The following is a 144,179-nucleotide window of genomic DNA, read 5'->3' on the forward strand; positions in this document are numbered from 1 at the left end:
TGTCTTGTTTTTGAATCTCTGCTAAATCCAGAATGTTTGTGTGGCTTTGTAGTTTGGGGTCCAAACTTGTTCAGCATTTTTTTTTTTTGCTTTCTGTGAACTTGTAGCTCAAGCGCAGCGCCAAAGGCCCACAGTCCAGGAGAGGCAACAGACCCGGCAGCAGACGCCGCCAGAGGCAGAGGACCAGCCCCAGGATGTCAGTGGAGCAGATGAACGGGACCCTGGGACGCCAGGTAAATATTATTTGGCTAGTTGTTTCACCAAACTGGCAATTTTGCATTTTCTGCAATGTATTCTTATGTCTATGCACTATTTATATTTTTCAGAACACCAAGCTGGACCTTCCCGCCAGTCCTTGTCCCCGCCACCTGTGTCACCCCCCAGGCGTAAGTAACCTCTCTTGCACTTGCACCCTCTGGTGTTGGCAAAATATTACAAAAAGCTGAGTGCTTAGTGCCAGGGCTAGCAGTGGCAGCTTTGAGGGCTTCATAGACATAGCTGATTAAGTGAAGAGTTGCATTAACAGAGGTGGTAATGGGGTGTTATGGTTCTGACAAGGCCAGGGCCTTGGCTTGTGTTGCCCCCAGTTTGTGATTCTTAAAGGCGTCTATAACCCCTATATTGTTTCCCCTACTGAAGGTGTGGGTCAATAGAGCTAATAGAGCCCACACTGTGGTTGTGTCCCAAAAAAAATTTAAACCCAAAAATCCCCCCGCCAACACTGGCCTCCCCTCCTGGTGTTAAAGGTGAGTCGCCCCTTTTACAGACATGCCAGTCAGACTTCTCTAACTCAGCATGGGGGGGGCAGCTGTGGGTATTCACATGACATAGTAGATAGTAAGGCACGCCCACTCTTCTCAATCCTGAATGCAGTTTGAAAAGAATATTTGATAACCATGCTTTTTTGGAGTACATGTAGGATAATGCTTTCTAATTATTGCGGCTATTGCAGTAGCCGTTGGTTTGGATTCACATATATTTCAACAATATAGGTGACTTTTTAATCATGAATTGACAATTGGACCCCTTTAAGGGGCAGATGTTTAAAAATATGAGGCTACAACTTCATACATAAAAACTCAGTGATGTTCTATTCATTCCTATGGTCATTTTCTAAGCATAAGGGTGAGTTATTGCTAACTAAACTTTTTTTTTTTTTTTTTTTTTTCAATCTGTTTAGAATGAACAGAATGTGGGTGTTTTTTTCTGTAAAAAAAATGTCAAATTTTTATCAATCTGCACCATGTTATTGAAAATGCTCTTCTCTGAATAAACGTTTTTTTAAATTCAAATACATGATTTACTTATTTGTTTATACTCTTATCCTAGATGCTGCTGCGAATGTTGCTGCTGCCGGGGGGAGTGGCCAGGACCGAGGACAAGGACTGGAACATCCATCTGCGGAAGGTTCAGTGAGGAATCCACGGGCGTCCCAGGTCGTGGTAGCCGCTCTCAGGCCTGCTCTTGGCAACCAGCGCAGCCACTTTCTCTCTCAAAGGCGGCTGTTGGCTCGTATGATTGGCGAGCAGGCCGCCTTAAGGGTAGAAGTGGCTGGGGTGAGGGCCGAGCTACAGGCCCTCCGCCAAGAGCAGGCAGCTCAGCGCCAGGAGCTGGCAGCTCAGCACCGGGAGCGGCTATCCAGTGAAGAAAGGTTCCGGAATGCTCTGCTGGCAGTTCTGGGGCAGGTACTGCATGCGCCTGCCTCTGCCGGGTCTGCTGAAGGGTCACTGCCTGGGCCCTCTTTTGCACCTCAACCACCGCCTCCAAGTCCTCAGCCTAGGGCAAGGGGGCGTGGGAGAGGCCGCAGAAGAGGGTCTGACCCTGACTGTGGGCCTAGCAAAAGGCGCAAGTAGGTCTCCTATCTGAGTCCCTACTTTCGCCTTGCAGCCTTTTTGAGCCAGACCTCTACACCAACTTGCTCTCTGGCCATGAACTTTTTTATGCGTCTCTTCAGGACTCACACGATCCACTACATGAGCTGACAGGACTAAGCACCAAACAAGTAGTCCCATTGTTCTCAATATTCCTTCACCAAAGCCGAATTTTCCTCACTGAGGGGCACCATAAAAATATCTGGTGGTGCCCTCCCCAATACCATCTGGGAAGCACTTATAACATCAAAGTGCATTTTCTCTAACATCTATGTTTGCCCATTGAGAGTTTGTGCCACGATAACATCTTGTGGCACCCTCCTTAATACCATCTGGGAAGCACTTGGAACATCAAAGTGCATTTGCTCTAACATGAATATTGGGCATTTCCCCAAATACAATGTGGCCATGCCTATGAATTGGCCTACTTAAACACACACTAATGCAATTCTAACATCCTTAAAAAAAAAAAAAAAAGAAGACATTTGTGTTGTACCGACATACCAAAGAAACGTGCCTCCTTCTCCTATGTTGTATGACTGACTAAAAAGGGGTATCTCTTTAAAGTCTTCATTCTCTGCTGTGCAGTCTAATGTGCAAAAGAAACAACTATATGCTTTTCAGGTTGTGTATGTCGTTACTATGCAGTTTATTGAAAGTATGGTTTATATGCAGTCTCCTGCCGGTATATTGTTTACGGAAGGCAGCTTTCCAAGTCCTCCTTTCCCTTTGCTTTCCAAAATGCAAGTCACTAATGCCTACAAGGGTAATTGAATGTTGTACTATTATGCACTAATGCTGCGTGGCTGTCAAAAGCCAAGGTCAAGAGAGCAGCCTGGTAAATGTTCTCCTCCTCCTCCTCCTCCTCCTTTTTTGTAATATATTGTTTATAGAGGGCAGCTTTCCAAGTCCTCCTCTCCCTTTGCTTTCCAAAATGCAAGTCACTAATGCCTACAAGGGTAATTGAATGTTGTACTACTATGCACTAATGCTGCGTGGCTGTCAAAAGCCAAAGTCAAGAGAGCAGCCTGGTAAATGTTCTCCTCCTCCTTTTTTGTAATATATTGTTTATAGAGGGCAGCTTTCCAAGTCCTCCTCTCCCTTTGCTTTCCAAAATGCAAGTCACTAATGCCTACAAGGGTAATTGAATGTTGTACTACTATGCACTAATGCTGCGTGGCTGTCAAAAGCCAAAGTCAAGAGAGCAGCCTGGTAAATGTTCTCCTCCTCCTCCTCCTCCTTTTTTGTAATATATTGTTTATAGAGGGCAGCTTTCCAAGTCCTCCTCTCCCTTTGCTTTCCAAAATGCAAGTCACTAATGCCTACAAGGGTAATTGAATGTTGTACTACTATGCAAGGGCCTAAGACAAGAGGCCAGCACTTACCTCATGTATCTGACTGCTTTTCCAAAGAAACAGATATGTTTACAAGTGATAAATGTTAAATATTGTTTATCATGTCTTTTATTTTTGTTAATGTTTCTTATTGCCTGGCTGTAGGGGCGCAACAAGTGTAATGCAATAAGTGCTTTGCACTTTTTCTTAGCCTTTGTCCTTTACGGGTCAAGCATTGCTGGGTTTCTAATGCCCCCTAGGCCTACAGTAACTTTATATTTCTTGTGGAAATGTTCACATGTTTTGTTTTTTAAAAAAAAAAAACATCTATACACTTTGTTGGATGTTTGTAAAGTATTGATTTCATATTTCATATTTATTATGACTGTCATTAAAGAGACATTCAAAATGGCTTTTCTTTACTTTATTTTGCATCATCATTTTCTAGATCAATTTAGTTGTAAAAGGCAGGAAAGTGTAAAGGTGAAGTTATTGCTCCAGTCAGTAAGGGGCCATTGATTGGAGGGAACACAGGCAATGGGATTTCACATAGCTAGCCAAGAGTCGCATCCTTCTGAGTCTCAGCAGCAAACAGCAGTCTCAGCAGCGTGCAGTCTTCTCCCACTGTGAGCAAGTGAGGGAAATTTCCTAAAATAACAATGATTCAATTAAGCCAAAAAAAATTGCTTTTTTGAACCTTGAACACCATTTAATTTCTGTTTAAACAGTCCCTTACTCAGTATTTGTGGGTCCCTTTACAAGAGCGCTTAATCCAAGCATAAGAGGTGGTCAACTTGATAGGGATTAGGGCAGCATCTGGGGCAGTCCCATGGATCCTGGCAGGATGTCTAGTTGGTCTTATCATTCAGAATGCATTTTGTGTTTTGTTTTTTTTTGGCCTGAAAGTGAACATATTATTCTGTAACAAGCAGTAATATTATTGTTTCTTAAAGCAGAGTAAGTGGTAGTCACCTGAAAGTGGCACTTAGCAGCAAAGGGCACAATGCCTGGTACTTCTCCATAGCAGGTCCGTCTCCCAGATGGTTGGTAACAGCAGTGACAGGTCCAAGCAACAGAAATGAGGTTTTAGCATTTCACCAGCAACATTCAAAAGCACCAAAGGATTTCAGTGGGGGTAGCCACACAACAAAGTAGATCCCACAAACCTGAAAGTTGAATTACTTAGTAATGCTAATAATTTAAGGACAAGTGAACCCCAAACTTCATTTAGCCCTAATGGAAAACACAATTAAATTGACTGGGGTTGACTTGTCCTTTAAATGGTTGACTATTTTAACATGACTGATTTTTGTTTGTAAGCGTGTTTACTTACACCAGAAGGTGTCCCGGGAAGGCCTATACTGCTAGGGGCTCACCAGCACATCACAATCAGCGGGCTCTTTATAATTAAGAAAGGAAAAGATATGATTACATTTAAAGAGACATTGCACTGAAAATGTGAACAAACTCATCATAAGCATGATAATGGCCATTCATTGTGTGTGCTCTACCTCAACACTGTAATAAGATCCCTCTATATCAGTGATCCCCAACCAGTGGTTCGTGAACAACATGTTGCTCCCCAACCCCTTGAATGTTGCTCCCAGGGGCCTCAAAGTAGGTGCCCATTTTTGAATTTCTGGCTTGGAGACAAGCTTTGGTTGAATAAAACCCACTGTAAAGCCAAACAGTGCCTTCTGTAGGCTGCCAGTCCACATAGAGGCTACCAAATAGCCAATTATAGCTTCCATGCTTGTGTTGCTCCCCAATACTTTTTCCATTTGAATGTGGCTCACAGGTATAAAAGGTTGGGGACCCCTGCTCTATATCAAGGCCTAACACCAATCAATCACAGTTGTTTCTGCACTGGCCAAAATCACTTATGTTCATACAGTGCCAGAATTTACTACAAAAACAAACCAGTAACTAAACATACACATTTTTGTTGTCATCATTCATTTTCTTCTGGTTAACACAGTTGCAAGGGCAAGTTAAACACATTTAATGAGGTATATTATCAAGTGAATGATATGCTCAGCTTACAACTAAAGTGTGAGGCAATCAGCTGATCACGCACTCTTCTCCCCTGTGGTTGGTTATCCATGCGCCTGCCAACATACCCCTCAATCTCAGGTTCCAGAGCATAATTGATGTGTGCGCGTTGGCCATGATCCATTGCAACATTGTGCAACATGGCGCAGACAACAATGATCCCTGAAACCTTAATGGGGGAATAAAGAAGAGCTCCACCAGTGACTGAGAGGCATCGGAAGCGCGACATGAGCACCCCAAACAGGCGCTCAATCACATTGCGCGTCTTCCGATGGGCACAGTTGTACCTACGTTGGGCAGGTGTGCGGGGAAAACGAACAGGGGTCATCAGCCAAGGCAGAACCCCATATCCTGCGTCTCCTAGAACAAAGGAAAAAATATGAGTGGAAGCACATCCACCCCTTGATTGAAAAGTTACATACACATGCATGTGATAGATTCCAAGACTGCCTCCCATTTAGCAAATCCCAGCTATTACACATGCTCAGGTGTGAGGAGTTAATTAGTCCATCAGAAACACACAAGTTCAAAGAAATGCTTTCTAAAACTACCATTCCCAAGATGCTTAGTAAAACAAGGGCAAGTAAAGTGGTGTTAATTTGGAGATACATTTTGGTACTATCAAGAACTGACATGATTACATAGTGAAATTCTACTGCACATTATATTAGGCCAATTGTATGCACAGAGGACTAATGGGTGTGTGTCGGCATGACCAATTAATTAATAGTTGTGAAAGTTGAGGTAAAAAAATGGTAAAAAAGTACTTACCCACCAGCCAGCCCTGCGGCTGTGCAATCAATGGCTCCCAGGCAATTTGGAAAATGGCCAATGAGGTAAAAGTCTTGCTTTACCCTTGTCCACTCTGCCTCAGTTGAGGGAAAGGAAATGAGCCTTTGCGAGTGCAGTAGAAGTGCCCTCAGCACTTGCCTCAGTATCCTGCTGAAGGTGGGCTGGCTCATACCGACAAGGCGTGCGGAGACCTGCTGGAAACAGTTTGCAGTTTGCAAGCAGTTTGCTTATCCCAGGCAGGGCCTGAGACCATGCCGTCACAGGATCTAGCTCCTGCCTAACCAAATCAAATACCTGCAAAATGGTGGCACGGCTCAGGCGGTACATCCGCCTGAAGGGAAGGGACACCTCTCCAAAATCGACAAGGCTGTCTGATCCTAGCAAGTGGCAAATGAACTGGGGGCTCCTGCTGATCAGCCCCTGCCCCCTCTAAAACCTCTAAAGCTGCCAGCAGTGCTGGAGCAATAACATCATGTTCCATGTTTAGGCAAACTGAAGTGAGTTCTAGGGGTTTTATACCTTTGGCAGCCTTTAACGAGCAAGCTGTGCAGTCTTTAACTCTTTCCTGTTTGTTTATCTGAAAAGGTTAGGGCAGCCTGTAAATGACTATATTTTGCTCTAAACACAAATCACACACAAACTACTCAACTTCCATTTGAAAGCCATGTATGATTGAAAATCCCTATTTGTATGTATGTATAACTTTATTTATAAAGCGCCACAAGGGTACGCAGCGCTGTACAATCTTACAGAAAACAAAATTACACACAGGGAGGACAAGTGATATAATAAATAAATACAATAAATATATATATATATATATATAAGTGCCATGTGGTATGAGACACAGTTGGTTTAATTTCCCCTTGAAAGCCATGTATGATTGAAAATCCCTATTTGGTTTAATTTCCCCTTGAAAGTAGTAAAAGGACAGGCTGACAATGGTTATTCACTTTTTGGATTATTTTCGCCTTCAACACGAAAATTTCGGCTATTGAAGGCTTTGGTTATGATTTTTTCGGGTTACAGTCGGATGTAAAATCCGACTGTAGCCCGAAAAAATCGTAACCCAAAAGCGTTTATGAATTCCGTATTTTCGCATGTTTGCGAATTTATCGTGAAATTTTTCCGAAAAAGTCGTAACAAATACGAAAAAGTCGTAACAAATACGAAAAAGTCGTAACAAATACGAAAAAGTCGTAAAATACGAAAAAGTCGTAAAATACGATAAAGTCGTAACGGCTCCGCAAAACGATACGAAAGCGCCGAAAAAGTCGCAAAATTACAGATGATTACGAAAAAAACAGATTCGGACGCAATCCGACCATTCGAGCCATAGTAAATGTGCCCCTTAGAGAGGGGGACTAAATTCTTATGAAGTCTCATTGGCAGGTCTCTCTGAGACCTGCCATGGCACAATGGCTGCTGCAAAGGAAAATCAGGTTAACACATTTTAACACAACAACTGTACCTTATCTATCTGTAAACAAAACATGTTTCTCTAGAAACTATTCCACATCAACTTTCTCCATCATCCCCTCCTATTTTCACTGGATGAACTCTTTAATCTCCTCTGGCGTACACTCAGTTACAGTAAAAACATTTGCATAACAACCAAAACATATTCTCAAATTGAGCATCCTTTACTGAGTGGCTAGTCAGCACCACTTTGGTACAATGGCTTGCTGTGGGAGAAAACAACACCATAATCTTAAATCATCACTACATAAAATAAACTTTGCTATTTTTTGTAAATAAACCCCACTTCTTTTTACACCTCTTTTTCAGTCTCTTGCTATACACACAGTTAAAGGAAAGGGGAAAACTTACTGTAGATGGGGTGGCCTTTCATCTGGATAGGCCTAAAGTCTTGGTTAATTATTTACACCCAGGAGGGATCCTTCCCCCTTGACACCGAACAGTTCCTCACATATCCATATGCTACTACTGGCAGCTGTAGTAGTAGTGGTGGCCCATTACTAGGACCAACAAAACACAGTCAGCACTGAGAGTGCAGAGACGTGCAACTAAACTGGTAAAGGGGATGGAAGATTTAAGCTATGAGGTTAGACTGTCGAGGTTGGGATTGTTTTCTCTGGAAAAGAGGCGCTTGCGAGGGGACATTATTATCCTGTACAAATACATTAGAGGGGATTATAGGCAGATAAGGGGTGTTCTTTTTTCCCATAAAAACAATCAACGCACCAGAGGCCACCCCTTTATATTAGAGGAACGGAGCTTCCATTTGAAGCAGCGTAGGTGGTTTTTCACAGTGAGGGCAGTGAAGTTGTGGAATGCCCTTCCTAGAGATGTGGTAATGGCAGATTCTGTTAATGCCTTTAAGAGGGGCCTGGATGAGTTCTTGAACAAGCATAATACCAAGGCTATTGTGATACTAATATCTACAGTTAGTATTAATGTTTGTATATATAGTTTATGTATGTGAGTGTATAGATTGGTAAGTATAGGTTGTGTGTGCTGGGTTTACTTGGAAGGTTTGAACTTGATGGACTTAGTCACTTTGGGCATCCTCACATCATCTGGTGGAAGTTACGCTTTGTTTCAGCATACAGTGTAATAATGTGGCTGGGGTTCTTACCTGGCAGACATAAAGCTGATCTATGTTCATGCTTTGTCCATGCAATTATATGACTGGTGCCCTCTTTCCACAGCTCCTTACCACATTTGTAAGGATTGTATGGCCACACCACCAATCCACCTTGTGGGTCTCAACTCTTTCCTATAGAGTGACATTCCATTTAGACATTCAAACTAAAAGTCCTATTTATCAGTGACAATGACTCACTGCAGCCTTGCTGGCTTCACCCACCACTGCTCCTAGGTTTGCTCCTGGGATACCAGCTTTCACCATTTTGAGACCATGCTGGGCCTCTTGTCGGAAGCGGCAGCCTGCTGTTGGCTACCTGGGGCACTCCCATGGTTACCAGGCTCTCAGACTCCTCTGCCCTGGGGTTCTATGCTGCTGCTGCCTCCTTACTCTCCTCGCTTTGACAATTCTGTCACCTCTGCTAATGGGGTCTCCTCCAGCTGTGTCACTGACCCCTCCACCCTGGTTTCTTTCTCTGCTGTGTTACTCAGGAACAGTGGTCTGTCTTGCATCCCCTTCACTCTGAACTGCCGGATGGACTACCTCAACCCCTCGGCTCCTCTGCAATTCAGAGCCCACAAGGACCTTCTGTAATTGGTGGGAAAGTACCTATGGCAAAACTACATGGGTTGCCCACCACCTGGTAAACACCAGGCAAAGCCACTAGTTTTTACAGTACTGGTGACATTGGGCATCCAGATGCTCTAGCACCTCAGGTACCTCCTGAGCTTTTTGGCGAACAGGCCCAAGTGTGTCTTCTGTCTTGTAGAAGGCCTGGCGCCAAGTGAACCCTGCAAAAACCGCAGACTCTCCACACTGCCACTTCACTCTCTCTGCCACTTCTAGTCTCCATCTCTGAGCCCATTGCAAACACATAAAGACTTTGGTGCTCACTCACACTTCTCTGGTGGCGCACACTGGACAGAGCCCCTTCCACCTCCACTTCCAGTTCCATCTGCTAAATATACTTAAAATAAACACTTATTTTTTACCTCCTTACATGCCCAGCTTGCACCGGTTAAATGTATGGCTAAAAGGATTTTGCAGCTGATGTTTTGGGGAGGGCAAAATTACAAACAGCAATTAAGCCCTTAGACAGAAATACATATGTGCTAAAAATCCACTTGTGGTGAACTTGTACTGGTACTAGGGATTAGGAACCATAATTCAAGGTCCACCCTCACCACTGATAGATGTCATCACTGGAAGCTTACAAATACCCCTGTGCCAGGGTATTCTGCATCCCAACTGCAGAATGCCATATTGGTCACCTTAACAATGCAAATAAGCAAACTTGATTAATAAACAGATCTGTTGCATTTTAGGTATAGCTGTATTCATGATCCACATTCATTCCAATAAACCTTTTGTATACTGTAGGTTTGTAAAGTGACAATGCCCCCCACGTGTTTCTAAAAAGTGACTAAGAAAACAACTTTCCTTCTAACGTCAACAATATGGTCCACAGCTCTGACCCAAAAGTTTCAAATTGTTCTACCAAACATAATGTCAGGGGACACCTGCACTGGTTAATTGCATTCATCTTGTTAATTAAAAATTAATAAAAGTATTGCTAACATAGTCTTTCTGATTTTAATGGTTATTAAAGGTTTGCCATAAATTTGTAGTTCTTGTAGTTACCACACTTAAAGCGGACCTGTCACCCTAAGAAATAGGTCCAAATTATTTTCTATATTGTTAGTTGAGCAAAATAAAATTTACTTACACTATATAAATAATATAAATCTTGTTTCCTTCCGTCTTGGAATTACTCAATCAAAGCAAGCAGGCAGCTGCCATTTTGTGGACACTGTTATTAAGGCAAGCTTTGTATCCTGCCAAAATCTTGTTTATGTGATAGAATGGGGGACCTGATGCCCAGGCCCATGCACTGGCTACACAGTTAGATGAGGAGGAGGGAGGGGAGAAGTGAGATGTGCAGTGACATCTAGGAAGTGCTGAATGGAAAGCTAAAGTTATTGTCTGCCCCGCCTCTATGCCTAAGGCATAGAGGCGGGGCAAGCAATATATGATTGACAGCTGTGATTTTTAAATGCCTTTATAATGGGTTTGGATGTGTTAATATAAAAATGAATTTGGGTTTCATGTTTAATTTGAACAGGACTTTTATTATACAGATTTTCATGTCTGGGTGACAGGTCCACTTTAAAGGAGAAATAAAGCTTAACTAAAGAAATAGGTTAGAAAAGTTGTACATGGGCTTCTGTACCAGCCCAAGGTAACCACAGCCCTTTAGCAGGCATGATCTGTGCCTTCAAAATCCTTTTCCTGATCTTCAAACACCACCAATTGGGTACAGTTTCTGCAGATCCACTGACCTATCACAATGCCTTTGATTGACCGCAGAGGATGATTAATGACTGTCTCCCCAGACCAATGAATTGGTTGCAATGGATTTATCAAAATGTTTTAGTACATGGTATTCCAACTTTTTTGTATATCTGTTAACAAGGATTCATAGTCAATGTTAATTCAACATTTCTAGAATTATTAGAATTCAACTGTTCCACCAGCTTTAACAAATCACCTTCAATAATCCCATCTGTGTGTGTGTGGTGTGTGTTATATGTAATATATATACTATATACATATCTATCTATATATCTATCTATATATCTATATATATATATATATATTTATATATATAGTGAGGGTATTTTTACACTTTGCACACTATGTGGGGCATTGTAAATGAGCCTTCAAGTACTTTAGGCATTACAAAAAGATGTATTTCTCTCATTCTGGGCCTCATTTATTTCCTCTCACTGAAGAAACTCTGTACATTACAAACAGACCTCCATGTTAGTGCCAGTGGGCTGTATATCAAGCCACAATTAATCTGTTTGGGTGTTTCCTTTATTTTGACCATTGCACACACTTATGAAAATGTGCTTATACAATGTTTATTCCTTAATGGCACACCTTAAAGGGGATATTGATCTTTTGCAAAGTCGTACAAGAGTGGTAGGACTTTGCAAAAGAAAAACTTTACCCATAGCTATTGCACATGCAGGATCTCTCTTCCTTCTTCTATAGATAAATTGGTTGATGTGTGTCGCTGAAGAAACAATGCATGAGCAGGAGCGCTTAACTCTATACCTTCCTTCTTCCCTGCTGCCGATCTCTGCATGTGGGAAGTAAATGAGGGGGTCAGTGACTCCCTCCTCCAGGGGGATGGTGTGTCCTCAAGGATCCAGTAAGTGGAATTTTAACTACTTTAGTAATATAATGGAGGCATTTTTTTTAGTACTGCCACTCTTGTAGGACTTTGCAGTAGGACTTATTGTTTGCAGTGTACTGTATGTGCTGTGTTCTGCTACAAATAGTATTATTCATAATGCCTACACTGCATATTTTAAGTATACATTGAATTATTAAATTATGATTAGTGATGAGCGAATCCCGTTTCGCTTCGCCGACAATTTTGAAATAGCAAAAATGCTGTGCGTCAAGAAAAAATTGTAGTGTGGGTTTATCTCACAGACTAAGCTAATTAATATAAATTAAATATTACTCATTGGATCATCTTTGACATTTACTTACTGTATTTGTTTGAATATCATCTAATGTTGTCTTTTAACTATGGTCAGAAAAAGAAATGCACGTTGGCTTACAGCAGTTCATAAATTATCTGGCTGCTGTCTGGGACATATCCTAATTCAGATTAGCCTTGGGGAAATTATGATTAACATGTTTAATGCTTGGATAAGTGAAATGTCAGCTTTACTACAGAGGAAGTAAAAATCAAAAGGGATGACACAAAAAAGTCCTTTCTACTTGAATCAAAAGCCCGGAAAAGCAAACAAACTGACATGAAATACAGTGTAAATCATCACAGCAAGAACAAATTCAAAATGAATTCTTTTAGTCTGAGGTCGCAATGATGCCTTTGAGCTGATCATTCCTGTCGTCTTTAAATCCAAAGTCGATCAACCCCTGACTGTTGCATAGCTTAAAGCCAGATTATTGCCTTTTTGATCTATCATCTTCCATTGTAGTAATGAAACCATATTCCTTCAACAAATGGATGTCACATAATGAGCAGCGTATGTACAGTGCAGCAAAAGATGCTTCAAAAATCAGTGACACCACCTCTTATATGGTTAAGACTAAAGCTTTTACAAACATTTATTTGGTGTTTTCCTGAAATGAAGTGTTTTTATTTTGCACCAACTAGATAGTGATCTGTGAATTTATAATATAAATATAAAATAAAGTTTTCAGAAATGTTGTATTTCCCTGGCATTCCCAAGATGTTACTATGATTCAGTATAAAAATAAAATACACTTGAAATCAAAATGTTGCATAAGCTTGCCCAACTAGGTGAAACAGCTTGCGTTTATTCATTTACTACAGCATGTCTGAAAATAATAACATAGAGGACGTTATGTGATTGTAGAACTTGAAATCATAATAGGAAAAGTCAGTTTTTGTAAAGGCTCTTGCTCTGATAATTGAAAACAATGTAAGGATCTATTTCAGCATTATAATGGAAATGCATACAGCTTGTTTTCAATTATAAACAGGTTAGATGTTTTTATCTCAGACAGATATTACACTCTGAACAATAGATTTAGATAAGTACACATAAATATGGAAAAGAAATGCCAGAAAAAAAGTGTGCAGTTGGCTTACCTTAATTCTCAGGCTGTGAAGATAATCAGTGCCATGCTAAGTAAATAGATATTTCTGCTAGGCAAAATGTCACTGGATGCAGTGTAAAGAGTAAGTGTTCCATTTCGGTGCAGTCAGACTGTCTACAAGTAAAGAGGTTTATTTGCTGCATTTTCATGTGCAGAAAAGACCAGATCAGTAAGTTGTACAGTGATAGAGAAAGGTATTACAAATATGTACTGGAGCTCTTAAATTCACACGTTGTTTCACTCTTCACTCCCTCCTTTCTTCAGGGTCTTTTTTTCTCTCCCCCTAACTCTCACAATTTGCTCTCATGTGCTATGTAAGCAGTTTACCTTATCTAGAATTAATAGGCCTCAATAAAGATCAACCAATCGATGTAGGCGATTGCATTCCTGGTGCATTGGGGCTGTTTCACAAAGAATACATTTAACCAAATGATTTTATTGTTTAAAACAAGAGTACAGTAAAGTAGCATTAGAAATCAAAGTGCTGACTATTAATTAAAGTTATAATTTACCATTTAAAAAGAATATACTGTCCGCAATAAGCCAATTCACGGTTTTGAAAGTTAAAAATATTATAAAAATCAAATGATGATTATTTCAATGAATTGCACAGTGGAACAGGAGACAAAGGGAGCTCAAGGAGGCATTGAATAAAATATTAGGGAGTACAAGGCTTGGTGGGAAGGATAAAAGAAATGGGAGCGCAGATAAGATTGTGAGAAAGAGGACAGCAGATTTTATGATGGAACTAAAATATGGTAGGGAAAAGGTGAATGAGAATAAAGAATGGATAAAGGAATTATAAAACATCAGAAAAGAAAAGTGATTATGAGATTAAAAATAATTAGAGATAATGTAAGGGGTGCCCAAAACACAGTACAGCATGCTCTATGTGTCTGTAAAAGTCCACTTTCATCAGGAAGCACCCTAGTGCCAAACAGTTTATAGCCTAAAGTCACAGAACAAAAAGCTTAGGCAGAGAATAGGCAGAAGCTTGATTTTTGTTCACTTCAGCTCTTAAAACAAACACAGGAAAGGTAGGAGGCATAGTAGGTACAAACAATGAGTACAAGAGCCAAGGGTACAAACAGGTATGAGATCCAGTTATCAGACCCTAGAATACAGAGTCAAGAACCAAGAATCAGAAATCAAGACTTTGAGGTAGGAACCAGAAACAAAAAAAAAAGTTGCACACATAAAAAAATGTTGTGTAAGTGTAAAGTTAGTGTAGGAGTTATTCAAAATGCCCATAGATTTAAATGCACTTGCAGTGAGAAAAAAAATAAGAAAAATGCACATAGATTTTATTGTATTTGGAATTAGAAAAAAACTTTGAAAAAACACCCCTTGAATTTAATGTTACATAGTTACATAGGGTTGAAAAAAAGACCTTTAAGAATCCTTCAAGTTCAACCCTCCCAAGTAAACCCAGCACACACAAAACTATACTGATCTAACTAAACACTCACATACAAAGTGAGAAAAAAGTCAGATGTAGTGATGAGCGCATCTGTCCCGTTTCGCTTCGCCAATAAATTCGCAAATCTTTTGAAACGGCAAAAATTTCACGAAACTGCGAAAATGTCGCACGAAAAAAAATTGCCGCCCGCGACTATTGTTTTGACGCCTGCGACTATTCTTGCGACAATTTGGACGCACGACTGTTCTTTTGATGCCTGAGACTATTCTTGTGACAATTTGGACGTGCGACTATTCTTTAGACACCCACGACTATTCTTATGACAATTTTTGGACGCATGGCGAATTTTTCTGTGGCAAATTTTTTCACCCGTTTCGCGAAACAATGCGCTAATGGCAAAACGCAGAAATTAGCCGGGAATCCATGCCTGCCGAAACATTTCGCCCATCACTAGTCAGATGTAAAAAATGTGTGTAAAAAAGTTGGACACTTGAAAAAACTGCATACAGTAAAAACAAAAAAAGCTTTGTAAAATGTTCAGTAGTTTTGTGAATTTTTAGCTTTTTTAACTTTGCAATGGGGTACGCAAAAACTTTACAGATTACCAAAAGAAGAAAACTGAAGATGGGAGAACAAAAGTGGGCGAAGGTGATGAAACGGATAGTATTAAATAACAGAAGAGAGAGGAAAGTATGTATATGTACAATATGCTGCTGTATATGACTGGTGACATCTGCTCCAAAAACCTTCCTTAATATATATAATTAAAATGGTTTGTTAATAAATAAGTAGTACATGGGATCTGCTACCCGATAACCCATTACCCAGAAAGTTCCAAATTGCAGGAAGGCCATTTTACATATAATAAGCAATTAATTCCAGTTTTTAAATTTTTTTTTTGTAAAAATTTAACAGTGCATAGTACTTGATCCCAGTTAAGATATAATTAATCCTTATTAGATGCAGAACCATCCTATTTGATATTTTTAATGTTTAAATTATTTTATAGTAGACTTAAGGTACAGACATCTAAATTAAGGAAGACCACTTATCTGGATAACCCCAGGTCTCTGGATAACAGGTCCCATACATGAATAGTGTAAGGCCTCTTGTATATAATATACATTGTGACCTAACAACGTCTTGTGTAAAGCTGGATTACTCTAGTAAAATATAACGTCTTAAGAAGGATGCCACCCCATCCATGACGTTAAAAGAGCGTTGATAAATTATTTTATTTTCACAGAAACAAGAGTTTCTCTGCACTTGCTTTGGTGACAAATTTGCGAAACTGCACAAAATTTGTGAAATGGTGAAAAATTTGCAAAATGTGGGTACCATGCAACTTTTTTGATATGTGCAAGTTTTTTATGCTACCAGGCCCTTTTTTCCCCCACGACCGTACCTGTTTTTGATGTACCTGTGCATTTTTTGGACGTTTCAAAAAATTTTTACATTTTTTTTTTTCAAAAACAATTTGCCAATTGCAAAATGTGGATTTTCACTGCAAATCCATGCCTGCTGAAAAAATTTGCTCATTACTAACAAACAATATATGGACAAACAATCCCTGTTTTGTTTAAAGGGAATGATATTTCCTGGTAGCTTAGTATATATACTGTATATATATATATATATATAAACGCACACATGCACAAAATAGTAGATGTGTCAGAGTCAGCACAGAATTTTGTATTACATAGTAACATAGTAACATAGTAAGTTGGGTTGAAAAAAGACATACGTCCATCAAGTTCAACCATAATGCCTATATATAACCTGCCTAACTACTAGTTGATCCAGAGGAAGGCAAAAAACCCCATCTGAAGCCTCTCTAATTTGCCACAGAGGGGAAAAAATTCCTTCCTGACTCCAAGATGGCAATCGGACCAGTCCCTGGATCAACTAGTACTAAGAGCTATCTCCCATAACCCTGTATTCCCTCACTTGCTAAGAATCCATCCAGCCCCTTCTTAAAGTTATATAATGTATCAGCCAGAACGACTGATTCGGGGAGGGAATTCCAGAACCTCACAGCTCTCACTGTAAAAAATCCTTTCCGAATGTTTAAATGGAACCTCCCTTCTTCTAAACGGAGTGGGTGCCCTCGTGTTCGTTGGAAGGACCTACTGGTAAATAAAACATTAGAAAGGTTATTATATGATCCCTTTATATATTTATACATAGTTATCATGTCACCTCTTAAGCGCCTCTTCTCCAGTGTAAACAGACCCAACTTGGCCAGTCTTTCTTCATAACTGAAACTTTCCATACCCTTTACCAGCTTAGTTGCCCTTCTCTGGACCCTCTCTAACTCAGTAATGTCCCGTTTGAGCACTGGAGACCAAAACTGAACAGCATATTCTAGATGGGGCCTTACCAGCGCTCTGTAAAGGGGAAGAATAACCCCCTCCTCTCGTGAATCTATACCCCTTTTAATACAGCTCAAAACCTTGTTTGCCCTTGCAGCTGCTGCCTGGCATTGCTTGCTACAGCCAAGTTTATTATCTACAAGGACTCCAAGGTCCTTCTCCATTATGGATTTGCCTAGTGCAGTCCCATTAAGGGTATACGGGGCTTGCATATTTTTACATCCCAGGTGCATGACCTTACATTTATCCACATTAAATCTCATCTGCCACTTAGCTGCCCAGATTGCCAGTTGGTCAAGATCCTGCTGCAGGGATGTCACATCCTGGATAGAATTGACTGGTCTGCAGAGTTTTGTGTCATCTGCAAACACTGATACATTACTCATAATACCCTCCCCTAAGTCATTTATGAACAAATTAAACAAAAGTGGACCCAGTACAGAACCCTGAGGGACCCCACTGAGGACCTTATTCCAAGTAGAGAATGTACAATTAACAACCACCCTCTGTACCTGATCCTGTAGCCAGTTTTCTATCCATGTGCAAACGGCTTCACTAAGACCAATAGACCTTAGCTTAGAAAGCAGTCGTTTGTGGGGAACGGTATCAAATGCTTTGGCAAAATCCAAATAGATGATATCTACTGCATCCCCACTGTCCAGCTTCTTACTTACCTCATCATAAAAAGCAATTAAATTGGTCTGACATGACCTGTCCTTCATAAAGCCATGCTGATTACTGCTCATAATGGAATTCTCCACTACATAATTTTGAATGTGATCCCTTAACAAGCCTTCAAATAACTTGCCCACCACGGATGTCAAACTTACAGGCCTATAATTGCCAGGCTGAGATCTTACTCCCTTTTTAAATATGGGAATGACATTCGCCTTCTTCCAATCCATAGGTACCATACCTGATGAAAGAGAGTCTGAGAATATCAGAAACAAGGGCCACTGCAATTCTGCCCCTAGCTCTCTCAGTACCCGAGGGTGTATTCCATCTGGCCCAGGTGCCTTGTTTACATTTATCGTGTGTAACCCTTTAAGCACCATATCCTGTGCCAACCACTGTGTAGTTGGAGCTGAGGCAACAGTGAAGCTATTGGGTGGGACTTGGCCCACTGGCTCCTCTACTGTATACACAGAAGAAAAGAACTGGTTAAGCACATCTGCCTTTTCTGTATCCGCTGTAACCATATTGTTATTATAACTCAATGGGGCCACACCCTCAACCTGCATCTTTTTACTATTAATATACTTAAAAAACTTTTTGGGGTTAGTCTTGGCCTCGGCCGCGATGCGCTCCTCATTTTCTATCTTTGCCTTCCGGATTGCTGTTTTACAACACTTGTTATAGTGTTTATAATCATTAAACGCATCTACTGTCCCCTCTGACTTATATTTCTTAAAAGCTTTCCTTTTTTTCCCTATTAACTCCTTTACCTCAGAGTTAAGCCACATAGGTTGATTCTTAACACTTCTACTTTTTCTTATTAATGGAATAAATTGAGAACAGTAATGATTTAATATCATTTTAAATGACAACCATTTCTGCTCTGTGTTTTTATCAGAAAACATAATGCCCCAATCTATGCCCTGAAGCGCTGCCCTTAAGGAGCTAAAATTTGCCTTCCTAAAATTCATTGTCTTTGTTGCCCCCGTGTAAATTTGTTTCCTGCACCAAACATTAAATGAAATAACATTATGGTCACTATTACCCAGGGGTTCAACCACTTGCACATTTGCTATACGTTCTGGGTCATTAGAGATCACTAGATCCAGTATAGCATGGTTCCTGGTTGGCTCCTCAACAACTTGTGACATAAAGTTGTCATGCAGCAAGTTTATAAACTTGTTCCCATTTACTGTCCTGGCAGTACTATTGCCCCAGTCAATATCAGGGTAATTAAAATCCCCCATTATTATCACTTGTCCCAAACTAGCAGCCTTTTCTATTTGCAACAGGAGCTGGGCCTCCTCCTCTTCGCTTACATTAGGGGGTCTATAGCATACCCCTACAATTAGTTTGGTAGATTCCTTACTATCTGTGAGAAGCTCAACCCATAAGGATTCAGCTCCCTCTGTTACCCCCATCACTTCCTCCTTAATATTTGCTTTTAATTCCTGCTTAATGAACAGACACACTCCTCCTCCTTTTCTATTGCCCCTGTCCCTCCGAAACAATGTATACCCCCCAATATTAACTGCCCAGTCATGAGACTCATTCAACCAAGTTTCAGCAACTCCAATCACATCATATTTCCGCTCCAACGCCAGTACCTCCAGCTCTCCCATTTTACCAGTCAGACTCCTTGCATTGGTAAACATACATTTAATACTGGTTCCGGCGTGAGAATGACGTGTAAACAACTTATGGGCCTCCCTGCCATTATCAGTATCCCGAAGCAAGTCTCCTGCCCCATTTTCCCTTACTATGCCCACTACCTCATCTATCCTGTCTACCACAGAATTTCCCCCTGCACCCTCCCCCCCCACTCCTAGTTTAAAATCTCCTCCAACCCTCTAGCCATCTTTTCCCCCAAAGCAGCTGCCCCATCATCATTGAGGTATTGTACACATCTTATTCACAACTTATTCACATAGAGAGATTGTTCTACACTTGTAAAAGGATATATTATATTAGCCCCTGTGGATGCAGGTGGACCCCCAGGTTAGAGGCTTGACAAAGGGCTGGAGACTGAAACATTGCCTGGTTTGTTGGCACAATAAACACTTTCTATACGGAATCGGAGTGCTGCAACGTGTTTATTGGTGAGTTGAACCTTTGCAGCGGGATCGGCAGCTTGCACCCGACACTACAACAAGCGCACAGTATAGTGAAGCATTATCCATTTTTTGTATTTACACCCTCAGATTAGATCTGTTACAGCTCAATTCAGATGTAAAAGGCAGTTAGCAGGTTAGTTAGAAAAGACCCTTTGGTCCCAATTAGGGGGTTAGGTACATGTTGACCTTACCAAACACATTGTGTTGTAGACCAACATGTAGGCTTATAATAGGTCCAGGGAAGCTAAGGAATACCATTTTAGGAAGCCAGTTAGGTGCCATGTGGTTTGTGCACAACACAGAAGGAACCTAGGAGATAAAGCAACTGTTTCAAGTAGCATAAGAACCCCCACATTGTGTCTTTGAGTGACTCTACCGGGTTTCACAATTCTTGCGAGGTCAATTATGCTGGTCCTGAGAGTAATAAAGTGGTAGCAGAAGATAAACAAAGGAATAGAAATATAATTTTAGGTAGGTGTACGACAACTGCAACCATTTAATTTGTCAGGGCTTATACAGGTATCCCATGACTGTAAACAAGTGTGCTGCAATAAAAGTCACATTTTGCTGTGATTTGTGTAAATGAGATGCAAAAATAACAATTATTTTGTTTAGTCTGCTTTTCTGTGATTCCTGAAACCTGCATCTCACCAGAAAGCAGATTTTGAAGCAAATGCAGATGTAGCAAATTGCAGCGGAAGAAAAAAAAACCACAAAAATAAATGAATCAAACACTAAATGTTTGGTTCACTGCAACAGTTTGTTCAACGTATTCTAACAGCAAAAATAAACCTCTATGGAAACAAGACTTGAGCAAACGTTATACTACCGAATATGTATTATTAAGGTTGGTACCGTTATCAATAGTTTAAGATTGTATTTGCACATCAATGGCTATGTACTATTAACATTTTTTATATTGTATTATTTTTCTATTTTTGTTTTAGCTAGTTTCCCATATAAATATATCTGCATTTGTACTCTTTTAGTTTTTTTTCTATTTCTCTTTGTGAACTCCATTTATAGACTTTTATCAATACGTGAAGCGCCACTTTTCATTAAATTTCTCTACAAATGAATATAAACTGATTATACCAGCTCAGGGAACATTTTATTTAATTGGAAGGACATTTACCATTGTCAATCAGGAATATACAGTGATTAGTTGTAATTTTGAAAAGGCAGGTCACTGGAAACAGCTGTGAACTTTTATTTATTTATTTATTTATTTTGACCAGCTAGGAAAATTAATTAAGTTGAAATCGTCATAGCTATAAATTAGTTTTGATCTTAGGAAACTAGTGTCCTTGCTGCAATTTTCTAACTGAAGTTAAATTTATTATTATGACAGGCTAACACGGCCTGAATTATTTAGAGTTTTTTAACACAGAGATATACAGTAGCAGGCTTAAAGGACATGTAAAGCCTACATTTGCCTACAATGTATATCAGTTGAGCATGCCTCCCCCACCCAAATGGCATCATTTGTACTGCATATATCCCCTCCGCTTGCGAGCACCATCACATTTCCCTAAAGCAGATAGCAGCTTTAACCCGGTGGCCAGTTTTACTCTGATACATAATCAGATAAATTTAAATCTGCAAACAGCATACACACACACATAGACCCTTATTCAGCATACATTTCATCAAGAATACAGGCTCACACAGGCACAACTGTCTCTGATTAAAGTTCTGCTTTGATTGAGCTGAGCTCAGGAGAGTTGGTTGGAAGAAAAAAATTGAAGCAGACAGCTAGAGCTGAGTTTTTATGGGGACCAGCAATGCCATCTCTTTACTGACTGCTAGACTGGAGGGTGTGTTTAGTAATCTGAGCTTAGAACAACTGAGCATGCCCACAAGCCAACAGCCAAAGCAAATTCCTGAGGGTGGGGGCCGAGTGGGTTACAGGAGGAGAAGCAGATCTAAGTGATTAAGGGAATGTTGCAGCCTTACTATTAATCTCTGGACAACCAGTGTGGCAGGTATTGAAAGATTTCAAAGAGGCCGTTCACTGATTACATTTTTGTGTGTGGGGTTTACATGTCATTTAACGGAAGTTGTTGCACATATGAAAATGAATTCAGAGTGCGAGGGGAGGGTAAGAGAAGTAATTCCTTTTATTGCAGGGAGCTGTAAGACAACAGGAACAGTCTCTTAGTCCTGCACATGGAAACTGGTGCATCAGGTAAAAGTTCCTAAACATCTAAACATACACTTTTATACAAATACTTCAGTATACAAGTAACATAATATATTACTATGCTGGAAATCTAACATATCTTGCTGCATAAAGAATCTTTAACCAGCATTAACTACTGTGCAACATGTGCACTGATTCAGCAGGTGTAACTGTCTGGCTGCTGCATCTCACTGCAGGCTGTCTGTGCTGGAGACAGTGTAAAATTGGTTTGCAGTGTCATATAAACTATATTAGATAACTTTGTAAAACTTTAGAATGAGGATTACTACCTGTAAGACAACAGGAACAGTCTCTTAGTTCTGCACATGGAAACTGGTGCATCAGGTAAAAGTTCCTACCTTAGCTGTGCACTTTGGTTCCCCCTGCAGTAGCAGAGCAGGAAGTGTTCCTGGGAAATATAGTCTTATGGGAAACAAGATGTAATTAAGTGCTGAACTTAGCACAAAAAGCACAAATTTTTATTAGGGGGGTGCATAATCATCTTATACCTCTTACAAAGTATCTGCAGCACACAGAATACCCTTTTTTAGAATAGTAAGCTGAGTGCTCTGTTCCTGCTTCTTCATGTTGTATGGGTTTTGCCTGTGAAAAGCAATCTTCAAGCCTGACGAAGATACGAAGTCTAGCGTTTTTTGCCGGATATCGGCTACATGTGCCTGCACCCAAGCGTTTTTCATTAATTCGGGTGCAGGCACAAGGTAGGGTAGATTACAGTAGCGGGGCGTATTCCCGGCAAGCGTTTTCGGGTTGCTGAGAATACCCCCGTGTGGCATTAGCCTTAGGGGCTTTACGGAAAAGGGGGTGAATACATATGCAAATGCCAATTTTCTGTTTTTTATTTTATTCATTCTTTTTTTTATATATATTTTTCTCATTTCACTTCACCAACATAGACTATTTTGTGCAGATCCATCACATAAAATAAGATAAAGAAACATTTAAATTACAGGTTGGAATGTAACAAAATAGGTAAAAAGCCAACACTTTTCCAAGGCGCTGTAAATACAGTATATTGTGCATCGGTCCCTTAGCTCGGTAACTAACAGCAGCATAGAGCATGTGCAGTAAATCAGCAGAAAAGACGATGAGGAGCTACTGGGGGCATATATAATGACACAGATCTTCCCTGCTAAAGGGCTGTGGTTACCTTGGGCTGGCACAGAACCCCATAATATAATTTACAACATTTCTAGCCTTCTTATTTAGTTAAGCTTTAGTTCTCCTTTAACATCTGCTCTTTCTATATATGTAAAAACATACTATTCATGGGGATTTATGTAATAAAAGACACTAAGTTTGTCTAGGATCAGTAACCCATAGCAAAAAAGCATGCGATAAGCGTTATGGACCTTTACTGACTGTCTACCTAGCACAGTCTTTTTGATTTTACAGTCCCACAACTCTGGATGGGATTTATAATGCACAGTTCAGTTCAATGCAGAATGTCCTTTCCCAAGAGCTTTTATACCCCTTGCCAATATCCTCCCTTTGGTGGCTCACTCACCAAGGTGCTATCAGAGGCAGACACTGCTGGGGCTGTAGGCCTTTCCTCCTGGTCAAGCTCCACACAGGATAAAGATGAAGCCTGTCTGATCTCCTAGACAGTCTCTATCACACTGGTTCTGGCTGGATCTGGAGCAGGGGATTTCTTATAACCTGCTGCCCCCACCCTTGGTTTTGGCTCCAAAGCCAGGCACTCCCTGGATCCTCCTTTTTTCCAGAAGTGTACTGGGCTCCAAGCCAACTGGATTATTCCTCTGCCTGTAACCGGGCTGAATGATGTCACAGGCAGAACAGGGGGAAGGGTTCTCTGATCCCCTACACATATTTTGGATTTAAATGTCCTTAAAAACTTGATCGCTTAATGAATTTTTTTTTTTCAGTTTTAGAGGCTAGAATTCATTTTTTTTTTTTTGGTGCAAAAAAAAAAATAGAATCACAGTAGAAAATAGAATGCTCTGTCCTTCTGTGTTGCCTTAATAAGAGCAAAGATCAGCCGAATGGTTTTATTTTCTTTTGTAAGAAACACTGAAATATAAGTACAAAGACTGTCAAGACTATATGGGTCTGTCAAATTTCATGAAAAATTAAAATAAATGTAATGTTTGTATTATTTCTATTTTTAGCAGGCAAACATAAAAATGTAACAGGCACTAAAACACATAAATTGAAATAGACAAGGCCAGATGGTTACTGAGCTTAGCTAGATGGATTACCTTTATTCAATAGCATGTGGGGTATGCATATTATATTAGCATGGCCCAATTTGTGGATTCTTTTAGGTTATGCTTTTAACCTATCTGTCCCTGCAGATCTAAACTTTGAAGCAAGATTAAAAGAATAAAAAGAATTATTTCATAAGGATAAATTACTGACCAAGAATTCATATGTTTCAGTGAACTATATCTTTGCTTGCTTCATTTAAATAAAGTTCTTGAGAAGTTACAAATAGTGTTTCATATTTAAAACAGAAAGAAACAAAGTTGATTATCTGTATTTGATCTGGTTCAAATGGCCTGCTTAAAAAGACAATGCACTGATCATGGGGTCCAGGTCAGGTGCAGGGCTATCAAACTGGTATAGTGTAGTGCTCCAGGTCGAAGTGAGTTCCAAAATATCGCACTTTATAAGTGACAGCAAGACAATAGCTGTCATTAATTTACCAAATACGGTATAACATTGCTTTCAAAACCCTTCTCATGTACACAATGTATATCTAGATTGAGGGCAAAACACATTGCTAAAACCCTTGTTGATGCATAACTTACCATGACATAGGTCAGAAGCCACAAAAGCTATATACCCATTGGCAAATTGCTAAGAGTGCAAAAAAATTATCATTATTCAACACCAGTATTAAAATATTATATCAGAACACACCTCTCGCAAAGAAACATTCTTCAAAATTATACCTGTTTAAATGTAAATATAAAGAAGTATAGGCCACATTAAAATTCTTCTGGTGAAGATTTTGCCCATTTCCAATAAGTTTTATGTTTTTGATTTTTTGTTTGGTTTTTTTTAAAGTTCCCCATTAGGTGCTCTAGTGTAATCAATTCTAACACTTTTAAAAGTGAAATTATCCATTACATTTATTATCCAGTCCCTCTACAGACTTTTTTAGTTTTTCTCTGGACTTTCAGAACAAACATTGGGACTCATTTATAGACACTGGGCAAATTTGCTCCTGGACAGTTATGCAGGGCAACCAATCAGATATTTGCTTCCATTGTTGTACCTGCAGTTGGCTTAAAAGGGCAAATAATGAATTTAGAATATTTAGTAAGTGAAACTTTGGCATCTAAAGGCTTGCAAATTCATTTAGAAGTCAATGGGAGCTAGCCTAGGTAAAACTTTATCTATTTAGTCAATTCCAGTTTTTCAAGGTTTTCTATTATTTTTTCAGCTTTGTGACCTATTAAAAATGAAGCAAAAATTTCAAATTTTTTTTGTATTCAAGTTTTTTTTTTTTTTACAGTTTTATTCAATCACATTTTTTTAACTTGGATTTTTTAATAAATAAGGTAAAGTTTGTGGGTTTTTTAATTCAAGGTTGTTCAAAGTAGGAAAATATATGAAAATTACACAATTTTGATAAATAGGCCTCTAAATGTAGTACAAATCTTGTCGAAACTGGCTGCTGCAGGCTGAACTGTCTTGTTGCAACTTTAAGGGCTCTGGCGATTTGCCGAAATCGCCTGCGCAGCGTGTACCATCCCACCAGCGACTTACATTTTCACCGGTGGGATGGTAGTTCGGGGAGATTAGTCACCCGTGACAAGGGAGATTTGTTGCGGGCGACATGTGCCAGAGCCCTAAGAATGTATGAGAATCTCTTCTATTATTGTTATGGTTTTCAACAAATCTTTATTATCTGGTCTTATCAGTCTGATATGCATGTTAGGGACATAGTGGTGTATTTGCAAAGCTGTACTGTGAAATTAGAGGGATATTGAATTATTTGCTTGTATAGCAGTAGAATGTATCAAAGTATGTCATAAAAGTGTTCAAACCTCATTTAAATGCAATCATTTAAAAGGCATTTCAACAGTTTCTATATAGATCATTTATAAATATTAAAAAGGTGATTTCTTTAAGTATGTTAGTCAACAAAAGTCCAACTTAAGCAAATAAAGGGATTTGCCAGTTTTGATCACACAAACATTATTTTGCTTTAAAAGAATGTAGCAGATTGTAAATAGGACAAGGTGAGGAATATTTGTTAAATGCCAATCAAGATGAATCCATTATAACATTTTCATAGAATGTGAAGTTCTAGAGACAGATAAACTTGAATAAATTGGAAATATAGTCAAGTTTTTACTGTTATTCCAATTTTCAGACTTTATTAACAATTAAAAAGTAAGTTTGGTTTTCTTTCAAGCACCATAGTATTCGTATATGTATAAACTCAATATTGTTGAATATTTGTGATGAACGAATCTGTCTTGTTTTGCTTCTTCCAAAAAGATTGCAAAATGTGGCTACCATACAACTTTTTTTATGAGTGTGACGTATTAGAAGTGACTTTAACTTTATTGACGAGACTGCAGCTTTTTCCATGTGACTGCAATTTATTTATTCAACTTTTTTGATGCAACCACATCTTTTTGTCACACCAAATTTATGCAGCAGTTTCACAAAAAATGTGCCAATGGTGAATGAGTTTTGCATTTAATCCATACCTGACGAAAAAATATGCTCATCACTACTGAATATTCATCATTCAGCCATTGAATAAACACTATAACTGAACATCACTATTGAATATTCATCATTCAACAATTGAATAAACACTTTGCAAAAAAAAATAAAAAAATTCTATACTAATGAGCAACGCTGTGAATAAAGCTGTGGGAGGGGAGGTTGTAAAATTATGGCTGGGAAAGTGTAGTGAATCACTTATTCTTCCTTTAATAAATTTAAAAAATATTTGCCTTTTTTTTGTATCAACTGTAACCATAAATAATTATATTTTTAATGGACACATGAGGCAGATGTATTAAAATTTGAATGTGTGTAATTTTCATGGATTTTTTTTTCACCAAGAAAATTAAATTAAATTAAAAAAGCACAAATGTTTACTTATTTATTAAAAGATCCAACTATAAAAATCATTACAAATAAAAATGCAGAATGAATCCAAATAAGAATATGAAAACCTTAAAATCCTTTGAATTTTAGTGCACTTACAAATGAAAAAAAAAACCTCAAAACATGAAAACCTTAAAAATCATCAATTAAACAAGGATTGTTACAATTTGCCTAGGACAGTTCCCATTGACTACTTCATGACCTTGACAGCTTAATAATATATCACTTAATGTTTGTTGCAAAATGCAAATATTCACTGGGGCAACACAGGCTCTAAATTTTTAGATCAGTATTTCAGAGCTTATTTAGAGTGCTAGGGTTTCCACTAAAACACAGAATAGAAATGGTTGTCATATAATATGATATTAAATTATTATTGTTTATTTTATTTCTTGTTATTTATATAGCACCAACACATTTCCACTGTGCTTTACAGAGATTTTTCATCAGTCCCTGCCCCAGAGAAGCTTACAATCAAAGGCCCTGATCGCATTCACACACACTATGGTTAATATAGTCAGAAGCCAATTAACCTGCCTGTATGTCTTTGGAGTGTGAGAGGAAACCAGAGTACCTGGAGGGAACCCACACAGACACGGAGAGTACATACAACATACATCCTTGCAGATAGTGCCCTGGCTATGATTCAACTCAGGACCCCAGTGCTGCAAGACAGAAGTGTATTGTTCTGAATTTATCCCCTTAAAGAGAACATGTAAGAGTGTTAAGGGCCACTCTATGTAGTTCAGCTCAGTTATATGGAAGTGCCCCCAGCCGAGTGTGTCCCCTAACCCCCCCCAAGGGCCCCCCTAACCCCCCTCACAGGGACCCCCACCCAACGTCCTCCCCCAAGTGCACAAATTTGACGCGTCAGGGGAGGAGCGGTCGGGAGGAGGAGTGTTGGTAAGGGTCGGGTCTGGGCCGCCGGGACCCACTAGAACCGTGGCCCACCGGGATTTTTCCCGGTGTCCCGGTGGCCCAGTCTGACCCTGACTGTATGTACTGCCTACCCTATGCTGCGTGTGAGTATGGCACATGCAGAGAGCATGGGACAGGCAGAGTATGGCACACACAGACAGCATAGGGGGCAGAGTATGGTACACACAGGCAGGGTAGGGCAGGCATTGTATGTCCATATGCTGCCTGTGGGAGGGGAACCTGGCAGAGGTTTGTTCTTGAAATTGTTAGCTATCTAAAGGGGAGGAGGAAGCATATGGAATCTAAATATAACATAATATAATTATTTCACATATGAATGAGCACTAACCATTTGGGTTTTTGCTGCGCTTCCACCATTAGTGTAAGTGTGGTCTTGAAAGCTCCTGTGATAACATGGGTGTGAATGAGTGCTAATGATGAGTGACATTTTTTGCCAGGCATGGATATGCAGCAAATTTCCATGTTTCACCATTGGCGGATTGTTTCACGAAACAGGCACAAAAATGTGCTGCAAAAAAATTTGGCACATACAAAAAATGTTGCACACGTCAAAAAAAAAATGCATCATTTTCCACACTTTGCCCGTTTCACGAATTTTTTCAAAGTTTCACACGGGACACATACGCTCATCACTAGTGGGTGTGGTTTAAAAAATGGAAGTGGTCAAAACTGGCTTCCATTATCGCCCCTCCACTATGTAGGTCAGAATTTGGACAGCACTGCTCTAGAGGATTACTGGGCATCCTGTATTTCTTCTGCACTCCTAACAAAATTCAAGATGAATGAAATTACTTGCTAGATGTGGATTTAAAAAGAGTTTGATATCTAACACTCTGCAATAAATCTTAACTTAAAATGCAAGTAGTTTAAATATTGTTGAAACAAGATCACTTTTATAGCCTCCAAAATTAGGTTTATAAGATCTGGTTATGGTAATCCTGTAGTGAAGAAGTTTTTTGGTTAGGACTTAAATGGAAGGTGTTGGATTTTACAAGGAATTTGAGTCCCATGCACTTCTGACCCAGAAAGGAGCAGAGTTTCACAAAGGAATATATAGCAGAGTATGATTAAAAATGTTACTCGTTAAAGCTTAATCTGTTTTTGTCCTGTGAGACACATGTTGCTGGTGCTACTCTGGGTCTTTTCTAAATCTAAAGTTTGAAGGGTAAGGCTAGAGGTTTAAAAGTGTGAAGAAATAAGTTTCCATTCAAGATTGATCAGATGAAAAAGGCTATTATAATGCACCAATGTTGCAGTTGTATTTTGTAGTCAGGACTATAAGGAATTAGTACACTGTATAGATGTAACAAAAATGGAATAAAGCACACATGATGTACAAAAAGAAGCATAAAATCAAAATAGTATTATTACTTTTTTTCATGCCATGATTTTCCTAGGTCACATTGTCTAAGCTATTGTAATTTCTAACATATAGTAATAGACATGATTGAATATCACAACAAAAAAGACATAAAGATATAAGATATAAAATAATATTATATGAACGCCTGCCATGAACACCTTCTTATATTTGTCTTTAATTGAAATTTTAAGATCATATTTGTTACTGTATAATAACAATAATGTTTATATTTGTACAGTTACAGCAGCTGAATGACATCGCATTTAATGTGCTAATAAAAATAATATTATCTTCTAAATGAGGAAGTAATTTTGTGTTAATTACATGGCAACCAGGTTTATTTCTCGTGCAGTAATTATATGCAACAAACTGGCTTAATAAACCTGCCTGAAAAAAGTGATATGAAAATACATTGCAGGGAGGGAAAGCAAATTGTCAGAATTGTGTACAAAATCTACAAGAAAACAGCAAGCACTACTGCTAAATACATATATATACCCATGTATATATATACAGGTATATATATATATATATATATATATATATATATATATATATATATATATATATATATATATATATATATTAGATATTCATCTAGTCCTGCACTTAATGAGCATTGCCCATAGATTGTGCACCCTTGCCTTCTAATTTGTGAGTGTATTTTACCAAACCACTCACATTGTAAGCTCTACAGGGCAGGGGCCTCCTTCCTACTGTGCCTCATACCTCATGGCACTTCTCTGTGTATTTATAGTTTTTGATTGTCTTTATTACATACTATTTGTACTTCTTATGTGTAATCTTGTATATTGTAAGACTGTACAGTGCTGTGTATGCTTGTAGTGCTTTATAAATAAAGTTATATATGCATACATACATATATACATAAGATTACTAATATATAAAAATATGGTAAATGCAACTATCATATTATTTTAACTCTAAATGTAATATAAAAACAGGCACATTTTAAATGTAGAATTACCATCTCTAGTAAAAGTATTCAAAGCTAGTGATGATGGGAGAATCTGTCCCATTTTCCTTCACTGAAAAATTAGCGAAAATGTGGAAAACATTGCGAAACGGTAAAAAATTTGCAAAATGTACTTTTTTGATGTGCATGACTTTTTCTGACGCGTGCCATTTATTTTGCGTCCCTGCGTCTTTTTTGACACGGCCAAGTCCCTTTTTTGCCCGGTCCACAACTTTTTTCACGTGACTGCACCCTTTTTACATAACCGTGCCTTTTTTTACATGCCACGCCTTTTTTTACACAAACTGCAAAAATTTGCTAATCTCTATTCAGTGCCAGTTGTATGAGCTAATAGCATTTAGAAAGAATTTTAGTTTAGTATTCCACCTATCTATTATCATATCAATGGTGAGACAGCACATGGGAATATTGGTACAGTTGTAGACCATTTTGTTAAAAATAAAAAACAGATTTATCCAAAGAGTTTCAAGTTAGGAAATGAAATGATGGTAAAACATATTGAGAAGCTTAATAAAATAAATTCATTGACTTTATATTGGGAAAGATGCAATATATGCAATACACAGATTAGCATTTCCAATTTTTCATAATTTTTCATGTTACTGCTCAGCAAACCCTTTACTTTTTCTGCATTGTGACAATTAATTCTGTTGTGAAAAAAACTGTCCAAATGCTGTCTCCACACGAGCAGTGCTAAGCACCATCACCACATTGAGCAGACCGCTCAAAGCCAGCAAATAGAATTCCCCAGCTTGATCATTTAAAACATCAGCCCCTAAGTTTTTAATATCTAAGCATTTATGATACCCCAAGCCATTTTCACATTTTACTGAAAGTATAGTCACATTTCCTTTCAGGGTCTTCAAGTACAAATTGGCAGTTCACTGAGAAGCCTTTTGCTAATCATTTAATAAAGGCTTCATGGAAGGGGAATTTTTTTCTTTTCTTTCCTTATATGGGTGTTAGGGCCTGGTCCAGAACATGTGTCCAGCTTTTTTTCTGTTAATGGACCACCTCCAGCCCAGGTTCCTGGCTTGGTTATTGAATTAAATTGATTGAGTGACTGAATAGTGTCAGCTTCTGTGACCAGGTATCCTTGTTCCTGACCCTTGTTCCTTGCTTTTTAATTTTGCGTCTTAACTGCTCTTTCTGTACTGTACTTGGTATTTGACTGTCTGCTGTGTATGACCCAACATGCCTCTGCTATTCTGCTGTCACATTTATTCACGATATTTACTGCCTTTGTTCCTGCTAAACAGTAAGAGACTCTGTGCATTACTCCTTTCCAAACAGTTTACACTGCAATTATCTGTGACACACCTGTTATTGCAGCTTCAAAATCCTCTTCAGTGTTCAAAGACAGATCTTTTTTTAAATTACAATCAAAGACTGTGTTAAAAGACTTGTTCTGTTATACGTGTGGCACTGTCTCATTTTACTTTCTCTGCAGCACCTGTGTGGGAAAAAAAGTCTAACTTCAGCATCATTCTTGTCAGTTTTATAGTTTACAATTCAAGTTGCTTCTGAGCCCAAGTCCAAATTTTGCCATGTCTGTTATACTAGTTTAGTGTTTTACAAGTTATAAGCACTCCAACCCCTCCAAACATCAGATATGGATTTTAGATTACATTTTTTGCTAGTAACCACAGATAATTTAGGATTCTAGAGATAAACTGTTGACAGTGTATGTTACTAGATAATTTTTCATGAAAGAAATAAGGATCAGTAACTGTATATGCAGTACAATGGGGTGATCCAAACTTTATTCCAAAGTGCTCTTGACACATCACTATATGATCAAATGTTTTGTGACTGCATGGCCCTTCCTCAGTGATAACAAACCAGTGAGATGTACAAGATGTACAGCATATACAAGTATTTGTAGTACCCTTATTTCTTTCCTGAATATACAACTGGTGAGTGGCTAGGCCAATATGGATACCTGCACCCCTACTATCCAGTAGCTTGAGTGGATTTTGTTACTAGATAATTTTGTCATGTGATGAGAAGTTTATTTTTATGATATCCAGAGAGCATAGAATAATTTGTGCCATTAAAGAAGTGAAGACAGATATTCCATTTCATAAAGTTTAAAGTAGTATATATTGGTTTCTTCATCAGATTATACCTCTTCCGAAGAAGCCAAATACTTTAAAAGATCATAAAGCATATTATTTTAGCTTTACTGGGGGCCAGATTTATCAAAATTTGAGTTTAGCTCTTAATACATAAAAAAAACCCACGTTCTATTCATCCCTATAGGATTTTTAGAAGCATATTTATTAATAGGTGAAAGTTAGAGATTAAAGTTAGAGAAGAATCTGATACTGAAAGTAAAGTCACATTTTCTTTCAGGGTCTTCAAGCACAAGTTAGCAGTCCACTGAGAATCATTTACTAAAGTTGTGCCATTGTGATTGATTTAGTGGGAGAGTTTATATGCCAAGAACTTCCCATTAAACTGAAGAGGCTGATCAGATGAGTAGTAACATACAGATTAAGTCACTTGGAGTTAAATGCGTCATGAAACGGAAGAAACTGTGGTATCTTAAGTCATGTGAACTCATTTAGCGCATCTGATCTTTCAAAGAGTAACATTGTTTACATTAAGGCAACTCTTTAATTAGATGGGACTCTGTGATGCAAATTCCTGTTTTAAATGGGCTAAGTGAGTTCATCTATAGTAGTGAAATGTCTTCAATGATTACTTAGCAAGTCGAGTTGCTTTAGGTTTACTTAGCAAGACCTGCATGAATGAAAATCTTCATAGTCAAGGCAAAGTCTGGTAACAGTCTGAAAGGTAGAAGACCAGCAAGGTCTGCAAGACAGTTCTGAAATAGTAAGTTAAAAAAAAAAAAAGGGTATCTAAAACCAAATAGTAATTTCTTTCATTCATTTGGCCTGGAAGTATATAACATCTTATATTTTATTGTAAAAAATGCTTCTCCTCTGTTTAGAAAACAATGAAATATACAGTACATAGTCCATTATTAAAAGCTGAATTAATTTAGACAAGTCAACAGAGCATTATCCCAAACACTTACATATGCATGGATAACTGTACAAACACACAAATAGAATAACAATATGTTGCAGATCTAGAATTTGTTGAAACTCAGCCATTTTGCACCATATTGCAACATATTTAATATACCTAATTATTTAATTGTAAATACTCTTTCCTACCTTCTTCCAGAATATAATGAGTTGTATGCAGTCACAGAGATTTAAAGTCAAATATCAAAACTTGAATTAATTCAGACAAGTCAGCAGAGCATTTACCCAACAATGACATCTGCAGAGGGAATCTTTATGAAATTTTCATAAGATTTTTGCCAGCTGTTACAACAATAGAAGGCTAATCATGATTAAACATTTCTGAACAACAAACTAATCCTCACAGAACGTGTAAATATTTGTTCAATCAATCAGAGATATCTGCTAAAATGTATGATAAAATACTAAACACTGCAATGGAAATCCATTAAAAAAAATCATCGACAGTATTTTAGCCAGGCATAATATTGCTTTATTTATATAAGAACAAAGGAATCTTGCATTCCACAAAACTGTTTTACATTTAGAAAAGTAAACTTGTGAAAAGTAAAATGAAAATAACTTCTACCAATTCTAAAAACCACACATAATTAAAAAAGAAGAAAGAACCAGCAATAATAAATGTGCCCTATCTTTTCTGAGAAAAATGCTAACTTTCTGATGAACAGATCTCTGAACTTTATAGAGGGTAATTTAAGACACTTTGCTTGACAGGTTATTTAATGCAGCTGTATGTGTTTTTAGGTGAGAATGTAATGATACCTATAATGGCACTCTTTTACAAAACTGTGCCTTTTAGAACCCTTCCACATATCAACTGTGCCCATTGGACTTCAGTGCACATTACTAAGTTACTAAGTAGAGATGTAGCGAACTGTTCGCCGGCGAACTAATTCGCGCGAACATCGGGTGTTCGCGTTCGCGCTAATTCGTGGACTTTTGGCGATGTTCGCCACTTTGGGTTCGCCGCGTTTTTTTTTTTGGCGCCGCGTTTTTTTGCCTTGGTTTTTCCGCCGCGTTTTTTCGCTTCGTTTTATCGCCTATGCATATACATAGGAATAGCTTGCGTTTTTTTTTTTGGTGTTATTTTTTTGCGTTTTTTTTTTTTTTGCGTTATTTTTTGGCGGTTTTTTTTGGCGCTTTTTTTTGGCGTTTTTTTTACAAGTATTTTTCTGAGAAGTTTTTGCCCTTGATCCCCCTCCTGCATGCCACTGTCCAGGTCGTGGCACCCTTTAAACAACTTTAAAATCATTTTTCTGGCCAGAAATGGCTTTTCTAGGTTTTAAAGTTCGCCTTCCCATTGAAGTCTATGGGGTTCGCAAAGTTCGCGAATATTCGCGAGTTTTGGCGAAAGTCCGCGAACGGGTTCGCGAACATTTTTGCGCGGGTTCGCTACATCCCTATTACTAAGTTACATTATTAAGTTAGGCTGTGTCCTTGCAAAATGCATTGGCACTAAGACTAAATCAAACTTGCTACAGCTACATCTGGTGGGGGGGGGGGATTTATTGAGATGCAAATTTTATGGTTTTATATTTTTTAGAAACCACGACTAAACTCATTTTCATGAATGTCAATCAATTTTGAAAAATATCATAATTGAAAAAGCACAAATAGAAAAAAGCCTGTGTAAAAAATGTGAAATCTGCAATTTTGCCAATACGAGTGTGAAAATGCAATTGTGAACATTTTTGAGTAATTATGCTCTTTTACCAACATACTTATGGTCATTTCACATTAACGAAAAAAAGTCCTATGTGCCAGTGCCCCAATAACATGTGCCTATGTAGAAACTGTCCTATATTTTAGTGACTGGAGAAATAGCTAAAACTGCTCTTGTTGCTTCCCTTATGCTGTAAGCGCTATAGTAGCACATAAGAGAGTGCAGTGGTTGACTGCTATCAATGGTAGAACGCAAAACCAGTGCTGGTCAAAAAATCTATCACTTTGATAATATCAAACAAAAACACAGGTAATGGGGATTTGAATGCCCTTCTGTATATTTTATAAAGTGCAGTGCTTGTTTTATTAAAGCCCATCTGTATTGCCTATAATATATTTAGATGTTCCAGGGGTTGTTAAAAGTAAAATTATAAAATGAGGCATGTCATTTTCTTTCTGCAAGTAAAGGAACTATATTTATAATTACCTTCTGCATATTTCTTCCTCTTGATGAGTACGCCATTCATTTAACATTTAACAAGGGGTGGGTAAATACACCAGTAACCTATAGCAATGTTATATGTTTTCTATAGGGGAGAAAGAAAAACTCATGCAATAGTTACACTGTTCAATTTAAGTAATAGAATAATGATATACATTTGTGAAGATTTTCAATCATCCAGGTCATGGATCTTTAGTAATAAGTCCAATCAACTAGACTTGCTGTATTATTCTTGAAGACGTTTTGCCAGTCATCCAACTGGCTTTCTCAATTCAGAATGACTTGTACAAAGATCTTCCTGGATTAAATTCCCTGGAATGTTTCTCCAATCAGCATAATCTGTTTATAATAGCCAGCATGGGATCAGAGATCTCACAAAGGTGAGGTTTTGATTGTATTAGCATGATTGAAGCTTTGAGGCGTTATTAAACCTTCCAGGGAGAGGTTGCAAAACAGCATTGTACATGGCAGACAATAGATGTTGTACCCCCAACCTCTATTAAAACTTGTTTTTTCTATTTACAAGGATATTAGGCCTCTTTAACACCTCTTTTTAACCAGTTGCTCTCCCTGTCTAGAATCTGGACCTGGCAGTCTTCAAATATGTGCCCTTTTTCCTTTAGATGTAAGTACATGGCCTGACCAGAGGAGCTGGCTCTTCTGTGCTGCACCATACGCTGGTGTAACTGTTGTTGTAAGTTGTAAAGAAAAGTATTCTGAATATATATGACCAGGACTGTTTCAAGACAGTCATTTTCCCCTCCAGATATACCCGGGCTACACCAACACTATAATCAAGGGCAAGCCCATAAAACCACACACCATGAAACCAGGACAAATGTAAAAAAACCACACACAGTGAACTAAGAAAAATTTTACAATTGCTGATAAGCTCATGACGATGACAATAAAACTTACCATCAGCACAGTAATGCTTGACAAAAAACTCCACAGGAATGAATGTGCGACCTGCTATATCAGCTACCTGGCACGCTCAGATGGGCAAGGTCAATGTAAGCACCACTCATACCATTCAGTTTCCAAAAAGTTCCTTTCTTTTCCTCCTTCTTTGTTCATGGCCTTCCCTGGACATCCCTGCACCTTATACTTTCTGGCTTTCAAGCCTGGTCAAGGTTTTACCCATCACTATTGGTTGCATGTGTTTTAGTTTAATGATAAAAAAAATAAAGGTCTAAATAGGAACCACATGGCTTTTAAAGTAGATATCAAATAATTAAATACTGCAGTGTTGTCAAAATATTTGCATTGTTTTTTTCGTTTTAATGTACTCTATGGAAAAAATAATGGCATTACAATTCTTATTAAAAGTGTAGTGCTGCTCTGCTGCTGAAATGTTCCCCAGCACCTATCAAATGCTTACAATTGAACAGAAGTTACAGGTGATCGCTGATGCATAAAAAAGATTTGGATATCTCAAAGCAGCATATTTGCTACTGAGAGAAAGGCATCTGGCTTCTACTGATGACAGTGTATGGGGCACCAGAGAAAAGCCCCAATAAATATATTGTATTTTTTGAACAACCTTGTGTGCATGCTTGTGAATTATGCCCCTATTTGTAAGGAGGTGTATACCTTACTTAAAACAGACAGTACCAACATTATACTGTAACCAACTTTACAAGGCTGGATATAGTGCTTTGATATAGATTAAATGTATTTAAAGCCTACATCAATGATCATATAAAACCAAGAAGTTAAGTGTAAACTAGATTTTCATTGAAAATCTCTTGCTGACCCACGGGACCTGGAGGGCCTTGGCAAAGTTTTGGATTTCTGGACCACTGCTCCCATTATACATTAACCCTTCGCCAATTTAATTCATTTGGAAAAATATTTTGGTTAGTAGGCTCATATTACATGTCATGAAGCTAATCTGATCAATGTCTTGGATTTATGGATCACTGCTCCCATTATACATTAACCCTTCGCCAATTTAATTCATTTGGAAAAATATTTTGGTTAGTAGGCTCATATTACATGTCATGAAGCTAATCTGAGTATTCTTTTTTACACCTGCTTTCTCTTCTTTCTCATTTTGTATTTATCTCTCTTTACCTATACTAATAAGCAAAGCAACTGCTGAAAGTTGCTGCTATTCTGATTTCCAATAAGCTCTTCACCAACACTCATCTACATCTTCAGCTTTCCAATTCTACATTTATTTTTTAACACGTTTTTAAACCTGTAATGTCTGGCATGTTCCATATCTTAAACTTAGTATTTCAGAACAATATTGATGAATGAAAGAATTTCTGCACACACAATGGGGTATATTTATCATGCTGTGTAAAAAGTGGAGTAAAACATTTCTGGTGATGTTGCTCATAGCAGCCAATCAGATGCTTTGCTTTGGTTTTCTAACTGTTGAAATCTAATTGCTGATTGGTTGCCCTGGGCATCATCACCAGTAATGCTTTACTCCCTTTTTACACAGCATGATAAATATACCCCTTACAGTAGCTTTATTGTGTACAATTATGTGGTTGCATTGTCATGCTAATTAAGTACATACATTTCATGCATCTCTCTCCATAGTGAAACAAAAGTATAAGTTAACATTTGACATTGGGCTACTTTCTCAACTTTAAACTACTATATATTTTAACCAACCTTTGTATCCATCACCAACATTTTCAGTCCTATGAGATTTGTTAAAGAGATGTTTCTAGCTCCACAGAAGGGAGATTATCTGCTGCAGAATATTTTTTCAGCCTAGATACTATGTACCTGCTGAATGTTAAAAGCACAAAAATAGCAAATAAAGTAGGCCATGTAGAAATGACTTTATGCAGGCCTTTATGCATGTCATTGAAATGATTTTGTCAGGTATAAAAAACTGCATACTTTTTTTATGAATTAAAAACAATTATAAACACAATGTAGTTCACTTTAGTTAATATTTCCATTCTATTGAAACTGAATACAATTTACAACTCTCACAGTCATTTAGAATGAATTCCTGCCCAAAGAATTTATATTATAAGTTTGCTGTTAGATGCATATTGAGGTCAAAGAATTTGTCCAAGAATGCAAGGATTTGTAATTTGAATTGGGGATATTATTAATTGTGTCTGAGACAAATGATAGGTAAAGAGGATGAAAGATCTATTGAATTGATTTGGAAGTTAATCATCTGGTGCAGCAAATGTACTTAAATGTACTTACAATTTGTTTTGCTGTATATGGGCTCAAGAATTACTGCAGCAGAACAACTGAGCATGTTTGATATACTTCCAGCTGGTATGGCAGATAGAACATGTGGGCTATACCAATGGCAATGCAAGTAAACTCATCTTTTAATTGTATTTGGGTTTCATCTGGTTGTGGATTACCAGTTATCCAAATAAAACCATAATAAAAATGGCTGTGGATTGCCAGTTAGCCATATAAAACCAGAATAAAAGCATGTTTGATATGCTTCCAGCTGGTATGGCAGATAGAACATGTGGGCTATACCGATAGCAATGCAAGTAAACTCATCTTTTAATTGTATTTTAGTTTCATCTGGTTGTGAATTGCCAGTTACCCAAATAAAAACAAAAAACCCCTAAAATATTAGATCTGTAGATGTAGAGCTAGCTGAAGAGATATTTCCAAAAATAGTGTTGCAGGCAACACAATTTGATTTAAATTTCCCCTCTAGACACAACACAAATACACAGAGGCAAATTTATTAACATTCTAATTTTTTAGAAACCACAAATAAACTAATTTCCACTAAAACCACATACATGTCTATCTATTGAAATTGAATACAAGTTACAACTCTTGTTACAAGTTTTGTATTACTGTTTTATGTGGTTTTGAAGCTTCATGAATGGCAAAAAATGTAAATTGTAAATGTAAATGAACATTAGTAAATATCCTATAGTTTGAATTATGTTTTATACAATTCAATAATTTGTCTTGTGTGTTTGGTCCCAATCTGGAAGATCAAACTCTGTAGCTCTTGCAATTAAAGCTATAGTTTTACCCCCCCCCCCAAAAAAAAAAAATAAAAGAAACTTGCAGTGATCTGAACTTGCTTGCAGTGCAACCTGACATCTGTTTCTGACCAATAGTTATATCAATAAAGCTGTTACATTTCCCAAAAATTGGACCTTTTTATATTTTATATTTTGGATTAAAGCATAACGCATACAATTTGGCCGGAGTATAATAAAGTTGTTTATTAAAAAAAATTCTCACATGGGAACAATGTTTGCTTTTGTGTGAGTAATTTTCTTTTGTGTGTATTAAATATACATTTTGAGAGTATGTTTTGACAGATCTGCTGGTAGAAAGAAATATTATTAAAGTTAATACCAGTGCATAGTCTACTGTATATAATAAATTATTTTGCCAAAAAGTCATTTTTTTCTTAGAAAAAAAGCTGCCTTCAAGCTGATATTATGCTATGCTTAATTAACCCTTTACATGCAAAAGAACTTGCTGCGGCTTGTTCTGTTGGAAACTGCAACTGAGTTGCTGGGAGACTTCTATTTTTATACAAGCACCATAAATTTTACACATGGAGGCACATTTATAAACATTCTGATTTTCGTGGTTTTAGAGGTTTTTGAAACCACAAATAAAAGTATTTCCACTAAAACCACAAATGTCTAGTCATTTATAAAAAGATCCAAATATGAAAAACACAAATTAAAATGCAGAATGAAAATGTAAAGAACACGAAAACATCACATTTTTAATTTTTTAAGAATATTCACTGTTTAAAGTTCAGGAGATAAGGGATCGCCCATGCACTAAGACCACACCACAGCAGTGGAATAAATGTCCATTTATTTCTGGATCACACTCAGTTTTTTTTTTTTATCTTTAGCAGATATAACAACAACTTAAACACAGTCTTTCTTCAGCATAAAGTAACAGCAGTTTCAGGTATAGCTGCACAGAAGAGCAATTTCACCCACTCAGGGTTGTTGCAGTAATTAGCCCTGCTGTGCACCTTAAAGGTAACGGAATAAAAGGGAAATATACCTGTCATCCAGGATCCACCCCTGGAGTCCTGTACAGCGCTTATAAATGAAAAGACCCCAAAACCTCTAAAACCGTAAATTAAATAAGATTTGTTACAACTTGCCTAAGACAGCTCCCATTAACTTCTACATGACCTTGACAGCTTTTAGATTGCATATTTTTACATATTCATTTTTCTTGGTTTTGACACATAATAAATGGTGAAAATTTGCATTTTTTACATAAATAAATCGTTTTGGCACAAAAAAAATCATGGAAAAACTATGATCATTGGTAAATCTGCCTCATAGGATTAATTTACAATATAATGAATATTACATTTGCTGTAAAATTAGGACAGAGTGGAGTACTTCAAATGCAGACCACACTATTCTTCTTTACTAACAATTTAGAAAATAACTAGTAATAGTAATAGTGTGAAATAGTAATAACTATCAAGCTTTTAACTAGCAACCTTTAATCTTTCCAAAAGCCTTAACATGTTGCACACTCAACAGTGAATGTTCCCTGTCTCTTTTTATGCAATGAAAGGAATTTTTTTAGTAAATAGGGCACTTACTTTTCTGTCCCATTTTTGAATTTCAATTTGAAATCTGTTTATTAGTGGTGCATTACCTACATTTACTTCTCACTAGTGATGAGCCAATTTTTTTGCCAGGCACGGAGTCACTTCTAAATTCTGCATTTCACCTTTGACAATTTTTTTTTCGTGAAACTGCCACGAAATTTAGTTGAAAAAAATTTCGGTTGTGTTAAAAGAGATCACATTAAAAAAAGACAAGGCCATGTAAAAAAAATAAACATTTTTTGGGTGAAGCAAAATGGGACAGATTCGCTCATCACTACTTCTCACAAACCTGCTTGCATCAACTTGGAATTTTACAACAACAATCCCTTGATGGTGCCTCCACCCCCCCCCCCCCCCCACCACCACCACCAACCTGCTGATGCTACTATTAGCCTGTTCTTTGGGAGCCTGTGCAGTCATGGTCTACTACAAATATTCCATGCCAAGAGATCTAGTAGAGACAATTGTAGAGAAAACCAATTATGTCATCACATGTGCTAATTGGCTAGAGGTTTGGAATCAAGTTTAAATTATTAGAAGCAATGAAAGAAAACGAGTGTTCATTACTAATCATTTTGGGGACAAAAAGCTTGGGCAATCATAAATGGAACCTTTAAGCTAATGTCAGACCACTGAAAAACGCTTGCCGAAAATATACGCCATACGCCTGGTCTGATATTAGCCTTAGGGATAGATTTATCAAAGGGTGAAGTTAGAGCTCACTGCAAAAGGATTCACTTTCTATTTTTTCCCATGAGATTCTTTTAAGTGTATTTATAAAATGGTGAGCTCCTATTGATAAATAAACTTCTAAAATACACTTTGATAAATCTGCCCCTAAGTTTCACTATAAATGTTCATAACTGTTATACTAGTCTTAATAAAAACAAATGAAAGATAATGTTGTATTAGAGACTATAGTTTTTGTGTGTGTGTGTTTTTTTTCCAAATTATACAATATTTTGCAATACTGTTCTCCCAGTTTTCCAAATAAGAACAATGTTATGTTATGTTTCTGAGATATTAATATTTGGTAGAGCATATTTGATACTAATTGAAGAATACAACAAAATGAAAAACCCAAATTTAAAAATGAAGGTTTCCATGAAAATGTTGCATTGTTGAAAATAAAAAATGTGCAAAAAAAAAAAAACTATTTTAGCAGACTCACATAGATTAATAAAGTACTAACACGTTCAAAGGAAAAACCTCTATATGCTGCATTTAATTTTTTAGTTTATAACTTTTTATCTTATTTCCTCCTGATAAACTGTGTCTCTATTATTAGGTGAATGCTACTGTGAACATCAGACAGATATAAGAAATAAAACCTTTCCATTTTTAAAGAAAAACAACAGGTAATCCAGTGCCTGGGTAAGGTTAGTGATTCATTTCTAAACTATTGACAAAACAGCTGAATTTAAACGAAACTGGCAGCAGCTGCGGTTATATTGCAGAACTGTTTCAGTGTAAACTAGTTTCATGATCTCACACTGGTTTTTAATGAGTAATTATCAGATAAAATGGAAATAATATTCTTCTGAAGGGAAAACAGAGTAGAAAAAGATGTCTCCACAATTGAACATAAACATCTGGGCTCTGTGGAATGTTTTATTTTCGAACAAATTTGATCTTTTTTCAGTGCAACAGGAGACTGGGGATGTAATATAATAGACCACTGCACCTGGCAAAAATAAACATAGTTAAAGTAAATCTGTAATTTCATGTACATATTTAAGCTCTTTCCTTCTATTTTTAAACATGCTGGTAAAACATCTTGGTATCCATCTACATCAAAAAAAAGTATAAATTCTTTATTTTAAAAGTTCCTACTTTTTTGTGTTGCGAAATTAGTGTTGGGTTGTTCTTTTCTATTTCCTTTGTAATTTCCAAGATAACTTAATTGAGCTACTGAGTTCTCTTTCCAAAACTAAGATAAAGATAATGGGAAATTCAGAACAAGATAATTCGGATGCCTTATTTAGCTATACTGATTCTAGCTGTCTTTTTAAAAGAAAATGTCACCAAAGATATATATATTTACTGCAAATATTTTATTACTCAATTGTAAACTAGAAATATTTTATTGAATTGTAACACTATTGAAAATGGGTACTCTCTGGTACCTCGGACCTGTAAAGAGCACTGGGAGACCAGCGTGCGTATCTACCTTGATTTTAAACATGCTCCCGCACACTTTAGTGCACACTGGTCTTGGATCTCTGCTGCCTGCCACTGACCTTTAACCTGACTTGACCTTGCCTTTACCTGATTCCTTTTTGGACCATGCCTTCTGAAATAACCTTGGCCGTGTGTAGGATCCCTGTCAACTCCGCCACAGAGTCCAGGGCCCCAAAAAGGACTTAGACTAGTTTCAACACTAAAACAAGCATAGTATTTAAGGCTATTGTGATACTAATATCTACAGTTAGTATTAATGGTTGTTTATATAGTTTATTTATGTGAGTGTATAGATTGGTAAGTATAAGTTGTGTGTGCTGGGTTTACTTGGAAGGTTTGAACTTGATGGTCTTTTTTCAACCCTATGTAACTACGTATGTAACACCCTGCAGCTACAAGAGCATGTGTTACATGGGACCCCACACCAGCTGTTAAAAAAAGCCTCACCCACAGACATTTCCTTTTTTTCACATTTAAAAACAAAGCCATTTTGCTATTTTTAGTGATGATTTTTTGCCAGGCATGGATTCACGGCAAATTTCTACATTTTGCCATTGACGTATTTTTTCGCAAAACGGTCACAAAAATTTGCCACATAAAAAATGTGGCCAATATACATAAATTTACCTAAGTAAACAAAAAATGAACTCCTGTCTCTTAAATTGACCACAATTAGTCACAAATGGGTGCAAAAGCATATTTATAATTTTTATGTTATTCTATGTATTATTGTATTTTATTATTATGATTTTTTAAAATTTGTGTTTCACTGCTTTTAAATAAAATAAACAGGAAGAATAGTATTTCACTGTAGGATTTATATTTTAGTAAAATGAAAGCAAAGGGGCCAACCACAAAAGGATGGTTGCTGTCATATCATCACATGAAATATTCTTCTTCATTTTGCTTTCCTTTCTGTGCTTTTCTTGTTAACACCAGACTAACTCTAACCTTTTGCTGTTTTGTATATCATGCCCTCAGTTTCTTTATGATTTGTGCTGATCTCCTTCAGGTCAAATTGTGCTTTGTCATATACCCTTCTTTAGATGAGTGGCACACATGGATCAAACCTTTATTTCCCTTTTACAATATCAACACTATGCACCTGCCAGAAGTGCAGGTGTATAGTGGTCAGTACCCTGGTACAAGAGAGAACCTTTTTATTGCAGGTTATCATACCTGGAATTTTAAGTAGAGGCAGATTTGTCCTTATATAATTAATTATATATAATTAATTATATTAATTATATTATATTATATTGATGATATTAATAAATTCCTTCATACCACAGATCTGGCCACTTGGGATTCGTTGTGCTGTTCATAAACTTGTATACTGTATAGTAAAGTAGCTTCTACCACTGTAACCCTTACATTTATTGTCAAGGTGATGGGAAAACTTATGTTATAAAGAATATTTTTAGAATATTTTTAAGAATAATCTTACCTAGGAGAATATTTTTTATTTAGTTGTATTTCTCATAACTCCTTTCTGTCATAATACAAAGTACACTTGGAATATGAACCCTTTATACAAGGTACTCTGTGTGTGATATTGCCACATAACAATTTATGTTACTTGGTGGTAATAATTTTGGCATAGTTTAGCAGAAAATTGCCCAAATACCGATATACAGTATGATATTATGTTCAAGTTTCATTGTTCATTTCATTGACCTCTCTCACATCAACAAAAAGTTTGCACCTGGTATCAGTGCACCCATTAATTGTTACTGAAGCACAAAAAGTAACATGCTAAGGTGCAAGGGACCCCTATAATATACACATGTACACTGGGCTTATGTGTGTATATTTGAATGTCTACCTGCACAGCTGTACAGATCCCTTAAAATAAACATTGTCTTGTTGCATATAATTAATCCATTAAGATAAATAGACCTGCACAAATAAGAGGAAAAGCCTTTAATCAACAGCTTTCTCAGTAACAGATGTTTCACGTATATAAATGGCTTTTATTTTACTTTGTATGCACTCCTATCATATGTTTTTCCCCCTGGTAATACTGTATGTAATTACTTATCTTTGCCAAATATTCTTTATATAAATTTTCAGCATGTATTGGAATTATCCTGCACATAGCAAACAGAAAGCAAGAAAGTGACTGATTTATTTATATTTTGTTGTATTTGTTAAATTAATTTCATCAGATTTCAACAAACTATTAATTAAAATATATCCAGTTTCACAACCTTGAAAACAGTCCCAAGAAATAGGTATTGAAAATTTATTACAACTGGAACTTGATATCTACAATAAAACATATTTATTGATTTCTCTTGAAGGCTAATATTGACTGGTCTTTTATTTATTAAGTCAATTATGTTTGACTATTCTCTGTCTTAACTTTAAATTCATAAAATGTATTGTCGCCTTTTTATTTAGTAAACTTTTTGTTTTTTTAAATTGTCATCTATTTCAATAGTATTTTCTTTTTTGATTTTGCATTACTGTCCGTACTTTAATGAAAGTTAAAGGGATACTGTCATGGGTTAAAACACATCAGTTAATAGAGCTTCTCCAGCAGAATCCTGCATTAAAATCTGTTTTTTTCAGAAACACAAACAGATTTTTTTTTATATTTAATTATGAAATATCACATGGGGTTAGCCATATTCTTCCATTTCACAACCATGTGACCTGTGCTCTGATAAACTTCAGTCACACTTTACTGCTGAGCTGCAAGTTGGAGTGATATCACTCCCCAACCATCAGCCTATCAGCAGATCAATGGAAAGGTAGCAAGATATCAGCTCCCAGTAGATAACAGAAAAGCACTCAATAGTAAGAAATCCAAGTCCGGCTTGGGACTCTTCCAGTTACATGGGAGTAAGAAAAACAATAGGTTACCTGAAAGCAGTTCTATGTGTTGCGTTGGCTGCTTCTGAAAGCTCAGAATCAGGCACAATGCACTGAGATGGCGCCTACACACCAATATTACAAATAAAAAAAAAAATACATTTGTTGGTTTAAGAATAACATTTTAAATGATAGGGTGAATTATTTGCTATGTAAACACTGTAATTTAGAAATAAAAAGTACACCATAAAAATCATGACAATATCCCTTTAAAGACCAGGGTCTTCATTTATTAATGCCCCATATATAAGTGCGTAAGCAATAAGGTACACAGAATCACATCTTTTGTGTTTATTCAGTAAACACTTGCTTTGGGACATCCAGCACTCTGCATCTCACTTCAGATTAAATATCTAGTATAAAGTACAAAGCACAGCACCTATGTGTGCTTGGCTGCTCTTTCCGTAACGCTTCCCATGAGGTTAGCGGAAAGTACAGGACTCCTGAGCATCCTGCATCCTGTCATTGGGAGCAATAAGCTACATTTCTTTCACTGGGATTGCCATGAAAAACTCAACCATAGACTCCAATGGGCAAAAAATGTTGCTGTGAAAAATGTCCATTGACTACAATAAATTTCCCAAATTTTTGCCATCTTTTTTCAGTGATTTTCAGATTCTGTAATCACTAGTCACTGGCAGTCCAAAATTTGCATTATGCATCATGAGTGTTAACTAAGCCCTCATGTATTTAATATAACTACCTATTCAACCTTTCACACAGATTTATTATAAACTATAGTAATAATATATATTATATTAACTATAAAATGATGTGAAAAGAGCCTCTTATTGTTTTTGGAAGGACCTTGGGCCATAGTACCATAGTACAAGCACAGATTTATTACATTTAGATTTTTTTTTTTTTTTGTAACTTATTGGTTTTTACAGGTTTTTAACATACAAAAAGAAAAGTAATATAATTAATAAGAGAAAAAAAAAAAGAAAACAGTAGGTACTCAAAGATAGTTTCAGCTAATACAAAAGTCTGGGAATATTTATTATGCTGTGTAAAAAACGGCGAGAAAATTCGCCACACATCGCCAGGCTTTGCCGTGTAAAAATGGCGTAACAATGGCGTAAATCTGCGTAATTTTTTACGCGTTTTTTTCTTCCACCGGAATTTATGGAAAATAACGGCGTAATATCCGGCATTCAGACGGCGATCTTTTCCATTTATTTTACACAGCTTTTTACTCCGTTTTTTCAGCGAATTAGTTTTACACAGCATAATAAATACGCCCCTTTAAATGTCCTAGTTTATTGTAGATAGGGATCCTAGTACACTCCCTGCATAAATCTTAAAATGATTTATACTCAACAATACACATTGTATCCATCAATAGCACTGCCCTGACTAGATTGGTTTTAAAGATACACTAGGCTTAGGGAGGGGAGATGTTGGAAGGTTTTGCCAAGAGTTCATAAGGGGCCCAAACAGGGGCGCTTCTGCCATTAGGTGAGTTGAGAAACTCGCCTCAGGCGGCAGAAGCGCCCCAGTTACCAGGGGCGGCAAAAAGCCGCTCCTGGTAACTTTAAGAGACTTAAGAGCGCAATTGCGCTCTCTGCACTAGCGATCTCACCGCCCCCAGACCCGCTCCTGCGCTCAGAAGGTAAGCGCTGGGGAGCGGGGGGGGGGGGGCGGCATCCAGGAGCCACCCCAGGCGGCGATATGTCCAGAATCCCCCCTGGGCCCAAATGTTATTACCTTTAGATTTTAACTAGCATGATTTACAGATTCTGTATATGTGGGGGATGTAAAGGCTAGCAGAAGACAAATATACCCCTTACCAGTGTTATGTTCTACAGATGGGAAGCATCAACAAATTGGATTTTCAGTCAGGACAGATTTCTGCCTCACAGCTATGCATCCTGAGAGACCCATAAACCATAATAGTTATAGTCAGGCAGTTTGGTCAGCCCTACTAAATTATTTTGCTAAAAACACCTTGGGGCATTAGGAATGCACATTACAAATATTTGTTTACAGTATAGCCTTGAAAGTATCATTTGCATTGGTACGCACAATATTTTCTTAGTACAGATATAGGATCTTGTGATCTGGGTTTTGTCAGGTAAGGGTTTTTTTCTGTAATTTGAATCAAACAAATTGTTTAAACATTAAACAAAAACAGTAAGACAATATTACCACCAATATGGATGTATGCACCTTAGTTAAGCTCAAGTATATGGCATTGTTATTATAGAGAAAAGGGAAATTAAAAAAAGAAATTTGATGGTGATTTTTATTCACTTAATATTCATTCTATGGGAGATGGTCTTCCTGTAATTTGGAGTTTGCTTGATTTCATGTTTTCAGATAATAGATCCCATATCTATTATATGAATTCTGAACCAAATGAAAAGTCACTTCAACCAGTCAAAGCAAATTGTCATGTACTTTAAATTACCTTTAAAGGCACTTGCTCCTCAACTACACACACCCAGCCTGTTCTGATAAATTGTATGCATGTGTACCTTATAATGCAGATGAAACCTGGAGCTACTAATGCCAGGGTTTGCACTGTGGGCTGCATCAATATGCACAGTATTATGCACATTTTAACACTGATTGCCAGAATTGAATTTTAGAGTGATTCATAAAAACTCAAAATGACAATAGCACCAGTTTAAAGCATTGGACACAATTATCCCAAGTGAAAATCTGCATGCAGCATGAAATGATGGAACGGAAATGATAAATTGTGGGTAAAAAACAAGACCAATTAAGTCTGAAATTGCACTGTGCACACTGCATTTGCATCTGCAGTTCAATAAGTTAACATAACCTAATAATATGTTAGGCAGTCCATAACAGAATCTTACAAAAGGATAGCTGAATATTTTGAAAATTATACTAAATAAGCATTGTCATGGCATTTTAGGTGTCTGTTCTGAAGCTAAGCAATTTTTACATTCAAATTTTTCACTTGGCTAAAAATTTGCATCAGATTATTATTCAGTGTTTGTTGTTATTTTAAAGACATCTTTTTTAAACACCTAGAAATAAATATGTCACAGATAGGGATGAAACACAAACATTTGTTTGCTAGAGGGGATTGTTGCCACAGGTTATCCAGGCCCAAAATTCTCTTTCATATTTATGAGCTGAGATAAACATAAATTCCATTGGTCTTCAAAATATCATTGGCAGCAACATAGTCTTCCAAATGACCAGGGCAGAGTCAAGGCATGTGGTCATCTGAAGCCCTTTACCACTTATCATTTTCTCTACTTCCCTCAAGAATATACACAGCTTTATTAACAGTGTAATCAAACTAAAAAGTTACAAACAGGTTAATAACCAATGATGATCAAACTCCCCAGAAATGCTTGCCTACTCCACTGGAGTGAACGGGCCCACTAGCTATGCCCGTCACCCAGCTGCACTGCACTAAGGTGTGCATAGTGTTGCCACCTGTCCGATTTTAAACCCGGAAAGCCCGGTTTTCAGAAAGGGCTGTCGCATTCAAAACTGCCTGCATGGTTTCCCAATTTGGTTGTGCCAATTGGCCAATTGCCACATCATAGCCACACCCTGCAATATCATGTCCCCACCCCTGTGATGTCACACTCCGCTCACTGATGCTCTTGTCCCCCGCCAGGATCTATGCCCACAGAAAGGTTGCAACCCTAAGTGGGCAAGTAAAGGCGTAAGTAGGCCTCACTCTTATCTCCTACCTCCTGGGACCATTACCCAAGGAGGGTAAACTAAACACCTTTACACCAGGTAATAGCCGCTTCCCTCTCTGGCAAGTATTCCCCTGCCAACCCCCAAGTTGTGACTATTTGAAACCCCACTGGGAGAAGCCAAACTCCCAAACACCACTGAATTCCCCTTCCCACTTGCCAAACCATTTTAGGGCAGGTGGGTGGTGTGCTGTTCTCTCCACTGACAAAGTCCCAAGGATTCTGGATAAGTGATCCCAAATCTGTTTTAGAAAATATATAGGGCTCATTTATAAAATTGGGGTCAGGGTAAAAAAAGTTTTTTGTCAGCTAGCATGGAGAGTAAACAGCTGTGCCTTCATCTCAATAGAGTGCTCCCTGTCCTTTATAGAGATGTATTTATATGGGCTTTTGAGCAAGTGGAAATGCCCTGGAACACTCCTTAGCTTGTGTGTCATTAAACATGCAGACTAAGGAGTGCAAGATGTTCCAAGGTGTTTGAGAATACTGTTGTTCACTCTTAGGGGTATATTTATCATGCTGTCTAAAAAGTGGAGTGAAGCATTACCAGTGATGTTGCTCAGGGCAACCAACCAGCAATTAGATTTTAACAGTTAGAAAACCAAAGCAAAGAATCCGATTGGCTGCTATGAGCAACATCACTGGTAATACACATACATATACCCCTCAGTAGGATGTAAACAGTGATATTTTAACAAAATGTGCAATTCAACCTAGTTGTGTGTTTTTTTGGTTTTTTTTTTAATTTCTTACCTTTTTTGTTTAGAAGTTTAGAATTTCAGCTGCTAGCTGGTTGCTATGGTCCAAGCAACCAGTCAATAGTTTAAATGAAAGGATGAAATATCAATGGGAGAGTGCCTAAATAGAAAAAGAATAATAAGTAACAATAACAGTACAATAAAAAAGACCATATACAAAACAGTAAAACTTAACTTTAAGTTGAACTACCCCATTTCATGCCTGCATATAACAGGTAATTTTGCGCTACATAGTAGAACTTCATTTGCATCCAGGGCAATAGTAAACACCATCTGACAAGGGAATACAGATATTTAAACAGAAATAGGTTGACTACCTTCTCCAAAGTGCCTCTCATTCGAAAACCAATTGCTGCCAAGTAGTAGGCTATCGCACTAAAGCTTTTTTCAAACAGGGGCCTTTCACTTATATATTTATGCCAATATCCTCCCCTTGGTGAGTTACTCACTGGGATGTTCATGAGGGCTAGTGCACTTGAGTTTCCAGGCAAGTCTACAGAACTGAACCTCTCCAAAATGACATTGGTCACCTCCTGGATATCTTGCAGCTTGGTAATGATAGGGTCTCTCAATGTAGTATGAGCTCCAGGCCTCTTTTCTTGTCCGAGCTTAGCAGATTCAGCTTCCTCTCTACTCTAATGGACAGTGCCTCTTTGAAAGTTTTTTTTACCATTTTAATTTGAATACAATTTGCATTGTTCACAAATAATGACAAATAATATAAATAAATAAATAAATAAATAAATAATAATAATACATTTCCCATGTCCAACTAAAATGTATCTGGAGGTTAATCTTGGCAAAAGTTCAAGCTAAATGTTATAATTGACTCCTCCATCTCCATCAGTGGTTTAGAAGATAGAGAATATTATAGGCTTTATGCTTATTCTTGCCTTGCAGCACACACACTGGATATTTAGTCCCACCTTATGCCTCCCTGTTGTGTTGGTCTCTGTTTCCTTCTTTTACCGTTTTGTCCAAAAAATGTAAAGCATTTACTTGATCACGTCTGCATCTCTCTTCACTTTGTTTGAGGTGTAAGACTGACCTTAATTATGGCAATTATTTTATGCTTATTGTCATGCATCTATTCCTACACATATCCCTATTGGTAATAGGACACATCTCTATGAAACTGCTTTCGCTTCTTTCACCAACTCTCCTTACGGTAGTGCTCCAACTTAATAGTAGTTGTTCTCGTAACTGTGCTGCATTTTTGTGGTTCAACTTCTGCTTGATCCACTTGCTGTAGCTCCTTCTAAATATATTCTAGTGGTGGAACATTTATTCAATATCTGAGATACTATCTCAGTATCAAGATAATATATCAGCTATCTAAAAAAGTGCTCTCATTTTTTTTTTGTTCCCACTGTTAATGACTATAGTATTACTTTTCAAAAACATTTTTGTCACCATTTTACCTCTTATCATCTAAGGTACGTAAAACAACATTTGTGGAAAAAAATTAATGTAATTTTTTGCTCAGCTGCCTTACTATATAAAAATGCACTGTATGGTCACAACCACAATACATTGTTTAGGATGTATTAAATGTAGGCGCTAATTTATATCAGTAAACCTTACAATGTAGTAACTTGCAAGCCAGTAAACAGAGTGGTGCTGACAAAAATTCTTGGCCACTTCAGCAAGTCAATGATCTAAAACATAAGTCAAAATCAACCTCCAAGTACTCAGATGAAAGAAAGATGAATGTTTTGGCATGGCTTACACAGCCTCTAGTCCTAAATAATATATATATAAAATATGTGGAGACATCTCAAATATGCAGAGTGTGCAATAAGATCTGAAATATGTTTGAGTTTGAAACACTCTCAGAAGAGTGGGAACAATTCCAAATAAGAAGAAAACATCTTTTGGCTCTGATACTGCCCTTATTTCTGTCAAAGAAGGTTTACAAATATTGCACACTGAATATTTACATTCTGAATTCATCTGCATGGGTAGAACTGCAAGTAGCTTTAAGCATTAAAGTGTATTAAACTGTTACCTGTTAGAGGTCATTTCAGCTTTTTTAAACTTAACATTGTACGGTTATAACCAGTCCATCCAACCTGAATAGACACTGGATAAGAAGGAGGGAATAGCCTACATTTTAGCAAAAATATGTGAAGGGTTTTAGTGATGAGCGAATCGCTTTGCTGAAAAATTTGTAAAATGCATTTAAGTCAATGGGTGCTTTTGTAGTGAGTTTTTTTTTTGATCATTACTAAAGGGGTTTCACTAATCCTTAACTTAATAATATTCTCTAAACTGATTTTGCAAATTCCAAATTTATATTCGCAAAGAGAATATCGGCACTATATTCATGCATAATAAACATGCACAGGGGCATGCTCATGCAAATCACAATCTCATTTGCAAATTTTTGTGCGCAATTCACAAAAAAAAGAAATTGCATGGACATAGCAATGCAAAATTCAAGCATTTAGGGGAAAATATGCACAAACAAGCATTTGCGAAAAAAATATGCTCTGCGCTATATATAGAGTTGGTTTACAAAAACAGTAAATATATCAATATACCCCTAAAGCTAACTATGGAATCTTGTGAAAATTTACTGGAACTCCCCTGTGGGGGTCATATATAAAATTTGCACAGTGGAGAATTATTCGCACAGTGAACATATTTGTCCTGCCCACGTTTATATTTTAAAAGCTAGGCAAGACTGATGCATTTAATGTGCAAACATAATAGTGAAGTTTATTTTTGCAGTGCAACGGGCACAGCAGTGCAAAGTGTTTAGGGGAAAACATGCGCAAAAAAATATGTGCTATAAATGACCCCCTTTGAGATTAGAGAAAACCCAATTTATAATGACATTTTTGTGATATGGCAAACACTACATAAACTCTACAAATATAACTTGCAGACAACCTCATACTTACCAGTAATAATAAACTCGAGCCTCCCCTGTTCTGCATAGCCTCCAATATCCACTTCCTTGTAAAAAAAATAGGTATTCATTATTTACAAGATATAAAAAAAAATTATGTCGCGAAGATTTTAGTACAATAGTAAGTTAGTAAATTTGATATTGCTGACAAAGAAAAATTATTTTATTTTCAACTCTCCCTCTGGTTTCATAAATTGAAACATAAAGACTCTTTGGTTTCTAATTACTCTTTCCTCACCTCATTCTTCTCCAAATATATCTCCCGATCAGATATTAGAATGAGATTTATTCAATTACATCTATGGAATAACAATAAAAAAAAGTTCTCATCCCATGGAATCACCTGCTATGAAATATTTAAAATACGAGATCACCACAGACTCTTTAACTTCCTCTATTACCAATTTTGATACTAAATTTTAAATTCTTCAAAAATATGGAATGAACAATTCTTGATTTATCTTGTCTATAGAGGATTTAATTTTCAATACCTTTGTAGGGTACCTGGGGCTGCTCTCCATGGCCGGCCGTCAGGTCCCAAGTTGCGCCGTGGGGTGCTGCAGGCGCGTGTCGCCCTCTTCTGCACACGCGCGCGCCTGTCGTGGTGCCGGCACATTCGTGCACACGTGGGAACGCGCATCTGACGCTCTGCGCATGCGCAGAGCGTATAAAAACACGCCTGAGGCCTAAGATCACTGCAAAGTGATCTTTTCTATTGGAAACCACTAAGCCTTTGTTCCTTTTGCTGAAACTCGCTGCCTGAACTGACCTATTGCCAGCTACTAAACTAAAACTTTCTTTGCCTGAACGCTTGAAGTCTGCGCCTTGAAGTTCTCAAGTTCGTCCACGATCATCCAGTGTCTGGCCATTTTGGGGTTCGTAAGACCCAGGAACTTGCTAAGAGGCATTTTTTTCGGCCCGGCATGACCAAAGACTGTCTTAAGTATGTTATTTCCTGTCAGACTTGTGCCCGGTTTAAGGATCCCCATTCATGTCCTATGGGTCTGCTTCAGCCTCTTCTAGTTCCTGAGAAACCGTGGGAAAGAATCTCCATGGATTTTATTGTGGATCTTCCTGAGTCCGCTGGTTATAATACCATTTTAGTTGTGGTTGATGGTCTTACTAAGATGGCTCATTTCATTCCCATGATTGGCTTACCATCTGCGGACACAACCGCTGAAGTCTTTATCAGGGAGGTTTTTCGACTCCATGGATTACCTAAACAGATAGTATCTGACTGCGGTTCACAATTTACGTCTCGCTTTTGGAAGTTGTTGTGCTAGGGACTTCTTATTCAACTTGCTTTGTCCACAGCTTTTCGTCCTCAAACTAATGGACAGACTGAACGTACCAATCAAACATTTCTTCTTTTTCCCAGGATGATTGGGCGGTTCTCTTACCTTTGGCGGAGTTTTCATATAACAATGCAGTGCATTCAAGTTTCAAGTTTTCAAGTTTATTGTCATATACAAATAACAATGAAGCATCATTACTGTAATGAAATTTTTTTGACCCGTGTTCCTCCCAACTTTACATAGACAAAATTTTTTTTAAAAAATACAAATATTAAATATAGTAAAAGTGTGCAATAAAGGTACTTTGGATTTGAACCTCGCTGCCTGAACTGACCTATTGCCTGTCCGACTACTCTCCTCCTTTTTCGATTTTGCTTTGACGCTCCGGTATTTACAATAAACAAATGCAACGAAATATTTGAAATTGTGCAGTGAGGATTTAAAGTGGCTTTGCTTAAAGTGACACTGCGAAGAGTCCAGTAGTTATGGGGAGTGTGTGTTAGGGAGAATGCCAGCAGTTCAGAAGCCTGATGGCTTGTGGGTGGAAACTGTCTCTGTATCTGCTGGTGTGGGTCTGGATGCTCCTGTACCGCCTGCCTGATGGTAGGAGCGTGCAAAGACTGTGGCTGGGGTGGCTGGGATCAGAGAGGATCTGCTGCATTTTCCTCCTACAGCGCTGTCTGTACAGGTCCTGCATGGCCGGCAGTTCAGTCCTGGTGATGCTCTGTGCTGATCTCACCACCCTCTGCAGAGCTTTGCGGTCCAAAGCATTACAGCTGCCATACCAGGTGGTGATACAGCCAGACAGAATACTCTCAATGGTGCATCGATAGAAGTTTGTGAGTATTCTGGAGTCCATGCCGAACCTCCTCAGGTGCCGCAGAAAGAAGAGCCGCTGCCTTGCAGCTTTTTTGATCACATCAACGTGGTGAGACCAACTCAGATCCTCACTGATATTGATGCCTAGGAATCTGAAGAAGCTGACTCTCTCCACCTCTGCTCCCTCAATGTGAATGGGGGTATGGCCTCCTCCCTGCAGTCTCCTGTAATCCACAATGAGCTCCTTAGTTTTGCTGACGTTGAGCAGCAGGTTGTTGTCCCGGCACCATGATGTCAGGGCTCTCACCTCTGCCCTGTATGCCGACTCATCTCCATTAGAAATGCAGCTTCTGAGAAATGATTCCTCATCGGCTTTCTTTTTTGAGCAGTAATTTCAAGGGACTTCAGCAGACGATTAAGGAGGCGCAAGCAGCCTGTAAGAGGCACGCTGACAGGAGACGAAGAAGGGGTCCTGAATTTAAGGTTGGTGATCTCGTCTGGCTGTCTACATGCAATCTTAAGCTCTCCTCCCCCTCCAGGAAGTTTGGCAAAAGATTTATGGGGCCTTTTCCTATTATTAAACAGATAAATCCTCTTGCCTACAAATTGAAGTTGCCTGCAAATTTCCGGGTACATCCAGTATTTCATGTCTCGTTATTAAAAAACTCTATTAAAAATCCATTCCCTGGCCGTACTGAACTTCCCAAGCCTGTGGTGGTACAAGGTTCGGAAGAATTTGAAGTACAAGCTATGCTGGATTCAAGGTTCCGAAGAGGGCAGTTACAGTATCTGGTTCAGTAGAAGGGTTATCCGCCTGAAGATAATTCCTGGGAATCCATAACCAATGTTCACGCTCCTCGGTTGATTCAAACTTTCCACAAGAAGTTTCCAGGTAAACCAGTGCCAGTGCACGTCCAGAGGCTGCGCCTTGGTGGGGGGGCAATGTAGGGTACCTGGGGCTGCTCTTCGTGGGCAAAGTTGCGACGTGGGGTGCTGCAGGCACGCATCGCCCTCTTCTGCACACGCGCGTGCTGGCACGTACGCGCGCACGCCGTGATGACGCGAGTGTACGCGCGCACGCCTGAGGCCTAGGATCACTGTGAAGTCTTTTCTATTGGAAGCCTTTGTTCCTTTTCATACACACATAAAACAGCCATCCCAACCTACAATCTAATCCCTGAGCATAGCTACTGTATTTCACTTTCTCTAGCAACCACACCCCGACTTTTCAACAGTTTATGACCACATTTTCTAGCCTCAGGAATTCTGATATAAGCCCTTTTGCTGGATGTGTCTACCTACCCAATAGTTATAAGACCTTTACAAGCCCAGAAAAAAGCCCACACTTGCACACTGTGTGCAAGCCATGATTTCTCCTTGCTTTGACTCATTAACTTACCCATCAATGCAAAGGCCATCTGGAATAATTTAATTTTAAATTCCAACTTATAATTACAACTCAGAATCCCATTGAGACCATTAAAGACCTCAACTAAAAATGGCATCCTACAGTCCCTGTGAACTGAGAACTCTTCTTCTTCAACACAATGATAGCTTGCCAGGCCTGGAATGCCTTAGTAATGTCACCCCCCCCCCCCCCCCAGCTTAAAAAGGTAAGGCCAAAGCCACCATGCCTTTTTCTACATAAGATGCCAACTTAACCTATTCTGCCATGCAGAAAGCCAACCACAGCTAATCCTCCATCCTATCCTCTGGTGAAAAACTGCCAACCACTGCACTGTTGGATGAGGTGATCTTTATGATAATTACATTGGTAACACTCAGCATATACGCAATACACACAAAATTCCCACTGCCATTTTGGGGTTATTGTAAAGTTAAGCATGAATCCTTGTTGCATATATTCCAAATTGAGCTAGTTAATGTGCTCCAAGTTCAAACTGATCTTACTGTAGGCCACCCAGTCCCTGGTGCCCCCTGCATTCTATACACTCAGGACATGCACTGCCCTTCAGCACAAACTGATATTCAGATACCTCAGCACCAAAACCCTTGTAAGTGCTCCCATGAATGAATCTATCAACAGGCAAATCCTCTCTCTACCACCTCCAGAGAAGATTTGTCTGTTGATAGTATATTAATTCATGGGAGCACTTACCATTCACAGCTCCAATTGTGCTACAAATTTGCTGGTACCCAGGTTGCAGTGGGTGCTTCTGAGGAAGTGGCAGGAGGCAACGAAACGCGTTAAGCGTATGGTCCATTATTATACATTTTTACACTTTTTGGTGCTCTGTACTTTTTTGGATATTTTGATTATTAATAGCCTGAATTGTTCCCATGCTATCAGACCTAAAGACTACCCTCCTGTTAGCAAGGTCGTCTTTCCCACAGAAAAACAGCCAAAATCATAAACATTTCCAAAACCACAAATTCCTTACCAAGACCTACAACTAATCCTCGGCCCAGTGGCCCACTTACTCCTTCCCTTTTCCTCTTTCTTCCCCTCTTTCTTTCTTAAACCTCCAACTAGAGTAGGCAAAATATTTAGGAGCCCCAAGCCCTCCAGCTGAGCACATGTTAGCAGCTGCTCTTGGGGCAAGTTTGTGTCTCCTACCTGCTCCTTCTGATGTCTCCTACAAAAGTCTCATCATCGTTCCCTGCTTCTTGGCACCTGCAGATGACCTGCACAATAGAGCACAATTGCAGCATTCTCTGGTCGAGATATAGTATCATCAGACCTCCTGGTGTCTAACACTTTTACTGTGCGTGCTATAGCCTCCCCAAACATGGAATAGGGAGATAAACTGTACTCTTACATCACACTTGCCATGTGGTCCAACTGCCCCTCTTCCTGTGTACCCTGCTTCAGACTCCCCTCTGATATCAGTATTCTAGTCCTAGCCTTGGGCCCAGCCAACCGGCCATTGCACCTGCAGCCATTACCAGAAACTTGCCTATCATTGGTAGTTGAGGCCTCCTCTGCTTGGGCCACTCCCTTTCCATTAGTGATAAGTGAATTTTTTCAGCAGCCATGGATTCATAGTGAATGTCTGCATTTCATCATTGGCAAATTATTTTGCGGAACTTGCGAAAATTCACCACGGAAAAATTCGTTGTGATTTTAAAAAAGTCATGGTCTCAAAATGGGCGCGACCGTGTACAAAAAAGACACACACAACAAAAAAAAGACGCATGCGACAACAAAAAAGATGCGCTTGACAAATGCGTTTCACAGAATTTTTGCTGTTTTGCGAATGTTCCTGTTATTTTGCAATTTTTTTTTTTGGCAAAGCCAAACTGGACAGATTCACTCATCACTATTCTCCATGTGTGTCACACTGTACTGGCCTGAAGGTCTCTCCTGACCTGCCATCACCTACCAGTAACTCCAGCAATACCATCTATCCAGCTGCCTGCTCTCTCCAAGCTGTTCAGGGAAAATGGCACCTTCCTTCCTGTCACTGTATAATTTAAGCGGATATAATCCCCACCCTTCAATAAAGAATACAACCACCACATGAAATATTAAAATTCAGCAAGGGTTTGATAAACAATAACATTTTGAGAGAAGCATATTCTTTGGATTTTATTTTCTAAATAAATACACCTTCTGTTGTAATTAAATGTTAGAACATAATTTCATCTTAACTTTTTAATATGTTTTAATATGCCTGTCCTAAAATAATAACAATATAGCAGTGTCCAGAGACCACAAGCATATATCAGTACTTAAAGTATACTATTATTAGGCACAGTAGAAGTGTCATATTGTAAGTCATTCACGCTGTGGGCAATTATTGCAAGCTGGAGTGCTAATTGCTTTTCGATTTGCAGACTCCGCTTTCAATAAGCATTGCAGTGTGCTTTGCCATCAACTGTCTTTAATGATAGCTTGCCTCTATCAAAAGACAGAATCAGCTGTTATATGTTGGAATATCAGCATTAAGCATTTAGGAAAATAGAACAACATGGTTTATTGCAATTGTAAGGATGAACTAATCTGCTATTTTCAATTTAGAATAAACGAATAAGAGTTCAGTTCTAGGTGGTATATGTATACAGAATGCAACATTTAGAAACCCATTTTTAAACTAATGTAATCAGACTGAACTAGTTGTATATCTTCTAATATGCATAATATTTTTAACTTGCCATTTAACAACACCTACAGTAACACCTACAGTGACCATTTTTCCTACAGCTATCTGGACAGAGAACATATTATACTACACAAGACTCTCTCTCTCTCTCAGCTGAGCCCCCAGTATAGTATAAGGTAAGGTTGTCCAAGCTGAAACACACACCACAATGGTTTTAAAGAACATTCTGTCCTCACTACGTATTACCCTGGGCAGTGTGTAGTTTGACATACAGTTAAACTCCTCCCTTCATCAACTCACTGAGACAGGTTGGTAGGCTTCAGTTTATTAACAAAGGGGAAGGTGTGAAACTGGGGAAACAGAAAATATGGCAGCATTTACTATACAGCATAATAAAGTACAGTAAACAAACATTGTGGTTCATATAATGTACAATCATATAAAAGGTGAGAGGCATCCGAGTGGATGTAAGGCCTAGATGCATGGGCAATAACAGATGTGCCATGAGGTAACTGCACATAAACAGTTATAAACCTGAATTAAGGCATATACATATCACATATCTACTGGTATTAATGATCTAGGGACTAGGGATGGATAATACCTACCAATGGTGCTTCCACAGGGCTGGATGGGTTAGGATTTATGCAGGATAACTATTGAACTGTTAACACTGCTAAGATGGCAGCTATAATGAACCTTTTCCTGTATCACACATGGTCACATGATAAAGTACGGTAGTCTAAAAAGGACATTTTTTTAAGCAATCACAGCCTATACCTTAAGAAACCACTAGGTGGTGCAATAGGGATCACTTCACTTTAACTGGGATGGGAATAATGATTGATGAATGTAAAATGCTGTTGTCATGTAAGTGATACACTGGTAGGCCATTTGGAAAACCGGTATCCAGAAATCTCTGAAGTATGGGAATCCATCCTCAAAGTTTATTTTGTGCAATTAATTAACATTTTGAAATTATACAATTGTAACTTGTACACTGTACCTGAAGGAAGCTTATCTGGAAAACCACAGGTCTCCACTATTTTGTATAATACACCCCTACAAGTATTAATATAATTATTATTATTATTAATAATAATAATAACAACAATACTGTTTGTAGATTCCTATATGCCAATATGCCATATAATATAATCACATTTTCAGTAAATTTTAAGTAAAAAGGAAATATTATGGAAACAAATGAAATGTAATAAAGAAACAAAAACAAAGCTAGATGTGCATTACATCTGGATAGAACAAAAATGTACATGCAATTTTAATACTTACCAGAGGAAATATGTGTCTAAACTATGCAAAGGGACAAGGTGATGATTGGATTTGATTTTTGCCATAAGTTAAGATGTATTCTGAGTGGTTTACAAACTTATTCTGAATAAAAGTGTATTATCTTATTACCAATTCAGTACAGTGCCTAGATCATCATTTGCTTTATTTACTTTGGTGCTCAAACAAATATATGACAATTGCTTTTTTTTTATTTAAAACAAGTTAAATAAAAAAAAAATAATTTCTTGTTTTATATTTAAAGCAATTGTTGTCATATATTTTTTGAGCACCAAAGTGGCTTATTCAAGCTGTTTCCTTTAACACTTAGCATTAGTAAAGTACTAGAGGAGGGTTTTCTCTTTAACAGACAGCAGTAACCCTTCAAATGGTTTATGGCTTATTTCCTATAGAAAAGTCAGTGGAATAAATCTATAAAAATAAAGTATATACATTTCTTGTGAGGAGATCAATCTAAAAATGAACTATATGTTAGGTCAGGGACTAAATCCTAGAAATATCAGAAAAACAGCAATATATTTGAAATTAATATTCTTCGCACTTAAGTCTCCAGAGTTTTGATTTCTAAAGGTCAATAAGTATTGTGATATCCATCACTCAATTTACAACTCTAGTGAAAGGTCAACATACAAACATATTTTCTTGAGTTATGTGAAGACTACTATCAAAGGGGAAAGTACAGTTAGACATTATTTAATCAGATATTGTCCTTTTATTTGTTTATCCAGAATGTAAAGTTAGAGCAGGTGTTCCACAATGCAACTTAAGTTTAAGCAAGTTAATAATAATATATTATAAATATAGGGTGGAACTATCCTCATTCAGTTTGACCCCCTGCTAAATGGAAGGGCAATAGCTGTGCTTCTGAATAAGGAGGAAAAGTAGACATCCAAGTTATGCATCAGTGATGGGCACAGTCCAAAATACAGGGCTGGCCTTTGCCTGCAAACCCCAGGCAGAAATGCTCTCTGCATGAGCTCTTGAGGGCATATTCTTGTGCCCCTTTGTGCTCTTGTACTTCTGTCCTGGACTATAGTACACAAACCCTAGTATCTATTAGTGATAACTGTAAAGCAAATGAACTTGTGTAATCTTGAAAGCATTTCAACACTCATCCAAACAACTTTTTCTGAAGAAACTGCTCAGATAAGTGCTGAAATGTTTTGAAGTTGCCCAAGTGTTTTATATTTATTACTGCTAGATACTGCTACTTTTGTTGGGTTTAATTGCAAAACACAACAGAAGATGTTGGAAAAACTCAAACTACTTGCTTACACTTTCTTTTTCTTAGTCATTCTTTTTCCTACTATTGCTGGCTGCAGGGGATGTCTCGCCAAACCCCAGGCCCTGCTCCATTCCTACTTATATTCGTCCTCGTCCTTCTGTCCCGATGCCTAAAGCCTGTCGTTCCTCTGCTGTTTCTAACCTTATTCAGGTTCCCACTCTTCCCTCTTCTTGCCTTCCATTTTCTTGTGCTCTTCTCAATGTCCGTTCCTTAACTAATAAAGCTACACTAATCCATGATCTGTTCTGCTCTAAATCATTTCATCTCCTCGCACAGAAACCTGCCTTTTGCAGAATGACACCGCCACTGAAGCTGCGCTCTCTCATGGCAGTCTGTCTTTCTCCCACACCCCTCAGACCACTGGAGGCGGTGGGGGAGTTGGAATTCTCCTCTCCTCCCATTGCCAGTTCGCATCTATTCCTATTCCCCCGTCTTTTTTGTTTAACTCATTTGAAGTGCATGCCATTTAGATCTTCCATCCTCTCTCTGTACGGGTGGCTGTCATTTACAGGCCCCCGTCAGCTTCCTCCCCTGCTACCTTCCTCTCTGATTTTGAAACCTGGCTCTCTTTTTTCCTCTGTACTGACAACCCTGCAATCATCCTTGGGGACTTCAACTCCCACATTGATGATCCCTCGCAACTTTGGCCCTCACGTTTTCTCAGCCTAATTTACTCCTTTGAACTCCAGCAGAGGACAAATGCTCCTACTCATAAGGATGGCCACTTTCTGGAATTCTTACGCTACTGTGCGAGGTCAGCGGAACGTATGTGGAGGAAATCCTGTACGCAACCAGACTTTATCCATTAAAAATTCCTATTGGCCTGCCTCAACTCTGCCTTGTCAAAGGCTAAACAGGATTACTACAATACCCTTATAAACAATAAAAAATCCAACCCGTGATGCCTGTTTTCTATATTCAATACCCTTTTGCGTCCCTTGCAGACTCTATTACCTCACTTTATGCACTCTCCCCAGGACTTTGCTGATTTCTTCATGTACAAAGTGGAGTCTATCTGCAGTTAGATTCCCCCCTCTATTAATATTAACCAGCTGCCCCCTTCTGCATGTCTTAGCTCTTTTGGTCCCGTAACTGTCTCTGAAGTCTCCCGGCTTCTATTGTCGGCTCCCCTCACCACTTGCTCTCTAGACCCTATGCCTTCTTCTCTGCTTAAACACTGTGCTGCTGAACTTACTCCAGCTCTTACTCACATCTTCAACTCTTCTCTGACTTCTGGAAGTTTCCCCTCTTCATTCAAACAGGCCTGTGTCAAGCCTATCCTTAAAAAGGCCACGCTGGACCTGTCCTATCTCGCTTCTACCGCTTGCCTCCAAGATCTTAGAGCGTATTGTCTTCTCCCGTATTACTAACTTTCTTAATGCACATAATTTATTGGACCCGCTGCAATCTGGCTTTCAGTCATGAATGATCTTCAGGTTGCCAAAGCCAAAGGTCACTTTTCTATACTAATCCTCCTAGATCTTTCGGCTGCGTTTGATATGGTTGACCACTCCCTCCTGATGCAAATTCTGCATTTGATTGGTATCCGTAGTCAGGCTGCATCCTGGATCTCTTCTTACCTCTCTGACCGTTCATTCACTGTCTCCTATGCTAATAAAACCTCATCTCCAGTTCCTCTTAATGTGGGGGTACACCAAGGCTCTGTACTTGGGCCATTGTTGTTCTCCCTTTACACACTTGGCTTTAAATATCATCTGTATGCTGATGATATCCATCAAATCTCTAACTGCCTCCTGGCCATCTCCAATTGGATGAACCAATGCCAACTTAAACTGAACCAACAAAAACTGAACTAATGATCTTTCTGCCAAAGCCTGGTCCTACCCCACCCTTCTCTATCTCTATTGAAGGCACCGCCATCAACCCGGTCGATTTGGCGCGTTGTTTGGGGGTGATCTTTGACTCCTGTCTCTCCTTCTCTGACCATGTTAACACCACTGTCAAAACCTGTCACTTTTTCTTGCACAATATTGCCAAAATTGGTCCCTTTCTTTTTATTGCAACAGCTAGGCTGCTCATGCATGCTCTCATCCTATCCCTTCTTGACTACTGTAACCTGCAACTAAACGGCCTCCCTAACTCCCATCTTTCCCCCCTACAGTCTATATTAAATACTGCTGCCAGAATTCTCCTCCTCTCATCCAGGAGAGTTGAGGCCCTTCCCCTGCTAAAGTCCTTATCGTGGCTTCCTATTAAACAAAGAATATTCTACAAACTCCTTCTCTTAACCTTCAAAGCCCTCCATTCCTCTGCTCCTCACTACATCTCTTCCCTTGTGTCTCCATACGTTCCTGGCCGACCCCTTCGTTCCTCCCAGAGCAATCGTTTGGTTGTGCCCCCAAACCAAACGGTTTGTGTCAAAACTGAACAGGTAGCAACCCTAGTTTTAGGGGGGCATTAACTAATGCTTGATTTTTTCAGTTCAGCTATTTTACACCAAAACCCAATTTTGTTGCACAAAAAAATGCTATTTTGTTGATTTATTATGAGGGGAAAAAGCAATAAATCCTGATGCAAAAATATGCCATCTTAAACCTGTCGAGATCATGTCAAACTGATGCAAGATGTCTCTTTTACAACTGGAAGATATTTCTTTGCTTCACTGGTTTTAGATATTTTCAGGTTTTTGTTATGGTAGTTTTCATGCAACAACTCAAAAAAAGTCACAGTTTTCATGTTTTATCTGTGACTTTTTTCATTTGTGCTTTTTCTATTTGGATCTTTTTTTTTTTTTCATGCAACAACTCAAAAAAAGTCACAGTTTTCATGTTTTATCTGTCACTTTTTTTCATGCTTTTTCGTGCTTTTTATATTTGGATCTTTTGATAAATTACTGACATTCAAGGAAATTAGTTTATTTTTGGTTTTAAAAAAAACTATAAAACCACTAAATTCCGAATGCTAAAAATTCCTTCCCCCTCCCCACAATGTTAATTTATTAAGATTGAATTTGGATATTTGGTTTTACTATCCCTTTAAATAGATTTATCCTCTCTTACATATTATATACTATTTTATTGGCATTATCAATTTTCATTTTGCTTCTGTTTCATGAGTACCTGCTGTTGTGATAGAGCTTTATGTGAAGCACAGACTTGGAAACAGATTCCCATGGTTATGGATTTGAATTTGAGTGGATTGCCCCTTTAAAGGAGAACACATCTGGTGATGCAGGACCCCTTGAGAAAGTCGCATTGGGAAGCAAAACAGCTGTTGCAGTAATGGGACCACTACCAGAACCATACATGCAGGATGAATGTGATGTGATGATGTCTTTGAAGATGAGCATTTGTCAGGGAGCTTGAGACACCATGCAACGATAGCCGGTGGTGAGGTGAGACGCTATGTTTTATTTGGGCAAGTAGACAGTTATAAGTATAACAAACTGCTTATTGATTACTGCAAACAAATAGCATGTGGATATTAAAATTGTTTTATAACTGTGAGACTCTAATGCAAGGGAATTTATGAATGTTAAAATCCACTGATTATGTTTTAATTCAGGTGGCCATATATGAAGCCACAATTGCTACTGCATGCATTTGAAGTGCATATACATTTTTTTTTAGATAATGAACTTATTTGAACCACAAGAAATTACCTGCAAGCTCTTTTTGATATCATACCAACATTTGAAAAAATGTAACAAGGGACAAAAAGAGAGGCACGTTTTGGACCCTAAATTCCACTCTCATTTTACAAAATTTGGCAGTTTATGTATAGATAGAGCACATTTTTGGGGGTTTTGTTTCATGTGTTATTACAGTTTTGCTAATGAAGTTTAAATTGGCCTTTAAGCTGCAAAACTCTCAAGAGACCTGTTTAACTTATTAGTTAGAATTGTATCTAAGTGCAGGTGTTGAGTATTCTGGGCTCTCTGCCAAAAAGCCTCCTTAACAAATTAAGTTTGAGTTTGTATGTTTTTGTATATTTTTTGTCATTTAGTGCAGAAGATCAAAGGGAAATGAGGGACTTTTCTGTAAGAATCTGGGACTGCGGGCTGAGCTGTTAAAATTGGGACTGTTGGGAGGTATGTGATATGGTTCATCATATGTGACAACATGCCTTTTTTTAGGAAGGATCATTTACTTCCATCCAAATAGTATGGGACTTTAAAAAAAAAAAAAAAAAAAATGTTCATTCGGAAAACTGAAGGGGCCTCTCCATTGCTTTGGGTTCTATTTCCTGGTATTTTATGATATGGGAATTACTTTTTTAGGGATGTCAAATAAAACTGTTATGTGATTTTAATTTTATATCTGTGTTATATAGTATGATTCTATTTACAAGGGGGATTTAAAAATTGGCACATTGTTTGAAGATTTCAGTAGTTCTAACTGAAGTGCCACATGCCCTGTTTGGGGTTGGATGGGAGTTTAACTTGTAATTAAATTAGTCTGCAGCTTTTATAGCCGTCAAACTGCTCTATGCTGGCACCAGGTGGTCAGCATCTACTCTCTAAATATTGATTCAGAGTGGGTGCCCACCCCTGAAGGAAGAGAACTCCAGGGAAGTGCTTCATGAAACTTTACTTTGTACAAGCAATTGCAATGTTCTATATAAAAACAAAGTGTTTATATTTATAAAGCTGGACAAGACTGGTGCATTTAATGTGCAAACTGTAGTGGCTGAAAATACATTAGCTAAACTGATTTTGCAACTTGTTAATTTACATTCGCAAAGAGAAAATGGACACTATATTCACGCATAATACACATGCACAGAGGGCACGCTGATGCAAATCACAATTTCACTTTTTGTGCGCAATTCACATTTCACTTCAATTCTCAAAAAAAGGCAAGACAGGCACAGCAGGGCAAAATTTAAGCATTAAGGGGAAAACATGTGCAAACAACCCTTTGCTAAAAAAAATGTGCGCTGCTCAAACTTTATAAATGCTAATTTATTAACACTACACATATTTGCACCTGTCAGTAAACCTTGGCAACCAATGATGTTTGCTTTCATAGTTCTAAAACAAAAAGTAGGATAAATTTGCCTATTGTATACAAACCAGTCCCAGTGGTTCATAAATTTCTTATTCCTACATTAACTTAGGTACTAGAAGTTTGTCTGTATTTTCTTATGTGACATGTAAAATGCAAAAGTTTACAAAGGATCTAATTTTCAGTTAAAATAGTAGTGTCATGCAATCTTATATATTGTCTTAACTATGCTTCCCTCAATCCTAGTAAGCATCTAGCAAAGTCTCTTTCCTTTCATTTCTCCCAATTACCTTCCTTGCAAAAGATCCCCTGTTGTGAAATAGATACACTACGTGTGCTGGGAATGAAACTCTCGAATTATGCATTTTGCCTGGCAGTAACAATACAGCACCCTTACAGTGGCCCTAAATTCCACAGAACATGGTGGAATATTGAAGTTCCTACTTATGCTACAGTAAGTAAAATTAGACATAATGTTTTCACTTTATATAACTGAGTAACTAGTGAATCCTCATCATATTCCTTGAAAGTATATAGATAAACTAAGAGTTATAATAAATGTTATAAACAGTCACGTTTGCTGATAAACAAGATACCATTTCCTGTGCAGCCTGTTGTTTTATAAACAACCAGATGAATTACCCCTGTAATCTACAATAAGAAAATGTTTACCAAGAAGTTATGTACTTTCCAAGATCATTAATTCTTATGCATACAAATTATTAAGGCATGCCTTTTTTTTAGAACAGAGTTGCTTTTCCATTTTCTCTCAAACTGTATTTATTTTTTTAACTAAAAGAGCATTTTACCTACACAGTGCTCTATTCTAAAAACATGTGTGTGTGTGTGTGTGTGTCTCTCTCCCTGTATGTATGTGTATATATATATTGAAAATAGCAATGTTAGGCAGGTAAGAATAGGAATTGGAGCATAGAGATGGGACACCACGTCTTCTAGAAAAACACATGCTTATTTCAGGCAAACTTTTCCCATGGTGACTCTCACACTTGTGAACACTCGGACTTCTCACTCAGCCCTGCTGACTCTCCCTTCCTGGGATACCAGCTCACCAGCCTCTAGAATATTCTGCCTTTTCACTAAGTCCTTATGCTCTGGTTCTAATATACTTGGTAATGGCTTTCTCTGCTCCTTGCACTGGCAGACAGCACCCCCAGCCCCTCTGGGAGTTCCTTGCATAGGCAGGTAGCCTTTGTTAACCTAATTATACCTAATTTACCTTATATTTTTGTATTTTGACAGACACTTTAGAACACTTTAGAACATAATTTGTATTTTAAAAAAGTCAAATACTAAAAAAATAAAAACTAAATAAATGATTGTTTACTATTTTTCTTGGAGTGCATATATATATATATATATATATATATTTACAGAAACAGAAAGGAGCACACCCTTCAGGCAAAACAAATGCCCTCGGTGCTGGTCAAAAAATTCAATAAACAGACAGAGTACCGCACACATAGGGACTTTATGAAAAAACAAAAAAGGTTTATTGAAAAAAATCCGACGTTTCGAGCACCAAACTGTGCTCTTTCTCAGTTTGTCCCTGACGAAGAGCACAGTTTGGTGCTCGAAACGTCGGATTTTTTTCCCTATGTGTGCGGTACTCTGTCTGTTTATATATATATATTTATATATGTATTTATATATATATATATATATATATATATATACAGGTATAGGACCCATTATCCAGAATGCTCAGGACCAAGGGTGTTCCGGATAAGGGGTCTTTCCGTAATTTGGATCTCCATACCTTAAGTCTACTAAAAAATCAATTAAACATTAATTAAATCCCATAGGATTGTTTTGCATCCAATAAGGATTAATTCTATCTTAGTTGGGATCAATTACAAGGTACTGTTTTATTACTACAGAGAAAAAGGAAATCAGTTTTAAAATTCTGAATTATTTGATTAAAATGAAGTCTAAGGGAGACGGGCTTTCCGTAATTCGGAGCTTTCTGGATAATGGGTTTCCGGATAAGGGATCCCATACCTGTATATATATATACAGTATGTATACACAAAAAAAAAGTATTTTGGTAGTACAGCACCCTGCCAACAACTTAATGTGTGGTGCACTTCCTCAATGGGTTCCGACTCCCATTCAAAATTATAAAAGTGGACAGCACACACTGTTAAACTGCAAAAAATATATTATAAAAATTACATCATATGCTTACTATACACATCTAAGCGACGTTTCGAGCCCGGCCGGCTCTTCATCAAGGCTTGTGAGCAGTAACTCCATATATCCATTGTAAGAACTAACCATTTATAATCACAGAAGAGGAAATGACAACATCATAATTCATATAAGCATGCTCCAGGGTTCCAACCCTGCAAATTCCAAACGGTAATAACATATTGCTTAACACCATTGTTATTATTATATGCTTCCCATCTAACATCACAAAAACAGATATAGATTATAGTCTTTATTCAGTCCATTTGGATGCAGGGAATTAAGTCTTTTAAACCACCATACCTCTCTCTGTTTAAGTCTCAACTCACGGTCCCCTCCCCTTTTCAGTAGGGACACTACTTCTAACACAGTATATCTTAATTGTTCAGGGGTATGTCCCTGTTCTTTAAAGTGTTTTGATAGTGGAAGTATGTTATCCCCTACATTGATCGTGGACTTATGCTGTGAAATCCGAGACTTGACTTTCTGTATTGTTTCACCCACATATATCTTTTTACAAGGGCAAACAATCGCGTACACTACATATTGGGACAAACATGTAAAATGCCCCCATAACTCAAATTTCTCAACAGTTGTAGGATGCTGAAATATTTTCCCTCGCATAACATATTTACACTGTTTACAAACCAAACAGGAATACATGCCACATTGTGAGTAACCAAAAAGCTTTTTAGAGATATCACTTTTTCCTCCAGGCATTACTGAAGTGACCAGTTGTGAACCTATAGTTTTGCCCTTTTTATATGAAATCATTGGAGGCAAAGAAAATTCTTTAATCTGTGGATAAGCATCCTGCAGAATATACCAATCTTTACGTAGAATAGTACCAATCTGTTTGCTATGTCCATCATATTGGGTCACAAAAGTTATCCTAGAAGACTTTTCTTTTGGCTCACATGGTTGGGAAATCTGGAGTTCAGCTCTATCTAAAACATGGGTTGTATTTCCCCCTTTTTAAAATTTTTGTTTCATCTGTTCCATCTGTACCTTCCTAACCTTTGGATCACTCACTATTCTCTGTACTCTTTTTAACTGGCTGATTGGTATAGAGTCCTGCATATGAACTGGATGGTAACTAGAGTAATACAAAATCTGATTGCGATCAGTAGGTTTGGGAAAGAGTTTGGTATGTAAACCACCCTGTCTGTATACTTCCACATCCAAGAAATGAATAGTGTTGTAGTCACTTGCACAAGAGAATTTGATAGCCCAATGAAAATGATTTAACTGTACGTGGAACCGAGATAGGGATTCAAAGTCACCCCGCCATAATACAAAAATATCATCTATGTACTGCCACCAGGCCACACAGTGGTCCCGGTAGAGAAATTTGATTGTGATACAACTGATTATGAAAAAGGATGGATATACCAATGGAATCGTCCTAATGGTAACTATAGACCCAGTCCACGCTCTACCAGCAGATCCCGCAGCATAGAGAGGAAGGATAATTTACAACAAATACCAACACAGGGACAGGGAGCAATGGCTGCTTTTTTAGAGCATACTCCAGGCGCAGAGGGAGTAGGAAACACAAAGGAAGTAGAAAAACGTGTTCTACCCCAGAGAACCGAATCGGAAGGGGAACAAATAGTATTCAATATTTCTTCTGTCCAACTGGATGATGCACAAGTGGCACTTTTGGAGAAAGGACTACATTTTTGTTTATGGAGGGTCCGTTCTATATGGATGTGGATATATATAAACTTTTTCGTACTTTGCATTTGAAGGTGCATTTTTCACAGACTGTGGATACAGAAAGCAGGACCTCTAACAACCAGATGATGACTCCGCAAATGTCTGGTCTACGCAGCAAAAGTAGATTTGTTCCACCTACAACCTACTCAGCTGTTGAGGCATATATCAAATACATACAGCAGGACATTGCCTTATTGGATCAACGGGACCAAGGTGGTCCACGTATGACACCGAATGTGAGTAGAAATAAAAGAATGATCTTTCAGGATTGTGATTAAACCCTCTGATGGGTGGGGGGGGGTTGAATCGTGGTCATGGACACATCATATTATGTGCAAGAACTGATGATGCAATTATCTGATAAAGAGGAATATCAGGTGTTAGATGGAGATCCACTTCCTTTGATACAACTTAGGAGTGATGAAGTGTTGGGGAGGATAAATGATAATGGGCATATTTCTCTTGACTTGAAAATGTATCTAACAGTTCCTTTTCCACGTACTCCCACCATATACACACTGCCCAAAATCGATAAGGACCCCGTCCGACCACCTGGTTGTCTGATAGTATCAGGCATAGATTCGGTTTTTTGCCCCTTGGCGACTATGTTGGACAGGGCCTTTGGACCATTGGTCAGAAAAATCCCCTCATATATAAGAGATAGTAGTCATTTCTTAGAAAGGCTGGATGACTTAAAGGGAATTAATGAAGATGTTCTTTTGGCCACTTTTGCCACTTTTTGACTTACAGTAGATACCTCATGATGATGGCATAAAATCTTGTCTTTGGATGTTAGCCAATAGTGGATTATACAGTAAGATACAAATTGATTTTTTTCTGACCCTACTTGATATCATTCTGAGGATGAATTATTTTACATTTCAGGATGTATTTTGTTTGCTGTTGCGTGGAACTGCGATGGGATCAAATGTCGTCCCGTTTTATGCAAATATTTTATGGCATAGTTTGAACATCTTTGCAAAGGGGAAGAAGCACTCCAGTTAAATCATTTATTTGCAGAAATGTACAAACAGCACAAGCTTTTGGGGGTGACCCCTTCTTCAGGTGCAAAAGATTTTTGTTTATGGTTTGAACATCACCATGTCTTTCGTGATGACCTCTACTGGGACCACTGTGTGGCCTGGTGGCGGTACATAGGCGATATTTTTGTATTATGGCGGTGTGACCATTAATCCCTATCTCGGTCCCACTTACAGTTAAATAAATTTCAGATTCTCTTGTGCAAGTGACTACAACACTATTCATTTCTTGGATGTGGAAGTACATACCAATCAGCCAGTTAAAGAGAGTACAGAGAATAGTGAGTGAGCCAGAGGTTAGGAAGGTACAGATGGAACAGATGAAACAAAAATTTTTAAAAAGGGTATATCCAACCCATGTTGAATGTTAGATAGAGCTCCAGATTTCCCAACCACGTCAGCCAAAAGAAAAGTCCTCTAGGATAACTTTTGTGACCCAATATGGTGGATGTAGCATCCTACAACTGTTGAGAAATTTGAGTTACGCGGGCATTTTACATGTTTGTCCCAATATGTAGTGTATGTGATTGTTTGCCCTTGTAAAAAGATATATGTGGGTGAAACAATAAAGAGAGTCAAGTCTCAGATTTCACAGCATAAGTCCGCGATCAATGTAGGGAATACCATACTTCCACTATCAAAACACTTTAAAGAACAGGAACATACCCCTGAACAATTAAGATACAGTATACTGTGTTAGAAGTAGTGTCCCCACTGAAAAGGGGAGGGGACCGTGAGTTGAGACTTAAACAGAGTGAGGTATGGTGGATTAAAAGACTTAATTCCCTGCATCCAAATGGGCTGAATAAAGATTATAATCTATATCTGTTTTTGTGATGTTAGATGGGAAGCATATAATAATAACAATGGTGTTAGGCAATATGTTATTACCGTTTGTATGGAATTTGCAGGGTTGGGACCCTGGAGCATGCTTATGTGAATTATGATGTTGTCATTTCCTCTTCTGTGATTATAAATGGTTAGTTCTTACAATGGAGATATGGAGTTACTGCTCACAAGCCTTGATGAAGAACCCAGCCGGGCTCGAAACGTCACTTAGATGTGTACAGTAAGCATATGATGTAATTTTTATAATATATTTTTTGCACAACAAGTTTCAAGTTTATTGTCATATACAAATAACAATGAAGCATCATTACTGTAATGAAAAAACAGTGTGTGCTGTCCATTTTTGTAAAACTTTTATATATATAAAATACTGTAGATTATACCAATGATATCTGCAGATGACCTCTGACCTACAAATATATCAACCAAACATCTTATAGGTTGCTATGGGTTACTGCACTGTTACTGCAAAGTTAGCGCCTAGTGATGGGCAAAATTTTTAGACTTCAATGTTTTGTTAAAAAAGTCACACTGCTTGGAAAAAGTCTCCAAAAAAAAAAAACACCCATTGACTGTAATGCGTTTCGCTAATTCTGCCATTTTACAAATTTGTGGATAAGCAAAACAGGACAGATTCACCCATGTAAGTGTCTTTTAGAAACTTAAAGCTCATATACTTATTATTGGACCCCAAAATTCCAATTTTTCAAGAATTTGCTTTTTCTCACCCTTGACTTGTAAGTCAGTTTTTTTTAAAAGGAATGGTTTTCCAGTTTTCTTCTAGAAATTCAATGTTGGAAGGAAATTACCAATCCATTTGGGAAATACCAATCACATTTTATCCGGTTTGCTTTTAGCAAACAATCTACCACCCCAATGGACAAACTGTTGGATTAAAAATGTTGGAAAACCTAGATTATTTTACATTCATAATATCTGACTAGAATCTGTTTAAGGTAGAGAAGGACCAAATTATGTAGTAAAAATCAGCACTTAAGGAAACATTGTAAAAGCAAAAGTAAATTTGTTTTTGCTTATTATTCTGAGTTTGTGTTGTAGAATAGATCTGGTAGAGGTGTTTGAACTGAATTAAACAATTTCTTCATTTCTGATGTAAGTAAGCTATATCAACTGACAGTTGTTTTTTTTCTGGTGAGTTACATTTTTGTTGTAAGTCTTGTATTTCATCTTTTAATGTTTTGATACCCCAGGTTATCCAGAAAATTAAGTAGGCATGGTTTTGAGACAAATAAATGAGGGGATTTCCCCAGAGTGGGAGATAGATAAAGTAAATAGGGGTGGCAAGAGCCCCAGACTTTTTAGATGCACATTTAAGGTGACAATTTTAGGTTGTTAAAAAAAAGGATAGGAAGGCTTTATTGTACATTGGTTAATGTAAATAAATAACAACATGCAGGGCTAATGACAACCTGTTAAGAGAAAAATTAACTAAATACTTCTGTAGCCACAGGTGATTAATGCCAGAACAAAATCAGCAGGACAAAATAGCAGTAAGAAGTGGGTAGAAATCGTATTAGCACAGAATTACTGATTTGTCATGGCAGCATGAGATAAAAGAAGGAAACATCTAAAGTATTTTATTTGTACTTATTATTAAGGTCCATTATAACAAGGACAAATATTTTTTAACAAAGAATGTTAAAAGGTAATGAGTTACAGCTACAGCTATGAAATATGAAGGTAGAAAACCTGAGCGTAGATGACAATTTTATTGGTTGAAAAGCTGCAAAATCATTATAGACACGATGAAAGTGTACTTTAATAGTATGTTGCTCAGGGTTTATTCTACTTATGACTGCAACACCAATACATTTTTGACACTCAGAAACTTCCATCATAATATGAACAGCTATAAAAAAAAGGGAAACCATAGCTGTATAATTATGTTACTCTAGTAACACTCTGCGTCTTCAGAGAATGTATTGTCATATACTTAAGGTTCTGACAGAACAAAATCTTAAATGTACTCATAAATGTTCCAAAGCATTCGCTTACTAGTCATATTAAGGGATTATTTGATTAAATATTTCATTGAAAACTAACCCCACCTTTGGATTTGTAACCATTGCTCCCACAATTCCACCCATGTCGCATCAACCTAATACACCCTAAGTTTTTTTCTCCTTTGTGCAGCCTCACCACCCAAAACCTTGCAAGCTTTTTTTTTTTAAACCTGATCATGCAAGAAAAAACTGACATGAAGAAATTCATCAGTGCCAGAAAATATGATGGAGAGTAAGATCTCTGTTTTTTTTCTGACACCTAGGGCTAAAATTGACAACATCCTGACATCGGAGATTTTCAATGAAATTGCACATGATTCAATTTAAAGTGCAAGCACAATTTTAGCGTGAGCAAGCCTCTTTAGTCAAGCAAACTTTTTTTTTAATCTAAAAACTCACTTAGATTTCCTACTATTAAAGGATCCATGTCATCCTGACAGTAGAAATTGACTCAGAAAGGAATTTCTTTTTAAGCCAGTTTTAATTACTAATTTGAATTACTATTCAGACTGAGATACAGGCTTCATGCAAAACCATACCTAATTATGGTATTATTTGTACCAGACGATTTGTAAATAGGGATAAGCCAATTTTTCACCTCAAGTTTTGCGAATGGTGAAAATGTTTACAAATCTATGCTACAATTTTGCCATTTGTTTTGTTTTGCCTGATAAAAAAAAATGCTTAACTCTTTTACTGCCAAGCACGTATGGCATACGTGCTGGCAGTAAAAGGGCTTAAACGCCAACGACGTGTCTCATACGTCGTTGGCGTTTAAGCGCTGCCCTCTGCAGCGGCGGCATGTGCCGCCGCTGCAGAGGGCTTCTAACAATGACAGCCCCCCTGGGCAATGTGCCAGGGGGGCTGTCATCAGGGTCCTGCGAGCCGATCGCTCGCAGGACCCTCCAGGAAGCAGCAGATGCGATCGCATCGCATCTGCTGCTTCCTGCTTCCTCCCTCTCCCCCAGCGCCGGCCCAAATGACGAAGGAGGCGATCGGTCTTCAGGAACAGGTAAGGACTTTTTTTTTTATTGCATTTACACACTTTTACACACTTATACACACATTTACATACATTTATACACACTTACATACATTTACACACACTTACAGCACACATTTTAGCATTTTTTTATTTTTTATTTTTTATTTTTTTTTTTTTTCATTTTTCACACTTTTATACACTTATTTACACTCATATACACACTTACACACTATCACACAACTTTTACACATGTACACACATGTATACACAAACACTTTGGTTTTTTTTTGTTTTGCTTTTTTTTTTTTTTTTTTCATTTTACCACTTTGTTTTTATTTTCTTTTACCTAAAAACTGTTTATTTTGACAGCGTAACTATTGGATCAGATATTCTGGCCACTAATTACACTGTCATGTAACTTATTTTGTTGTTTCACTGATTTGCACAATTTTTGTGGTTTTATCACATTTTATCCCTATATAAGTATTCCTGATCTGTTTTTAGCGTAGCTTTGCCAGGTGTAACTTTGGTGTACAAAAATAACTTTACCTATTTTGAATTCATCAGAATGTGTACTTTCCAAAAATATATGGTTTTGTGGGGGTCACTGTATAGTTAGGGGGGGTTACTGCACATAATACACTGACAGGGGGCTCTGTGTGCAAAAGCTGAGCTGGCAGGCGAGAAATCCTTATGCGCTATTTTCATTTTGGGTTCAGTACATACCGCAGACTTTGGTATATCTATGCATATTGGGCATCAAACTGTTCAGTAGGCCTCTGGTGTTCCTATTTGGGGTGACTTGCCTTTGTACGCAAGAAATTGTGTGAGATAAATGCGGCAAATTGCAACATTTTTAGGCGATTTTCTGAAATCTCATAAAAACCGATAACTTTAGGAAAGCTTTGCGGCTTGGTACTTTGGTGTAGAAAGGACTCTTTACCCTTGTTGGATTTGTCAGAATGTGTACTTTCCAAAAATATATGGTTTTGTGGGGGTCTCTGTATAGTTAGGGGAAGTTTTGGCACATAATACACTGACAGGGGGCTCTGTGTGCAAAAGCTGAGCTGGCAGGCGAGAAATCCTTATGCGCTATTTTCATTTAGGGTTCAGTACATACCGCAGACTTTGGTATATCTATGCATATTGGGCATCAAACTGTTCAGTAGGCCTCTGGTGTTCCTATTGGGGGTGATTTGCCTTTGTACGCAAGAAATTGTGTGAGATAAATGTGACAAATTGCAACATTTTTAGGCAATTTTCTGAAATGTCATAAAAACCAATAACTTTAGGAAAGCTCTGCAGATTGGTACTTTGGTGTAGAAAGGACTCTTTACCCTTGTTGGATTTGTCAGAATGTGTACTTTCCAAAAATATATGGTTTTGTGGGGGATCTGTATAGTTAGGGGAAGTTTTGGCACATAATACACTGACAGGGGGCTCTGTGTGCAAAAGCTGAGCTAGCAGGCGAGAAATCCTTATGCGCTATTTTCATTTAGGGTTCAGTACATACCGCAGACTTTGGTATATCTATGCATATTGGGCATCAAACTGTTCAGTAGGCCTCTGGTGTTCCTATTTGGGGTGACTTGCCTTTGTACGCAAGAAATTGTGTGAGATAAATGCGGCAAATTGCAACATTTTTAGGCGATTTTCTGAAATGTCATAAAAACTGATAACTTTAGGAAAGCTTTGCGGCTTGGTACTTTGGTGTAGAAAGGACTCTTTACCTTTGTTGGATTTGTCAGAATGTGTACTTTCCAAAAATATATGGTTTTGTGGGGGTCTCTGTATAGTTAGGGGAAGTTTTGGCACATAATACACTGACAGGGGGCTCTGTGTGCAAAAGCTGAGCTGGCAGGCGAGAAATCCTTATGCGCTATTTTCATTTAGGGTTCAGTACATACCGCAGACTTTGGTATATCTATGCATATTGGGCGTCAAACTGTTCAGTAGGCCTCTGGTGTTCCTATTTGGGGTGACTTGCCTTTGTACGCAAGAAATTGTGTGAGATAAATGCGGCAAATTGCAACATTTTTAGGCGATTTTCTGAAATGTCATAAAAACCAATAACTTTAGGAAAGCTCTGCAGATTGGTACTTTGGTGTAGAAAGGACTCTTTACCCTTGTTGGATTTGTCAGAATGTGTACTTTCCAAAAATATATGGTTTTGTGGGGGTCACTGTATGGTTAGGGGAAGTTTTGGCACATAATACACTGACAGGGGGCTCTGTGTGCAAAAGCTGAGCTGGCAGGCGAGAAATCCTTATGCGCTATTTTCATTTAGGGTTCAGTACATACCGCAGACTTTGGTATATCTATGCATATTGGGCATCAAACTGTTCAGTAGACCTCTGGGGTTCCTTTTTGGGGTGATTTGTCTTTATCTGATCTTTATCAAGAAATTGTGAGAGATAAATGCGGCAAATTGCAACATTTTTATGCGATTTTCGAAAATGTCATATAAATCTGCAAACTTAGGAAAGCTTTACAGCTTGGTACTTTGTAGCAATAAGAAATATTTACCCATTATAGATTCGGGGGGATGTGTATTTTCCAAAAATATATGGCTTTCTGGGGTGAATGTACTTTTTTTGTAGCATTATCCCACATAAAGGATGTAAATGTGTTGATTTTGCAGGAGCTGAAATGATAGATCATATGGGGGTATGTTCCCATTGGGGCCCCTACATGCCACATACTTAGGTAAACCTATACATATTGGGCATCAAACTGTTCAGTGGACCCCTGGCGTTCAAATTTAGGGTGTTTTATCTTGGTACCTAACACTATGTGGGAGATAAGATGCTGCAAAGTGGAAGCTTTGAGGGGATTTTTGGAAATGTCATCAAAATTGCTAACTTTAGAAAAGCTGTGCGGCTTGGTACTTTGGAGTAGAAAGACATGGGTACCCATTTTAGATTCGGGGGAATGTGTACTTTCCAAAAATATATGACTTTCTGGGGTGAGCGTACTTTTTTGTAGCTTTATCCCACATATAATGATGTAAATGTGTTGATTTTGCAGGAGCTGAAATGACAGAAATGACAGTATATATGGGGGTATGTTCACATTGGGGCCCCTACATGCCACATACTTAGGTAAACCTATACATATTGGGCATCAAACTGTTCAGTGGACCCCTGGCGTTCAAATTCAGGGTGTTTTATCTTGGTACCTAATGCTATGTGGGAGATAAGATGCTTCAAAATGGAAGCTTTGAGGGGATTTTTGGAAATGTCATCAAAATTGCTAACTTTAGAAAAGCTGTGCGGCTTGGTACTTTGGAGTAGAAAGACATGGGTACCCATTTTAGATTCGGGGGAATGTGTACTTTCCAAAAATATATGGCTTTCTGGGGTGAGCGTACTTTTTTGTAGCTTTATCTCACATATAATGATGTAAATGTGTTGATTTTGCAGGAGCTGAAATGACAGAAATGACAGTATATATGGGGGTATGTTCACATTCGGGCCCCTACATGCCACATACTTGGGTAAACCTATACATATTGGGCATCAAACTGTTCAGTGGACCCCTGGTGTTCAAATTCAGGGTGTTTTATCTTGGTACCTAATGCTATGTGGGAGATAAGATGCTGCAAAGTGGAAGCTTTGAGGGGATTTTTGGAAATGTCATCAAAATTGCTAACTTTAGAAAAGCTGTGCGGCTTGGTACTTTGGAGTAGAAAGACATGGGTACCCATTTTAGATTCGGGGGAATGTGTACTTTCCAAAAATATATGACTTTCTGGGGTGAGCGTACTTTTTTGTAGCTTTATCCCACATATAATGATGTAAATGTGTTGATTTTGCAGGAGCTGAAATGACAGAAATGACAGTATATATGGGGGTATGTTCACATTGGGGCCCCTACATGCCACATACTTAGGTAAACCTATACATATTGGGCATCAAACTGTTCAGTGGACCCCTGGCGTTCAAATTCAGGGTGTTTTATCTTGGTACCTAATGCTGTGTGGGAGATAAGATGCTTCAAAATGGAAGCTTTGAGGGGATTTTTGGAAATGTCATCAAAATTGCTAACTTTAGAAAAGCTGTGCGGCTTGGTACTTTGGAGTAGAAAGACATGGGTACCCATTTTAGATTCGGGGGAATGTGTACTTTCCAAAAATATATGGCTTTCTGGGGTGAGCGTACTTTTTTGTAGCTTTATCTCACATATAATGATGTAAATGTGTTGATTTTGCAGGAGCTGAAATGACAGAAATGACAGTATATATGGGGGTATGTTCACATTCGGGCCCCTACATGCCACATACTTGGGTAAACCTATACATATTGGGCATCAAACTGTTCAGTGGACCCCTGGTGTTCAAATTCAGGGTGTTTTATCTTGGTACCTAATGCTATGTGGGAGATAAGATGCTGCAAAGTGGAAGCTTTGAGGGGATTTTTGGAAATGTCATCAAAATTGCTAACTTTAGAAAAGCTGTGCGGCTTGGTACTTTGGAGTAGAAAGACATGGGTACCCATTTTAGATTCGGGGGAATGTGTACTTTCCAAAAATATATGACTTTCTGGGGTGAGCGTACTTTTTTGTAGCTTTATCCCACATATAATGATGTAAATGTGTTGATTTTGCAGGAGCTGAAATGACAGAAATGACAGTATATATGGGGGTATGTTCACATTGGGGCCCCTACATGCCACATACTTAGGTAAACCTATACATATTGGGCATCAAACTGTTCAGTGGACCCCTGGCGTTCAAATTCAGGGTGTTTTATCTTGGTACCTAATGCTGTGTGGGAGATAAGATGCTTCAAAATGGAAGCTTTGAGGGGATTTTTGGAAATGTCATCAAAATTGCTAACTTTAGAAAAGCTGTGCGGCTTGGTACTTTGGAGTAGAAAGACATGGGTACCCATTTTAGATTCGGGGGAATGTGTACTTTCCAAAAATATATGGCTTTCTGGGGTGAGCGTACTTTTTTGTAGCTTTATCTCACATATAATGATGTAAATGTGTTGATTTTGCAGGAGCTGAAATGACAGAAATGACAGTATATATGGGGGTATGTTCACATTCGGGCCCCTACATGCCACATACTTGGGTAAACCTATACATATTGGGCATCAAACTGTTCAGTGGACCCCTGGTGTTCAAATTCAGGGTGTTTTATCTTGGTACCTAATGCTATGTGGGAGATAAGATGCTTCAAAGTGGAAGCTTTGAGGGGATTTTTGGAAATGTCATCAAAATTGCTAACTTTAGAAAAGCTGTGCGGCTTGGTACTTTGGAGTGGAAAGACATGGGTACCCATTTTAGATTCGGGGGAATGTGTACTTTCCAAAAATATATGACTTTCTGGGGTGAGCGTACTTTTTTGTAGCTTTATCCCACATATAATGATGTAAATGTGTTGATTTTGCAGGAGCTGAAATGACAGAAATGACAGTTCATATGGGGGTATGTTCACATTGGGGCCCCTACATGCCACATACTTAGGTAAACCTATACATATTGGGCATCAAACTGTTCAGTGGACCCCTGGCGTTCAAATTCAGGGTGTTTTATCTTGGTACCTAATGCTATGTGGGAGATAAGATGCTTCAAAGTGGAAGCTTTGAGGGGATTTTTGGAAATGTCATCAAAATTGCTAACTTTAGAAAAGCTGTGCGGCTTGGTACTTTGGAGTAGAAAGACATAGGTACCCATTTTAGATTCGGGGGAATGTGTACTTTCCAAAAATATATGACTTTCTGGGGTGAGCATACTTTTTACTAGCTTTATCCCACATATAATGATGTAAATGTGTTGATTTTGCAGAAGCTGAAATGACAGAAATGACAGTATATATGGGGGTATGTTCACATTCGGGCCCCTACATGCCACATACTTGGGTAAACCTATACATATTGGGCATCAAACTGTTCAGTGGACCCCTGGTGTTCAAATTCAGGGTGTTTTATCTTGGTACCTAATGCTATGTGGGAGATAAGATGCTTCAAAATGGAAGCTTTGAGGGGATTTTTGGAAATGTCATCAAAATTGCTAACTTTAGAAAAGCTGTGCGGCTTGGTACTTTGGAGTAGAAAGACATGGGTACCCATTTTAGATTCGGGGGAATGTGTACTTTCCAAAAATATATGACTTTCTGGGGTGAGCGTACTTTTTTGTAGCTTTATCCCACATATAATAATGTAAATGTGTTGATTTTGCAGGAGCTGAAATGACAGAAATGACATTTCATATGGGGGTATGTTCACATTGGGGCCCCTACATGCCACATACTTAGGTAAACCTATACATATTGGGCATCAAACTGTTCAGTGGACCCCTGGCGTTCAAATTCAGGGTGTTTTATCTTGGTACCTAATGCTATGTGGGAGATAAGATGCTTCAAAGTGGAAGCTTTGAGGGGATTTTTGGAAATGTCATCAAAATTGCTAACTTTAGAAAAGCTGTGCGGCTTGGTACTTTGGAGTAGAAAGACATGGGTACCCATTTTAGATTCGGGGGAATGTGTACTTTCCAAAAATATATGACTTTCTGGGGTGAGCGTACTTTTTACTAGCTTCATCCCACATATAATGATGTAAATGTGTTGATTTTGCAGAAGCTGAAATGACAGAAATGACAGTTCATATGGGGGTATGTTCACATTGGGGCCCCTACATGCCACATACTTAGGTAAACCTATACATATTGGGCATCAAACTGTTCAGTGGACCCCAGGCATTCATATTTAGGGTGTTTTATTTGGTTACTTTATGACCTGTAGGAGATAAGATACTATAGACTAGAAGCTTTGAAGCGATTTTTAAAAAAAATCACAAATTTTGATAAAAACCAATAACTTTAGGAAAGCATTGCGACTTGATAGTTTGGAGTAGACAGACAGTTGTGCCTATTCTGTATTCCCCAGAATCTGTTCTTTCCAAAAATGTACAATTTTCTGGGATAAACCTTCTGTTAGTGGAATTTTGGCCTTGAAATCCAAAGTATGCAGTTTTTTTGGAGCAGTGCTTTGGGAATTTGGTAGTGTACTGCTGGGAGTTTTTGACCTATACAAGTGAGAAATCTCCATAAAACTATATATATTTGGTATTGGCACGTTCAGGAGACATGGGACTTTCCAAATCAGTTGTATATTCGTGCATAAAATAATTTTTGTTTCTAGTATGTGTGATTATATTATGGAAAATTTGATTTTTTTTGCATTTTTAGACATTTAGAAGCCTATATCTTATTACAGAATTGGAATTACACAAAAATTCTACCATATTTTGAAAGCTTAGGTTGTTCTGAAAAAAACGATATATTGTTTTCCTTGGTAAACTAAAAGTCCCCCCGAGGAAAGGCCCCTAAAGTGAAACAGTGCAAAATGTTCAAAAACTGTCTGGCAATACAAGTTCCGCTTTGACCAAAATGGCTGGCAGTAAAAGGGTTAAAGCAGAAGGAAATGCTAAATCACTGAGGGGTGTATAATGTTAGGCACCGCCTGGTGATTGTAATCACTTACCTGAAACCCCTGGCTGGTGTTCCTGTTAGGAGAAATCTGCAGCCACCAGGGGTTAATGCAGGTGAGTGATCCTCTTCCTACCTTCTCCTTTTGATGGCATCCCGGGCCTGCGCATGCACAGTTAAACAAAAAAAATAAAATAAATATATATATATACACAAGTTACGACAGCACTCGCCTCCAAAAATAAGTCCATAATAAAGTCCATAGAAATATGTTTTATTCCGGATCAGGAATATGAGGTTTTGATGTGCACCCGGCGTTTGATCATAATTGTTGGTGAGTGCCGATGTCCGGATTACATATATATATATATATATATATATAAAACTCAACAGTAGAAAGCACTCACAGCTACAGCATCAATCAGGTCAGTGATTTATTTCAGCATACCATCTACGCGTTTCGATCACCACAGGATCGTCATCAGGATGATCCTGTGGTGATCGAAACGTGTATATGGTATGCTGAAATAAATCACTGACCTGATTGATGCTGTAGCTGTGAGTGCTTTCTACTGTTGAGTTTGATGCATTATTTTGTCAGCACCCAGCCTTTGCCCCGATACTGGTGAGTGCCGATTCTTTACAAGACTATATATATACAGTATATATATATATAGTCTTGTAAAGAATCGGCACTCACCAGTATCGGGCACAGGCTGGGTGCTGACAAAAATAATGCATCAAACTCAACAGTAGAAAGCACTCACAGCTACAGCATCAATCAGGTGCTTTCTACTGTTGAGTTTGATATATATATATATATATATATATATATATATATATATATATATATATATATATATATATATATATATATAGAATAGACAATATTAAAACTTATCAAAGTTAGCTCATAAAAAAGGGAGAGTGCAGAGAGTATCACAAAACAAAGGACTGTTTTAATGTTTAATTGATTCAGCTTGCTACCATAGTGATGTAACAAAATGTACCAATCCATAAAGCATCACTTGAATTCATATTTCAGTGTGAAACTCCTTGTACTTCAACATTATATTTCACTTTTATTTGTATTGTATTTCTGCATACATTGCACAGTACAAAATCATTCTGAAGACACTTAATTCCCATATAGAATTACTGTCTATATTCAGAAAGAGCAATAACCCAAACAACATGTTATATACTATAGTCCAAAAATCTACAGTATGTCATTACATTTAAAGCTGCTCCTTGCACTTTTGAATAGCTGTGCTTAGTTCTGGCACATCCATTCAGCCTTCTGTTGCTAATCGTGCATAAGTGCATCTATTGATGCTGACTAGTAATGAGCAAATCTATCCCATTTCTCTTTGTCATAAAATTCGCGAAACGCATTTGTTGCACAATTTTTTTCCCTGCGCTTTTTTGACGCCCAATTTTGATTCAACCTCGCCCATTTTGACGCGACTATGCCATTTTTTACACGACCACACCCAATTTTGATGTGGCCACACCCTTTTTTGACTGCGCTCACTTTGACGTGCGGCAAAAAAAAAATATCCGCGCCCAAGTTTTGCAAAGATCATATTAATGCCAAGTTCCAGAAATGAAGCATTCCTACTTAGCACAATTGTGTGCAATAGATGTCAAAGTGCAAGAACAATGTCTTCTCCCCCTCATGGATGCAGTTATACTGGAACTATGGGGAAAAAACACTGCACTGTGTGATAAAAAAAATAATGCACTTTCTGTCTAAATTACCCTTTATGTGTTCTGTAGTAACCTGTTTTGAAAGAACGGTTCCCACTAAGTAAATGTTTCAGCATTGCATGAAGGATAGTAGCATTATAAATATTAAGAGCTGTATAACTGTAACCACGTGCATAAATGTCATTAGTCTATACCAAGAGTGCATGATGTTTTTGCATAAGATCTACCATTCAAGTCAAGTGAATCACACTGTACAGAATCCCAGAATATAAATGTTGGTTTTGTAAGGCTTCCAAACCCTCAGTACTATGTTCCGTGAATACTTTGAGAAGCACATATTGTATTTATTAAAGGCTAACACCACTAACATTTCTAGTTACTTCAGTATACTTTATTTACAGCTAACTTTCCAACACTCTAGTTCATGTTATTGCAAATGCCAGCTCTAGCGTAGCATGATATATGTTTTCAATTTGCTGTAACTTAAGTGTGAGCATTCATGTGTTTCTGTAGTTGAATTTTATTTTAAACAATTAAAGTTATGTTTTACATGACCTTGCTTTGATGAGGTCCATATTTCTTTGAAGAACCAAGTCCTTACTGCATTTTGTTTACTATGGGGGTTTGCTATGTTTTCAGAAAAAAAAATTAAAATTAAAGGTATATAAGGGTACTAGGTGCTAAATCTGTTCAATGGTATTAATATTATTTTTTTGTTCATAATATTTCAGTAAATTGTCAAGTAGCCCAATAATAACATACCTTATTACTTACTTCAGACAGAACAATTACTAACATTTGTATTTTGTTCTTTTCACAAATCATATTTTTAGTGCTAAAAATCATGTATTTTATTAACTACTCAAAAACACAAAAAAATATATAATCTACTAAGCAAAAAAAACATGAAAAAACTATTGTCATCTAAAACTATGTCATCTAAAACCTGTTCTGTAGATGGTAATGCAGTCAATATTAGTTGTCCTAGGCAAATTGTGACAATCTTTATCACAAGATTTTGAGGTGTTTGTATTCAGATATTTTTGTATTCAGGAATTATATTCTAGGAATAGGATATTCCATAACATACTAATGGGGGAATGTAATAAAAGTCACTGGTGGGTAAAATAGCATTTTCCCGAATATTTAGTGCTGTTTGTAATGTATTGCCATTTACTAAACATTTATTACTTTGCAAATGTTTAACACCTGCTTGAAGATGGTGTAATTAATCTTTTTTGTTAAGAAGTTTTTTTACATTCACTGCCCACTTAAAACAACTAAAAAAATTTGCAAACCTTCCATTGCAAGAAATGCAAAGGATTCACAACAGTTTTTGCAAAACACAAAATTTGTCATCCCATTGCGGCCATTTTTTCCATTAGCAATACATTCACAGATTAAAGTTAACTAAATGTGAACCACCCCTTTAAGGACTGGAGCCCAAAACTGCACTGTATATTAAAGGTGAGGACTTACTGTACCAGAGACCCAACAAGAGATACTATTTTAGAAATAAATTAACTTTCTACTACTAGTTGTTGAAAGACAGCATAATTTAGAATATTTATAAGCACATTAGAAGTAATTATGTTTTTAATGACTTGATTTGAAAAACATAAGAAACATTTTAATTAAAGCAAAAAACTTCTTGAAGTATAACATTCTATATTTGTGTTTTTTCTATTTTTTTTATTTGTGTCAAGTAAAAAAAATATATATATTTGTGGTGGTTGACTGAGACTTGGATCCTATACAATTTTGTTTGCACATCATAGTTTTTAAATAACATAAATTGTACTTTTTTTGTTAGAGTTGGAAAAGGCTTTAATAAATGACTAGATTTTATGCTCCTTATATGCATTACATTACAAGGTACACTAACATCGACAATTTCCAGAAGGACTCTACAGGTGGACTGGAATCTGAATGATGTAGAGTAGACAATGCTATGCTTTACTATTCATGCTATGCTTTACTATTCAGAACTGTTCTATATAACTTAATACTCCAGACATATTGCACAATGTTGATCACTGTGACATTGCCAGTATCTATGGAGCAGAACTTTGGCTGCTGTTACACTCAGCAGTATGCCCACTAATAAACGAGAACAGACCCAGTTGAAAGAGATGAACTCAGTTCTCTTCAAATGTCAAATCTGTACAAATACCAAATGTGCTTTACCTGCAAAGTGCCATCACCCTAAGGCTTAGTTAGTGTAATAAGTATAGGCCAGGATTTTGTATGATGCTAGATATTATTGACCTAATCATTATTGCTTATAATGTTTTATGTAATACTATCTATTAATAATCTATTAATAATGACTATTATTAATGAATAATGTGAAATTCCAGATTCCATGCAGTATTCAATGGACAGAAAATATTCCATTTACTGTATCTCTATACAGTAGATGCAAAATTGTTTTCTGCAGGATTTCCATAAAACATTCACTGGATACAGAATATTAGCCACAAACAGCAAAAAACATTATCTGTCAACAGCAACCTGGTGTCTTTGATTGTGCATAGGGTTGCCACAGCCTGGTTTTTACATGGGCTGGTACAAAACTACATGCCAGGTTTTTTTTAAACTGAAAACTGGGCATTGACTGCCCCCTGATTGATGTGAAATGTGGCCAATTACAGGCTGCCACATCACCTTACCAACCCCCTGACATCATCATTCCCACCCCATATGTAATTATTCATGTCCCAACATCATCACAAACCCCCCCCCCCCCCCGAATTCGCTGCCCTAGCCCTGTCCAGATCAAGCTACAGAGAAAAGTGTCCACCTTAGTTGTGCAAGACCTAAAGGGTCCAGACAAACTAAACCAGAAAAAAGTACATATTTTCAGGAACATCATATGTAAATGCCTTTTGGGAGTTTTTTTTTTTTTTTTTTTTTTTTGCTCAGGTAAAATTTTATTGAGAAACATACATAGCATTACATAGGTACATTGGACATTTGTTTTGATTTAACAGCTTCTATCACATAGGCGTAGTACAACATATAAACTACGAGGCATTACATTAAGATACATAAGCAGTAGGCTGTTTCACACAGGCTTTTAAGGCATTAAGATGTGCGCGTTGTTCCATTTATTCCATGTAGCACAGTATTTATTATAGGTTCCATTTTTAATACTTGCTGCTTTCTCAACCTTGCACAGGTCACCCACTGCGCTATACCATTGGCAGTATTTTGGAGGGTCAGAGCATTTCCAGAGCCTTGTGATTCCCTTCCTAGCTATAAAAAGCACTTTTTGCAGGAATTGTAAATCTGGTATATGCAGTTTTAGTGGGGTTGTTATACCTAGTAGGCATATTTCAGGTGACCTTGGAACGGGGTATTGTAGTAAGTGTGTGAGGGTGCCTAGGACTTCAGCCCAGTATGCATTCAGTTTTGCACAAGACCATAACGTATGGATGAGAGTGCCTTCTTCTTGCCCACATCTATTACACATGGGGGAAATGCTAGCATCTATTCTGTGTAGTCTACTTTTGGTCAAATAGGCCCTGTGGATGATATAGAGCTGCAGTAGTCTATACTTGTAGTTTAGGGACACTTGCACTGGGGTTTTGAGTGCTTGTTGCCATTGGGAATCATTCAGCGTGGGGATATCCTTTTCCCATTTAGCTAGTGATTTACTAGAGTTGGCCTGGACCTTTAGCTTTAATAGTTTCTTGTAGAGATTAGATATAAGCCCCTTGCACTTACTATCAGTTATGGCCATAGCTATATCCGAGATTCCAATTTCTATTCTCTGGGTACTGTTTCGCTTCCTTAGTGCTGTGGCGATACCGTTATACATTAGCCACTGGGATCTGGGGATTCCATACTGTATTTGGAGAGTTCTGAATTGGATCATGCCCTTTCTCCCCCACACATTCCCCACTGTACATACATCTTGCTCGAGCCACACTGGGTGGGGTTGGGAGGTTCTTAGGGAGGGGAACTCCGGGTTACTAAAGATTGGGGTTTGGGGGTGCGTTACCCTATTGTTCATCATCTGGTGTGCAGTCCGCCAGATTTTCTGGTGTAAGACCAGGAGGGAGTTATTCTTAGTGCCTTTAATCACGGGGCCTTTTGCAAGTAACCCCCTAAGGGGGTTGGGTTGTGTTGGGGTCACCGCCCTCCACAGGTGGTATATACTCTTTTCGGCAGTGTGTTCCACCATTTGCCTACAATGTGACAGTTGTGCTGATAAAAAGTAGAGAGACATATTAGGAAAGGCTAGTCCACCAGAGCCCTGCGGTAGTTGCAGGGTTTCCACTGCGAGTCTACTACGGCTTTTCCCCCAGATGAATTGTTTTAGGATTTTATCAAGCGCATTGAAAAACTTTTTTGTTACCCAAATTGGGGAGTGCCATAGCGCATACTGAACTTTAGGAGTTATTATCATCTTAGTCAGTTGAATGCGTCCCATTGGTCCTAGGGGGAGTGTCGCCCATGCCTCAGCCTTAGTTTGGACCCACGTTAGGAGAGGTCGGATAGTCAAATCATAGTACATGGACAAGGGGTTTGCTATTCGTATGCCCAGATACGTGAATTCCTGGACCACTTGTAGCGGACATTTCTCTAAGTTTTCCCCCTGTCTGAGTGGATCCAACAGAAACAGAACTGATTTAGATGGGCTAACGCATAAACCAGAGACCCTGGCGAACTGGGTGGTAAGGGAGATAAGAATATCAAGTGAGGGGCCCCTATCCCCCAAATACACTAGCGTGTCGTCGGCATACAACTGTATTTTTTCCAGCTTATTTGCCACCTGAAGCCCAACCAGCTGAAGGTGTTGTCTGACCGCCTGGGCAAACGGCTCGATGGCCAATGCAAACAATAGGGGAGATAGGGGACACCCTTGCCTGGTTCCCCTGGACAGATCAAATGGCTTAGTTAGATCGGAGTTCACCCTTAGTGCTGCGGTAGGCTTGTTATATAGGAGCTTAACATATGCTACAAAGTTTGGGCCGATACCGTTTGCATTCAAAACCTCCCATAGAAATGGCCACTCAACTGTATCAAATGCTTTTGCAATGTCCAAAGCGGCCACTGCCCTGGTAGTACTGTTTGTGTGCGTTATTGACATATTTAAAAATAACCTTCTCAGGTTTAGTGCAGTCGTTTTCTCGGGGATAAAGCCAGTTTGGTCTTCCCCTACCAAGTATTTTATTACCTTTGCCAGTCTCCTGGCCAGCGCTTTGGCAAGGATTTTAACATCTGCCGTCAGCAGTGAGATTGGGCGATAGGATTCACTCAGTTGGGGGTCCTTTCCCGGTTTGGCCAGGAGAGCTATTGCCGCTTCATACATTGAGGGGGGGAGAGTGCCCACCCGGAGGGCTTCTGCATATACTTTTTGGAGTATTGGGGAGAGAGATTTGGAGTGCCTTTTGTAGAGCTCTATCGGGATTCCATCAGCTCCCGGGGCTTTCCCTAGGGGAAAGGAGTCTATTGCTTCTGCAATTTCCTCCGTTGTAATAGGCAGTTCTAGGAAATCTTTATAGTCACTGTTCAGCTTTGGTAGCTTTAAGGCTGCCAAATAGTTTTTGATATTTTCTTGGGAGGCTAGGAGCTTGGTCGAGTATAGGTCCTTGTAGAATGAGGATATTATATCTTTGACCATCTCGGGGTCGGACTGGGCTTGGCCATTATTATCTTTTAGCATAGTTATCGCTGGTGGGCTAGATTGGTTCTTTACCATATATGCCAGCAGCTTACCCGCCCGTTCCCCATGGACAAATGTGTTGATTTTGGAAAAGAAGAGCTTGTGCTGCGCTATTTCCCATTGCTGTTTGGCGTATACCTCCTGCCACTGTTGCAGCAATTTTAGGTTACTTTCTGTAGGAGTTTGAGTGGCCTGGCATTCCATCTGCTCTATTTTACTCTCAGTTTCAACCACTGCCGCCCTGGTATTTTTTTTGTGGGCCTTGATTTGGGAGTTCAAGGTACCTCTGACATATGCTTTAAAAGTTTCCCATACCGTAAGGGTATCGGCAGTTCCATTATTTATTTGGAAAAACTCGAGAATTTCCTCGTCAAGCTCTGTTTGATTTCTTAGTATGTGAAACCAGACTGGGTTTATAGACCATCGGGTAGCTGCTGGGGGGTTTATAATTAATAAGGCCGCCTGCATTGGTGCATGATCTGATATACCCCTAGGCAAGTATTTGGTTTGTGTTATTTTGGGGAGAAGACTTGCATTGGCAAACATCATGTCTAGTCTTGATAATACCAGATGAGAGGCTGAGAAGCAGGAAAACTGTTTCTCATGGGGGTGTTGGTGCCTCCATACCTCAGTCATAGACAGTTCCTCCATGGAGTTTTTTTTTTTATCTCTTGTTACTGGCCCTTTAATCACCACATTTTCTGTGTTTTGTAGATTTTAATTAAACTTCTTATTTGTTCTGTATTTTTTTTTTTTAATTATGTAAATAGTTATTACTGCATGCTAATGAAAATCTGTTAATACGACAAAGTTGAGCATTTCATATGGATTATAAAAGCTCCACTGAGACTTGATGTAAGATATTTTTCATTTTATTATGTGGAAAATTAAACTTTTTCAATCATATGAGCAAGTATATTATGGCTTTATTTTTTGGTATAATTTAATGCTAGGGACTAAATATCTTCATTGTTATTTGCAAATTAGTTACTTAATAAAATTCTCAGTTTTCATACATTTATATAAATAATTCATGATTAAACTATACAATAGTTTTTGGATAAATTAAGCATTTTTGTCCGCTTTGGCTAAGCACGTAGCTGGTCAGTGCAAAGGCTCCAGTTGCTATGGCCCACAAAAGTATTTGGATTGTCACTCCTTGAGATCACAGTATCTGAATTTAACAAAATGTTTTTGAGATGTTAATGGCTATAGTACACAACGCATTTTGTGAAGCACCCCCACCAGTCCCAAATTACTGCCTAGTCTTTTGAATACACACTGTTTTCAAGCTGGAATGCAGATACTTTGCAAAATGCTGCATAAACTATAACTGGTAACATATCAGTAAGGGCTTTGGCTAAGGGATAATGATGTTATGGGCTGCACAGTGTGGGCGCAGTATGCATACAGTATAAATCCAATAGATTGCCACCCCAGGAAGATTAGCCATCAAGAAATCACAAATTTAAACCCATTGCTTTAATGCAAGATGTAGGAGTTGCTGGCCACTCTCTCAAAGTTATAAAAACATCCAGTATGTTTAAAATGTTCTAAAAGAAACATTTGCCATGAGAATAGATGTACTTGTTTATTATACATTAAGTAAGTATTTAAAAGAAAATTGAGCAATGCTGAATTTAGAATCAAACTACAATTCAATTTAAATCTTACAAAAAGGGGCGTGTTGATCTAGGCTTTTAACAAAACCAACTGAACAGAAACTACAATAAAAATGGTTAGCGAATAGTTTTAAATTGAAGATAGCAAATATGCTGTGGGTAAGGAATGATGTTTGAGCCTGATCCAATAAATCATCTACCAAGTTGTCTTAATTTGAAGAACTTTCAATTCAATTCTTGGGACATTTCTTTGTATTTCAAATGTACCTGTCTTTGCTCAACATAAAAAAATCTGGAAGGATTCTTGCCTGGCTGAGTAATGGTGGGTCTTTTGAGAAAGGGCCACAAATACTAGCTTGCAAGGCTGGAGGGCTGTGGGACTGAGATAGTAATACAACTAATACAACTGGTATTCAATTAAACGAAGGGTGCTAGAACCATGCAGGTATGTATTTTGTAGGAATCAAGGCAGAAACAATGTCAAATTGACAGGAACAAGTCCGGTACCATTTGCAATATAATGGCCAGACTGACTGGTGACTGGCCATAGCAGCACATGTCAGCGTTTCTACAGATGTCTTGTTACAGCAAGAATATACGAAGAATGTAAGAAGTCTAGATAAACTGAGTTTTCATATTTTATTATCTTTAATATATATAATTTATACTGAATTATTTATATTTGTCTGATAAAGCCTGCGTTTCACTATGCTTTCTTTCAATTTTTCAGATTTTAGATTCTAGAAAAACCTTCCCTTATTTAAAATACCAACAGGATACAATCATTAAATACTCAATGCAACATCTCTTACTTTGCTGACTACTGATATGATTAAGTTAGGCAAATCCTTGATAGAGAAGGACCTGTGGGTATTTAGGGCCAGAACTAGGGGTAGCTGAAAAACAGTAGAAAAGATTGTTCAGTTATCAGGAAAGAATAGTCAAATTGGGATTGCTGAACTCGATAAGAGACATAACTACATTATACTGTTAATATATAAGGGGACCATAAAATTAATTTTCTGATACAGTGGGTCCTTGTAGCACAGAAACAAGGACATCTCTTGAGATTAAAAGAAAGGAGGTTTCATCGTTTTTTTTTTTACAGTTTATAGTTAGAGCTGCAAAGTTTTGAAAATTCCCCGAAAAAGGTACAAAGTTGCTGTAATTGATAGATGATCCAGGGATGATTGGATTTGGGAATTTTGGATTCAGGAATACATCTTTTTCCCCTCTTAGGCATATAGGATAGGTTTACATGTTTTTTCACCTTGCTCTAGATTAGTTAGCAGTTAAGCAGGTTTCACTTCAAGAACATGTCTTTTTTAAACTTCATCATATTCTATGATCTTGCCTATTAATAAAAGTCATAAATGGAAAAAAAAGAACATTACAATGGGTGCACAGTGCGGCTGACTAGTGATGAGCAAATTTTTTCGTCAGGCATGGATTTGCAGCAAATTTCCGCATTTCACCATTGGCAAATTGTATCGCAAAACTTCAGTGAAAATTCGGCGTGGAAAAATTTGTTGTGTGGAATTTTTTTGTCACGCGCCAAAAAGGGTGCGGTCGCAGCAACATGGGCGTGGTTGCATAAAAAAAGGGCAGGGTCGTGGCAAAAAGCACGGGCAACAAAAAAATAGACGCGGGCGACAAATGCGTTTTGCAAATTTTTCGCCGTTTCGCAAATTTTCTTGCCATTTCATGAATTTTATGGAGAAGCGAAATGGGACAGATTCGCTCATCACTACTGCTGACTGGTCAAAGTAGCCAAAGTCATTCTGCTGCATTGACACTGGTATTGAATTTGGTACATGTGCCTGTGTATTAAAAATTCCATTAACAAAAAGTATTGTGGTATAAGGTATATAGCATGTTTACATTTTGAGATGTGTTTATAGCAATACATGTATAGGGTCTGTTATGGAGAATGCTTTGGGTCTGGGGTTTTTTCCTTTCTGTACAAAGATCACCATACCTTAAGCCTGGTAAAAAATGAACCCCATATGATTGTCTTGCTACCAATATGGATTCATATAGCTTAGTTACCATCAAGTACAAGGTAATGTTTTATTATTAAAAAGAAAATTGAAATAATTTCTTTATGATTGTGGCTATGGGAGATGGACTTTAAAGGGTTTCTGGATAACAGATCCAATACAGCTTATTATTAAGAATTTTCTATTGTATGTGCTATTTTTTTGTCAAGACAAAGCAGATAGGTTTACATATGACTATATCTTTGAAGAAATGGTTTAAAGGTCAGGAAACTTCTTATCAGTAAAAACAATACCATTTTCACTGTACCGCCTCTATCCTTATTTGATTGTGTATGATCTGAACTAAAAGTATTTTGAAAATATCTCTCCATAGATTTAGGGGTTGATTCACTAAGGTACGAATCCGAATCACAAAATCTGATAATTTCTGATGATTGAAAATGTCATGAAAATTCTTTTCGTTTGAATACAAAAATTTTCATATCCCAACGATTGTAAATGGTGCAAAACCCTTTCTGACACTTCAATGCATGATGTGGGAAGCTTTCCAAACGACTCAATGGCACTCTGGAGCTGAAGAGTGACATTGAGTCCTATGGGAGGCTTCTAAAAACATTCACAGAAGGTTCAACGTCAGAAAGTTTTTTGCACCTTTTACGAAAATTTCCGAACTTTCAGATTGTACCACAATATTTTCAGATCGGATTTAATCTGATCGTACTTTTAAAAGTCCATAATTTGGACTTTGATAAATGGGCCCCTTAATGTTTTAGTTTATACTGTGTAGTGATGAGCAAATCTGTTTTGCTTCAACAAAAAGTTTGCAAAACTGATGAAAAATTTACAAAAATTTGTGAAATTTGACGCATACAACTCTTTTTGATGTGACCGTAACCTAATTGACGTGACCACAACTGAGTCATAAAAAAGAGAGAGGTTAAAAAAGTACTTTTTATTTAAACAATAGGAATACACATTTTTAACAAAGTAAAAAATAAATACATAATACAAGATGCTTACGTTTTATAATTTCTTTGCCTTGCTCTCCATAAACAGGTTACAAATGACAAAGGTTCATACTCACATAGTAAAAAGTGCAGATCTGCAGGTGTCACTCTGATTTGTGAAATACAGATCAATTGATTTTCTAAACTATTAAACTTAGACACTTTTGTCAGTAGGAAACTTTTTAATACATTTTATCATTGATTTTTAGTTTTTCTGTGACTTGTTTTCTAAGCAAATCAATTGCAGATTTCCTCATTTTAGCATCAAGCTATGTCTTCCAAACTGTTAGATATTTGCTTTCCCACCTATGTAACAGAGGGTGACAATACCCATGACAGTCTAATGATGTGAGATGAAAAATAGACAGTGCCATTCATTTACAGTATGCTCTTTATGAGATACTATGCATTTGGTATAAATTGAACAAGGCACACATTTAAAGTCTGTGCTGATTTTATAGGGCATTGTTATATAGGTATTTATATTTGAAATCATCAGTTAAAATTCTTCCCAGTGTCAAACTGTGGCAATATCCTTCCAGCCTTTTATTAATAACTAACTGACATGACAAATTGTATTCTGTTTTAAAAAGAAGAGATAAAAATGTTTTCAAAAAGTGTTTTTTATGTCTGAAAATTGATCTTAGATTGATTCACAATTGAATTACAGAATTTTACATGTCCAATTAATTCTTGCCCTCACTGACAATGAATTCACCTTGCAATTCTTTTATAGGATGGCACCTTTCTCAATACATACTTCTGAATTTAAAGTATCCAAAGGGGCAGTTCAATCTGAAATAATAAAAAGTGGAACAGGTCTTTATTTTCTATTTTTTTTTTCAACTAAACTGTGGTTTGAATAATGATAGGAAGAGAGGATTTGGATATGAAAGTTAGTTATTAAAGTAGTAACAGCAATAAAAATCATGGTTAATCTGCTTTCTAGTTTTATATGCTTTATCATTTTAAATTTCAAACTAGATTTGCATTTCTGGGACACTCTGCAAATATTACCTTATCTGAGCTTTAGGCTTGGTCCTCTTAGCACAGTTTAAGAATTGGGTTACTCCTCATATTTACCTAATAATTTCATGTTTACTAGCAAAACTGATTTAAGTACTTAGCCTAAGTAAGATTACAATGGCATTGAGAATAAGATTGAGCACTGTTTGATTGACAGGTTCAGTGACCTCAATAACCAGATAGCATTTTCCGTTGTAGGCTGGAGAAAGCCTGATCAATAAATTATGAAGGCAAAGAGAAATGTTACTTAGAATAGGTCCATCATTAGCATACTAATACTTAATTAAAGCTGGTCTGCTACACATGATGGTAGATGTGCCTGAATGGTTATGCATGTTGTATAAAGCTGGTATACAGCAATATTCCATATTGTTTATAAATGATTGAAAATAATATTTGCAATCCATTTGCATCTCAAAGCATTCATAAATAAGAGTTCATCTCCAATGAAAAACACAGCAATAACAAAAAGATACAGAGTAAAAAAACATGAGTGCTTAACATTAAACCCTCCAGAAAACTGAGAATTTTGATACCAATACTTATGCACTTTGTTGAGAGTAAAACACACACACATCCTGATTATTACTTAGTATTGCAACTTCCATAATTAAACATTTGCCATTGTAATTAAACTCTCCAAATGCAATTATAACTCTCCATGCTGCCATGCCAGGTTCTTCTTGTGATTAAATGTATAAGCAAAACTTCCTACTTTCGCTTTGTAGAACAATTTGTATTGAGGTCAATTAGTTATTTTTTTGTGCAAAATGCATTTAAGTCAATGGGCATTTTTTGTGTTTTTTCCCATACGAAAAAACAGGATTTTTATAATTGCCTCTATATTACATGCTGGGCTTCATTCTCTATAAATGAAACCACTCTACACATGGTTCACAACTCTCTATAGTAAAAATTAGATCTTTCCTTTGGTATGATGTTGTGTTAGACTGACCAGCTAATTTATGATTGGTTACTATGAGTTATACATTGGTACAGGTTAGTGCCTGCAGTATGTTACTAAATAAATATTTATACATGCATGAACTGACAGCTGTTTACAGTGTAATGAAATATTATTTACAAAGGATTTACAAACAGGCTGTTTCTCCCTGCTATCTGTTAAGCTCGCTGCCAATAAGATCTACAGATCTGAAATGACAATGAAATTACATTCTCTTAAAAACTGATTTCTATAAATCTGTTTTTTTTTTTCTAGTGAATTGATAAATACACTGGCTGAGTGTATATCTTAGCAATTGTCTTATACTGTTAATGGAGGCACCTGATTATTTCTAGAACTATGTTGTATATTCTAATAGTAAGCAATACAGTTACAATTCCTACAACATCTGTGGTGCTGTTAATAGTATAGCTCTGTTGCATGCTCATTTATTATTGGTGCCATTCTATCTATTTAACAGTCCCATTATTGTGACAAAATATTCCTGAGCAATTAGCATACATACCATATGGAATCATCATTGCATACTGATTTTGGTTCATCAATTAATATTTTTTTTTTAAACTTACAAAACTTTGTGGTTTACTGCTCATGTAAATCTGGAAAGTAGTCAAGATTCAATTTATTTTACAGATGCAGTTTGTCAGATTGTATTTTTAAAATTCCTTTTTCGTTTTACCCTCCAACGATTGTATGGCATTAATATCATTTAAATGACAAATGAAAAAATCACTCTGCAGGGTTACTTTTGTTCCAGTTCTGTCATTGATTATGCAGTTTAACAAGCTGCAGAAATATTATTATTGAATAACATAGTGTTACATTATGCATCTTGCTTAAAAAGAAACAGAAAAATTGCATAAAAGGGATTTTCTTGTAACACAAATGTAAGGTCATGTGCATCTTTCATATCCAGAGAATATCTGGCATTTAGTTTTCCTCTCCTGACCATTAGACTGCATAACTATAAAACCATAAAGCCTCATTTGAAATTTCAAGTGCAATCTGCAAAAGTAAAGATAAATCAATTATAAAGGTACTTGGGCCTATGCACACTTTTTTAAATTTGTAGGAGGTGCCAATAATCCCCACTAGCCTGCACTGGTGAATTATTTGTAATGGTACACACTGAAGGAAGGAAACCCTGACATAACTGGACATGCTGATAAATCCAGGGTTGCCTGGAGTTTCAATAGTTGCTGCTAAATTGCACCAATTGCCATTATTAACACTGGATGCTAGAAGTTATGCCTTTCAATAGTGATAAGCAAATCTGTCCCGTTTCACCCAACAAAGTAGAAGAAAAAGGGGGAGCACTCACCAGTATAGCCTGCTATAGTAAGTCATTCCGTGCTGCCATGCTTTATGCCGCCCCCGGGCCAAAATTACCAAAAAGAGTTTAAAGAGAAGCGGAGCACAGGAAAACTTATAGATAAAAACATATATTTATTTCATCAGTTAAAAATAAGTCAGAGCTAGAGATGTAGTGAACCTCACAAAAAAAGTTCGCGAACCCATTTGCGAACTTCTGCCAAAAAGTGCGAACTTTTGCGAACTTTGCGAACCCCATAGACTTCAATGGGAAGGCGATCTTTAAAACCTAGAAAAGCCATTTCTGGCCAGAAAACTGATTTTAAAGTTGTTTAAAGGGTGCCACAACCTGGACAGTGGCATGCAGGAGGGGGATCAAGGGCAAAAATTTCTCTGAAAAATACGTTGTTGACACAGCGTTGCGTTTTGTGCTGTAAAGGGCAGAAATCACACTACATTTCTAAACTTGTGTAATAAACTGATTTTACAAGGACTATTGGGTTACAGCAGATGAGATCAGTAGGACAGCTGTCCCCAGCAGCTACATACAGAGCAGTAGAAAGTAGATTACTAGTCAGCAAAGCTACCTAAACTGTCCCTCAAACCCCTGCACAGCTCTCTCCCTATACTAACTCATCAAGCACACACAGGCAGAATGTAAAATGGCTGCTGGGCTTCAGTCTATATATGGAAGGGAGTGGTCCGGGGGTGGTCCAGGAGGGAGAGCTGCCTGATTGGCTGCCATGTATCTGCTGGCTCTGGGGTGAGAGGTCAAAATTTGGCTCCAGCTAAGGCGAACCCAAAATTGCGAACATCGCTAAAAATTCGCGAACTTGCGAACACCCGATTTTCGTGCGAATTAGTTCGCCGGCGAACAGTTCGCTACATCTCTAGTCAGAGCATATTCACCTCTTGGCTTAACGCGTTTTGTGGTTATACCACTTCCTCAGAAGCCCAAATTGTAACACCCCCTTTTGTTGTTTAAATAGATAGAAAACAACCCCATTCTTAATTGACAGTCTACCATTAACCCCTAAAGTGCAGAAAAATACACATGAGGAAAACCCTCTGTACATATAAAAACATAAAGAACAGCCACTAAGGGTACCATTCCATTAGTAATCATATCCCCCTTGAACCACAAATTAGTTAAGTCAACATAAAAGAAATCAAAAAGGAGAAAAAAGGAACAAAGCTATACAATAAGTATAAATATTATATAAATAATAATAGTAACCATGACCCATAACAATCATGTTAATCCAATACTCTCATAAGTTGTTCCTAAATTACAAAAATGAACGTTAAACCACAGTGCCTAGCTGAATTGCATACATATAACCATTTTTTTGACGATCACAATTATTAATTATTCAGCGATAAAGTTACATTATTATCAACAAAAGCAAGATAGCTCCCATTCTCTGTTGAGGCCCCCATACTGCTCAGTTGTTTTCAGACAGTATATCCAGAATACCTCTCTCTCTCAGAGTTTTTTATCTGTATCGCCTCCCCTAGCATTTGTCCTGGGTCTATCAATAATCTGGAATGTCACTTTACCCTTACTCTCATGCCTCTGAATTACGTGTTTTGCTACCGCTGATCTAGTATCATTTCTCTCTATAGCTGATAAGTGCTCCAAAATCCTTGTTCCAGCCTTGCGGATTGTCTTCCCTACATATTGGGCGCCACACTCACATGTAGCGAGATAAATGACACCTTTTGACTGGCAGTTGAAATACTGGGGAACAGTAAAAGTGTGCCCTGTATATGTGCACATAAATTCCTTTGATACTCTTACTACCCCACATGCCTTGCACTTCTTCCAACCACATTTATAAGTGCCCTTGTGGCGCAACCACGCGGCTTCCGAATCACTACCTCTCATGGAGTATAGACTCCTAGACACCCAGGAGGTCACATTCCTTGCCCTCCTGAATGTAAAACTAGGAGTCTTATCGAGTGTTTTCTGCAACACCGGATCCTGCATTAATATACCCCAATATTTAGTTACACTCCTCTGGATATCATGAGCCCCACGACCATAAGTAGTGCAGAACCTGAGTTTCCCATTTGATCCCCCGCTACGTGCCCCATCTGTTTCAGTGGGGTGCAATAAACTCATCCTGTCCGTGGCCACAGCTCTATCGTAGGCTATTTTAATCACATCCGTGTCATACCCCCGTTGGGCAAACCTATCCCATAGCTGCATGGCCTGCTGCTGAAAGGCATCCCAAGAGGAGCAAATGCGTTGTAAGCACAGTAATTGTCCCACTGGGATGCCCCTAATGCAGGACCTTGGATGACCACTTTTAGCATGTAAAAGGGTATTTCGTGAGATGGGCTTACGGTACAAATCCGTGGTCACTGTACCCTCTGTCGTAGAGAAAACCACATCCAAGAAAGGAATCCCCACTGGGTCAGTATCATAGGTAAATTTAATTCCATCCACAGCATCATTACAGTGACTCACAAAAGAGTGAAGGGAGGCAACATCACCATCCCATACCCCAATGCAGTCATCGATATAGCGGTAGAACCGTACTGGCCCCGATAGGGATTTGAATCTCCAAAGACGTGGAGCCGCTCCCACCAACCCATGAAAAGGTTGGCATAAGTAGGGGCAACAATTTGCGAAAATGCTGAAATATTTGCCAAATGTGGCTACCGCAATGACTTTTTTCCCTCACCAAATGTTTAGTTGTGCCAAATTTTTGTAGCAGTTTTGCAAAAAAATCACCAACAGCAAAATGTGGAATTTTATGGCGAATCCATGAAAAAGTTCGCTCATTATTCCTTTCTGTTAAAAGCTTGCAGGAGATGCCTATTCAAGCATTTCCCACCTTAACTCGTTCTAAAGCATAGTGAATTGTTTGCAGTTCAAATTGTTTGAGACACTGGGTCACCATGCCTGAGGTTGCCTGCTATAGCATGGAGGTGGCACAATGCGGGGGTTCTTTGGCCATTGTTGTGGGGGTGGGGACACTGCTGGGGCTGTTGGACTTCCAGACACCAGAACAGCAGTAGACATCCGAGAGAGTAGAGCCTCCAGGACTTGCCCAATGCAGGCCTGCTGTGCTTTATAGATTTCCACAGGGGTCATCATGTTGCCTAAAGTCTTTTCCAGATCAGGGGGTGCTTCCTTAATAGGGTTCATGGCCCGAATATACTATCAAAGCCTAAAGGGCCCTTTCCGGCATTGTAGCTGGGACCATGGAGGAAGCAGTGTAAAAGTAAGATTTTTATACCCTGACACAAACATCATCAACAAATTTGTATTACTTAAATTAGCTAAACAGTCCATTGAAACTTGATTAAGACATGCAAGTACCATTTTTTATGATTGGTTAATACACATGTGGAATCAGCAGTTGTGAGGCTAAACCCATAGTCCAGGAGCTAGTATCTAACACTTCCCTTTTCAGACAGTCTTGCTTATTAGACAAGGCTATTTTAATTCAGTATGCTGGCTGGCAGAACCGTTACACTGATCTTTTGTCTATTTACAATTGGGACTTTACAGACAGGTGCATGATAATCTATAGTCAGCATAACTTCTTACTTACTTTCTTACTATGTGTAATCAATTAAACTTAGCTAAAGCCTTAAGATGTTATATATGTACTGCTGCTCGACCTGTTTTTGAGGATTAAGAGTAAATCCTTGTCCTAACCGAGAAGTCAATGAGAACAGTATATTCAGGAATTGAACCTAGGTCTTTTGTATCTATGATGTCATGTGGTGGAACTGCATTACACTGACATGATGTTGCAGCCATGGGCGCTTCCACCTTGCCAAAGTGGAGTGCTCCTGACACTGGAAACACTTCTTGCCATAAAAAGTGGGAATATGTTACATAACTGTGGCATCTGGTGTGGCATTACAGGTATCAGTACACTACATCCTTAGAATCAGTTAACATGTGCTTACACAGTGAAAATAGCTTCTTGTAGCCCCAGGTGCATGCTGTACCCACTGCCCAGGCAAATAAGTACAAAAATGATGAAAACAGCAGCACTCGGTTGTTTTGAAAAAATTTGAAACTTTACTCAAGTGCCAAAGGCAACGTTTCGGGCTTCAATCCAGCCCTTTATCAAGCCTAGTACACTACATCCTTGCAGCCTGTATTCTTTACACTGACAACATATCACTCAGCAAAAACATTCTCAGCATTATGTATACAATCAGAGTCACTATAATTAATTGCAGTAAGCACACACTGAAGGGGAGCACAGCAGATCTGGATTGGCTTAAGTACAGGGCTCCTTTATCAATCTTTATCAATCTTTCAATCTGTACCATTGTCCCACCCCAGGCATCTTTTTTTCCTGTCTCTCACTGGTGCTTCTATTTAACTATGGCACATATTTTCAAAAAAGTAGACTAAAGTTCACTAGAGGTAAATTTCATCTCTCTCAGTTAACTTTTTTACAGGATTTTTATGGGCAAAAGTGGAAGTGAGAATTCATATATTACCTTTTGATAAATATGACACTATTGATGTCACTAACCTGGATATTTTTTACATTTGGCACTGGCACTGGCATTATAAAGGTCATCATAAATGTCAACATATCACTTTCTTCACTCTATAATCATTTTTGTTATAATCTCTATATATGTATCTCTCTCTCTCTCTACAACCAAGCATAACTGCCTATGTGTTTTATACATACATACAAAGCCGCCATGTGCCTTTGCTAGAATACAGATCAAAACAATTCATAAATTATGAGCATAATATACAGACATTTTTAAAATTAAAATTCTATTACATGAATTGCCTCTATTACTTGATGCTTAGGAAATGAGATTTTCCTAAAATCCCTAAGAGCATCTAAAAATCAGTCACAATTGAAAAGCCCATTTTTGATGGATTTCCAATAATAGACCTCATACCTAAATTTTAACTGCAGTAATCTTAGCCACAGCAGCAAATCCTCCCAGCTCTAATTGGTTATGTAATGTAAGGTGCAAAGCTTGCTACAGTTCTTTTACCTATAGCACCCAATCAGCAGGTAACATTTTTTGGTCACCTGCTGCTATAGGTTACTGCTTCTGGGCAAACTTTGTGACTCTAACATCTTTCTCCCTGCCGTTTTCAGCATCAAAACCGGTTTATACTTTTTTGCCTTAATCAAAATAATGGAACTGAAGCAGTAAGCTGCAATTTTCATTTAAAGTATCCAATACTCTTATGCAGGTCAGAAATGAAGATAAATGTTACCTTATTAATGAATGTATGTAGAAATCATTTCACACAAATTGATTTTTCTCTAACTTCAAAAAAGGCATTTAACCACATATTACTATTTCTTTCACAAAGTGTTTCTACAAACCATTTGCAATAATCACATTCCATCTTTAAATGTCAGTAAATATAGTTTTTAAAATTGCTTGACCATGAAAAAGCTCTCCCAGAAAGCAAAGGGTATGTTCGGACGCTGTGAAAGGTTAAAGAGATGTTATTTAAACATGAAAGAATGCTATCACTCTCCTCGGGGAATTACTGACAAGCATTTTATTAAATCTTTCCATTAAAGCCATGGTTTCCATAGAAGCCGTGAGCCATTTAGGGTAAACACTATGTGGAGTGCCAATTAGAGTCATGTTTTACACAGAAGGTTTGCCACTCATCACTGCCATAAAAGATAGATAAAAAATAATAAAAATATGTAAATAAAAGTTATATATCTTAGTTTGAATAACCAAAACATATTATTCATTAATATACAGTATATTTTGAATGCATTATGCTTCAATTAATGGGCACAACAAAAAGAAAATTTTGCTAATGTCATCTTGACTGCCATTTGTGTCCTTAAACTTTTCTACTATTCTCTCAATAGTAGGACAACAGTATCTCCTAAAATGTATGATGCTATATGTTTAAATTAGGAATGGTGTTATGTGGTCATTTATTTGTGTTTAATATTCTTGATTTATTCTTGTTTAACTGACTAGGTGATTGGATTGGGTTGGATCAGCACAAAAAATATATTCTTAAAGACATATTGATTAAGATTTGTATGCAGACTTTTGGTGTTTATTAGTGAAAAAATTGCAAAACTGAAAAAATGTGTGAAACGGTAAAACATTCCCAAAACGTGGCTTTTTGGATGCGCAGAACTAAAATGGTACACAGCAATTTTTTTTCCAGCCTGCGAACAATTTCTCTTCCACATGTGATTTTTTTTGCCACAAAGCAAATTTTTGCACCCATTTCATGAAAAAATCTGCCGATGGCAAAATGCAGAAATTTGCTTCAAATCCATGCCTGCAGAAAAATTTCGTTCATCACAAGTGTTTATAGACTTTTTAAGTAACAGTTAAGTTTAAGTAACAGACAATAATGTTGCTTGTGAGTATCATACAACAGTACAACTGCCTTGTTTCTATAATGTAGGTGTGTACATTCATTGTTAAAGTTAAATAAGAAAAGCCCTGGAGCTATATGTGTATGGGTTGCATGACAAGGGATCTAAATGACCAGCAGCCAGATTACACTGGTTTATTTTTAGAGATTGGCAGAATTAGATGTACTGTACCTGTGATTAGGTGAGAAGGAATGAGTTAAGGCAGGATAAAGTTGGGCTGGGTGGCCACCCTCCACCTTTTTGGCATATATTGCAAAAAGGTCAGGAGTTTTCTTCTTATGTTCTCATATCATCTATTAAAAACTGAATGTGGACATTTTCCTGTATGCACTGTGTTTTCTGTATCTTTATACCATAGCATGATGATTGATCCAGGGTATGTTTCCAATTACCATTGGGGTCAGGAAGGAATTTTTTCCCTCTTGAGGCATAATTGGCACTGGCTTCAGGTTGGGTTTTTTGCCTTCCTCTGGTTAAAAAAACCAGTGGATATATGATAATGTATTTTAAGTTTTATTTGCCACAGCAGTGGGATGACCTTGCCAGAGTAATACACAGGAAATTTTAGAAGAGAGTGAAAAGGAGGCTATCTCCTGTGACTGCACTGTGAATTAATACAGACACTACTATTGCTTGTGGTAGGTGACAGCCTGCTTGGATTTGCTATCATCAAAACACTGCAGATTCAGGACAAGTAATAGAGGCTGCTGAACCTCTCTCATGGGGGGACATGAAGATCCTGCTGGTAGTAGAGTTTAGGGCCATCCTGTGGGTAGAGGCAGCCTAATACACAGTGGTGGATATAATGACATCAAAGTCTTTAGTGAGGAACAGCAGAACGTAATAGCTCTCTTATAGAATTCTGGTTTTAGAATATTGGCTTGGGTTAGGCTGACAAGGTCCTATTTGTTTGATATATATGTGAATAAATGCTGCAGCCATTTTATCCCATTTTTGTCACAATTTAGCAGGTATATTACTCAAATTTCATCCATCCAGCTGCAGAGACATCCCCAATGACCATTGCACCTGACCAGAGATTACTGTGAGGCTGGGGTTGCAAGGTAAAGGTTATCTTTCTATGATAATTCAGGAATCAAAACAAAAATCCCAAGTAGATAAGTGCACACTGAGAACATTGTTTAGAATAAAAAATAACTATTAACTTAATCCATTAAAACCACAGTCCTATTTATGTCCACAGACTCAGTGAGTTGAGGGCGGTCAATAGTAAAACACATAGTACAGGGGAGCACTCACCAGAGCCAAGTCCTTTCCAAGAGTCCCGTGCTTACACATCCAAAAAATGTTGACGCGTTTCGTGGCCTACTGCCACTTCTTCAGAAGCCATAACAATTGTTCCTCACCAGTGCCTTAAATACACAATTGAGACCCACCCCCACAGAGTGTGTTAACCCCCAATGTACCATCTATATAGTGGTTAGGATCCAAACAACACAAATGCTGAGCCAAAACATAGGTGATTATAATAAAAACATTAAAGGGATTTCCAAGCCCAGGAGTAATTCTATAATCCCTGTACAATACCGAAAAGAGAGGACATGTCATAATTAACTCCTAGGATGTATCCCATTGTTAAGGTGGTGTGGTAATCATGCTATGTATATGTATATACATTCATTCCGGCATATATATAGTCAGGAATATAAATTTAATAAAAACATGTATAACCATAAGACTGCTAAAACCACCTCTATACTAACCCTATAAATTCCATGTACCTAGGGAACCGCCAAACCCCATGATAAGACAGAATCGAGCAAAATGACATAAAAGTGGAAGAAAGCCCATGTTAACAATAACAGGAAAGCTCCCACTCCCTGTTAAGACCCCCACACGTTTCAATAGTTTTCAAGTGGAACATCCAATAGGCCTCTCTCTCCAGAAGTTTCTTGTCCAATTCCCCCTTCCTAATGTTTAATCTAGGTTTATCAATAATTTGGAAGGTAACCATGCACCGTTTGTTGTGTTGTTCTATGATGTGCTTAGCTACAGCCGACCTGACATCACCGTCACCATGTTCTTTTTTCCAACACAGCAGCATTTTTCTTGGAATACAAGCATGATTGCGGCTGAAAGTGTAGAAAGACAGCTTCTTGCTATATGTTCTCTCCTGTTTTTACAACAGAAAGTTGGGTGATATTGATAAGCTTCAAAGTTAATTTGCCTTATTTTGGTGTATCCTGGAATTACTCCTTCAGATGAGCAAAAATTATTCATCATTTCGCCATTGGTGAATTGTTTAGATAAACCTCCGTGAAAATTCGCAGTGGAAAAATTCGTTGCGCGGAAAAAAAGACGCACACGACAAAAACAAACACGCAACAAATGCGTTTCGCAAGAGATTCGCTCATCACTATTTACTAGCTCCTACACTCAGAGTTAAAAGAACTTGGAATCCTGTCAATATGCAGATATTTTGATATAATGCATCAATATTTTCTACCAAATCAGGTTAATGAAAACATCTATGCAAGGTAGAAGATGTACAAATCAACAAGTCATGAATTACTGCACTGCCCACTGATTATACAGTATCATCTACCCTGCAAGAATAAAACAAGTCAACACAAATAACACAGTTTATTTATAATGCATTTTTATTAGGTAAGAAACTATACATTAAATGGAATACAGACCTTATTGAAACATTAGCAAAAAGGCATTTAAAAATGTGTAGATTTTGATAACAGGCTTCCTTCTTTTTGTGGAGAATCAGACACCATGTGGTTTCTTTATGGGCTATGCTTGTAAATACTGACATTTGAGATATATAGAGAGACAGCATTAATGTTTAATGAATGTTATTATATATAACAAACAAGAAACAGACTTTTACAATCCTGCTGATAAATTTCATATTCCTAAAGGCAAGAAAGTAAAAAAGCAAAGGTAATTCAATTGATATGAGCCAAGCTAGAATGTTACAGATGCATACACTTTGTAGGTTAGGCCAGAGGGGCTTTGTTCATTGGTTTTTAAATATCTACACAAACATTTCAGTCTTTATCCCTATGATAGATCATTTTAAAATATATTAAATGTTATGATTTTAATGTGATTTTCTTTCTCCCAAGACAGTCTTTAAGGGGAAGGCTGAACTAGTTACCTGGAAACACAAAGAAATTTAGTCAATTTAGTGTGATTGTTTGCCTTTTGCTGCTATACTTTTTCGTAACAAGCAGCTGGGAATAATAAGGAAAGACAATAAAAACTGCAAATGATTATATTCATTCCCTATTCAATTCACCATATCACTGTGAATCAAAGTAATTTACTGCTGTAAAGAAATATGCCCAGTGTTATGTTTGCTTGCTCCACAAATGAATTTGTAGTCATTCTGATTCACTTGGAATTAAATTTGGTCCAAACACCAGGCCTGAAGCAACACTGAGGGAGCACTTTAGAATTTCTGTATCATAAACTGTTGAGTACTTTATATGTAGACTGTTGCTTATTGCTACCAAGGAAGTGGTTAATATTTCCATGAACTTTGTTAAGATGTATTACTATATAGCTAGTAGTAGCAGTGCTTTTAATATGTACTAATGTCCTCAATGTGTTGATTTTACTCCAGAATTTGACCACTCCTATTTTTGTGTAGGTCTGTTCTATTAGCTATCTTATGCTGCATAAATGTATCCAATGCCAGAACTGTTTTTTTTCAGAAATGTCATATGTTGTGGGCTAAGTGCTCTGTAATTACAGAAGAAGAAATAGGAGTCCTCACCAAAATCAAAAAGTCATTTAAAAAAATCAAAAAGTTATTTACAGCCTTGGATATTACAAGATATGTTCAATATATTTTTTGGGCGGAGGGGCTCACTTCTTCAGGGTTTACTAGCAAAGTGAGGGGTTCCCCCTTTAACCACATAGCCTTTCTTGTCATTTGTGGCTATTAATAATAGTAATACATTTTTGATTTTGAGTGCACCTTCCTGTTATTGTTATTTTGACACCAAGTCTGGTGTATAGGGAATGGTTTAAGCACCAGCATATACATTAATATAGTGGAGTATAAAGGTAGTATAGACTTTCACAATTTATTCATACATATTCATAGGTCTTATTCATAGGTATTAAAATAACAAGGTTAAATCTGTGGAAAAATGAGTTAAACACAGGCAAAATCAGAAAAACCTAACTATAATATTTTGAACAAAGTTAGTAGAAAAACACTTTAAGCCAAACATTGATAGTTGGTTGTAGTAATTTATATAACAGTTTGTGCCATAGCTGACTCTATACAGCAGTGCTTTCCAACTGGCGGCGCGCGGGCCGCACGCGGCCCATGACCCCCCTCTGTGTGGCCCACCACTTGTCTGGCTGCTTTGATGGCTTACCTTTGTGTAAGCTTTAAATGGTTTCAGTACTGAGATTAACTGGCCCCCTGCATGGTTCTCACCTCAGATTCAGGCTGTAATCACCCTGTATTGTTTAAAACTGTAATTCCCTGTGTTGTTCACACCTTTTAATCCCTACATTGTTCAACCCCTGCAGGGTTCACACCTCAGGCTGTAATCACCCACATTGTTCACCTGTTCACACCTCAGATGTTGTATGTACTGCCTGGTCTATGCTGCCTGTGTGTAGGCAGAGTATGGCACATAGACAGCATAGGGCAGGGAGGATATGGCACACACAGGTAGGGTAGGCAGAGTATGGCACACACAAGCAGGGTAGGACAAGCAGAGTATGGCACACACAGGCAGCATAGGGTAGGCAGAGTATGGCACATAGGGAGCATAGGGCAGAAATGGTATGGCACACACACAGGCAGGGTAGGGTGGCAGAGTATGGCACACACAGGCAGTATAGGGCAGGCAGAGTATGGCACACACAGGCAGCATAGGGCAGGTAGAGTATGGCACACACAGGCAGCATAGGACAGGCAGAGTATGGCACACACAGGCAGCATAGGGCAGGTAGAGTATGGCACACACAGGCAGCATAGGACAGGCAGAGTGTGTAGATATCCCTGCAGTGAGGACCAAGCATTTGGGTTTTTTTGCACTACCACCATTGTGATAAAATTGGTGTGGTTTGAAGTGGGTGTGGTTTAAAAAAAGGGGAGTGGTCAAAACTGCCTTCCATTAGCGGCCCTCCATCATGTATGCTAGAGAAATTCCGGCCCTCGGCACCGTAGAAGTTGGACAGCACTGCTATACAAGATTAGCTAGTGATAGCTCTTGAGCTCCAACAAAAGAGAAGCAGTGTGGGATGTTCTGCAGGAAACATCAACCAAATTTGCATAGACTCCAGATGGAAAGAACCATGGATACTTTTTATCCCTCATAGGAAAACTGAGACAACCTGACATACTCAGAGTTGGACACCTAGTTGTTTGAGAATTACTCAAGTGGAAATAAGAACCTGCTGTGATATGTTACAAGCCTGTCAATATTCAGTGTACAAAGTGAAGTAACTTTCCTTTATTTTTGTTAATTTTGTTCTTGAAAGGACCCAGCTGAGAGAAAATAAAATGTAGCATTATGGTGCATAGAGAGCAGCAAGAATTAACATCCCTCATAATTAAAGGATAATCTCTTAAACTCTACTGTATCAGGGAGTACTTGTGAGTAGTGATGGGCGAATTTTTTTCGCCAGATTTTTCCATTAAAAAACACCCATAGACTCCAATGTATTGTAAAATAAAATAAATAATGTAATAAAACATTCATTGACTTCATTGTTTTCTGTGAAATTTCACCATTTTGCAAATTTTGGGGGGAAGCAAAATGGGCCAGATCCAGCTAATTTTACTTCAGTTTTGATAATAGGACATGGAGAGGTGAAGTTTCAGGTTACATGGCCCATTTTTAAGTTTGAAATCTTGCATCTATCCCTTGCTTTAAATAAATGTAACAGCAGTGCCTTCTATAAGTAATTCAGATAAATCTTATTAATCATATATTTCAGACACAATATTGTTCTTTGTTTCTTTGTTTTTTTTACATATAATGCTAACAAATCATTAGGTAAATGCGTAACAGCAAGTTTGACTCAAATCTAATGTTCCTTCCAATTTGTAATAAAAACTTACCAGAATCAATAAAATCATCAGACAAGATAACTAGCTTTCATTTTTATATGTGGATAGGTGTCTGGATCAATGGCTATTTCTTATGCACAGTAACCCACACCATATATACTGTTATCTAGATGTCTGTCTGTCTGACTGTCCTGCTGTGTTATTTTATTAATTTTTTTCCCAAATCTTTCTTTTATTTTATTTTTTTTTTACAATTTATTAATTTTAATTCTAGTTCTAAGTTGGAAACATATGCATGTGTTCTAAAGTAATCTACACTTCAGTCATTTGGTGTGCTACCAAAAGATTAAAAATGTTTTGCCTGTTTTGTTTTTTATTATGAGTTTTCTGTATTGTATCAGTTAAGGATTGATAGTAATATTAAATAAATATAATGTAAAACCTATGCAGTGATTGAATAAAATTGTTTGAAAGTGACATCTCTATTTCCAGCAGTAATTCTATTTTACGTGTAATTCTCACTCCTTTTAAGGGTGCAAGGAATATTTAACCTAACATTTAAAATGCTTTAGGCCAGCGAAAAAAGTTCTAAAAATGTTAAGATTGGCAGTCTCTTTTGAACAGTATTCTTCTAAAGTAATCTACACTTCAGACAGAAATAGATGTGACACACCAGGGGAAACAGTTGTAAGCTTCTTTACACCTAAAATAATTACTTTATCATACAGGTGGAATTAAGGACACTCTGGCTTACAATAATAGCATACAGTATACTGTATTTTTAGAGTCTTCACTTAAAACCTTCTTTTACTAAATTCAGAATATACAGTAGATGTCCATACATGAGTGTGTGTGCATGCATGTGTGTCTAATAATCATATTTTAGTTGAACGGAACACTGTTGTGATATTGTTATGTATATCTCTTTTTCCAACCCATAGAACATATGAGGGTTCATTTACATCTACAAGTACAGTGTGGAAAATTCAATTTTGTGATTAGGACAGACTGGAAGGGAACAAACACAAGTATGAGGAGAGTGTTTAGACACATTACAATAGGGTTGCCACCTGTCCAGTTTTGACCCGGACAGCCTGGTTAATGATAGGGCTGTCTGGATCAAAACTTCCCACCCGGTTTTTCCCAATCTGGAAAACTGGGCAGGTTTCTTGAAGACTGACGCAGTGAATGGCCAATTGTAGATCGTCATGTCATAGCCCCACACCTATGACAATGTGGTCTGCCCTGTGATGCAACTGCTTGGCTCAGTAATATTACACCCCGTCTCCCTGCCCAGAGTTCCCAGGCAGGAGAGGTGGCAACCCTACAATACAAGCAATGATTGGGTCCATCTTTGCATGCCAATAATATTGATTTGATAATGAGTCATGTTGAAAGAGAGGCCTGGAGACGGGCGCAGCGTAGGGGGAGGGCCTTCATGACAGGGCAGGCTGTAGGAGTGGGGATTGGGCAGGCTAGGTCAGGGGGTCAAACGGGGGTCAAAAGTAGTGGGCAAGGGGAGGCGGAGCCATTCAGCGCGGGAAGCAGGGATTCAAGCGGTCAGGCGGCAGCCCCAAGAGGCCCACCCACCCTCCCGATAAATAAAAAACAAACAAAAAAAAAACATTATCTGAAGTTGTACTGGTAAGGGAAGAGGCTAGCATTAGGAAAGCATTTACGTAGCAGTCACAGCATTGGTGGGTCCTTTGCCAGTCTGCCTGGCATGTGGTGTGGTATTGGACAGTACAGGACTGTTGGGGCAACCCCTAAGGTGGGTACCCACGATGAGGTTGGATATGGTCTGTTAATTATCCAGGGGCGTGGGCCCTTGTGGATGGTTGGTGTGGATATTAACGCTATGCGTACCCACTGAGCTAGGTACAAGCGGCTAGTGGGTATTGCTGACATTTGGAAGGGCAGACTGGCAGAGGGCCTTACAAAAAAATTGTTATCAACTGTTATAATGTTACTATGTTAATGATGGTACTAACATACAATGTACAATGTTTACTTATGACTGTTCAAATAATAAAGCTGTGGCCATATCATCCAATAAAGGTGTTGTCACGTGCTTTATTCAAGGAAGGGGGGATGTTTGAGAGGGAGCGAGAGATAGGCTGTGCACCTGGTCATGAATGGGTCCATATGCATAATTTATCCTGTTTTTTCTGTGTTTGTTAGCAATCTCAAACATAAGAGTGGCGGGGGCCCCTGTGGAGGGTGCGGGGAAAGCTGGGGTACCTTGGGGGTTGCAGAGCCCCTGTGGTGGCAGCCCCCGGTGGGCCCTGCACCCCCAGTCCGACCGTGCATGGTTGTTAGCCATGGTTGTTACTTGACAAGTTTAGCAAAGACAGTTAGACCCTTATCTTTGATAGTACAGGTATGGGATCTGTTATCATAAAATCCATTAGCCAGAAAGCTCCAAATTACATTCAGGCCATCCCCATGGACTACATTTTAAAAAATACTGCAAATATTAAAAATTATTACCTTTTTCTCTGTGATAATAATACAGTATCTTGTACACAATCCCAACTAAGATATAATTAATCCTTATTGAAAACAAGACAATCATGTTTGGTTTAAATTATGTTTAAATGATGTTTGGTAGACTTATTATGGAAATTATACGAAAAACCCCAGGTCCCACCCATTCTAGCTAATAGAGCCTACGCCTGTATTTTCACCATTAGTAATTCTGCAGTACCCCCTGAAGTTTTTTTGTGTTTTTTTTTTCTTTAGGAAGTATATTATTTTAAAATGTGTGTTGAGCAGTCGTACTATAGTCTTTGATAGACTTGAATACCTGACCAAATAGATACTGTAAGCCCAATAATGAATGAAAGTTGTGTTAAAGTTAAAACAATGCAAATCAGAAGGAAGATTAACAATTCTGGAAAAAAATTATCCATCAATTAGAATTAGAAATCATCGCTATGTGCAATGTAGATTGACCCAAACATAACAGCTAGAACGTTAGCACTTTTGTAATTATCACTATAAGAATGCAAATTAACAGTATGTTCTTTCTTTGGATTCATTATCACATAGTAAAAAGTATATTTCCTTTTTTTTTTTTTTTGCTGGATATTTTAACTGTAATTTCTCTCTTTTGCTTTACTTCTATAACAACTAATATACTATATTTCATGTGCTTTCTGTTTGTCTGTTTCTTTCTATTTCTCTCTCAAATATGTCTTCATACAATTTAGTTAAATCTGATTATCCTTCCAAATATATGCAATTACAGTTTTATCTAATCCTAAACATTGCTGATTTAGAAAGTTGGTTCTTACCATAACCAACATAATATCTGTGCATGCATTATTTAATCATTTTGACTTTTTACACAGAGCAAATGACATCTTTATCTCACTGAATTATGTACTGTATATAGTAACATTTCATTGTGGTAATAGAAGATAGAAAGTAAAAAAAGAGCAATTCCTTATCAATGCAACAAATTCTCAAACTGCATTGCAACAGACTAATCCAGGCATTTTAAACTGGGGTCTACATTTTTGGATTAGACCAGTTTTTTTTCAAACTGCAAATCTGATGGTACTAAAATGTTTTCCTTTTTACCCACACATCGTAGTAGGTATTACTGTATAGCTAACAGTCACAGACATATTTAAAGAGCCAAAAAGATTGCTTTCTCATTGGTTATCATTTTTAAGTGTAGGCAATGAGCTGCTACCTGTCAATACGATTTCAAATAAGTGAGTCTTAGTTAAGCACGTAAGACCAAGGTGAAATTATTATTTATACTAAGTGGGGCATTAGCTAACCTTAATTTTTTTTTTTTTTTTTGATTGATGATTCATATTGTTTTGCACCAAAATAAAATTTTGTCACAGGAAAAAAAAATGTTTTTTTTTTTATAGTGATTTATTATGCAACAAAACCGCAACAAATATCCATGCTAAAGAAGATTTGATGCAAATTAGTATGAAACGATCCCTTATCTGGATTATGCAGCTTCACCAGGGCACTAATGCCTCCTTGCTTAAAAAACCAAGCTAATATGTATAGAAAGAATAAACAAAATACCAACGCAATGCTAACTGTTATATATATGCAACTGTTAAATATATGCAACATATTTTTAAAGAGCTTGCCTCAAAAAAGATCCTAACAAAAAACAATCCTTGTGCCCAGTAAAATATGTAGCCCCAAACAAAATTCCAATTTATATACCACTTCCCTTGATATGCTTAAATGATGTTTAGAAGACTTAAGGTATGGTGATCTAAATTATGGAAACTCTAGGTCCCAAGCATACTGGATAATTTTAACACTTAGACAACACACAAATTAATTTTTCCGATTGTTCTTTGGAAAACCTGAAAATTTCCTTCTCCAAAATACGAAATAATAGTGTGCAGTTGCATGGAGTACTTAATAAAACAAACCATGCTGTATGTAGCTTATTTTATTACATTCAGTGCTTAAAATGTGTTGCATCTGGGTTTTCCACGTTCCCCATAACTTTTACCTAGATGAGCACTGAACCATCACAAATCTATAAATATTTTACTTACAATCTGTGCTCAATGAGATGGTTGTAATGTTCCAGATAATATCACTTTCGCACACACAGAAAAAACAATCATATTTAGTTGGCTTAGGTCATATGGATCTCTTTAAGCACCTTCATTTTACTTCCTTGGGTTTATTTAAAGGTCATATTGATTATCTTAAAAGAATGTACTGAATATCATCTGTAAGCTAATGAGCAGTACAAATAACTCAACAAACTGAAATGACCTTGGGAAACCATTATCTAGGAAAAGTTATGTAAGTATAGATTTTTCTGGTGTTTTAAGGTAGCATTTAATAAATAAGTTAAATTTAAAGGCAAATAAATTGAAGACAAGTGTCTGTGTTAAAAGTCATTGCAAGGTTTCAACAGAACATAACGACAGTAAAATAATGGAGTTGGCCATTTACAAGTTATAAATATTGTATTCTTTGATGCAAGAAACCTTTCAGTTTAACAAAAAAGAAACTATTAAACAAAAGAAGTAAAGGAAAAGAACAATGAGAGAAAATATGCTAATTATAAGGGTATCATTCATTAGTAAAGTTACTACAGTTGAGATTTTCTCCTGTCAAAATGGTTAATTTAGACAAAGGTTCCAAAGTCATGTTACATTTTCTGCACCATAAATTACAACATAATCATTACCATTGTATCAACATTTGCTTTTGTTATTGTTGTTATTATTATAAGCATGCTAATTAGTAAAACTCACATTTTCACTTCCTTTTTACAACATCAACTGTTTAAAAAGAAAACATTTTTCATTTAAATTAAAAAAAAAAGTTTGAAAAACACAAATTCAAAGAATCAGAAATTTCACATTTTTTGCCATGATTTTCTGCACAAAAAAATTATAAGATTTTGAATTTTACTTAACAGGCCCCTTGGTGTTTGAAGTGTCAATGGGCACAAAATGTACTGCCATTTAATGTTCCTGACTGCCTTTGCTCTGACTAAGTTTATTATTAACTTCTATTAAACCCCATCAAAAGCATATTAAAAATCCCAAAGAAATTACATTTTATTTTTTTACTCTATCATCAGTATATCCATCTATCTATTAATCAATTTATTGATTTATACACATCTATTTATACAAGCATTGCATATAGAATCATAAAAATATAATTGACTAAGTGGAAAACCAGATTGTTGCATTGCCATTGTCATTTGTTGCTATGGTTGTAAAATGAATATTGCATTCTAAAATTAAGTATTTATTTAATGTTCCATTTATATGATTACCTATTATATACTATAATAGTAGTGACTGATACTTTTTTCGGTGCTTTAATGACGAATAGCAAATTGCCTTTTTATAGTGAAGTTTACATTTAGAGAAAGTATTGAAAGGGGAGATAAGGTCAATAGCCCATAACATGTCTAACAGTTTGAAAGGAAAAGAAGAAAAGAGCAAGCACACAGTGCCATTAAATAAGAGTACAGTAATAATGCACAGGTGGGATTTTTTTTTTTTTACGTCTGTTTAAAAGAAAGTAATTGATAAAAAGCTGTGATATTGCTTTGTATTAACATGTGGTTTGTAGTCCCTATCAGAGAAGCTTTTTGAAAACATATTTAGGGGGGATTTATTCAGATTTTTGCAGTTTTATCTTTTTTTTCTTTTAAACCACAACTAAACTAATTTCCATGAATGGCAGTCATTTACAAAAAAATCCAAATTGAAAAAGCACTGAAAAAACCGTGACATGTTCGTATTGTCGTACAAAAGTGACAATACGAAAAACCATTGTTAATAAGTTGAAGACTTTTGAAAAAGTTGTTGACAAAACAAATTTTGTGTAATTTCTAACATTCATAGTGGCTCTCTGTTTATGGTAAATACATGTACTCTGTATTTTTCAGCGTACCTAATAACTATAAATATATTTAGGAAAAAGTCATCTACTAAATGTGTAAAATACTGCTCTGATCCCTAAAAAAAGCACCCCATGGTGTGAAATGTGTTAGAAGGGAGGAGCATGGGGACTATGGCCTCTGCCTGGTATGATTTTTTTTTTTATGCAGCCAGTAAATGTTTTTTGTGTGATACTGCTCATTTTTTTATTGTTACTCTGATTATTATGCCTTACAGTTACTGGGAACTGCCACTGTCTCAAGGCAAAGAATGCTCAGAAATGACTATACATTGTTAGTTTATTTATTTGAATACATAAGTAGTTATTAAAAACGTCTATGGAATTTTAACGTAGAGTCAAAAACAGTGGCACCTTGGCAGGAGCACACTGGTAACACCAAAAAGTATTTCAAAATAATCAAAACATAACATATTGTTGCCCTGGACAGTGTGTTTTAGCTTCAGAAACACTACTATGGTTTATATAAATAGCTACTGTGTAGGCAATAGAGTAGCCATTCAAGCTAAAAGGAGAAAGGGCACAGGCTACCTAGTAGATAGCAGGTAAGCTCTGTAGAATAAAATTGGTTTAGATTCCTGATTTCAGACAGAAATGGGGCTAAATGACAATGTAAACAGAAGTAGTCTAACAAAAGTTGTAATTTTAATAAATAAGAATATATTTGAAATTTGAGTTTTCAAGTTTTTTTCTATTAAAAAAACAAACAATTTTTTAACTAAAAATTAAGCGAATAAAAAAAACTTGCAGTGTGCGACAGTTTGCTTTGACATGTCATTTTGCACGTTTTTGCAAATTTTTCACCTTTGCAAAACAAGACAGGTTCGCTCATCACTATTTAAAATTAATAATAAAAAACAATTAAAAAGCTACTTAGGATAGACCCAGGTACAACATGCTAAAAATTAATATATAGATAAACAACAAGCATTAGGCTTCAATTATGTTGTGCCTGTTTAGTTTACTGCATTTCCATTTTAAAATTGTCACTCTTTCTTCCATAAAATTGTCACATCCATTCTTTATTTGCTGAGATTCTATCTTTTATTGATAGAGGATATGATGCTTTTCAGATGTTTATACTACATTACTATATTCTTTACAGCCCACACAATAAAAACTTAAAAGAGCTAGGGAGGAAAGTGAAAATGAAACCACTGGAATCTAATGCAAATAACCATGATTGGCCCTAAAGAATAAAATAAATTGAAATGTTTATAAAGGGGTACAGTATTACTTACTGATATAGTGTTGTTAAAAAATGTGGCCATCACCCATTACAACTTTCCATAGCTCTCATTTTCCTATTTTATTACATAGCTCATTTATAAACAATATACAATGATTCTTCTTCTGGCATATGATTTTATATATTTCCTGACATACTAAGCTGAACATACCTGGGTTCTGGACATTCCTGCATTTAAATATGCATACATATACAACATGCTTCTATTGTTAGAAATGAGATGCTAAATGGAAACAAACATAGTTTGTACCTGATGGTGTTTATTGAACAGATGTCCAGAAGTATGACCTTGTTTCTTGCACATAAGGTGAGGCAATACTGCAAATGCAAGAACATAAAGATCTGAAATTAGCAATTGTTCCACTGAAGGAACACCTGGGGCACAATATAACCACACATTTTTAAAGGGATACTGTCATAATTTTTATGGTATACTTTTTATTTCTAAATTACACTGTTTACATAGCAAATAATTCACTCTACCAGTTATTTTTTTTTTTTCTTGAACCAACAAAAGTATTTTTTCTTAGTTGTAATATTGGTGTATAGGCAGCCATCTCAGTGCATTGTGCCTGAGTCTGAGTTTACAGAAAGAGCCGCTTTCAGGTAACCTATTGTTTCTCCAACTAGAGGAGTCACAAACCAGACTGGGATTTTTTACCATTGAGTGCTATTTTGATATCTACTGGGAGCTGCTTTCTTGCTACCTTCCCATTGTTCTGCTGATTGGCTGCTGGGAGGGGGGAGATATCACTCCAACTTGCAGCTCAGCAGTAAAGTTTGACACAAGTTTATTAGAGCACAGGTCACATAATTGTGGCACCCTGGGAAATGAAGAATATGGCTAGCCCCATGTGAAATTTCAAAATTAAATATAAAAAATTATGTGTTTTTGAAAAACAGATTTCAATACAGGGTTCTGCTGGAGAAGCTCTATTAACTGATGTGTTTTGAAAAAAAACATGTTTTTCCATGACATTTCCTTTAAAAAGGTTCAGCAATGAGGTGGCTTTGCATGCTGCAACCTGCTGCAACCTCTTATGTGAGTTCAATGTGCTTGCCAAAGAAAGTGTCTGGTTGTAAAACACATTTTTTAAAACTGTATTTTATGTTTAAACTAGATACAATATAAACATTGTATAAAATCTAATACTGTTAATATCAGACCGATCTGAATATTTTTTTCTATCCAGTTTCCATCCAATTTCTCTCACCTCTCCATTCCCTGCCTGTGAAGGCTATGCAATTGGCATGTAAATTGACTATAAAATGTTGGCTCTCGGGTACTCTGAAAGTGGTCAGGGCTATGGCATCCTTTAATTTCAGCATTGTATTATTTTCATAAATGCATATTCTAACATGAATGGAAGACTGTAGCTGATTGCTTTTTTAATGCACAGATGACAATTTAAATGGTATAGATCAAAAGCATGTCATACTGATGTGTTTCCTGTGCATTTACTTGCAACACTTATAGCAATTTGTTCTGTGCTCTGATACATATGAACAAGCCTTTTATTTAATACATCAGCAAATTAAAGTACTTTCCTTTGTATTAGTTGCATTTTGTATATAAATCATTAAAAAGTTAATATATAGTCAAAGTTAAAACCACAGCTGATATACAACAACAAAAAAATCTCAAAGATAAAATGCATATTAATGTGGAAATCTCCAATGTGATAGTTCCCAGCCATAATATCATGCATTGTGTAAAAACATAAAATGGAAAATTATGATTTATAGTACCCACAAAACACTAATTTAGTTGGCATAGTAAGCTCATTAGCTGCAGAGACAGAAAATGTGCCAACTGTTTGAATGATTTCTGAGATTTGGGCATTTGGCAAAGTATTAGATGCAGCAGTTTTAAATATTTAATATGTTGTCATATATTGTGCTTTTATAAAAGTATTTGTAATGGTAAAATGTACTGACATCAGCTGCAAATAGAAGCAATAACCGCAATAGCCTTGCAGTAGACACCATGTTAAGGAATTGCATAGCCTGTTCATTATGCTCATTTCATATGTATGTACTGTATATATTTATTTTTAAAGTGCCACAAGGGTATGAAGTGGTTAGTTGTGTTTATTTTCAGAGCACTAAAAATAACAGTACATGATTCTGCTGAGCTAAAGCTGTACATTCTAAAAATCGAGTTAAATGATCTGGTCCACAATGTACCCAGAATATGTTTAAAGATTTAAGCTGGACACCGAGGCTTATCTAAATGCAGTGACAGTTTTTGGCTCAACTTCAAGTGATATTGTTAATGCATCATATAATATCTAGTGATGAGTGAAGCTGTCCCTTTAAAAAGATTTGCAGAACGGCAAAAATGTGCGCATCTAAAAAATTGCCGCACATGCCGTTCTTTTGACGAGGGTGACATTTTTTGTTGCGTGGCAAATTTTTTCAAAGCAAATTTTATCACTCGTTTCATCTGTGAAACGCGGAAATTCGCGAATCCTGGTGAAAAATTTTGGCCATTACTAATAATATCTACCATATGGCTAAATTATAGGGACATCTCCTTGTCCAAGATATCATTCCTAATTTGTGATGAACAAATCTGTACCACTTTGCTTTGCTGAAAAATTTGTAAAACTGTGGAAGAATTTGTGAATCAGATTTTGTCAATGGGTCTTTTTCACTGCTGTTTAAGCATGGGTGTTTTTTCTACACAAATTTTCTCTCATGCCAAATCCATTGAAGCTTTTCTCATGCCAAATGCGTTAAAGTGAATGGGCATTAAGTGCATTAAAGTGAATTAAATGCATTAAATGGAATGCATGGATTTGCAGAATTGGCTCATCACTGTCCCTTATCAACAAATTTTACATAAAGTTAGTCCTCTCTTTGCTAGCAAAAGCCTCTCCTCTTTCGGAAATACTTTCCACCAAATTTTGGACAGCATTGATGTTGGTATATATGGTTTATGAGTATATAGCTAGGTCAGTATAGGTTTGTGTGGGCTGGGTTCACTTGGAAGGGTCAAACTTGATTCTGGTCTTTCCTCAAACCTATGTACCTATGTAACTGTTGGTTTGTTTTGCTTTCATTAATCTATAAAAGAATTAGTAAAGTTGACCACTGATGCCCACTACTACCAAACCCTATATGATTTCCAACCAGACCAGATAAATACTGGTCTAGATGCCCTATTAAATACAATAGACATTCCAGCTCTTGCAGAACCTAGTGCTATAGAACTAGACATGGACATTTCACTGGAAGAGGTCAAGGAGGCTATTAACAATCTGCCTGGAGGGAAAGCACCTGGGCCGGATGGGCTTCCATCCGAATGGTATAGGCAGCACCTAGGACTTATAGCACGAAAACTATGTCCATTATACAGTATAATGATGTTACACCGGACTCTCCCCTTCCAGACTCCTGTTATGAGGCACATATTACATTTATCCCAAAGGAAGGCAAATCCCCAAATTAATGTGTGAATCATACAGACCAATATCATTGCTCAACTGTGATGCAACAAAAATATTTGCAAAACTACTAGCATTGAGGTTACAGGGAGTAATAAGGGACTTGGTACACCCAGACCAGACAGGGTTCATGCCTGCCAGAGCAACTGATATAAATATAAAATGCCTCTTTAATAATCTCTGCGTACACCACCAAACTCAGGCAACAGAATAATCGTAGTCCTGGATACAGAAAAAGCATTTGACACTGTATCCTGGCCTTATTTGTGGGAGGTCCTTACCCATTTTGGGCTAGGGCCTAGATTCGTGGGATGGATCAAATCACTTTATGCCCGACCTCAAGCCAAAATTATGGTAGCAGAAATGCTCTCATCCACTATATACCTTAAGAGGGGCATCAACCAGGGCTGCCCACTGTCACCACTGCTCTTCGCTGTAGTGATAGAGCCCTTAGCAATTCAAATAAGAGAGGACAGAGAAATAGTGGGGCTCCAACTAGGAGATTTGGAAGAGAAAGTGTCCTTATATGTGGATTAAATGCTTCTATATTTGGCTGACCCTCAAAACCTCTCCAGGCGTTAATTCAGAGTTTAAGTACTTGGGGATACAAATTCATAAGGATTTGAAACTACAGGAACAATTGAATATCTCCCCGGACTTAGCCTGATTGCAGCAAAGAATGGGGGTGTGGCAAAATCTTCCCCTGTCAGTTCCAGGGAAAGTCAACCTGTTAAAAATGGTCTTTCTACTGAAATTCCAATATGTGTTCCATAATGCACCCACAGTGCCCCCTAAAACCTTCTTTAAGGCATTAGATTCTGCTATAAGTGGTTTAATTTGGTCAGGTGAAAGACCCAGAAAGTCCCTCCAGGCACTACAAGCTCCATTAACTGGTGATGGGTTGGCCCTGCCTAACTTTGAAAGATTTCCTTGCCAGTCAGTTAGCGTCAGTGCACTGGTGGACAGTTCTGAGGTTATACAACCATGCATAAGTACTGGAGGTTGTCATTGTGGGATCCCTAGAGGCCCTAGCTAAATTACCCTATAGGGGCATCTCCCCATACTATAAAGTAACTCTTCCTATCAAAAGAGTAGTGGAGTTCTTTTAGAAAGCACTAAAAATAGCTCAAAACAAACAACCCATCTGGTCAAAATGGACCCCCATATGGGGAAACAAATACCTTTCACACTTCCATTCAATTCCTGAAGTTGCTAGGTGGGCAACTGTGGGAGTTAAAACATTAGGAGACATCACCATAGGTGGGGAATGTAAATAATTTAATGCACTTAAAGCAGAATTCCAAATTCCAGCAAACATTTTATTTCTATATTTACAACTAAAACACGTCTTCCAAACACAATTCCCTAATAGGCCATTAAGTATTACTACCACATTGAAGCGATATCTTTGCTGACTTGATGAAAGTGCTAACGTACATGTACATTGAATTGATGCAAACAAATAAAACCCACGAGCACAAGGTTAAACAACAATGGTGTGAAGACATACTAGATTTAGAGGAAGAGATATGGAAGTACTTAGCCATGCTTAGTCGGCTCTAGCACTTCCCAATATTTTGTCACCCAGTATGTGTCTACTGGGCATAGTGGAAACCCTACAGCTGGGACCTCCAGCTAAATTATGTTACCTGCAACTGATGTACTATGCCGAAAAGGCATTATTACTACATTGGAAATCTATAGGACCACCCTTGCTGAACTTTGGGAAAAGCTCATAAACGACTACTTAACAAAGCAGAAACTGGTATATTACGCCTGCGGATGCCTGGACAAATTCGAAGCCATATGGGGGCCATGGCTTATGGCAAACACACCACCTTAACTGATTCTAAACAGTCAATGAAGGGACACTGTGTTATTAAGGGAATAGTACAAATATAAAACTCTGATTTTGCAATCCTCCCCCCCAGCTCACTCTTTGCTCTTTTTTTTTTCTTTTCTTTCTCTCTATCTTTTCTTCTTGTTTTTCTTTAAAGGCCCTCTATGTTGTAAAAAAGTTGAAAATGCAAAATAAATTTTTAAAAAAAGTTGACCACTGATGTTTTGCCATTGTATTTGTTCCAAAAGCAGCCCTCTAGTTCATCCCACAGGTGTTTGTTGCAGTTAAGGTCAAAATTATGTGCAGGGCTTTTAAATTCTTCCTCTGCCATCTCAGCAAAACAGTTTGGTACAGACCTTGAATTAGGACATTTTTGTGCTGACCCAGACTAATGTCTAGACCACCTGATAGTTGATGGACTGTCCATAATTATTTCCGCTACAACTAAAAAGAGTTATATATGCACCTCTGCTTAGTTGTCTACAGGGATGACAGTAACGCTACCTTGTAATTGTTATATTTATTTTAGCCTTTCCTTTAAAAGCACTTGTATTCAATTATACTTCTTTCACTTTTATTTTGATGCAGCGGAAGCAATTGTGCTGGATGCAACTTTCCATGTGGCCGCAATTACACATAAAAATTGCTGAATGAGTTAGTCAGTGTTGTATTAATGAAGAACAGGCAGGGGATGGAAAATAGGCAACCTCCCATCCTCCCCACCTGCCCCCTACATATATATTCTATAACTGAAACAATAGTAGAAATGCATGTTCAGCAGAAGCCTTATTCATTTAACTAATATAAAAAAGTGGGTATACTGTCTTTTTTTCAAAACCAAATCATTCTACACTGGGGCAAATTTTCACCTTTACCATATTAACCAATCAATGATTAGCATGTTTTCAGCCAGTAGCACTCATGTGCAGATGTGCTCAGCATTCGTACAACCAATTAACAATCAGTTTTAATCATCAGTCTACTCCAGGCAGAACCATGAAATCAAATCTTTGATTGGTTGCTATGTGTGCAAATTTGCCCAGTGTTAGCAAATGAGCTTGACTATAGTCATATTATCACCTATTTACCATCTGCTTTGTGAATGATATTTACATTGGCCTTAATAACATTACTGCAATACAAGACATATTTAGAACACTTGTTAAATTAAAATTGTTTGTTTTTTAGTAAAGGCAGAAATAAAAATACAAGATAAAAGCTATTTTCCTTTTCACTTTTTCTCTAAAATAAAATAATCTCTTCAAAGTCACAGATGGCATACTTCATTTCTGCTTACGTTTATGCAACTCACAGACAGACTGAGCTGCCCAAAGGTAAATCACAACTTCAGTGACAATCATAAAATTAGAGGAGAAACAACTTTTGAAAATTGCTATGCTCACGCTGTGGAAAGAAAAAAAAACGTGTCAACTACAACTAGAATGTAACAGCTTAATTTCTCTCTTGTCAAGAGAAAAACTGAATTCAAGTGAACAAAGTGGCAGCTGAAGTTTTAGCGTATATGTTCCTAAATGATAGTAGAAGGGGTTAGTATAGATCACTCCTAAAGCAAACAAGGATCAAATTTTGTGCAATAGTTGTAGCAAGGTGACTTCTTCAATTTATTCAATTTATGTAAAATTTTTGTTACATTTGTTCAAGTAAAATCTAGCTGTATATAAGGTTTATTTACCAACACAGGTAATAACGGTAATACAGGTATCAATTAGGCATGTTTAAAAATCTTGTTGATCGTCCTCGCCCTGATGGCTGCATCCTGTTAACATGATCTGATTATTTGGCCTGAGGGCTGAACAATCAGATCATTCCCATATCACCCTCCTCATGGTTGGCATATAACGGAAACATATGCTCGTCAAAGGAGCAGATCTTTAAATGTATTAACTTATAGTAGGTTGTGCAAAACAAATTTCTGATTGGTTGTTATTTGCTACTGCCCTTGTGCAGTAGGGCTGATGTTCATAAATCAGCACCAAGATATTTTGGTTTTATAATATAACCACTATAAGAAAGGTTCTGCATGGAGAATATTGCTGTAGAATAGTCAACAAGCGTTTTTAAAAATATTTTTTAGAGATCTAACCTTGCTAACCATGCTTTTTTGCATTAAAAATTTTTAAGTCATTTCGCATGTGTTAAAACGCATATCGCATGCAACAAAAAAACTTTATTTACCTCGCATTCCGTTAATTAGCGAATAGAAATAGTACTAATGCATGATTCACAAACACATATGAAGCATTAGTCTGTGCAAATATTAACACCTACTTAGGGCAGGTGGTACTTAAAGAAAATTGTAGTTCGTGAGCTTTTGGCAACACAACATGGAGTTTGCAGTGGGATTTTTTCAAGTATGTGTTGGCCCTAGAGTGATGCCTCCTCCAGTTTGCAGGGAAATGGTCATTTTTAGAACAGTAGTTTCCAGAAAGTAATGGTTACGTGTGTCATATCGTGTGCTAATATAGCAGGCAGCGAAATATATCACGCGCAGTGCAAAATAACACACGCAACTGGAAATAACGCAAGAGAAATGCTCATCGCGAGTTAAATAACGCAAAGAACATCGCTTCTTAATTATGACACATGTCCTTTTAGTCAATTGAGCATTAAGTCTCAAAAAATAAGAAGCAATAAAATTTTTAATGCATGCTATAAGTAGCACTCGTTTTATCGACCGTGAATCGGCCCCAATGTGTCTTCCCTAAGCCTGGTTACTGTTTTAAACAGTGAGGCTGTTGTGCTGCTTCCATTTCTGAAAAGGAAGTGGAAGAGAAAGTAAATACTGGATGAAGTGTGCTCTCTGGTGTGAGAGGGTTGTGGACTGTAAAAGGAGCAAATTGCAGGTTGTATTGACTCTCTCAGTCACACTGCTGTTCTAGCAGGTTCTTAGACGGCAGCTTTCCCCAAACCAAAAATCTACAAAAATCAACATATATTAAATAACTACACTTTTAGCAGCGCTCATTAAAGAACACCTTCACACTGTCACAGTACATAAAATAATAAATATTAAATTGGCCAGCTTGATATTGGATCCCACATCTAAACTCATCAATTCTTACTTTTATTGCTCATACACCCCACTGTGTAATTCAGTTGTTAAACTTCAGAATTGCATTATGAGTACAGGCATACATAGAAAAATATCTTACAGAGAGCCCAAGATAATTAGTGACCATTAGCTTTTCTAATTCATATTACTTAATTATGCAAATATGCTAGATTTTACTGTAGGTCACCCTTTTTGTACTGATCTGCTTCAAATCAACATGTTCTGTGACCACTTCTGGTTTGTTTTTACATAGCATTTGTTCTAAAATATGATCTATGCAATAGTCTGGGAGAGGCTAAAGGCATTCATATAAAATATCAGTTTGATTTTACCATAGTAATATGAATTTGTTTGCCCTCCTGTTATGAAGTGTGTTATGCTAATATACATCAGTTTATTGCCCACTTCATCTTTTGCTGAATTTACCTCCTAAGCTGGGACAAATTTGGCAGATTTATTTTTTTTCCTTTTAGAATTCAAGTACTTTATACCCAAGAAAACCTATGTTAATGTAGTCGACCTGCCAACAATTAACACAATCACATTTCTAATTTTTCTTATTAAGTTCTTATTTATACTGTATACTATATTGTTGTGTTGTGTAATAAATGATCACACATTGATCTCTAATAGAAAAATATATTAGTAGAGTATATAATGTAAGTAATTATTTATTGGTAAATGTTTTATTCCATCAAATGTAGGAATTTTAGATTTATACTTAAATAAGCATCTTTATATTAAATATTTCACATGCATAAAAATGAAGAATTTCCCCATCTATTTTCTTAATAACAAAATATCATGAGTTTTCTGCTGACCTTTACTGTTCACCAGTTTATAAAAGTACTGAACTGTGCATGAGAAAAAAAGTATTTTAAAGATTTTGAAAATGTCAGTTCATAAAGCCAGAATTGTAGTTTGCAAATGCCAGTCCTTTAGAAGCAAAAGTACAAATATTTATAGTCATTCATATATATGTTTATATATATTGTATATCACCTTATAAGTGCTACCCACATATAAAATGATAGAGATGTACACTTTCTAACAGTGCTATCAAGCATGTATAGTTGTAATTTGAATATACAGTTTAATTTTGTTTGTTTAATCAAGCCTCCAGACTGCTGAGGTGCAGACTGCCAAACACAAAAGGGCTAATTTATGATCACAGCTGCAAGTACACATGTTGTACAATGGACATTTGGTACTTGTGTCAAAGCACCAATGAACCTCCTGAGCTTACACTATTGTAAACTATTGTTCAACTATAGATGCAGAGAAGATACCGCCAGAGACAAACAGGGCAAATAGGGAACTTGCAGCTACTCTAGGACTAATCCTTGCAAGATAGATGATCAGATTACCAGTTAATAGATAAACAGACTGCATACTTAACTCTTAATAATAAAAGAGACAAAACAAATGGGAAGGAAAAGTTATTATTATTATTATTAATAACATTTATTTATAAAGCGCCAACATATTCCGCAGCGCTGTACAATAAGTGGGTTTCATGCAGAGTAACATATAAAGCAATTAATAACCGATACAAGAGGTGAAGAGAGCCCTACCAAAAAGAGCTTACAATCTACAAGTTGTTGAATATTTGCAATCTAGTTATCTGCCTTCAAGGACCAAACATGGATTAGATTCAGTTTACCTGTTTGCTCTGTTTAGTGCAATAAATAATAAAATCCATAGTTTTTTTTTTTATTAAAACAATATGCAAAACATATGTTGAGCATAGGCAGGCATGGGTTTGCAACGAATTTCCAAATTTCACCATTGGTGAATTGTTTCATAAAACTTTCTGCAAAAATTTGCAGCGAAAAAATTCATTGTGCATAAAAAAAAAAGTCACAGTCACGTCAAAAGGGTTGCGGTCCCGTAAAGATGGATGCGGATACATCAAAATAGGCGAAGACATTTTAAAATGGTTGCCAAAAAAGGTTAAAAAGTAGTGTGCAACAAAAAAAGTCGTGCAACATCCACATTTGGCAATTTTTTTTGCTGTTTCTATAATATTTCTGTAGTTTTGCAAATTTTTCAATGTAGCAAAATGGCACAGATTTGCTCAACATTAATGTTAAGCAAAATGCTACAAAATACAGTAGTTTTACATAATAACGTTCCTTGAGTAAGTCAGCTGTAGTACTCACTAGTAAATACTTAGCCCCCAGAGTACAAGGACCTCACAGTGGTGCTCCTCTTGGTGCTTCATTCTAGGGGAAAAAGATCTACGTGGGGCCCAGAGCTTGCAGTCCTTCTCATCAACCATTACAGCAGATCCAGAAATCTTGCCCCCCTTGTGGGGTCTGATGTATGGTAGTTACAGCACTGTACTGTGGATGTGTCCCGTTTTCGCGGAATTACGGAAAAATGTGAGAAAGTTTGAAAAATTTGCAAAACACGACTAACACATGAATACAATGTTTTTGACATGAATGCGACTTTTTCCTCACTCTGCAAATTTTTTCTAGAGGCAAATTTTTGCACCCGCAAAATGGCGCCAATGGCGAAATGTGGAGTTTCCCAGTGAATCCATGCCTGAACGAATTTCCACATTTTGCCATTGGCGTATTGTTTCACCAGAAAGGGTAAAAAAAATCACAGCGGAAAAATTAGCAGCGCGTCTAAAAATAGTCACCGGCTCAAATAGTTGTGGGCAACAATTTTTTTTTTGACGCGCAACATTTTCACCGTTTCACGAATCTTTCAAATGATTCACAAATTTTTCGCCCAAGCAAAACGGGACAGATTCGCTTATCACTACTAGTAGGTTATCTTTCTCTTAAGTGCAATACAGCTCATCCAGCAAGTGTTGTCTAAAAGGACAGAGACTCATGGAGGCTGATTCACTAAAGGTCATTAACGCTTAACGCATAGTTTTATGTGTTAAAAGGTGTTCAATAATTAAGTACCGATTCATCAAAATCATTTTGCATGCGTTACTACTCATATCGCATGTGTAAAAATCCTGATTATTGCAAAGCGTTATTTCCATCGCATTGAGGTAGTTATCGGACTAAAAAAAATGGCAAGTAATGCAGTGCTCAAAAAAAGTTCAATGTTGCTGCTTTGCAGAGGGATTTGACTAAATTGGAGAACTGGCCAGTCAATTAGCAAATGAGATTCAATGTAATAATAAATAAATGTAATAAGTTGGTGAAATATAACATACTGTAAATGCAATTGATGCACTAAATAGAAGTGTGTTAGGGTTCTCTCTGTGAGAATTATTGTGTCATTTTCATGGTTAACAGACCATGCAACTCTAGTTTGTGATAAGCCCTCACATTGAATATGCAGTGCAGTTTTTAAATGCTTTACCCACAACTAGTGATGGGCGAAAAGTTTCGGCAGGCATGGATTCGCGGCGAATTTCCGCGTTTCGCCATTGGCGGATTGTTTCGCGAAACGGATGAAAAATTTCGCCGCGGAAAAATTCGCCGCACGTCCAAAAATTGTCGCCGGCGTCAAAAAAGAATAGTCGCGGGCGACAAAATAATAGCCGCGGGCGACGAAACAATAGCGCGCGACGAAACAAGAGTCGCGCGATGAAACAAGAGCCGCGCGACGAAATAATAGCTGCGGGCGACGAAATAATAGCCGTGCGACGAAACAAGAGCCGCGGGCGACGAAACAAGAGCCGCGGGCGACGAAACAAGAGCCGCGCGACAAAATAATAGCCGCGGGCGACGAAATAATAGCCGTGCGACGAAACAAGAGCCGCGGGCGACGAAACAAGAGCCGCGGGCAACGAAAAAAGAGCCGCGGGCGACGAAACAAGAGCAGCGCGACGAAACAAGAGCCGCGTGACGAAATAATAGCTGCGGGCGACGAAATAATAGCCGTGCGACGAAACAAGAGCCGCGGGCGACGAAACAAGAGCCGCGGGCGACGAAACAAGAGCCGCGCGACGAAACAAGAGCCGCACGACAAAATAATAGCCGCGGGCGACAATTTTTTTTGTCGCACGACATTTTCGCCGCTTCGCGAATTTTTCGCCGTTTCGCGGATCTTTTCAAAGATTCGCGAATTTTTCGGCGAAGCGAAACGGAACAGATTCGCTCATCACTACCCACAACAAATAGCTCTGCTGCAGTTTTGAAATCAGACACCAACAGTTTGTTCATACTTGCTCCTGCTCTAAATCAGAAGTCATCAAAATGTTGGCAATCATACTTCTAAGCAATGTCTGCAGTTAAAAATGGATATTTCTGTTGCTCAAACTGGCTTCTGAGAAGGGTTCCTAAAGATTGGGAGAATTGCTTGAAGCTTCCTGGGAGCCCCATTGTACATCTAGGAAAAAAGGTGCACCTAGGGCAAGTCTCATTTTGGCATGCAATCTACAGGGTGGGCCAACAAACTTAATAAAGGACCCCCTGCTGCAACACCCAGCTAGTACGAAAAAGACTATCAAGGACATCGAAAAGATATCTGCTAAGCAAAAAACTGAACTCTGGTTAAGAGGGTTAATTGTAGTAAAATAGCTGCCAAAAGGTAAACATACTGTAGCCCCCAATTCCTTAATTTTTGTTAGGTATTGGATTACTGTTTATGATGACTAATCTTTATTTGACCAATTTTATTTCCATTCAAGTGTTGTCACATTACTAGAGCAGACTAATTCTTTAGCCTTTTAAAATTGTATTTCATTATTTCCCTGTCCTAAAATGTAATTGCTCTGCTTGATTGTATTATTATCCCCTACAAAATAGTTTTGATCATTATCATGTTGGTACAGGTATTTGGTATTAGTTATAATACAGAATAATTTAAATTCAAACCAACACTCATCACAGTTGCTGTAGAGTCACATAGGACTTCAAAACTGTAGCAAGGGGAGGAGGCAAATGTTATGGTATTGGATATATGCCAGAACTGTAGACATGTTGCAGCATGCTTAATTATATTTCCTTGTAGTTTTTCTCCCTCCAATTCCTTGTTGTGTTCTCTGCTTATAGCTAGACACTAGTTGCTTTGAAAAGGAAAAAAAAAAAACAACTAGTAACAGATATTGATGCAAGTGAAGGGGGCTAAATGGTTTACGTACTTTTACTTTCATTAAAGAAAAAGGAAAGGTAAAAACTAAGTAAGCTTTATCAGAAAGGTCTATAAGGTATGCCCTGGGATACACTACAACCCCAATGTTTTAGAAAGACTGGTATGCCCCAAACCATAAATAATCTTTTGAAATGTATATTCTAACTCACACCCATTTTTCATGTTTTTTTTTTAAAGTATCCGTTATATTATTTTATGTCTTTAATTGACCTATTTAACAGTTCTCTGGCCCATAATAGGAATCAAAGTAGTCTGAACAAAATGTGAAATTTTCTTCAGACTTTGGTTCAAATCCCATAAGATTCAGTCATCCCTGGTTATCACCTTGGATGTATCAACCTTTTTCCTACAACTGGATGTATTTCTGTAGCATGACAAAGGGTGCATTTAATCTTCAATTCCCGTTGCCATTGATTACGCATTACAGGATATTCATAATGGCAAAAGCAGCCATCTTTTAGTAGTGATTAAGTCCAGTAATTGTTCTCTTTGTTTGTAGCATGACCAAGGAAAATTAGGAAAAGTAAACCTGATGGTCAAATTACTAGATCTGTAGGTAATTTAAATATACTTGATAACTAATATGAATTTTCAGGCATAAAGTTAAACTGAATTGTCCCTTTGAAATGAAGAATTGCCAATTTATGGGAGGTATTGGGCTGTGTACTTTGTACCTATTGTCTTGGTGCTCTTGCATTGTTCAATGCTTCAACTGTAATAGAGTTATTTGTATGCTAAATCTATATCTCATCAAAAATAAATATGTTTCTGTAAATGAAAATGATCACTGGTTGTATCAGGTAATTTATAGCAATTTAGATTATAATACTTGGGAAAAAGTTCAGTTAAAGCAACAAATGTGAGCTAATAATACAGACTATAAAAGTTCATTCCTTTTTGTACTTTTACTTTGTATTAGAAAAAATGCACAGGTTATATTATAAAATTGCTTTGGTGTTTAGAATGAAAATTAATCAGTCATTTAAGAAGCAATATATTCTGAACGTATATCAGGAATGGTGTGTGTGCATTATCAGTTCAAATAATACACTTCAGTTTAGCATTGATCTATGGTTTTGATATTTTCAGTAAAATGGCATTTCAGTGAGAATACAGGTGCAGTGAAGCATCCAGTTATGGTCTTGACCTTTTTATTCAGAACGTTTGATAACATTTCCACAAAAAGAAAGAATAATTTTTCCCTTTCCAAATTGACATTTGCACAACATACACACACAGACAGACAGACAGACAGACACACTTACACACACGTAGGCACACGCAAGCGTGCACACTCACAAACTCTTAGCCTTGCCATTTTTTGAGTGTGATATGGGCATCACTTTTTAAAACTTCCAAATGATTACAAAAATGACAAGCATTATTAGTATAATGGAAAAATAATAACTTGAACATATATTTCCATTATTTGGATAATAAGTGATTGGATATTTTCATTTCAAAAAACATGCATGTATTGTTATTGAAGGGGCATAAAGAACATATATCAGCTTTTTATGAAATTCGTGAAAGGTATTTTACAAACGTAACTGCATATCTTGCTTGCCCTGGATTTCTGAGGCCAATGCTTGAGCATTGCAGACAAAATTGGCAGCCAGGGAGGCAGGACACAATTGCATAAAAGTCTAGCCAGCATAATTTCTGGTGTTTGGCATGCAAGTGCTATCTGTGCCTGTTCATACTGCACCTATTGACAATGGGTGCATATGGGTAGTTCCAGGGCTCTCCTGTGCCAATAGATACAGTAGTGCACAATTCAGAATCTCAGAGAGGAGGGATCGAAGGGTACAGAGCTCAACTATACAGAAATGCATAGGGCACATTTTGACCCAATGAATGGGGTTTAGAGTGTGGTAGTAGAACTGCACTTGCAGATGGAAATAGTGATGAATGAATCTGTCCTGTTTTGCTTGCCTGAAAAATTTGCAAAACTTCTGAGAAATTCGTGAAACATGACTTTTTCGATGCGTGCAATGTTTTTTAACACGGAAGTTTTTTTAACGTGACTGTGTTTTTTTTTTTACCCGCGCGCCGCAACATTTTTGGACGCAGTCATGACTTTTTTTGACACTGCAAATTTTCCACAACAAAATTTTGCGGCCAATGGCGAAATGCAGAGTTTTGCTGCGCATCAGCAGTCCATCTGCATTCTAATTTTGGACATGCTTGACTGGGGGAGGCTTTAGGAGTTTTCAAATCAAATCCCTTACTTTTTTCAAGACTCCTTATTACAGTTTCCTCTCCCTCTTGTTGCAATTTCTCTTGAAGGTATTCAGGCAGATTTTCAATTTTAGTAATTTTAAGACAACCTGACATATCAGCTCAGAAAGGTTCTTTGTTAGGGTCATCAGTAGGAAATTGTATCTTGGGCTTGAGTGACACTGCTTGTGGTACACAAGGCTCTGGGACGGTATAACCAGGTGCCACTTTGGGGTTTGTGACAGGGGTATTTAGAGCATAGGTTAACTGTTCCTGCACATCTGTATGAAGGCCAGGATACAGATTAGTTGATACTGGGACAGAGTCAGCATTTAATGTCTCTGGGAAGTATAAGCAGGGGGTGAATCACACTTTTTACAGTTGGCATGATTTTGCCAGATATCATGATAGGCTGTGTGTATCTTAAGATCTTTACCTTTACAATTTTCTTTTATCTGTTCTAATAAACTACTAAAGTCTCTAGGGTCCATGCTACCATTTTCTGTCCAGGAAAAGGTGGCATCTTTCTCTTTACCCATTTATTATGATATTTAATGAGACCTTTATCATTTAAGGGGTTTCGATTACATATTTCTTCCAGCATAGCTGGTAAAGGTTTGGGTCTAAACCTATGGAACATGTTGTCTACATAGACAGTAATCCCAAATATACAGAAGAAAAATGAGAATTAGTCCTGTTATACAAATGCCAAAAAAGAGTATGTTTGGATACGAGAAAAATAGAGAGACTGACATATGATAATATCCTTTATCTATATGAAGTGTACAGTGTGGGGCAGTGTTTTTACTGGGGATAGGACTGGCAGTGTGAGGCTTTCTAAACTTTGTAAGGAAGTTCTGTTAAATTCACAGATGTCAATACTAATAATATTTATTAAACATATATGAATTTAAACAGACTCATGGATAGGAGAAGCAGTCATACACCACACACTAAAGTGATTCCCTTCAGAGGACCTAGTCCTCCATACTCTGGCCTGCTCAGTCGCCCGATAAACAGAAACCGCAGAGTACTCCTGAACACATACAAACTCCGTGAAGGAGTTACGAGTTCCTTTATAGACAGTTCATACAAGGGTTTTTTATACTGGGATTACACGCACAGTACTGGAGCACGAGGTTCCACCAGGTTATGGCTTCTGGCTTAAGTCCCAGCTTTGGTCAGCACCAGTCACACAGTATACACAACAGTCAGGGACACTTTTCAACATACACTCATTATGTTAAATTCTAGCTTTGTCTTATTATTGGATTGTATTTAAATTTAACCAATACAAAATTTAAAGGATATTACTATCAGAATCAGACAGACACAGAAAGACAGAATGTTAGGGTTAGTTAACAGAGTTGACAAAAACGACATATAACATATATACTCACCAAGAGTCTTCTGCAGGTTCACTTACTTCAGTTCCTTCGATTGTCCAGCAATCGGCTTAACATCACGTCGGGGTCACCAAATAAATGTTGGTAATTTTAACTGACCAGAACCTTACTATACAACAAGACCCTGAGACAAGGCTCTCAGTTATGAAATTATTTCTTTTTTTAATCAAACAAACACAGAGACTTGTGGAAGCTTTAAGCAACACAGAACAGCAACTGAAATGAGTCACTAACAGTTTCAAGTGAGACCATGAAAGTCTTTACCTTTTATAGAGGATGACATACCTTATCTAAAAAGTATATGATACCCCTTTTACAACTTTCTGTGTGCTCTTTGGTTCCATCTGTGCAAATAGCAAAGTGCATGTAGGGTCTTAACTAGTCAGCACTATCATGTCTGGCCCTTGTGATTTTATAAGATGTTATACTAGACTTTTCTATTCTATTTCATACCTTGCATATATAGTATATTTATATACCTTTATTTCCTACCTCACCTGCCTTGGGTTGTCTTTATAGGGGACACTGGGGGATTTTATGTGTCCCTTTATACAGAACTTACCCGTCATAACTATTGCCAAACAGAGCCTTTTGTAGGCTTCCAATCAACATAGGGGCTATCAAATAGCCAATTATAACTCTCATTGGTACATCCAGGAAGTTTTTTCATGCTAGAGTTGCTCTCCCCCATTCGATCTTCTACCTCAAAACCAGTGGGGATCTGGGAATGTGAGCAGGCAGGAGGCTTGGCTCTGAGTAGGCTTGGCTGTGTGCGTCAATCCCCTCTGAAGATTTTTCTGTGGGGGGGCACTTAGTTGCAACCCTTTTTGGAGGGGTTGAACTTGATGACCCTTTGTCTTTTTCAATCTATGTCAACTATATAACTACAGTATGAAACTATATATAAAACTATTCAGTTTTTGCAGCATTAGTGAAACACAGCATTGAGTGTCAGTTCATTTGAAATAAAGGTATTTTAACTACTGCACAGTCTTTTTTAATACGTGAAGTTTTTGTCCTTCTATTCCCATTTAGTTTGCATCTATTTACATTTAGTTAACAGAAGTCCACAATATTGTTAACTTCATGGTAAGACTGTCTGTTGACCAGAAGAGTCTATCACCAACCGATAACAATATGCAAAACATAATAACTCATGCAAAATGTATATTATATACAAATATAAGTGAAGCAGACATCAGTGAAGCAGACATAATTTGACAGGATATCACATGTACTGTAATAACCATTGTGATCATGGTTTATTGACACATGAATCTGACATTTTTGAGGACATTAAAAAAGGGGAAATCTCAGCTCTAAAATATCTTTCAAAGCACAGCTTCAATAAAGCATTTGTGTGATTTTAATGTTTAATTATCTGCAGTGATTTAACATTTTCTATATCATAAGGCAATCAAGTCATATAATATATCTAATTGTAAACAGAATTGGCTTTTCTGCTATTTATAGTGTTTTATGTGGGATGACTATAAAACTATAAAGCTATCCTGGGGCTTTTTGTGACAACCAGAATGCCCAAAATCTCCAGTGACCTTGTTGTATGACATCATTGTTTAAGTATAGTTTTGTCCCCAAACATTGTTTTAATCCCCTGTATCCTCTAGTAATACAGTGTATAGTATGTTATAATAAACATAGGGGAGCAGTCAATCTGTAGAATGTTTTAAATTGTAATTAATTAGAAATACCCTAATAAATAAGTGGAGGCTGAAAGGGGCATATTTACTAAAGAGTACAAGGTAAACTTTGGAGCATTTTCACCTAAAATGGAAATTTGCCACAGCTATGCCAATTTACTACAAGATAAGTAAAATAAACTTTGATGATTTAACTTTGAATAGATGAACATTCACATCTTTTGATGCTTATCATGATACAGCAGATGACATTCTGCTTATTGTAATTCAGAGCGCATAAAGGTCTACATCAAATGATGGAAATTATGTGTTTTCTCTTTCACATCTCTTCATCTTTTTTTCTTCAAGTTCTCTAGGTTAATAAGTTACTCAGTTGTACAAAGTACTCAGTTGAGTCAAAAATCAATTTCTTAATTCACATAATTATCATACCTAAATGATAATTATAGTTTATCAATAAGCAATATTTTGCTTATTGTTTTAAAATGTATATATAAAGTGAATTTGAATTATCTTGATAATAGCACTGATACTAGGATATCTTTCTTTCTTTTTTCCCTTCTAAGAGAAGAAAAGGCTAAAAATAGAGGTGAAAAGGGAAAATAAAGATTGATATGCTGACAAGTAACAATTAGCATTTGACATTTACTTGAAACAGTTGTCTGTCTATAAAAATAAATTCAAGCAGACTGTCAGACTAATTGTTTTATTATATAATTCAGATAATAAATTTCTAAATAAGAAAGGAATGGAACCAGAATCAGAAAGACCCCTATTCTAACTAAATACACCAGAAATGATTCAATGCATTTTTTTTGCCCAATTTTCTGAAATTCAGTAATGCGTTCAAGACAAGGGCATGTTTCAAAGCAGTGCTTTGTGCAGATTTCAAAAGTTTGAAAAATAAATTGACATGCTCAATGCAGACAACAAATACATAGCTCAGAATTTACGCACACTGACCCACAAATTTCCATCCATTTTGGCATAGCACAATTAAGTTGTGGTATACAATTTTCTTACATAATTTGTGTGCAAATGTCACACTTCTGGCACATGTTGGTACTAATGCCATTACTGTTTTATACTGTATACTGTATACTGCATATGTTGGGAAAACTCTCTAAGGGAACCCTGGAGAAATGTAAATTCCATTGCTCAATTGCTTTATGCACTAAGTACACTGTGCCTTGTACAAAACAATGTACAATTCATCAAAGCAGGCTTAATGGGTACACTGGCACTATGCACTAGCCATAAGGATAATTTATGGGAGCAAAGTAACCAGCAGCCCTGTGTCTATTTTAGAACTTTGCACTTGCAAATGAGACTAAAGAATGTCAATATCTTGCTCAAATAGTAAATGGTAAAAAAGCCATTCCACAAACCATACACTGTGGGACAACTTAGTATTATTTCTCTCACACTTGTTGTTGCATACAAAATAACTTTGGGGCATATTGCAGTAAATGTTGCTGGTTATAAAACTTTATTGTAATCTTTACATGTAAATAAATGTATATTTGCAATAATTTATTTATCCCATTACAATAAGAGCTTTTCCGCATACCTATAAAAGTGCGTATTTGTTCCCCCTAGATGAACACCAAAAACAACACTTGCTGCACCACCTCAAAACATTATAACTAAATTATATTTTACACAGCATGCAGTGATGTTAAACGTGAATGCTTTTTCCTACAAACTTTTATAAATATTCCCTTTGGGGCAGATTTTTCAAAATTCAAAAGAAAAAATGCAAAACTTTTTAAAAATGTATATTTTTTTAAACTCTTAGGGGCTGATTTATTAAAGTACAACAGGTACGAAATACAAAAAAATTGTATTTGTTCGTACTGTGCATATTTTCTGCAACTTTTTCGTATATTTGCATGGCTTTTTCGTACTTTGCACAACTTTTTCGTAATTTGCAACAAAATTATATTGTTGCCCCGAGTACGAAAGTTTTGGATTCATTCAAGCTTCGGTATCATGACTTTCCTTGGGCCAGGTTGGAGCTGCAGAGTGCCATTGAGTCCTATGGGAGGCTTCCAAAATCATGCACAGAAGGATCAAAGTCAGAAAGGTTTTCCCGCTGTTTACGATCATTCAGATACAAAATTTTTTTGACTTTCGGATCACCAATACGATATTATCATGACTAATAAGATTTTTTTGTAAGCATTTTTGGAAATTATCGTATGTAATCCGACTTTTACCCATTTCAGGATGAATGAATTAGCCCCATAGTCTCATTGTTTTAAAAAAAAAACAAAAAAACAATTTTTCGCCATTTCCTATGGAAGTCAATGAGCATTTCCTTGAAAGATTTCAAACAATTTTATTTTATTTATTAAAACAGCTAAATGATTTTCAGTTTTGTGCAACTATTTTCCACATCAGAATGTGACCGTGACTATTCTGTTTTCTTGTTCCCCCTTATGATTGAATATCACTTCTTTCACATGGCACACCATGGGGCCCATTCATTAAAGCACAATTGACCACGATTGAGAAAAATTCATATTTTTTCTAATTTTTAGAACTTTTCATATTGACCACAATAATATCATTATAATCATGCAACTTTTTCACATTTTGCGTTAATTTGCACGAAAAAGTAGTATTTTTCGCGAAGACTACGACCATTTCTGAATTCATTCAAGCTTTAGGATCATGACTTTCTTTTGGCCAGGTTGGAGTCCTATGGAAAGCTTCCAAAATCATGCATTGAAGTTTTAAAGCTAGAAAGTTTTTTGCACAGTTTAGGATCTTCGGATACGAAAATTTCGGACCGCAACCACAATATTTTTGTAAGAGCAAGAAAAGAATTTTCGTGCAAAAATTGCACATCAGAAATTATCGTGGTTACTCCGAATTTTTTCCAATCGTGCTTTTACTAGGCGTAAATTTGTGCTTCAATGAATGGGCCCTGTATGTCTTAGTAGTGATGAGCGAATTTGTTAGCCAGGTATAGATTCACAACAAATAGCTTCTGACAAAAAAACTTCTGACAAAAATTCACTGCCAACAAAATTCATTGTGCGTCAAAAAAACGCGGTTGCATCAAAATGGGCACGGGCGCATCAAAAAAGGGTGTGATCACGTAAAAATGGGCACTGGCATAGAAAAAAGACGTGGGTCACAAAAAAATCACAGATAAACACACAGATTTTTTGTCATTTCACAAATTTTGCTGTCGTTTTGCAAATTTTTTTTGCTGAAGTGAAACGGGGCAGATTCACTCATCACTCAGCATTCAGTAGTAATCTGTCTCTAATAATAAAAGAGAATCTTTTATGTTAACGTTATTAAGCATATATTTTTGATGGTGGCCAAACATTTTACCTTCTTATGGCAATATCCATGTGCATATATAGATGGAACTTGGACAGTAGCCATATCCAGCAGATAGAAGGAGGACAGATATAATTACTGGGTTGCCGGAGAACTAATTCACGCAACATTGGGTGTTCGCAAGTTCGCAAACTTTTCGTGTATGTTCGCAATTTGGGTTCGCCGCGTTTTTTTTTTAGCTGCGTTTTTTCTCAGCGTTTTTTCTCGGCCTAAAAATGCCGCACAAGCCACACATGGCATTTTTCAGCCTAGGACTGGTGTAAGCAAATCCCGTTTCCATGGTGCTAATAGTGCAAAATAGCAAAAAACGTCACGTATTTCCGCTAGGTCTGCCAGCTGCCTTTGCGGTTTTATGCAACGCTGTGTCAACAAAGTATTTTTCAGAGAAATTTTTGCCCTTGATTCCCCTCCTGCATGCCACTGTCCAGGTCGTGGCACCCTTTAAACAACTTTAAAATCAGTTTTCTGGCCAGAAATGGCTTTTTTAGGTTTTAAAGTTCGCCTTCCCATTGAAGTCTATGGGGTTCGCAAAGTTCGCGAATATTCACGCTTTTTGGCGTAAGTTCGCGAACGCGCTCGCGAACTTTTTTTTTGAGGTTCGCTACATCCCTACCCCCCAGTAATTATAATCACTTAACTGAGACCATGGTGTTGCTGAAAGTTGCACTGGCCTGGAATATTAGGAGCGTCATATTGCAATCTTCTGCTTTTTTGTAGATCCATTCATGGTCTGGAGCCTAGTGTGCATGCACAGTAGAGTAAAAATTCAGCAAAAGGTTCAGCCTCAGGGGATCCATAGAACAAAGAAGAAGATGGCAATGTTTTACTTCTACAGCAGTACCCTGGCAGTTTTCTGCTCCAGGAGCACCTGGAGCCCAGGGTCTCAGATAGGAATACCAGCCTGAGATCTCAGGTAAGTGATTATAATTATGAGGGGTGTCTAACAAATTGTGACCCCTTTCCTTCTCATTTAAATTCACTTCCACATATCCCTGACTTACATTTAAGGTCCCCACAATGTGGTGTGCTGCCCTCAAATATTTGTGCAGTTATTTATGCAGTGATGCTATAGATTTTTGCTATTGTTAATAAAAAAGTCACTTGTGATTTTTAGGTAATTAAATGCTTCTACAGTTGTCAACCACAAGAGTTTTGAAAGGCAGATTTGACCATGACAGCATACTGGGAGTTACTTATAAACTTTGCACAGTACATATTTATCCACATACATATTTTTTTTGCACGTTAAAAATTGCACAGCTGTTCCAGTCTTTCTTGTTTTGTGTGTGTGAATCATGCTGAGATTCGCATTGCACAAAAATTGTTGAGGATGGCTCGCAAATCAAATAATTTGTTTCATAATTCAAATTCAAAGTTTGCTCCACTTTGAATGTCCTCCATTGTCCCCCTCCCCTCCATGCTGTAATCTGAGCAGAGCTTCCAGGCAGAAGCGAGAAATACAGGCAGCAGGAAACATGCCAGAAGGGAAGTGATGTCCAGACCAAGCTAATATGGCAGCTGCTATTTGAAGCAAACAGAAAGAGCTTCTACGGCTGTTTACTCAGGTATGGTGAAGCATTATACAGAAAACTATACATATAGCATTCTAGTTTGCACTATTGTTGCTAGTCTATTGGAAATACGCTGCCTCAGTAGCTTTCCTTCTCCTTTAAATAAGCCAATTTTGTTCAGACTGTTAGGATATAACACTTATACCCTCCCCCCGGATATATATATATATATATACCTTTTGGGACCGAAACGTTGGTTATAAATGCAATTGTAATACACAAGATATTTTTTTAAACCACTAAGAGCCTTGGTGCTGGCTGTTTTATTTGGTATTCGTATGGTGTTCCGTGCACAGGGGCCAGGGCCGGAACTAGGGGTAGGCAGAAGAGGCAGCTGCCTAGGGTGCAACGATTGGGGGGGCGCCAGGCAGGAGCCTCTCTTTCCTACCCCTAGTCTGTGCACTCCGTTTTCATTGCCCCCGCTGCTTGTGATTACAATGAACTATCGCTTCGCACCCCATCCCCCCCACGAACTGCGCATGCGTGGCAAAAATGGGGAGGGGTGGCTTGGGGTGCATTAGCGCAGGTGTAGGGGAGAGGTAGCTGACCGGGTTGCCTAGGGCGCCTGGTCAGCTCGGCCCGCCCCTGACAGGGGCAGCAGTTTTTGGAGTGTGGTGCTGTCATGTGGACTGTTTTATATATATATATATATATATATATATATATATATATACTGTATATACGAATTCTTGAAGAAAGGTACCACTCACACAGGTCTTAAAGTTATACTTTGAAGCTTTATTGTAGAGGCAAGAGAACTGACGTTTCGGCTGTAACACCAGCCTTTATCAAAGTTACAAAAAACATTGAGTGGAAACCTTATATACAGTGTATGGCGGGAACACCAACGAACAATAATGTGAAAGTGTGGAACACCCCCACAAAAGAAACATGATGACATCAAGCAATACATGTTTCAAATCAAACGCAACAAAACATAAATAAAATCAAACATAACAACACATACATAAAATAAATAAACTAAGTCACCGACATAAGTGTGGGAAAATCTAAAATAAACCATAACAGAATGCTAGGGGATATATAAGAACAAAACAAAATTGGGAAAAGAATTATAGGATACGAAATAAACTCAGGGTGCGTGGGTGGTAGATAAGGATAGGTAGTTTCAAAGCGCAAATACTGTCTGGGTACCGATCCCATATATAGCACTTATGTCTAAATAGCCATCAAACGGATCTGACTAGTGTTGAGACTTTATACGCCGTAACAGCAGGGTATCAAATAAAGAGCATCACAAGGACAAAAGCTAATGTGGACGAAAAGCAAAGACATAAAAAATAAAATAAAATGAAACAGATCAACTAATGTCGAGACATTAGTTGATCTGTTTCATTTTATTTTATTTTTTATGTCTTTGCTTTTCTTTGCTTTGTTCTTATATATCCCCTAGCATTCTGTTATGGTTTATTTTAGATTTTCCCACACT

Source organism: Xenopus tropicalis, chromosome 6 (assembly GCF_000004195.4).
Source record: "Xenopus tropicalis strain Nigerian chromosome 6, UCB_Xtro_10.0, whole genome shotgun sequence".
NCBI lineage: Eukaryota > Metazoa > Chordata > Amphibia > Anura > Pipidae > Xenopus > Xenopus tropicalis.